The 144,179-nt window shown below is 41.9% G+C and overlaps 2 protein-coding genes and 2 pseudogenes across 7 annotated transcripts; 3 read left to right on the plus strand and 1 right to left on the minus strand.

Annotated features, from left to right (window-relative positions):
- The first annotated feature begins 6,622 nt into the window (after positions 1-6,622).
- LOC140627688 (dnaJ homolog subfamily A member 1 pseudogene) lies at positions 6,623-8,005 on the plus strand (annotated as a pseudogene).
- Positions 8,006-23,291: 15,286 nt separating this feature from the next.
- On the plus strand, positions 23,292-32,491 carry ASB12 (ankyrin repeat and SOCS box containing 12). Of its 4 annotated transcripts, none has more exons than XM_072816881.1 (3): positions 23,292-23,498; positions 28,354-29,203; positions 30,075-32,491. In XM_072816881.1, the coding sequence occupies exons 2-3, from the start codon at positions 28,378-28,380 to the stop codon at positions 30,185-30,187; spliced, it is 939 nt and encodes a 312-aa protein (XP_072672982.1). In that variant the 5' UTR covers positions 23,292-23,498; positions 28,354-28,377; the 3' UTR covers positions 30,188-32,491. The 4 variants fall into 4 exon arrangements, with proteins under 4 accessions (XP_072672982.1, XP_072672983.1, XP_072672981.1 ...); XM_072816882.1 differs by lacking the exon at positions 30,075-32,491 and adding an exon at positions 29,640-29,968 and having other exon boundaries at positions 23,324-23,498; XM_072816880.1 differs by lacking the exon at positions 23,292-23,498 and adding an exon at positions 27,176-27,319.
- Positions 32,492-43,506: 11,015 nt separating this feature from the next.
- Positions 43,507-112,738, plus strand: AMER1 (APC membrane recruitment protein 1). 3 transcript variants are annotated; one of them, XR_012026475.1, is made up of 4 exons: positions 43,527-43,719; positions 97,367-98,482; positions 105,600-105,687; positions 111,237-112,738. XR_012026475.1 is itself a non-coding variant. In XM_072816883.1 (2 exons), the coding sequence occupies exon 2, from the start codon at positions 55,098-55,100 to the stop codon at positions 58,488-58,490; it is 3,393 nt and encodes a 1,130-aa protein (XP_072672984.1). In that variant the 5' UTR covers positions 43,507-43,719; positions 54,999-55,097; the 3' UTR covers positions 58,491-63,246. The 3 variants fall into 3 exon arrangements, 1 of the variants encoding a protein (XP_072672984.1); XR_012026474.1 differs by having other exon boundaries at positions 111,242-112,738; XM_072816883.1 differs by lacking the exons at positions 97,367-98,482; positions 105,600-105,687; positions 111,237-112,738 and adding an exon at positions 54,999-63,246 and having other exon boundaries at positions 43,507-43,719.
- Positions 106,935-110,703, minus strand: LOC140628502 (TFIIA-alpha and beta-like factor; annotated as a pseudogene).
- Positions 112,739-144,179: the final 31,441 nt, after the last annotated feature.

The following is a 144,179-nucleotide window of genomic DNA, read 5'->3' on the forward strand; positions in this document are numbered from 1 at the left end:
AGTTGGAACAAATCATCTTAAGATTTGTGTGGCATCAGAAAAGGCCCTGAATAGCCAGGGGAATTTTAAAAAAGAAATCCATAGCTGCGGTCATCACAATGCCAGGTTTCAGATTGTACTACAAAGCTGTTGTCATTAAGGCAGAGTGGTACTGGCACAAAAACAGACACAAAGATCAATGGAACAGAATAGAGAATCCAGAAGTGGACCCTCAACTTTAAGGTCAGCTAATATTCAAGAAAGCAGGAAGACTATCCACTAGAAAAAAGACAGTCTTTTTTCAATAAATGTTTCCAGGAATATTGGACATACACATGCAGAAGAATGAAAGTAGACCATTCTCTTACAACATATACAAAGATAAACTCAAAATGGATGAAAGATCTAAATGTGAGACAAGATTTCCATCAAAATCCTAGAGAACACAGGCAACATCCTTTTTGAACTTGGCCACAGCAACTTCTTGCAAGATACATCCATGAAGGCAAGAGAAACAAAAGCAAAAATGAATGATTGGCACTTCATCAAGATAAAAAGCCTCTGCAGAGCAAAAGAAACAGTTAACAAAACTAAAAGACAACGTACAGAATGGGAGAAGATATTTGTAAATTACCTGTCACATAAGGGGCTAGTATCCAAGATCTATAAAGAACTTATTAAACTCCACAGCAAAGAAACAAACAATCCAATCATGAAATGGGCAAAAGACATGAACAGAAATTTCACAGTGGAAGACATAGACTAGGCCAACAAGCACATGTGAAAATGCTCCACATCACTGGCCATCAGGGAAATACAAATCAAAACCACAATGAGATACCTCCTCACACCAGTGAGAATGGGGAAAATTAACAAGGCAGGAAACCACAAATGTTGGAGAGCATGTGGAGGAAGGGGTACCGTCTTGCACTGTTGGTGGGAATGTGAACTGGTGTAGCCACTCTGGAATACTGTGTGGAGGTTCCTCAAAGAGTTAAAAATTCATCTGCCCTAGGATCCAACAATGGCACTGCTGCAGATTTACTCCAACTATACAGATGCAGTGAAATGCTGGAACATAGCATATGTTATGCTATGTTCATAGCAGCAATGATGTTCATAGCAGCAATGTCCACAATAGCCAAACTATGGACGGAGCCTCGGTGTCTATCGAAAGATGAATGGACAAAGAACATGTTGCATATATACAATGGAATATTATTCAGCCATTATGAATGATAAATACCCACTATTTGCTTGGACGTGGATGGACCTGAAGGGTATTATCCTGAGTGATATAAGTCAATCGGAGAAGGACAAACATTATATGGTCTCATTCACTTGGGGAATATAAATATTAATGAAATGGAATAAAAGTAAAGGAGAGAAAATGAGTGAAAATATCAGTGAGGGTGACAAAACATGAGAGACACCTAACTCTGGAAAATGAACAAGGGTTGGTGGAAGCGGAGGTAGGTGGGGGTTTGGGGTGACTGGGTGATGGGGACCTAGGGGGTAACTTGGCATGATGAGCCCTGGGTGTTATGATATATGGTGGCAAATTGAACTCCAATCAAAAAAATTCTAAGATTTGTATGGAACCAGAAAAGACCCTGAATAGCCAGAGGAATGTTGAAAAAGAAAACCAAAGCTGGTTGTATCACAATGCCTAAATTTAAGCTGTATTACAAAGTTGTCATCATCAAGACAGTATGGTACTGGCACAAAGCAGACACACAGTTCAGTGGAACAAAATAGATAATGCAGAAATTGACTGTCAACTCTATGGTCAACCAACTTTTACAAAGCAGGCAAGAATTTCCACTGGAAAAAAAGACACTGTCTTCAATACCTGGTGTTGGGAAAATTGGACATCCACATGCAGATGAATGAAACCAGACCATTCTCTTACACCATACACAAAGATAAACTCAAAATGGATGAAAGATTTGAGTGTGAGACAAGATTCCATCAAAATCCTAGAGAAGAACACAGGGAACTCCCTTTTTGAACTTGACCACAGCAACTTCTTGCAAGATACATCCATAAAGGTAAGGGAAACAAAAGCAAAAATGAATTATTGGGACTTCATCAAGATAAAAAGTTACTGCACAGCAAAAGAAGCAGTCAACAACATTAACAGACAACCTACAGAGTGGGAGAAGATATTTTCAAATGACATATCAGATACAGGGCTAGTATCCAAGAGCTACAAAGAACTTATCAAACTCAACATGCAAGAAACAAACAATCCAGTCATTAAATAGACAGAAGACATGAACAGATATTTCTCCAAAGACGACCTACACATACCCAGCAAGCACATGAAAAAAATGCCTCACATCACTTGCGATCAGGGAAATACACATCAAAATCACAATGAGGTACCACTTTACACCTGTGAAAATGGCTAAAAATAACAAGACAAGAAAGAGCAAATTTTGGCAAGGATGTGGAGAAAGAGGTATTTTCTTGCAGTTTTGTTGGGAATGCAAGCTGGTGCAGCCACCCTTGAAAAAAATGTGGACGTTCCTCAAGAAGTTAAAAATAGTGCTGCTCTATGACCTAGCAATTGCACTACTGGGTATTTGCCCCAAAGATACAGATGTAGTGAAACAATGGGACACCTGCATGCCAATATTCATAGCGGCAAAATCATAGCCAAACTGTGAAAGGAGCCACAATGTCCTTTGTCAGATGAATGGATAAAAAAGATGTGAGATAGATAGATAGATAGATAGATAGATAGATAGATAGATAGATGTGAATTTGTATATACACACAATAGTATATAGATAGTATATAGTATAGTATATAGATAATAGTAATAGTAATAGTATATAGATAATTTGTATACATATGCATATACATATATATAAATATATAAATACACAATGGAATATTACCCAGCCATTAGAAATGACGGATACCCACCATTTGCTTTGACAGGGATTAAACTGGAGGGTATTATGCTGAGTGAAGTAAGTCAATTGGAGAAGGACAATCATCATATGGTTTCACTTGTATGGGGAATATAAAAAATAGTGAAAGGGATTAAAGGGGAAAGGAGAGAAAATGAATGGGAAAAATCAGAGAGGGTGACAAAACATGAGAGACTCCTAACTCTGGGAAATGAACAAGGGGTAGTGGAAGGGGAGGTGGGTGAGGGGATTTGGTGACAGGGTGACGGCAGTGGTGAGGGCACTTGATGAGATGAGCACTGGGTGTTATACTATATGTTGGCAAATCGAACTCCAATAAAAAAGTACAAAAAATAATAAATAAAAAAAATGTAAAAAAAATAAAATTCAACAATAAGAAAACAAATCAATTTTAAATTATAGGCCAAAGGTCATAACAGACACCTCCCTGAAGAATGTACACAGATATCAACTAAGCATATGAAAAGTCTCTCCAAATCATATGCCATCAATGAGAGAGAGAGAGAGAGAGAGAGAAATACACACCTATTAGAATGGCCAAAAATTTTTAAAAATATTTTATTTATTTATTCATGAGTGACAGAGAGAGAGAGAGAGAGAGAGAGAGGCAGAGACACAGGAAGAGGGAGAAGCAGGCTCCATGCAGGGAGCCCTGACATGGCACTCAATCCCAGGTCTCCAGGATCAGGTCCTGGGCTGAAGGCAGTGTAAACCGCTGAGCCACCCGGGCTGCCCAAATGGCCAAAATTTTTAATACCGACACCAAATCCTGAGGATATGGAACAAAAGAAGTTCTCATTCATTGCTGGTGTGAACACAATATTGTACAACCACTTTGGAAAACAGTTTGGCATTTTATTACAATACTAAATCATGCATTCCAACAATCATACTTCTTGGGACCCACTCAGAGTAGTTTGCAAATTATATACACACAAAACCTGCATGATGCAGATGTTTATAGCAGCCTTACTCATAATTGCCCAAACTTAGAAGCAACAAAGATGTCCTTCAGTAGGCGAAATTATAAATAAGCCTTTGTATATCTGAACAATGAAATATGCTTAAGCATTGAAAAAAATGAGATATCAAGACATGAAAATACACGGAAAAAACTTAAATGCACATTATTCAGTGAAAAGATAATCTAAGAAAGCTACAAAGCCACATACTGCATAATTCCGATTATGCATGATTCTAGAAAAGGCAAAACCATGGTGACAGTATTTGTACTGTCAGTGGTCACTGCTTGATTGGGCTTGAGGTGGTGAGAGAATGAACAGGTAAAGCCCAGAGGATTTTTGATGCAGAGAAAATACACTGCATACTATAATGATGGATTCATATCATTATACATTTGTCCAAACCCATAGAATGTACAACACTGAGAGTGAGCCCTAATGAAAAGTAGGGACTTAGGTTGATTACTGTGTGTCAATTTAGGTTTAGTAATTATTATAAATGTCCCACTCCTGGGGAATATTGATAATGTGGGAAGCTAGTCATGTGCTGGAACAGCAAGTATATGAGAAATCCATGTTCCTTCCTCTCACTTTTCCTGTAAACCTAAACTTCTCCTAAAAAAACAAAAAAAATAATTATTAAAATGCTGCATTCTATGTTACATATATTTTTACTATAATAAAATAATTACAAAAGGGAATGCCTTGAACAACCTTGCACTTATAAATACAATTAAGAAGAAACTGACCAATTCTTCAAAAACAAACTACTAGCACTTTATTTTTCTAAAAGATTTTATTTATTTATTCATGAGAGACACGGAGAAAGACAGAGAGAGGTAGAGACACAGGCAGAGGGAGAAGCAGGCTCCATGCAGTGAGCCCGATGCAGGACTCATCTGGGACTCAATCCCGGGTCTCCAGGATCAAGACCCAGGCCGAAGGCTGTGCTAAACCGCTGAGCCACCCAGGCTACCCCTACTAACACTTTAATAGAGATGAAATACATATGAGTAGTTCTACATCCATTAAAGAAATGCTCTTCATTATGTAAAAGCTTCCAAAAGGGAAATATTCAGGCCCAAATGTCTTTACTGGAGAATTCTACCAAACATTAAATAATTAACACCAATCTTATGAATTTATACAATCTCATCCAGAATTAGAACAGGGGAGAATATTTCCCAACTCATTTTATGAGGCCAATATTACCCTGGTACCAAAATCAAATTTAGAAGAAAAAAAAAATCTAAAAACCAGTATTTCTCATCAACCTATATGCAAAATTCCTCACAAAACATATTAGCAAACCTAATCCAACAATGCATAAAAAGAATTATATACCATTACCAAGTCAATCTTATTCCAAGGATGAAAGGCTCGTTCAACATTTGAAAGTCAATGAACATAAACCACTATATGAACAGGTTAAAGAAGAAAAATCATATGATCACATCAATTAATGTGGAAAAAGGATTGAAAAAAAATCCAACATCCATTCCTGATAATAAACTCTCAAAAAAAAAATAAAAAATAAACTCTCAGCAAAGTATGAATAGAAGGGAACTTCATGAATCCAGACAAAGGGCATATATGAAAAACTTAAAGGTAACATCATTGTTAACTATATGGTGAAAAATTAAATGCTTTCACCCAGGACTCAGAAAAGACACATCCACTCTCACCACTCTTATTTAACATAGTTCTGGGAGTTCTAGCCACTGCAGCAAGTTAAGGAAGGAAAATAAAACATACGGATTGGAAAGGAAGAAATATAGCTGTCCCAATTTGCAGATGACATGATTGACTATTTAGAAAATTCCCAAGGAATTTACAAAAAATAAAAACAGTCCTGGAACTAGTGAGTTCAACACTGTGGCAGGATATGAGATCAACATGCAAGAAACAATCACATTGTACGTAGTAACAATGAACACATGGAAACCAAAATCAAAACCTGATAACTTTTACAATTGCTCTGAAGAAATTGAAATACTCGGTACACACTTAAAATATGTACATGATCTATATGCTGAAAACTACAAAATGCCAAGAAAAGAAATTAAGAGAACTTAAATAAATGTAAAAACACACTATGTGAATGGATTAGAAGACAATACAGTAAGGCAGTCAATTCTCCTCAAATTGATATATAGATTTAACACAGTTCCTACCAAAACTTCAGCAAAGGTTTTTTTTTTTTAATAGACATAGACAAGTTTATTCTAAAATGTATATTAAAAGGTACAGGCCCTAGCATAGCTGAAACCATCTTGCCATGGAAAAGTAAAATGGGAGTAATCACCCTTCCCAATAATAAAGCCTACAATATAACTACTGTGATCAAGACCTGTACAGAAATGTCCATAGAAGCTTTATTCTTAATAGTCAAATACTAGATACAACCTAAATGTCCTTCACAGAGTCTGTGGTTAAACAAACATGCATACTACATAATCATACTCAGTAACAAATACAAACTTGATACATGCAGCAACTTCGATGAATCTCAAGGGCATGCTAGATGAAAAACAGTGAGTTCCAAAGTGTATGGTTTCATTTATATAAGTTTGAACGACAAAGTTATAGAAATGGAGAACAGCAGATCAGAGGGTGCCAGGGGTTAGGGACCAACGTGGTTAGAGTGGGAAGGAAGTTCATATGGCTATAAAAAGGCAACATGAGGGAACTTTCCAGAATGCTCGGTGAGACGCGGAGGAGTGGCAGCTGCCCGAGCTGCGCTCAGCAACGTGCTCCTTCCCGCTTCGTCACACCAGCCTCGGCCTTCTCACCAGCTATAGAAAATGGTGAAAGAAACCACTTACTATGATGTTTTGGGGGTCAAACCCAATGCCACCCAGGAGGAATGGAAAAAGACTTACAGGAAACTGGCCTTGAAGTACCACCCTGATAAGAATCCAAATGAAGGAGAGAAGTTTAAACAAATTTCTCAAGCTTATGAAGTACTCTCTAATGCAAAGAAAAGGAAATTATATGACGAAGGAGGAGAACAGGCAATTAAAGAAGGTGGAGCTGGTGGTGGTTTTGGCTCCCTCATGGACATCCTTGATATGTTTTTTGGAGGAGGAGGCAGGATGCAGAGAAAACGGAGAGGTAAAAATGTTGTACATCAGCTCTCAGTAACCTTAGAAGATTTATGTAATGGTGCAACAAGAAAACTATCTCTGCAAAAGAATGTGATTTGCGATAAATGTGAAGGCCGAGGTAGTAAGAAAGGAGCAGTCAAATGTTGTTCCAATTGCAGAGGTACTGGAATGCATCAGATAGGACCTGGAATGGTTCAGCAAATTCAGTCTGTGTGCATGGAGTGCCAGGGCCATGGGGAACAGATCAGTCCTAAAGATAGATGTAAAAACTGCAATGGAAGGAAGATAGTTTGAGAGAAGAAGATTCTAGAAGTGCATATTGACAAAGGCATGAAAGATGTCCAGAAGATAACATTCCATGGTGAGGGAGACCAAGAACCAGGACTGGAACCAGGAGATATTATCATTGTTTTAGATCAGAAGGACCATGCTGTTTTTACTCGACGAGAAGATCTTTTCATGTGTATGGATATACAGCTGGTTGAAGCCCTGTGTAGCTTTCAAAAGCAAATATCTACTCTTGACAACCCAATCATCGTCATCACCTTTCATCCAGGTCATATTGTCAGGCATGGGGATATCAAGCAAGGGTGCTAAACGAAGGCATGCCAATTTGTCATAGACCATATGAGAAGGGTCGCCTAATCATCGAATTTAAGGTAAACTTCCCTGAGAATGGCTTTCTCTCTCCTGATAAACTTTCTTTGCTAGAAAAACTCCTACATGAGAGGAAGGAAGTAGAAGAAACTGATGAAATGGACCAGGTAGAACTGGTGGACTTTGATCCCAATCAGAAAAGACAGTGCCATTACAATGGGGAAGCATATGAGGATGATGAACATCATCCTAGGGATGGTGTTCAGTGTCAGACCTCTTAATGGGGCCAGTGAATAACACTGCTGCTGGCATTTTATATGCAGTAGTGAATGAATGAAGGACTATAATCGTAGCTCACTACTTGCTATTGTTTTTGTTTTAATATTCAACTATAGTAGTGTTTTAAAAGTTAAATGAAGAATAAGCTCAAATATAAGAGCTCAAAATAGGCAACATGAAAAAAATAGGCAACATAAGTTATCCTTAGTGTGACAGAACTATTCTGTATATTATCTGTGGTTGTATACACAAGAATTGACATATGTGATAAAATTGTATAACAGTAAATATACACATATACACAAATGACTACAAGTCTGAATAACACTGTATCAATGTCAATATCCTACTTGTGATATTGTACTATATAGTCTTCACAGAAACAGTAAAGTGTACAGGAGATCTTTGTATAATTTTTACAACTGCATATGAATGTACAATTATTTCAATAAAATTACTACCACAAAAAATTCTACTAATATTTTTCCCTTTTTCATCTTTAGCATCATAATAGCTTATTTACTGGCTGCTAATAATGTTTGGACAAGGCCTCAGATAATGAATAGCTATGGGCCACTGGTTCAAACTAAGCTGAAGTAGATATGATTTTTTTAAATAATAAATTTATTTTTTATTGGTGTTCAATTTGCCAACATACAGAATAACACCCAGTGCTCATCCCGTCAAGTGTCCCCCTCAGTGCCCGTCACCCATTCACCCCCACCCCCTGCCCTCCTCCCCTTCCACCACCCCTAGTTCGTTTTTTGATGCTTCTGATCTTCAGAGATGTTGATCACACTGGGATACTATTACACTTTCCTAAGAAGTCATCTGACATCCTGTGAATTCCTTGGTACTGTCAATGTGTAATCAGGCTGCATGACCACTTCATAAGTGTGGTATACAAGGCTAAGGAAGGGACTGGGTAAATACCAGCTTGAAAGAAATAATTGGAAGAGTTGGACTATTTTCCCTGAGATAAGGAGACATAAAGGATAGGACCCCTGAGTTCAGATCCCTAAAGGAATTTTTGGGGGCAAAAGAAGTAGCCATGTTCTCTGAGGTTCTAAGTGTGAGCAAACATAGGATCAGCAGTAAACTTCAGGGGTGCTTTATAGGTGCAGATATAGGTTTAGCAGAAAGAAAGACTAGCTGAGCTGCCCAGTAATATTTACTGCTTTTACATGTGGAGAGTGCCCTATTTTTGGAAGGATTTAAGCAGAAGTAATTGAACATCTTTCAGAAATGAGGAAATTTCTTTTCAATGTACAAATTCTAACACCAAAGTAATCATGTGAAGCTAGGTTGCTAGTGCTTTATCTCAATACATCTCTGATTCCTTCATTGACTTGCTGTTTTTTTCCTAATTGAAACCCTCTCTTCCTTGGTGATTGATTGGAAGAGAAATAGAAGTACTCTGATGTCTTGGGATCAGTATTCTATGTAGACTAGAATATCTTTACAGAAAAGTTCAAGCTACTATTGTTTGTGGGAGCATGTAGGGACACAGAACCCCTCATTAACTTCCTGAACTAATTTGAGAGACTGATGTGGATGCAGGATAACCATGGCCAGCTTTTAGTTCTGGCATTTCTGCATTATATGAAATATAGTTGTTTCCATATCTGATTTTCCTAATAAATTGTGAGCTCCTTCAGGGACACCATGTCTGTCTTTTCTGTGTGTTCTTTCTTCATCTAGAACCTTACACATAGTGGCTACTTGATAGTTCCTCCATAAAGAGTTTCTTAGACATGATCAGATTGTTTGTGGTATAGTGTGTATACCAAATACTAGGCTGGCATTTTTTTCACAGAGGGAAGAGGGAGCTGGCTCCCAGATTTTTTTTTTTTTGCACAACACCTAAAACAAATACTGTGACAATTTCTAAAAGTATCTTCCACGACTTCCTTCATTTAAAGACAGCCAGGGAGATAAAATGATATTCTTAAGAACTGAGCTTTTGGGGCAGCCCGAGTGGCTCAGTGGTTTAGTGATGCCTTTGGTCCAGGGCATGATACTGAAGACCCAGGATCAAGTCCCACGACGGGCTCCCTGCATGGAGCCTGCTTCTCCCTCTGCCTGTGTCTCTGCCTCTCTCTCTCTCTGTTTCTCATGAGTAAATAAATAAAAATCTTAAAAAAAGAACTGAGCTTTATTTTAATAAATTAATTTTTTATTGGTGTTCAATTTACCAACATACAGAATAACACCCAGTGCTCATCCCGTCAAGTGTCCCCCTCAGTGCCTGTCATGCACTCAACACCCCCCCCCCCGCCCTCCTCCCCTTCCACCACCCCTAGTTCATTTCCCAGAGTTAGGAGTCTTTATGTTCTGTCTCCCTTTCTGATATTTCCCACACATTTCTTCTCCCTTCCCTTCTATTCCCTTTCACTATTATTTATGTTCCCCAAATGAATGAGAACATATAATGTTTGTCCTTCTCCGATTGACTTACTTCACTCAGCATAATACCCTCCAGTTCCATCCACGTTGAAGCAAATGGTGGGTATTTGTCGTTTCTAATGGCTGAGTAATATTCCATTGTGTACATAAACCACATCTTATTTATCCATTCATCTTTCGATGGACACCGAGGCTCCTTCCACAGTGTGGCTATTGTGGACATTGCTGCTAGAAACATCGGGGTGCAGGTGTCCGGGCGTTTCATTGCATCTGAATCTCTGGAGTAAATCCCCAACAGTGCAATTGCTGGGTCGTAGGGCAGGTCCATTTTTAACTCTTTGAGGAACCTCCACACAGTTTTCCAGAGTGGCTGCACCAGTTCACATTCCCACCAACAGTGTAAGAGGGTTCCCTTTTCTCCGCATCCTCTCCAACATTTGTTGTTTCCTGCCTTCTTAATTTCTCCCATTCTCACTGGGGTGAGGTGATATCTCATTGTGGTTTTGATTTGTATTTCCCTGATGGCAAGTGATGTGGAGCATTTTCTCATGTGCATGTTGGCCATGTCTATGTCTTCCTCTGTGAGATTTCTCTTCATGTCTTTTGCCCATTTCATGATTGGATTGTTTGTTTCTTTGGTGTTGAGTTTAAGAAGTTCTTTATAGATCTCGGAAACTAGCCCTTTATCTGATACGTCATTTGCAAATATCTTCTCCCATTCTGTAGGTTGTCTTTTAGTTTTGTTGACTGTATCCTTTGCTGTGCAAAAGCTTCTTATCTTGATGAAGTCCCAATAGTTCATTTCTGCTTTTGTTTCTTTTGCCTTCGTGGATGTATCTAGCAAGAAGTTACTGTGGCCAAGTTCAAAAAGGGTGTTGCGTGTGTTCTCCTCTAGGATTTTGATGGACTCTTGTCTCACATTTAGATCTTTCATCCATTTTGAGTTTATCTTTGTGTATGGTGAAAGAGAGTGGTCTAGTTTCATTCTTCTGCATGTGGAGATGTCCAATTTTCCCAGCACCATTTATTAAAGAGACTGTCTTTCTTCCAATGGATAGTCTTTCCTCCTTTATCGAATATTAGTTGACCATAAAGTTCAGGGTCCACTTCTGGGTTCTCTATTCTGTTCCATTGATCTATGTGTCTCTTTTTGTGCCAGTACCACACTGTCTTGATGACCACAGCTTTGTAGTACAACCTGAAATCTGGCATTGTGATGCCCCCAGCTATGGTTTTCTTTTTTAAAATTCCCCTGGCTATTCGGGATCTTTTCTGATTCCACACAAATCTTAAAATAATTTGTTCTAACTCTCTGAAGAAAGTCCATGGTATTTTGATAGGGATTGCATTAAACGTGTAAATTGACCTGGGTAACATTGACATTTTCAAAATATTAATTCTGCCAATCCATGAGAATGGAATATTTTTCCATCTCTTTGTGTCTTCCTCAATTTCTTTCAGAAGTGTTCTATAGTTTTTAGGGTATAGATCCTTTACCTCATTGGTTAGGTTTATTCCGAGGTATCTTATGCTTTTGGGTGCAATTGTAAATGGGATTGACTCCTTAATTTCTCTTTCTTCAGTCTCATTGTTAGTGTATAGAACTGACACTGACTTCTGGGCATTGATTTTGTATCCTGCCACGCTACCAAATTGCTGTATGAGTTCTAGCAATCTTGGGGTGGAGGCTTTTGGGTTTTCTATGTAGAGTATCATGTCATTGGCGAAGAGGGAGAGTTTGACTTCTTCTTTGCCAATTTGAATGCCTTTAATGTCTTTTTGTTGTCTGATTACTGAGGCTAGGACTTCCAGGACTATGTTGAATAGCAGTGGTGAGAGTGGACATCCCTGTCTTGTTCCTGATTTTAGGGGAAAGGCTCCCAGTGCTTCCCCATTGAGAATGATATTTGCTGTGGGCTTTTCGTAGAAGGCTTTTAAGATGTCGAGGAAGTTCCCTCTATCCCTACACTCTGAAGAGTTTTGATCAGGAATGGATGCTGTCTTTTGTCAAATGCTTTCTCTGCATCTAATGAGAGGATCATATGGTTCTTGGTTTTTCTCTTGCTGATATGATGAATCACATTGATTGTTTTATGAGTGTTGAACCAGCCTTGTGTCCCGGGGATAAATCCTACTTGGTCATGGTGAATAATTTTCTTAATGTGCTGTTGGATCCTATTGGCTAGTATCTTGTTGAGAATTTTTGCATCCATGTTCATCAGGGATATTGGTCTGTAATTCTCCTTTTTGGTGGGGTCTTTGTCTGGTTTTGGAACTAACTTGATGCTGGCCTCATAGAACGAATTTGGAAGTACTCTACCTCTTTCTATCTTTCCAAAGAGCTTTAGTAGAATAGGTATGATTTCTTGTTTAAACGTTTGGTAGAATTCCCCTGGGAAGCCATCTGGCCCTGGACTCTTGTGTCTTGGGAGGTTTTTGATGACTGCTTCAATTTCCTCCCTGGTTATTGGCCTGTTCAGGTTTTCTATTTCTTCCTGTTCCAGTGTTGGTAGTTTGTGGCTTTCCAGGAATGCGTCCATTTCTTCTAGATTGCCTAATTTATTGGCGTATAGCTGTTCATAATATGTTTTTAAAATCGTTTGTATTTCCTTGGTGTTGGTAGTGATCTCTCCTTTCTCATTCATGATTTTATTCATTTGAGTCTTCTCTCTCTTCTTTTTAATAATTGTGGCTAATGGTTTATCTATCTTATTAATTCTTTCAAAAAACCAACTCCTGGTTCTGTTGATCTGTTCCACAGTTCTTCTGGTCTCGATTTCATTAAGTTCTGCTCAAATTTTAATTAACTCTCTTCTTCTGCTGGGCGTAGGGTCCATCTGCTGTTTTTTCTCTAGCTCCTTTAGGTGTAAGGTTAGCTTTTGTATTTGAGTTCTTTCCAGTTTTTGAATGGATGCTTGTATTGCGATGTATTTCCCCCTCAGGACTGCTTTTGCCGCATCCCAAAGATTTTGAACGGTTGTATCTTCATTCTCATTAGTTTCCATGAACATTTTTAATTCTTCCTTAATTTCCTGGTTGACCGGGGGGGAGGAGCAAGATGGCGGAAGAGTAGGGTCCCCAAATCACCTGTCTCCACCAAACTACCTAGAAAACCTTCAAATTATCCTGAAAATCTATGAATTCGGCCTGAGATTTAAAGAGAGACCAGCTGGAATGCTACAGTGAGAAGAGTTCGCGCATCTATCAAGGTAGGAAGACGGGGAAAAAGAAATAAAGGAACAAAGGCCTCCAAGGGGGAGGGGCCCCGCGAGGAGCCGGGCTGAGGCCGGGGCGAGTGTCCCCAGGACAGGAGAGCCCCGTCCCGGAGGAGCAGGAGCTGCACCGACCTTCCCGGGCGGAAAGGGGCTCGCGGGGAGCTGGAGCAGGACCCAGGAGGGAGGGGATGCCCTCGGGCTCCCGGGGACAGTAACAGCAACTGCGCACCCAGGAGAGTGCGCCGAGCTCCCTAAGGGCTGCAGCGCGCATGGCGGGACCCGGCGGGACCCGGAGCAGCTGAAGGGGCTCGGGCGGCGGCTCCGCGGAGGGGGCTGCGCGGCCCCGGGAGCAGCTCGGAGGGGCTCGGGCAGAGGAAGAGGCTCCGTGCGGAGGGGGCTGCGCGGTTCCAGGAGCAGCTCGGAGGGACTTGGGCGGCGGCTCCGCGGAGGGGGCTGCGCGGCCCGGGAGCGCGAATCCAACAGCGCAGGCCCCGGAGCACAGGGCGCCGGGACACAGCCCAGGATCCCGCCTCCCCCGGGACAGGCAGAGGCCGGGAGGGCCCAGGACAGCAAGGACGCTCCTGCCCCAGCTGAGCAGATCAGCGGCCCCGCCCCGGAGCCTCCAGGCCCTGCAGACGGAGTTCCTGCCGGAGCTGAATCCAGGTTTCCAGAGCTGCCCCGCCACTGGGGCTGTTCCTCCTGCGGCCTCACGGGGTAAACAACCCCCACTGAGCCCTGCACCAGGCAGGGGCACAGCAGCTCCCCCAACTGCTAACACCTGAAAATCAGCACAACAGGCCCCTCCCCCAGAACACCAGGTAGACGGACAACTTCCAGGAGAAGCCAAGGGTCTTAAAGTACACAGAATCAGAAGATACTCCCCGGTGGTTCTTTTTTTTGTTTGTTTTTGTTTTTGTTTTTGTTTTTGTTTTGTTTTGCTTTTTGATTTGTTTCCTTCCCCCACCCCCTTTTTTTCTCCTTTCTTTTTCTTTCTCTTTTTCTTCTTTTTTTTTTCCTTTTCTTCCCTTTTTTTTCTCTTTCTCTTTTCTTTCCTTCTTTCTCTCCTCTCTTTTTCTCTTTTTCCCAATACAACTTGCTTTTGGCCACTCTGCACTGAGCAAAATGACTAGAAGGAAAACCTCACCTCAAAAGAAAGAATCAGAAACAGTCCTCTCTCCCACAGAGTTACAAAATCTGGATTACAATTCAATGTCAGAAAGCCAATTCAGAAACACTATTATACAGCTACTGGTGGCTCTAGAAAAAAGTATAAAGGACTCAAGAGACTTCATGACTGCAGAATTTAGAGCTAATCAGGCAGAAATTAAAAATCAATTGAATGAGATGCAATCCAAACTAGAAGTCCTAACGACGAGGGTTAACGAGGTGGAAGAACGAGTGAGTGACCTAGAAGACAAGTTGATAGCAAAGAGGGAAACTGAGGAAAAAAGAGACAAACAATTAAAAGACCATGAAGATAGATTAAGGGAAATAAACGACAGCCTGAGGAAGAAAAACCTACGTTTAATTGGGGTTCCCGAGGGCACCGAAAAGGACAGAGGATCAGAAAGTGTACTTGAACAAATCATAGCTGAAAACTTTCCTAATCTGGGAAGGGAAACAGGCATTCAGATCCAGGAAATAGAGAGATCCCCCCCTAAAATCAATAAAAACCGTTCAACACCTCGACATTTAATTGTGAAGCTTGCAAATTCCAAAGATAAGGAGAAGATCCTTAAAGCAGCAAGAGACAAGAAATCCCTGACTTTTATGGGGAGGAGTATTAGGGTAACAGCAGACCTCTCCACAGAGACCTGGCAGGCCAGAAAGGGCTGGCAGGATATATTCAGGGTCCTAAATGAGAAGAACATGCAACCAAGAATACTTTATCCAGCAAGGCTCTCATTCAAAATGGAAGGAGAGATAAAGAGCTTCCAAGACAGGCAGCAACTAAAAGAATATGTGACCTCCAAACCAGCTCTGCAAGAAATTTTAAGGGGGCCTCTTAAAATTCCCCTTTAAGAAGAAGTTCAGTGGAACAGTCCACAAAAACAAAGACTGAATAGATATCATGATGACACTAAACTCCTATCTCTCAATAGTAACTCTGAATGTGAACGGGCTTAATGACCCCATCAAAAGGCGCAGGGTTTCAGACTGGATAAAAAAGCAGGACCCATCTATTTGCTGTCTACAAGAGACTCATTTTAGACAGAAGGACACCTACAGCCTGAAAATAAAAGGTTGGAGAACCATTTACCATTCGAATGGTCCTCAAAAGAAAGCAGGGGTAGCCATCCTTATATCAGATAAACTAAAATTTACCCCAAAGACTGTAGTGAGAGATGAAGAGGGACACTATATCATACTTAAAGGATCTATTCAACAAGAGGACTTAACAATCCTCAATATATATGCTCCGAATGTGGGAGCTGCCAAATATATAAATCAATTATTAACCAAAGTGAAGAAATACTTAGATAATAATACACTTATACTTGGTGACTTCAATCTAGCTCTTTCTATACTCGATAGGTCTTCTAAGCAAAACATCTCCAAAGAAACGAGAGCTTTAAATGATACACTGGACCAGATGGATTTCACAGATATCTACAGAACTTTACATCCAAACTCAACTGAATACACATTCTTCTCAAGCGCACATGGAACTTTCTCCAGAATAGACCACATATTGGGTCACAAATCGGGTCTGAACCGATACCAAAAGATTCGGATTGTCCCCTGCATATTCTCAGACCATAATGCCTTGAAATTAGAACTAAATCACAACAAGAAGTTTGGAAGGACCTCAAACACATGGAGGTTAAGGACCATCCTGCTAAAAGATAAAAGGGTCAACCAGGAAATTAAGGAAGAATTAAAAAGATTCATGGAAACTAATGAGAATGAAGATACAACCGTTCAAAATCTTTGGGATGCAGCAAAAGCAGTCCTAAGGGGGAAATACATCGCAATACAAGCATCCATTCAAAAACTGGAAAGAACTCAAATACAAAAGCTAACCTTACACATAAAGGAGCTAGAGAAAAAACAGCAAATAGATCCTACACCCAAGAGAAGAAGGGAGTTAATAAAGATTCGAGCAGAACTCAACGAAATCGAGACCAGAAGAACTGTGGAACAGATCAACAGAACCAGGAGTTGGTTCTTTGAAAGAATTAATAAGATAGATCAACCATTAGCCAGCCTTATTAAAAAGAAGAGAGAGAAGACTCAAATTAATAAAATCATGAATGAGAAAGGAGAGATCACTACCAACACCAAGGAAATACAAACGATTTTAAAAACATATTATGAACAGCTATACGCCAATAAATTAGGCAATCTAGAAGAAATGGACGCATTCCTGGAAAGCCACAAACTACCAAAACTGGAACAGGAAGAAATAGAAAACCTGAACAGGCCAATAACCAGGGAGGAAATTGAAGCAGTCATCAAAAACCTCCCAAGACACAAGAGTCCAGGGCCAGATGGCTTCCCAGGAGAATTTTATCAAACGTTTAAAGAAGAAATCATACCTATTCTCCTAAAGCTGTTTGGAAAGATAGAAAGAGATGGAGTACTTCCAAATTCGTTCTATGAAGCCAGCATCACCTTAATTCCAAAGCCAGACAAAGACCCCGCCAAAAAGGAGAATTACAGACCAATATCCCTGATGAACATGGATGCAAAAATTCTCAACAAGATACTGGCCAATAGGATCCAACAGTACATTAAGAAAATTATTCACCATGACCAAGTAGGATTTATCCCTGGGACACAAGGCTGGTTCAACACCCGTAAAACAATCAATGTGATTCATCATATCAACAAGAGAAAAACCAAGAACCATATGATCCTCTCATTGGATGCAGAGAAAGCATTTGACAAAATACAGCATCCATTCCTGATCAAAACTCTTCAGAGTGTAGGGATAGAGGGAACATTCCTCGACATCTTAAAAGCCATCTATGAAAAGCCCACAGCAAATATCATTCTCAATGGGGAAGCACTGGGAGCCTTTCCCCTAAGATCAGGAACAAGACAGGGATGTCCACTCTCACCACTGCTATTCAACATAGTACTGGAAGTCCTAGCCTCAGCAATCAGACAACAAAAAGACATTAAAGGCATTCAAATTGGCAAAGAAGAAGTCAAACTCTCCCTCTTCGCCGATGACATGATACTCTACATAGAAAACCCAAAAGTCTCCACCCCAAGATTGCTAGAACTCATACAGCAATTCGGTAGCGTGGCAGGATACAAAATCAATGCCCAGAAGTCAGTGGCATTTCTATACACAAACAATGAGACTGAAGAAAGAGAAATTAAGGAGTCAATCCCATTTACAATTGCACCCAAAAGCATAAGATACCTAGGAATAAACCTCACCAAAGATGTAAAGGATCTATACCCTCAAAACTATAGAACACTTCTGAAAGAAATGAGGAAGACACAAAGAGATGGAAAAATATTCCATGCTCATGGATTGGCAGAATTAATATTGTGAAAATGTCAATGTTACCCAGGGCAATATACACGTTTAATGCAATCCCTATCAAAATACCATGGACTTTCTTCAGAGAGTTAGAACAAATTATTTTAAGATTTGTGTGGAATCAGAAAAGACCCCGAATAGCCAGGGGAATTTTAAAAAAGAAAACCATATCTGGGGGCATCACAATGCCAGATTTCAGGTTGTACTACAAAGCTGTGGTCATCAAGACAGTGTGGTACTGGCACAAAAACAGACACATAGATCAGTGGAACAGAATAGAGAATCCAGAAGTGGACCCTGAACTTTATGGGCAACTAATATTCGATAAAGGAGGAAAGACTATCCATTGGAAGAAAGACAGTCTCTTCAATAAATGGTGCTGGGAAAATTGGACATCCACATGCAGAAGAATGAAACTAGACCACTCTCTTTCACCATACACAAAGATAAACTCAAAATGGATGAAAGATCTAAATGTGAGACAAGATTCCATCAAAATCCTAGAGAAGAACACAGGCAACACCCTTTTTGAACTCGGCCATAGTAACTTCTTGCAAGATACATCCACGAAGGCAAAAGAAACAAAAGCAAAAATGAACTATTGGGACTTCATCAAGATAAGAAGCTTTTGCACAGCAAAGGATGCAGTCAACAAAACTCAAAGACAACCTACACAATGGGAGAAGATATTTGCAAATGACATATCAGATAAAGGGCTAGTTTCCAAGATCTATAAAGAACTTATTAAACTCAACACCAAAGAAACAAACAATCCAATCATGAAATGGGCAAAAGACATGAAGAGAAATCTCACAGAGGAAGACATAGACATGGCCAACATGCATATGAGAAAATGCTCTGCATCACTTGCCATCAGGGAAATACAAATCAAAACTACAATGAGATACCACCTCACACCAGTGAGAATGGGGAAAATTAACAAGGCAGGAAACAACAAATGTTGGAGAGGATGCGGAGAAAAGGGAACCCTCTTACACTGTTGGTGGGAATGTGAACTGGTGCAGCCACTCTGGAAAACTGTGTGGAGGTTCCTCAAACAGTTAAAAATATACCTGCCCTACGACCCAGCAATTGCACTGTGGGGGATTTACCCCAAAGATACAAATGCAATGAAACGCCGGGACACCTGCACCCCGATGTTTCTAGCAGCAATGGCCACAATAGCCAAACTGTGGAAGGAGCCTCGGTGTCCAACGAAAGATGAATGGATAAAGAAGATGTGGTTTATGTATACAATGGAATATTACTCAGCTATTAGAAATGACAAATACCCACCATTTGCTTCAACGTGGATGGAACTGGAGGGTATTATGCTGAGTGAAGTAAGTCAGTCGGAGAAGGACAAACATTATATGTTCTCATTCATTTGGGGAATATAAATAATAGTGAAAGGGAAAATAAGGGAAGGGAGAAGAAATGTGTGGGAAATATCAGAAAGGGAGACAGAACGTAAAGACTGCTAACTCTGGGAAACGAACTAGGGGTGGTAGAAGGGGAGGAGGGCGGGGGGTGGGAGTGAATGGGTGACGGGCACTGGGTGTTATTCTGTATGTTAGTAAATTGAACACCAATAAAAAAAAAATAAATAAATAAATAAAAATTAAAAAAAAAAATTTCCTGGTTGACCCTTTCATCTTTTAGCAGAATTGTCCTTAACCTCCACATTTTTGAGGTCCTTCCAAACTTCTTGTTGTGATTTACTTCTAATTTCAAGGCATTATGGTCTGAGAATATGCAGGGGACGATCCCAATCTTTTGGTATTGGTTCAGACCCAATTTGTGACCCAATATGTGGTCTATTCTGGAGAAAGTTCCATGTGCACTTGAGAAGAATGTGTATTCAGTTGAGTTTGGATGTAAAGTTCTGTAGATATCTGTGAAATCCATCTGGTCCAGTTTATCATTTAAAGCTCTCGTTTCTTTGGAGATGTTGTGCTTAGAATACCTATCGAGGGTAGGAAGAACTAGATTGAAGTCACCAAGTATAAGTGTATTATTATCTAAGTATTTCTTCACTTTGATTATTAATTAGTTTAAATATTTGGCAGCTCCCACATTCGGGACATATATATTGAGGATTGTTAAGTCCTCTTGTTGGATAGATCCTTTAAGTATGAGATAGTGTCCCTCTTCATCTCTCACTACAGACTTCGGGGTAAATTTTAGTTTATCTGATATAAGGATGGCTACCCCTGCTTTCTTTTTAGGACCATTTGAATGGTAAATGGTTCTCCAACCTTTTATTTTCAGGTTGTAGGTGTCCTTCTGTCTAAAATGAGTCTCTTGGGACCCCTGGGTGGCGCAGCGGTTTAGCACCTGCCTTTGGCCCAGGGCACAATCCTGGAGACCTGGGATCGAATCCCATGTCAGGCTCCCGGTGCATGGAGCCTGCTTCTCCCTCTGCCTGTGTCTCTGCCTCTCTCTGTGTGTGTGTGACTCTCATAAATAAAAAAAATAAAAATAAAATGAGTCTCTTGTAGACCGCAAATAGATGGGTCCTGCTTTTTTATCCAGTCTGAAACCCTGCGCCTTTTGATGGGGTCATTAAGCCCATTCAGGTTCAGAGTTACTGTTGAAAGATATGAGTTTAGTGTCATCATGATATCTATTCAGTCCTTGTTTATGTGGATTGTTCCACTTAACTTCTTCTTAAAGGGGAATTTTAAGAGTCCCCCTTAAAACTTCTTGCAGAGCTGGTTTGGAGGTCACATATTCTTTCAGTTCCTGCCTGTCTTGCGTCTGCCTGTCTGTCTGTCTGTCGCCGAAACACAATGTGTCAGCTCCTGCCTGTCTTGGAACCTCTTTATCTCTCCTTCCATTTTGAATGAGAGCCTTGCTCGATAACGTATTCTTTGTTGCATGTTCTTCTCATTTAGGACCCTGAATATATCCTGCCAGCCCTTTCTGGCCTGCCAGGTCTCTGTGGAGAGGTATGCTGATACCCTAATATTCCTCCCTATAAAAGTCAGGGATTTCTTGTCTCTTGCTGCTTTAAGGATCTTCTCTTTATCTTTGGAATTTGCAAGCTTCACTATTAAATGTTGGGATCTCTCTATTTCCTGGATCTGAATGCCGGTTTCCCTTACCAGATTAGGAAAGTGTTCAGCTAGGATTTGTTCAAATACATATTCTGGCCCTCTGTCCCTTTCGGCGCCCTCGGGAACCCCAATTAAACGTAGGTTTTTCTTCCTCAGGCTGTCGTTTATTTCCCTTAATGTGTCTTCATGACCTTTTAATTGTTTGTCTCTTTTTCCCTCAGTTTCACTCTTTGCCATCACCTTGTGTTCTATGTCACTCACTCGTTCTTCCACCTCGTTAACCCTCGTCGTTAGGACTTCTAGTTTGGATTGCATCTCATTCAATTGATTTTTAATTTCTGCCTGATTGGATCTAAAGTCTGCAGTCATGAAGTCTCTCGAGTCCTTTATGCTTTTTTCTAGAGCCACCAGTAGCTGTATAATAGTGCTTCTGAATTGGCTTTCTGACATTGAATTGTAATCCAGATTTTGTAACTCTGTGGGAGAGAGGACTGTTTCTGATTCTTTCTTTTGAGGTAGGTTTTCCTTCTAGTCATTTTTCTCAGTGCAGAGTGTCCAAAAACAAGTTGTATTGGGAAAAGGAGAAAAAGAGAGAGAGAGAAGGAAAGAAAAGAGAAAAAGAAAAAAGACAAAAGGAAGAAAAAAAAAGAGAAGAAAAAGAGAAAGAAAAAGAAAGAAAGATGAAAAAAAAAGGTTGGGGGAATCAATCAGAAATCAAAAAGAAAAAAAACACACGGGGGAGTATCTTCTTCTAAGTCCCTTGACTTCCCCTGGAACTTGTCCATCTAGCTTGTCTTCTGGGGGAGGGGCCTGTTGTGCTGATTTTCAGGTGTTAGCACTTGGGGGAGCTGCTCTGCCCCCTGCCTGGTGCAGGGCTCAGTGGGGGTTGTTTACCCCGTGAGGCCCCAGGAGGAACAACCCCGGTGGCTGCTGCAGCTGTGGAAACCTGGATTCAGCTCCCGCAGTAACTCCAGAGCTCTCTGTATGCAGGGCCTGGAGGCTCCGGGGTGGGGCCGCTGATCTGCTCAGCTTGGGGCAGGAGCGTCCTTCCTGTCCTGGGCCCTCCTGGCCTCTGCCTATTCCGGGGGGAGACTGGATCTTGGGCTGTCCTGGCACCCTGTGCTCCCGGTCTGAGCTGTTGGATTTGTGCTCCCAGTCGCGCAGCCGCCTCTCCACAGAGCCTCTGCCGGAGTCCCTCTGAGCTGCTCCCGGTCGGAGCACTCTCCTGGGCGCGCAGGTGTCTGTTAGTGTCCCAGGGAGCCTGAGGGCATCCCCGCCCTCCTGGGGACCTGCTCTAACTCCCTGCAGGCGCCTTTCCGCCCAGGAAGATTGGTGCAGCTCCTGCTTCTCCGGGACGGGACTCTCCTGTCCTGGGGACACTCGCCCTGGCCTTAGCCTGGCTCCTCGCGGGGCCCCTCCCCCTTGGAGGCCTTTGTTCCTTTATTTCTTTTTCCCCGTCTTCCTACCTTGATAGAAGCACGAACTCTTCTCACTGTAGCGTTTCAGCTGCTCTCTCTTTAAATCTCAGGCCAAATTTTAGATTTTCAGGATGATTTGAAGGTTATCTAGGTAATTTGGTGGGGACAGGTGATTTGGGACCCTACTCTTCTGCCATCTTGCCCCTCCTCCCCCAAGAACTGAGCTTTTGAGAAAGTTTCTAGCACTGGACATATTTGGCTTGATGTCTTAGGTATGAGAAGAGTAGCGTGGTTGTGGGCATTTTCTTTCAGCAGAGCTGAGGTTACTGGGTTGGCGAGGCCTTTATAAATGAGCAGGGCCTTCTCAAACCTTCTTTAAAAACTTAAATTTTACTGATACATGTTCCAGTATGGGAGTCTTTGCTTCCCATTGTCCTCCTCACTCTTGGGAGTGGGGGCAGGGTGAGATAAGGAGAGAACAATGTGTTGCTGGACCTTCAAGAATGTAAAAAGGAAATTCAGAAAGGCTAAGTAGGTTAGGGATGGAAAGAAAAGTCTGTGGCTCAGAGGGAGATGCAGTAGAGGAGGCTGGGCCTTCTCAGGCCCCTTGGTGGATAGGTGGGAACATCCACAGTGCAGAAGTCTGGCTGTGTTGCCTGTTTCAATGGTGGGGAGGAGTAAGCAGGGACACACTAGAAGCCTGAGCCCTGGCCTCACCAAGCACCTGTCAGTCTGTCAGTCAGAACTTCCAGGACTTCTCTGCAAATGCCCTCCCTTTTGCTGGGATCGCTCCCAGAAAGGCACTAGTAAGATAAGACGGCCCTTGGAAGGGGAGTAGAGGGTAACCTAAAATTAGCCTCTAGATCTGACACCTAGCCTTTAGGCAGTGTTGTTAACAGTGGAAGTCAAGGACCTGCCTGCTTAGGCCCCAGGGCAAATAGGAATTCCCTATGGAGGGACCACCAGGGCCCAGTGCTTCACAGAGAGGCAGCAGACGACAGTGACACCAGGCAGCCTGGTCTCAGGTGGAATCCCAGTGAGTATCTGGAGCCTAGAACCTAATGATGCTGCCGGGGAGGAATGAACCCTTAGGGTTGCAGGCCCATGGACCTGTAACTACCACCCTTAATAGGTGTTTCCCACTGGATCTGGTTTCTGGGGGGTGCATGGAAGACTGGTAGAGAAATCTGCCCATAGAGGGAAGGAAGGTTATGATGATGGCTTCCTGCTATGTCTGTCCCAAGAAGATGTGTGTGCCTTGGCTCTGGGGCCCAAATGGACCTACTTCTAGAGGGAAATTGTGGTTATACAATACAGGGATGGCAAAGATTTGTCTTTGTGTCCCTGTGTTTTATTTGTCTGTGTTGTGGGGTGCATCTGGTTGGATTCAAGGGCAGAAGGGCAGAGCTCCTCGGGTTGTAGGAAGGAAGCTAAAGCTTGAAAATAATCTACTAATACTTAGAGGACTGTTCTAGGGCCCACTGAAACTAGCCACTTCTCTGTAGTTCTTAACTTATATTCACAGACCCACAAGAGGGTCTTAGAATTCAAAGGGTCCAAAAACATGGATGAAGCAAACAATTACCCTTTTTTACCTCTAATATCTAACTGAAATTTACCATTTCCTTTCAAGGACGAATGCAGACAGCAAATGGCAGTAGTATTACCAGTTCCTATAACTTGGTCACCAGAAGGAGTCAGGCATTTCATATCATATTACACTTGTGAAAGAGATCTGGAAATGTCATTTATGCTTATCATCACTTAGAAATTATTAATAGATCTTGGTATTTATATGTTAATAAAGAACATTTATTACTATATCATGTGGTTTAAAAATAGCTATATTTCAATATAACTGGTTTCCTTTAATCTTATGTATTTTATGTATTAAAAATTATTCTAAGAGGGGATAAGAGACTTAACCAGATTTCCATAGAGGTCAATGTCACAAAAAAAAGATTTAAAACCCCTGTTCTTTGGGGATCAGGAAGGGGATCCTTGCATAGAATGGCCACATAATAATTCTTAGCTTAATAAACCACAGAAAGGTGAAGTTAGACAATAGACTAATTAGATTTTCTTATCCTATCTAAAAAGGCAGAGTTCACTCAAGTGCCCAAGCCAGCTGAGGTCCATGACTTGATTTTCCTATGGAGGCCCATTAGATGGTCTCTGCTGGGGGCTCCTGGTATGACCTTGGTGAGAGCTTCATTTCCTTCCATACTCCCTCCTCTCTTCATCTTCCTGAAACCAACCTCCCCTTCCCCCATGAAATAGTAAGGGAATCCCTATTGGCTATCAGAAAAAATGATCTGTGAAGAAACTTTCCATGAATAAAGTCCCTGGAATTCAGCATGATCCTCAAAACTGAGGACTCTGGGAGCTGCAATGTGATTCTACTTAAGACAAGGGAAAGGGGCATATGTTTGTTTTTCAAGTTGCAATAGAAAGAATAAGATGGAGAATAGGGAAACATGGGTCTATCTCTGCTATTACCTTGATGTAAGGCAGCTGGCAAATCCCTTCCCTCTCAGACTTCAGTTTTCTTCATCCACAAAATGGGCATGATATTACCTGTCCCACTATGTGAAATAGCTTTGAAAAGCATGAGATTATAAACGTGTTCTGGGTTCTTGCTAATGAGACAATTGACAATAACATTCATGTGGCCTTAGGAAAAAGTCCATGTTCTTGTCTGACTTGGGTTTTCTATCTCTAAATTAGGGGAATTAAATGATTTATTTGGTGCATTACAGCTCTGAAATTATAGGACTTTAAGTAAAGGAGCCATAGTAGAAATTAGAGACCTAGGTAATAATAATCACTTGATACTACAATTGCTGAGTTACTACACCTGACTAATACATTCATGTGTTATTCTAAACACTTAACTCAATTATTAATTTAAGTATTAACTCATTTAATCTTAACAAATAACTCTCTGAGACAGGTACTATTATCATCCTCTCTTTATGGATGAAGAAATAAGCACAGAGAGATTAAGTAATCTGCTTTAAGTCACACAGCTACTAAGTAGTAGCTGGAGCTGGGATTGAACCAGAATTCCAGACCATGTCTTACCACTACTTTATATGGCTTCTCATTCTGCAGTGGATGTAAAACAAACCCATATAAAGAAGTTACAATACAATGTCATGACTGCTATAGTTATATGAGAGTATACGTTGGAGGAAATAACCCAATAGAAGGAACTGCATGTGTCAGAAAGAAGCATGATATATATGGAGAGCCTTCATTTATTTTCCCTTATTGCTGGGTCTTGGGGTATAAGCAGAGAAGTAGCAGGAAGTGAGCCTGGAGATGTTGGCCAAGATTTGCTCATAAAGGAAGGATCTGTGAGCCAGGCTAAAGTATCTGGGCTATACTATGAAAGAAAGGGGAGCCATTAAGGGCTTTAAAACAGGGGATTGGCACAGGCCAGATTTGTATTTTTAAGTGATTGCTTTAGCTATAATGTGGAGAAAATATTGAGAAGGGAAAACAGGAGACTACTATAACAGTTGACACAAAAAATGATAAGGGCTTAGGTAAAGCACTGGCAGTGGGGATAAGTCTGAATGGGGTGGGCTATAGAGGACTCTAGGAAGTAAAATCCACAGGACTTGATGAGGAATTAGATGAAAGCAAGGCAAAAAGATAAGAGGACTGAGATGAGTCTTGGGTTTCAGATTTGGTTGACCAGGTGGATAGTGAGAAACAGATATGGATCAAGTTTGGTGATGGTGGTGATGGTAGTGGTGGTGTGATACTGCTTACTTTGAAGTACCTGAAAAAACTCAGTGAATATATACTTTTTGCTGAAAAGAGAGCTGAGGGGCTTGGAGTGATAAACTTGAAATCATTGGAATTAATATAAAAGCTGCCCCTTTGGGACTGGAAAGAAGAGGATCAAGGAGAGAACAAAGGGGAGCATAACTATTTCAAGATAGAAGGTAGGAGAGAAAAATCAGGAGAATGTGCTGGTCAGGAAGCTAAGTGAGGGGTGTGTAGGAGAAAGTGATCAGTGGGGACAGATGTACCAGAAAGGTCACAGAAGGAAAGATCTGAGAAGCAGCCAGAAGATTTAACTACAAGGATGATTTTTAAAGAGCTATCTTAGTATGTGATTGAGGAAGGATGGAGCCAGTCTGCAAAGGTGAAGAAATGAATGGGAGATAGGGAAGTAGATAGTAGACAACTTTTTGGATATGCTTGGTGAAAAAGAGAAAGAGAAAGAGAAAAGGTAGCTAGAGTGAGGCAAGGATCATAGAAGTGTTTTGTTTCCTAAGGTGGTTGAGGGGAAGGAGCCTTTGAGGAGGTTGAAGGGGTAGAGAGAGAAAACTCACCTTTAAAGTCCTAATGTATGGGTAGCTCTTTTCTTCTGAACAGCCCCATGAGGCAGGGACTATCATTTCTGTCTTTTAAGATGAAGAAACTGAGTCCCAAAGAAGGGAAAAGATTTGCCCAAGTCTTCTCAGCTAGGAGTGCTGAATTGCAAACTTAGGTCTATCTGATATCTAAAACTCTCTACTTACTATTGCATACCACAAATGAATAAATAATAAGACCATACATGGAATTGATGCTAGTGGGTGAGGAGGAGCCTAATGTTGAGGGAGACCCCACCCACCCACCTCACAATTTTTTTCTATGAGGTATGTATCTGAGGTCCCAGGCTAACAAAGAGAGGTGGAGGTAGACAGTGAATAAAAGGAGATGTGTGTCCCTGAGACCATGGCTGCAGGGTATGGGAGAGTAGGGAGACTTGAATTCTGAAAAACCTACCAGCTTACCCTGATGACATTACAAACTGAGGTGGGTAACTTTGGCTTTGGAGCACTAGGAACAGGACAGGTAAGGTCAAGGGGTTAAGTCAGTTATTGGGCCATGGGTAATTTTGTAAGGCTTGGGGATAATGGTGAGAGAAGAGTTGAAGGTTGGGGCAAGGCTCTAAGCTGGTTGGGGAAGAGATGGGTAAAAATTTTGGGTAAATTTTGACCCAAGGGGATGGGAAATCCACGGGTTGCAAGTGGTGCTAGAAATCAAAGGGACTTCTGTATTTAAGTGGTCCTGGAGGATAAACCAGTTGTCCACCAAATAGGAGGACTTGCCCTGGAAATAACTATTTCCTGCCATCTCTTTGATTTCATTTTACTTGAAATGTTCTTTTTAATGTCACCTCTTTATTTAATCAGTAAATGTCATTCAACAGCCATTTCCTATGTAGCTCTTGTTCAGCATGGGGCCTGAGTCTGAGGGGAGGTCACACATAAAGGACTGTGAGGAGGTTGAACTCCACCTAAAAGGCTGACAGATGGAATTGAGGGCCTACCTCATGAGACTAATGTTAGAATTCTCAGGGATGACAACTTAACACCACAAAACAGTATTCTGCTGGCCTAGCAACTGCCAAACTGGAGCCATCTCACTAGTCCACACATTCTGAACTAAGGAAGATGCCTCTACCAAATCTCCAGTCATGATGTAGGTCCTACTGGGAGTGGAGGAATACAAGATGGATACAGGGTTCCTTATCCTGGAGTATATACAATGAAGCACAGATAAGTGCCAATGTAGTGTGAAAGTTCATAGCTAAAGTTTAGTTGTGATCCTTTGAAATCCCTGAGCAAGAGGAGGAGATTAGGGAATGCTTCCCAGAAGTAAGAGTTTGCAGGTCAAGCAGAGCAGCAGATACAAAGGCACCAAGCTGTGAAATGGCCTGATCTGTTTTGGAAGCCATCTCTGAGCCATAAAATAAGATGGAGTAAGAATGAGAAGAAGGAGGTCCATGAGTGAATCATCTGATGGTGAAGGGTGAGGGGCAAGGGCTGGCATGCAGGCTTTTTGATGTGGGCCCTCAGTCTCCCTCCAATATTTGTCACCTACAGACCTGGCATATCCTCCTGCTCATAATGAGAATAGTTCTGCTCCAATCAATCAAGATGAACCTCATGGACATCACCAAGATTTTCTCCCTCCTGCAGCCCGACAAGGAGGAGGAGGACACCGACATGGTGGAGAAGCAGGCTCTCAATCAAGCAGTGTATGACAATGACTCCCATACCTTGGACCAGCTTTTGTGCCAGGAGCGTTACAAACGTTTTATCAACAGTAGAAGTGGCTGGGGTGTTCCTGGGACACCTTTGCGCTTGGCTGCTTCTTATGGTCACCTCAGCTGTTTGCAGGTCCTCCTGGCACATGGTGCTGATGTTGACAGCTTGGATGTCAAGGCACAGACACCACTTTTTACTGCTGTCAGTCATGGTCATCTGGACTGTGTGCGTGTGCTTTTGGAAGCTGGTGCCTGTCCTGGTGGTAGCATCTACAACAACTGTTCTCCTGTGCTCACAGCTGCCCGTGATGGCGCTGCTGCCATCCTTCAGGAACTCCTGGGCCATGGTGCAGAAGCCAATATCAAAGCTAAACTGCCAGTCTGGGCATCAAACATAGCTTCATGTTCTGGCCCCCTCTATTTGGCAGCAGTCTATGGGCACCTTGACTGTTTCCGCCTGCTTTTGCTCCATGGTGCAGATCCCAACTACAACTGTACTGACCAGCGCCTACTGGCTCGTGTCCCACGGCCCCGCACCCTTCTCGAAATCTGCCTCCACCATAATTGTGAACCAGAGTACATCCAGCTGTTAATTGATTTTGGTGCTAACATCTACCTTCCATCTCTCTCCCTGGATCCGAACTTGCAAGATGATAAAAGCACTGCATTGCTGCTACAGGCTCGAGGTGAGTACCAAGCAGTTCAGCTCTATGGAATCTCTTGCTTAGAGGTTCAAAGGCCACAAGTCACCCCACAAGTGAATTTTTCTAGGATAGGATGAGTTGGAGAAAATACCATCTTCCTCCCTCTCCTGGGACTCCAGTGGAGAAGAAGTTACAGATACCTTATTAGGGAAAGGATCAATAAGATAAAGTGGGGGATAGCAACAGCAGAATTTCTGTTTCTGGCCCTGCCAATAACTGTCTTTGTGGCCTTGAGCATGCCCCATATAGGCCTCAGTGTGTTCTTATTGGCACAATGCATTGGGGACAGAGTGTGGGGAATTTCTCAGAATAGGGAAAGCAATTTAAGGCTCCAGGATCCAGGTCACGGTGAATGCAGCCTTGGGTGTGAGAATTACACCAAGAATTGCTTCTTATGACCTGTTTCTCCTTGCTGTAGCCACTCCACGGTCACTACTATCACAGGCCCGTTTAGTAATCCGCAGAGCCCTGCGCCAGGCCAGCCAACCACAAGCCATCGACCAGTTGGATATTGCCCCTGTGTTGATTAGCTACCTCAAACATCAACTGTAATCTTGCAGCCTTACCAGAAATCCACAACACCTACAAAAACCACCCAGGGATCCAGGTAGCTGGAGGGTGCTATAGCTCCACCCACTCACCTGAAGCTGCTCTCCTGTATTATCCTCCACAAGATCCTCATCAAAATAAATCCTGGTGGCTGTTCTCCTGTATTATCCTCCACAATAAAATCCTCATCGAAATAAATCCTGGAGGCTCTTATGACTGCTATGTGTGTAGAGAAAGGGGGTTCATTGGGGGAAGGGGTCTGGTTGGCCAAGGGGAAGGATGGTAATTATCTGTCATTTGACAGGCATAGGAGTCCTGGCAACTGAAAAAGAAGAAAAAATAACCCAATGCCTTACACCTCCTTCAAGATTCTCAAGAAACTTTAGAGCTGTGTTGTCCTTAGAAGCAAGGTCCTGAAGAATTCAAGTGGATAGAAAAGTAGCATCTGCTTGCTCAGCCTTGTACCTCCATTCACTTTTCTGGCTGCTACAAGGCATTCTTTCTGGGGCTTTCATCCAACCTCATGTTCTTTTGAGCCAAGTAACTAAGGATCTTCCCATTCATTCACCTTGAATCATGGACCACATTTCTACTAGTCTAGTTTATAGTCAAAATCTAAGTGGGAAAACAAACTACCAAATATTTATAGTAGAGAATTTAATGCAGATAAGAAATACATTACATAGAGGATAGGTTGAGAACCCAAGCAGGACAGGAAGGTAGCCCAGATATTAGTAGGAGGATGTCAACACCACCCTTACTCTTAAGGGGTGAGGGAGGAGGTATGTTCAGAGTTCAGGGACAGTGGTCACCTGATGGAAAGTGGAATCATAGGCTTGTCCACAGGTACTAGAACCATAAAAAAAGACACTATTCAAACCAGAAGAAAGGAAGAAATACCCTCTCCTTTTCCTCATTGTTGCCCTTCAGATTGCCTCCAATGTCAATTTCATTGGAGGAAACCAGAAGTGAACTAATATGAGAGCCTGGGAAACACAGCCTACAGGAGTCAGCCCCATTGCTACATAGGGCAGAGCAGGGGATGGTAAAAAACGGAGAAGCAGTGGGGAAAAGTGGTATGATCTGAGCCAGGAGATGGGATCACACAGTAGAACTGGAAGTTATTGACATTGAGAGCCACAGAAGAGACACTGAAGAGACACCACCAGAGGGACAAAAGACAGAGGCTGAATACCATGGTTTCTCCATTTTTTCTAATCTCTTACTAGTGCCTTGTTGAACCCAGCCAGATAATTGCTGAGGGAAACTAGGAAATGCATCCTACAGTGGTCAGTCCCCCCATGATGTAGAGAAGAATAGGAGAAGGAGGTAAACATGCCCTGGACCAGTGCAGTTAACCATCCAAATTCAGATCTAGGCATCTACAGTACCTTCTTGTATTTCTCCTGCACAACTGTGGGTGGGGATGTGGGCAAACACTAAAAGAGACACAAGATGAAAGAGTGGAAGAAAGTTCCCAGATAATCTTTGATGTTTAGAGCTCTTCTTGGGAGTTGCCTTGACAGTCCCTCTACAACACGATCTCCTATTATGAGGAAAGGGAAGCAGGGAATAAGGTCTTGAGATGACTTGCCTCTCCCCTTCTTACCTCCCCCCACTCTCCCTAGCTCCTAGAGCCTGAGAGACTTTAGGAAGGAAAATTTTTTAAAATTGGACATCTATCTCCATAGTCCTACCCCACTCAGCTTCTAGATGTTCATTCTCATTTTGGAAAGTAATGCAACTGTTAATCTCCAAGGAGCAACAGAACCAAAGGACTCAGCTGTAAGCACAGACAGAGCTTCAGGGAAGTCAGCCCTAGCCCTCTTCTACATTTCTTTCAATCTGGGGTCCTGAGGAATGAGTATTCCAGGACCCCATGCTTGGCTCTTTCCCCCAACCCCTTAGGGCCCTTGAGGATGAGGATTCAACTTCAGCAGCTCCATCTGCTATAGGCTCCTAGGAAAGTACACCTTTCAAATGGGGCCTGGCCAGGTTGGCCTTTCCTGTGGCATCTGGGACACAGATTCTCTGGCTGACTCATGAAAACATGTAGACACTCTGGGCATTTCAAAAGGAATTGCATTTGAGAAGAATGTAAGAGCATACCAAATTCTAGTCAGAAAACAAGGGCTAGAACTCAAATGAACAGACTGAGAACCTGACAAAGTCAAGTTCCCATATTGTTCCAGCTCTCCAGACTACCCCTAGCTGTTATTTTTCCAGTTGCCTGTGTTTCTGGTGAGCAGAGACAACTTCAAGACCTGGTGCCTTAGTTTCTTCCCCTTCCCTCCCCAGGCCTGACCATTCCCATTTGGACAAAAGGCCAAGGATTGGAATGGGTAATCTTAAATTCTGATGATGAATCTTCTGAGGCAACTTTAACTAGAAGGCATGAGGAGGAGGAGGCAGAGGAGGAAGAGGAGGAGGAGGCAGAGATGATGTGTCTGTTCCTGGAGTGAAACTTTACCCTTGGCCTTTAGTTTCTTGTTGGTATTGGCCCCAGGTGATAACCCCGTCTCCCCAGCACCACCACACTCACATTTTCCCTTACTACAACTACCAGTTTCCAGGAAGCCATGTATTAACCCTTTCAGGTGAGCTAGGCCACTTCTTTCCCCTCCTCTCCCTCTCTCCCTTTCCCTCCTTCCCTCCCTCTTTCCTTCTTTTCCTCTCTTCCTTCCTGGCATTGCCATAAACCTGGGCTTGTTCAGTTCTGCATTTGGTACTGATAAGTTTGTGTTCTCTCCTGCAACGTGAAAATTCTTTTGCTTTACTCAGAAAGGTGGACCTCAAAGACTAGACCCAAAGTGCAAAATGGCCCACTGGACTTCAGACACCAGAAAGATCCCTGTCAGTTGCTAACTTGCAGGAAAGTCTGATGGAAGAGGTTGTACTTGGTCTTGACCTTGGTGGAAAGAGTTTTAATCAGTAGAGAGGAAAAAAGGTACGAGTGGAGGGAACCCTATGGGTAAAGACACAGAAGTAGGAAAAAGCAGGCCAGTTTGGGTAACCAGTTTAGTTTGGTTTGAATTCAATGTATTTGAAAAAGAGCTGGGCTGGGGACTAGACTGGAGAGGGCCCTGAATACTCAGCTGTTTTGGACTTAAAGATTTCAATTCTTAGAATGGGGTATGCACAGTCATAAGAATGGCTTGTTGAATGTATGGAGAACATGTTCCCTGATTTCCAAGGGAAAATCTGGTATCATGTTTTTAAATTGAGATATAATTGGCACATAACATTTTATTAGTTTCATATCTACAACATTGCTTCAATATTTATTTATCATATGAAATGATCACCACATGGGATGCCTGGGTGGCTCAGCGGTTGAGCGTCTGTCTTTGGCACAGGGCATGATCCCAGGGTTTGGGATTGGGTCCCACATCCGGCACCCTGTGAGAAGCCCACTTCTCGTTCTGCCTATGTCTCTGCCTCTCTCTCTCTCTCATGGAATAAATAAAATCTTAAAAAAGATTCAAAATATTAAAAAAATGAAATGATCACCACAATGTCTAGTTAACATCCATAGCCATACATAGTCACAAAATCTTTTCTTGTGATGAGAACTTCTAAGATCTACTCTTAGCAACTTGTAAATATGCAATACAGTGTTATTAACTATAGTTACCATGCTGTACATTATATCCCCCATGAATTATTTACATTACAACTGGAAGTTTGTACCTATTAATCACTTTACCCATTTCAACTAACCCCCACGTCCCACTTTTGGTAACCACAATCTTTCCTCTGTACTTATAATCTCATTTTTAAATATTTAGATTCTCTATATAAAGGAGATCATATGGTATTTGTATATATATCACATTTACTTCATCTATTCATCCATCAGTGGATACTTAGGTTGCTTCCATGTCTTGACTATTGTAAATAATGCTGCAGTGAACATGGGAGTGTATATATCTTTTCAAGTTTGTGTTGTCTTTTCCTTTGGATACTCAGAATTGCAATTTCTGGATCATATGTAGTTTTATTTTTAATTTTTTGAGGAAACTCCATACTATTTTTCATAGTGGCCAAAGCAATTTATATTCCTACCAACAGTGAACAAGGATTTCCTATTCCATACATATTTACCAACACTTGTTATTTCTTGCCTTTTTGATAGTAGCCATTCTAATCAGATGTGAGGTGATATCTCATTTTGGTTTTGATTTTCATTTCCCTGATGATTAGTAATGTTCAGCACCTTTTCATGTACCTGTTGGCCATCTGTATTTTTTTTCTCTGAACCTTAGTTTTATCTTTATTTATTTATTTTTGTATATTTTTATTGGGGTTTGATTTGCCAACATATAGTATAACACCCAGTGGTCATCCCATCAAGTGCCCTCCTCAGTACCCGTCACCCAGTCACCTCATTTCCCCGCCCAACTCCCCTTCCACTACCCCCTGTTCGTTTCCCAGAGTTTGGAGTCTCTCATGCTTTGTCACTCTCTCATATTTCCCACTCATTTTCTCTCCTTTCCCCTATAATCCCTTTCACTATTTTTCATAGTACCCATATGAGTGAAATCATATAATGAATGTATGTTTTTTTGAAAAAAAAAAGTCTATTCAGATCCTTTGCCTGTTTTTCTAATGATTGATTTTGTATTTTTTGCTATTGAGTTGTATGAATTCCTTATATATTTTGGATATTAACCCTTTATCAGTTATATGACTTACAAATATTTACTCTCAGTCAGTAGGTTGACTTTTCATTTTGTTGATGACTTCCTTTGCTTTGTAGGAGCTTTTTGGTTTGATTTAGTCCCACTTATTTATTTTTGTTTTTGTTGACTTTGCTTTTGGTGTGAAATCCAGAAGAGTCATTGCCAAGACTTCTGTCAAGGAACTTACTGCTCATATTTTATCTTAGGATTTTTACAGTTTTAGGTCTTACATTCAAGTCTTTAATCCATATTACATTAATTTTTGTGTATAGTGTAAGATAGTGGTCTATATCAGTCTTTTGTATGTGGCTGTCCAGTTTTCCCAACATCATCTATTAAAAAAATTTTCCTTTCCCCATTGTATAACTTTTGCCATAAATTAATTGACCATATATTCCTGGTTTTATTCTGGCAGCATTAATTTAACTATCCTCTTGCAAGTATAGAGCGTTTGGTTGCTTACAAATTATTTGTGCACTCATCACTTCATTTACTTCTAGAATAGTTTCTGAGCTACCTAGGGAAATCCTGCTCTTCCACAGTCAAGCAATCTGCTTGACCAAGATGCAAGATGAATGACCATCTGCTTCATCCTGGCACCATCTAAGTTCTGTCTATCTATAGTCACAGAAGGCATTCGCTTCCAGACAGTATTTAATAGCTCCTACTTTGCCAATTTCCTCCTAGCACGACAGCCTCCTCCCAATAGGAAAGCAGAGGCTGGGCTGATGGCAGAGTCTCATCCAGTGGTCAGTTCACCTGTAGTTCTTTTACCCCCTTGATTCTCACACCATCATATAATCTCCATTTTAACCCTACTTCCTTGGCCTCACTTGGAAATACAGATCCTTCTTTCCAACCAGAACCACCTGCTTTTCCAAAAGTGACCTTGCTGACCCCACAGACTCTCCCATTCTTTCACTCAATGAAGATTTGTTGAGACCTAATATGTGCCAGGCTCTGAGTTTCAGGTACTATATGATTTCTTACTTTCTGTCCATTTGCTCCTCTCCCCTGCCTTCATGTCCTTCCCTATCCATCTTTGTTTCTGTGTTCATTCAATCCATTCAATCACTTCAATCTCTTACCCAGTACCAAACTGACTTTTTTTTTTTTTGCCAGGTATGTGCTCGACTGTATTCACTCAGAGACACGTGGCAGCTTACATTGGACAAAATGAGTAATAAAAATTAGCTTTACATACGGAAAAACCAGGGCCCTGTAATCCCATGCTACCCTAACACTGGGACCAGGATGGCCATCACAATCTGGGAAGGACCAGAACTGGGGCCTGGGATATAGGCACACACACACCTCGACCTACCCCCTTCATGCACACGTTCAATCTCTCTCTCTCACACACACACACATACCACAGGCACACACAGGGAGGGATGGATTATTGCTGGGCACATGTGTCTATTGTTAAGAGGGGAGTCTGGAATGTTTGAGAGTTGGCCAGGGACAACCTCCTCCCCCCTTCCCATGGCCCTGGCCGGGGCGTTTCTATAAGAGGTGTCTTTAGGACAGGGCCCAGCACGTGGGACAAGGCGCCCTGGGAGCTGCAAGGCAGAGGCAGACCCATCTGGGGCAGCCTGGGCAGTGGGCTGATGGGTCCCACGGCCAGCCTAGTCTCTGGTCACACTTTGGCACAGGCCTAGGGGATACAGAGGCCCCAGATCCAGCTTTGACAAGTGCTGAGAAGGGACAACATTGGACCCCAGACATGGTGGCCTGAGCCTGGGGCAGCAGAGGCAGGCAGGAGTCTCACTCGGAGGTCGGCGGTGGCGAGCACAGTGCTGGGGGCTCAAGGGCCTTGGCCTGTACACGCTGGGCCCATCCTATCCTAAGCCTGGGCTGATGAACACCATAGAAGAAATCAAAGTAAGTAATCATCATAGAAATCTAAAGAATTGATATACATTGAACACTTACTATGTGCCAAGCAATGTGCTCAGTAATTGCTAAGCATGGATTAACTCATTTAGTTCAATGACCTTATTTTACTCATGTCTACTTTATAGATGAAGAAACAGGCATAGTAAAGTAACCTGCTCAAGGTCACACAGACAGGAAACGGGATCTCATGAAACTGAGTGAGATCATGGTATATTCCTGGATGACAGGCCTTTAGCAACTTGCGCATTCTCTGCTGTAACTATTTCAAATATTGTCCAATATTAACAACTCCCTTGAACCTACTATTTTTCCTCTCACTTTGAGGACTTTATCTCCCACTTCCCAGATTACCTAGAGGTCATTAGGCATGACATCTTCAACTTGTCATTACAACAGACTCTACTGCATCTATCCATCATTCCCTTTCATCTTGGTCCCTCCTCCCCATCAAGGCCAACTCATCTCTAGGGGCTTTGGATCCCATCCTCCACCTCTATTCAGGGCCTCCCACCCATCAATAATCCTGCCTCCTGTATCTTCAACTTGATTGGTTTCCCCCTAATCATATAAGCAAACTTACATCCTTCCACCTTATAAAAACAAATCTGAGCTCCAGTTCCCTCTTTAGCCACCATCTCAATAGATGTCATACTTCTGGAACAAGAAGGTCTCCCTTTCCTTGCAGACCATTCTCTTGACACTCCACTGTAGTCTGGTATACACCCTTACCCTTGCTCCACAGTGGCCTTGCCCATATTACCAGTGACTTCCCAGGTAAACATACAATGTTATCTTTTCTACCTTTATCTTGCTGGACTTCTATGTAGCATGTGACACATACATCTTAGTAATATGATTTTCCATAAAATTCTCATGTCTTCCTTGGTTTCTGAGAGACTCAGTTCTCCTGGCTCCTGGTTCACCTTGTCAATTCTCCCCTCTGAGGGCTTTGTGGGCTCCTATTCCTTACTCCTCTCTCTCTTACACCTTTCATCTAAGGTGCCATCACCAAGTCTGGACAGTTCTATCTTCCAAATACATCCAAACTTTAACCACTTCTCAACATTTTGCTATCTCCACCCTGGTCTGAGCCACCAATATCTCTCACCTACATCACTAGGAGCTTCCTTCTACACCTCACTGCTTCCTCCCTTGTTGTTAGAGATCCCTGGATGTTTCACTAAAACCATGCCACTCCTCAGCTTAAAAACCTACACAGTCTAAAGTCTTTTAAATGACTCATAAACCCATAACCATCTATTTCCCATGCCCCTTTCAGACCCCCTCTCCTACCACTTTTCATCTACCCTTACTCTGCTCTAGCTGCACTGGTTGCTTTGTTCCTCTAACATTACAGTATATTCCCACCTCAGGGTCTTTTTAGTTCCTTTTGCCTGGAATGCTTTTTCTCTAGATATTCTCATAGTTTGCTCCCTCAATTTCTTCAGATCTTTGCTTGAATATCACCTTTTTGGTAAGGCCTATCTCAACAGCCCTTTTTAAAATAGCATCCTCCCACCAATATTCCCTGTACTCCTTTTCTCCACATTCATTGCTATCTGATATACTACATATTTTACTTACACATTTTGTTCATTGTCAGCCTTCATGGAGATTTCATTATCATGATGGGAAACAGACAATTAACAATTGATAATAAATTTCATTCCTTTTATTCTTTTTTAAAGTTAATTTTGTATTAAAGTATAATTAGCATACCATGTTATATTAGTTTCAAGTGTTCAATATAATTATTCAACAATTTTATGTATTACTCAATGCTCATCATGATAAGGTACTCTTAAAACATGGATGGACCTACAGAGTATTATGCTAAGTAAAACAAGTCAGACAAAGATGAATACCGTATGATTTCGCTTATATGTAAAATTAAAAAAAAGCAAAATAAATGAATAAAAACAAAACAGACTCTTAAATTTATAGAAAAACTGGTGCGGGGGTTAGGGGATGGGTGAAATAGCGAAGGAGATTAAGAGATACAAACTTCCAGTTATAAAATAAGTCATGGGGATGATTTACAGCATAAGGAATATATTCAATAATATTGCAATAACTTTGTATGGTGACAGGTGGTAACTAGATTCATTGTGATCATTTTGTAATGTATATAAATGTCAATTACTGGGGCGCCTGGGTGTCTCAGAGGTTGAGAGTCTGCCTTTGACACAGGGCGTGATCCCTGAGTCCCGGGACTGAGTCCCACATCGGGCTTCCTGCATGGAGCCTGCTTCTCCCTCTGCCTCTCTCTCTCTCTCTCTCCCTCTCTGTCTCTCATGAATAAATAAAATCTTTAAAAAATATTTTACATTAGAAAATGTCAATTACTATGTTGTGCGCCTAAAACTAATATAATATTGTATGTCAATTATATTTCAATTAGAAAAAAAATGAATTTTTTATTAATAAATTCCCTGCTTCAGAGCTTAGCCCTTTTTCCTACTGGGAAAAAATTAAAACTGACAAAAATAAATAACAATAAAAACTAGTATGCCAGGAGGTGGTATAAGCTCTGAGTAAGAAAAAAAAAAAAGCCCAATTAAGGGATTGGAGAGTGAAGGGGGTAAAAATGGGGATTGTTATTTTATATGTTAAGTGTCCAGGAAAGGTCTCACTAATAAGATGTCATTTGAGCTGACATCTGAAGGAAATGAGACACAAACCATGTCAGTATTCAGAGGACAAACACTGTAGGCAGAAGGAACACCAAGTACAAAGCCCTGGAGGTAGGATTTCAGACAGGTCAAACTTAGAATGTTCTAAACAGAATCATTACACTTTCTACTTATTTCACTTAGCATACTATGCTTTAGTTCTATCCACTTTGTTGCATTTTTCTTAATCCTGTTCCTAATATTTCTCAGTTCAGTGGATGGCAACACCATCCAGTGTCTTGCCTAAGTCAGAAACAACAGGGCTTTGGTCTGATATCATGTGCCTCTTCCACTATATTGGCTGTGCTAAGGCCAGGATCTGTATCTAGTTTACCATTATCCAAACACAGAGCCTGACACAGTGGTGCTTAGAAAGTGGCAACACCACTCTGGTGGATACTGGCAACTAAGCTTAATATTAGACCTGAAGATGCCTCACTTTGCTGTGTTCAACAAACATAGGGTGAGCATTAAGCTTGTGCTAAACTCTCTGTTGGGTGTTAAGGATACAAAGATGATCAAAGAGATCCTCTAAGAAATTTGGTCTGACTCTGTACAATCAAAAGTTGTGTATAAGAAATCATAGACTCAAAAAAAATCATAGACTCATGTGTGTTCATATCAAAAAGTGGCTTCAAAGTCATAAGTTCTATAACTCTGAAGATGTGTACATTGGATTAGGAGACCAACAATAATAATAACAGTAGCAGTGGCTAGCATTTATTGAGGGCTTTGGATGTATCAGGCTCTGTGCTAAATACTTATATGAAATACTTAATTTTTACCTCAGCTCTGTGATATGGGTACTATTATTCCTATTTTGCAGAAGAGAAAACTGAGACTCAGAAAGGTGGAATAACTTGTCTAGATCACATCACCCCTAAGTGATGGGGCCAGCATCCCAGCTCAGGCAGGCTGGTAGCAAAGTCACTACACTTGCTTCCCTGAGAAAGATAAACTTAGCTTAGCTGAGCCTCAGTCTTTTAGCCAGTCACGGTCTCATACACTGGCTCCAGACCTACCTTTTTTAGCCCCAATTTTCAGTTCTTTCTCTCCCCCTATACCAATATGCACCATCCCCAGGTGTCCAGAGTCCTAGCTCTTGCCCAGCCTACTACATCCTCTAATATTGATGGGTTTTGGATTGGGCAGGAATCTTTTCCCTAATTTCATGACTTGACAAAATCATCAAGGTCATCCCTTCAGGGGAACATTTATCTGATGCCCCTCTCCACCCTTGGGGATAGGACGCTCTTCATCTACAATGCTCCAGATCACCTTTGCCAGACTAGCATTCAGCTCCTCTCAGAACTCCATCCACAGAGTGCCCATTCTCCCAGAATGTTACCACTGTACCCCCCTCTTCCCAATGCTTATCACCAGGCCTGGCATAGAGGAGGTACCTATGAAACATTTAGTAAGGAAAGAAAGAAGCACTGTATTCATGTGGACCAGTCTGTCTACCAGAGTTTATTATGAAATTGCCTCCACACAGCCTGCTCATCTGTTCTTATAAGCTTTTCACTGCAGCTTCTGTTGTGCCCAAGATTGTGAATCCGAGAAACCACCAAGGAGCCGACACCGATGCAAGCGCACGAGGGTTTATTAGCAAGCTCAAGCTTGGGTCCAAGTATACCCGACACAGGGGAGCAGGGACTTGGACCCCGAAGTGGGTTACAGCTGGGTTTTTTATAGGCTGGTCTAGGGGATTTTCAGAAGGGGTGGAGGAATTTCTCAAGTTCTGTTTACATTCTGATATGGGGCTTTCAAGGGCATTGAGCTCTGTTATCATTCTAATATGGGAATTTCTACCACAGGCGTGGGCTCTGTTGTCTTTCTGATATGGGATTCTCTGCCCAGGGCAATTCTGAGCTCTGTTGTCTTTCTGATATGGGATTCCCTGCCAAGGACATTGAGGACATTCTGCAGTCCCCCCCCCCCCCCCCCCCCCCCGTAAAGTTCAGCTCTTATTCACAGGGGCCTAAGATGGCTGTACTTGTGCTAATGCTAAACTTTAGGTGGGATGGCCTTAATTTTTCTCGGCCTCCACACTACATTACACCAAGCAGCAGAGGTATTATCCCCATTTTGTAGGTGAAGAAACTTAAAGTATTCTTGCTCTCCCATGACCAGCCCCTATAGTGATCAAACAAGCTGATCATGTGTCAGTCAGCATGTGGAAGTGGGGCCTGGAGGACTCCCTCTTTGAGAAGGCATTTTGAGTTACAAGTTTATGCCAATACTTGGTCGTTCCATACAATGTCTCTGGTGAGGAGTGAATCATACAAGTCAAGAGCTGTGCCACCTCATCACCACCCTCTCCTCCTTAATGTACACATATACAATATCATCCTGAGACTTAGAAATATCAAGACCAAGAAGAAGGGCACACAGCTGGGAGACCAATTTAGCATGTCAAAGACTACTTTTGTTTTTCTAAAACCCTTTATCTTTTGGACCCAGTCCAACTTTCAAGGCTAACTGGTATGGCAGAATGTTTGGTAGCTGGGAAGAGGACATGGAAGACTACCTCCTGTAACAGGAGTAGCACAGCAGTACCTCCTTACCTCACAATTATTTCAAGCCCATCACTGGACTGTTTGCACAATTACTATCTCCCTATTCCCATAGCTGAGACTGCCCTGTCCCTGTTTTGCCCTTGGCTCAAGATTTGGAAACTGTCTTCCTCAAATTGTAATATTTGGCCTACTTCAGAAAATCAAGGTTTTGGGTGAAACATGAACAAATGGCAGGCAACTAGAGGCACAAGGGAGTTGCAGAAGACTATGGAGGAGGTGCTGAAAAAAAGACATCTCCAATTCAGATCCAACAAATGAGAATCAGGACTTTACAAAGCACAGCTCCAGGGAAATATTATAGTTCAGCCACCCATATGGGAAAACTAAGGCTAGGGAGGAGAAAGTACCCACCCAACAAAGTTACAGGGGCCTGTAAGTTATAGTAGGTGGCTCCCTACTCCCTGCCATTTATCCAGACTCAGGACCAAATTAGGAGGTCTGATGTTCAAGTTACTGATTTTTGTTGGAGATGTATAGAATGTCATGGAAGTTGGAAGAGATCAAGGAACTCGGTCAATCTTATACCTTGCTTGTGGAGATGAGGTGATAAACTGTCCCAGAGAGGAAAATGGACTGGCCAACGTGATACAGCAAATCTGAGGTAGAGCTGGAGCCAGATCCCAGCCCTAACAGCCATGGAAGTTCCTGTATTCCACACATGCAGAGGCAACAGTCCTCCTCTTTCCACTCTAGCAGTTAGATCTTTTCAAGGCATACAGGACCCTCTAGAGTAGCAGAGAACACTCCTGCTGCAATGCAAAAATAGTAGGCATTGTTCTCTAATCCCTTCTCTCTCTCCAACTTTAATCCCCTCACCCTTTTCAGATATTCAGAGTTTTAGGGTAGGGCTTTCTGGATATTCTTGAGCTAGTGGTAGAACTGGATTCCTTATTGCCTCATCTCACTAGTCCTTGGCAGCCCCCTACTGCCCTCAGGCTGGTTAAGACCCAAGCTCAGGCTGGCCACCTGCCACATCCCAAACACAGAAGCCAGCTGGGCTGGTACAGGCTTCCTCACTCCACCCTCAGCCTTGACCTCCAATCTGGGCCCACACAAGATTTTTCCCTCAATTTGTAGACTTTTCAGGGACAGGGAAATGTACAAAGCCTGGCTTACCATGAAAAGGTTGAGGACCCCTCTAGAGTCCTTGGAGATCCCCTCTTGTTGCATGAAAGATGGGAAATTTGGGTGAGGGTCAAACTACAGGAACAGGTCTCTCCAGAGAAAACTGAAAGCAGTGTAGGACAGGAGCCTGGGGTTCTGAATCCCAAATCTGCCCCGTCGCTGGCAGGCTAGGTGATCTCAGAAAAGTGCCTTCCCTTTTCTGAGCAACAGCAGGCCCTTAGGTGCAAACTGACCTCGATGGGCTCTTGGTGTGCCTGAGAAGCCAAAGAAGCTGGGGCATGGACGCTACAATTAGATTTCCTGGCAGGTGAGTCCCCCCTCTGAGTGGCCTGAGGGCGGGTGCCACCTAAGGTTGGGCCTGGTGAGGTGTCAAGGGTCTTCGCAGTCCCCCAGGTTCTCCAGCTTCTCCGCCCGGCCTCTCCTTCTAGAAGAATAAACTGCCGGGTGGCGGTCAGGTCGCCTCAGAACGATTGCACAGAGTCCACGGAAATGGGAGCTTAATGCAAAACCGAAACCGAACTCCAGGGTTCCAGCGAGCCCCATCTGGGCGGGACCGGCACAGCGAGCTCGCTGGGTAGCCAAGCCCAGACCCGCCAAGTGTGGGGGCGGGAATAGGGAGTCCCAGCAAGGGGTTCTTCACCCTCTCCGCCTTCTGCCCACACCACGCCCGTGCTTATTTGCATTTAAAGGAAAAGGCACCAAGGAAAACAGTGGGCGGGTCAGGACACGCCTTCCTACAGTGGCGATTGGGCCACACGTCTGCCAATCAGGGCGCGGACGCCCCACCCTGTGTCTGTGGAGTCGTTGGGGAGGGGGTATGGGGGAGCTCCCCCAAGCCTGGGGAAGGGGAGCCAGTGCAGGAGGTGACTGGAACCGCGGTGGCGGCGGCGGGAGCAGCAGTGGCGGTGATCTCAGCCACAGCAGCCTAGGCTCCAGCCTGGGCCAGTGCGGCGCAGCAGACAATAACCGGGCTGGAAACCAGACTCGGCCGGGTAAGCGTTGCGCGCAGCCGGGAGCCTCCGCCTGCCAGCAGTCCGGTGCAGTCCCGCGTGCTCCGCTCTGGCACCCTGAAGAGCGGCTCCAAGAGCTGGGCCAGTGGGCGTTCGGGCCGCTCTCCGTTCTCCCGGGGAACCAGCTTTGAGGACTGGCTGGTGAGGGGAAAAGCAAAGTCCTCTGGGAGCGGGCGACCGCGGCTAGAGAGGGCGTAGAGGGCGGGTAGGCTAGCAGGCTAGCCTGGGCCATTCCTCCAGGCTCTCGGGGCAGGCGGGGATGGGGCCCACACGTGCTACCGCAGGGGCCCAGGGGGGGGAGCCGCCAGCCAGCACCCCCAGCGGTGCATTTGTAGGCCGGGAGCTCCGGAGCTCCGCAGCTTTGTTGTAGCACATTAGCTGCAACAGCTGTGTTACGTGGGTATTGCTCACCCCAGAGGCCCAGCTGCCGCCCCTTCTCCCCTGCACATCCCCTGCCTGCTTCTCCACTCTGTGGGATGGAGCCAGCGCGCTGGCCTGGGCCCAATGGATACTAGCTTTGGCGTGGATTGGGCTATCCACACTGTCGGCCTTCTCTCCCAGAAAGCTCAGTTGGGCCTGTGGGCTGTCCACTTAGGAACCTCGGCCTTGTGGGCCCCAACCAGCCTCACCCCCTGCTCCTGGGCCTCCAGGCACATCTTGCGCCCGCCCCCGCGGAAAGGCAGACTGGCAACGGAGTTCTTGCTGGACCTTAGGCTGGGGCTGCAGCTCAAGCTAGTCCTTGGGTTAGATCTGCAAGGCCGCTTTGTCCCCTCTCAACCCGCCTCTTCTCCCCTTGGAGAACACAGGCCGCTTTTTTCTCTTCTGCCCCTCATTTAAAAATAGTGATAAGCATCGTGTTGGTGGGGGGATTTCTGTGCCAGAGGCCGAAGGAGCAATTATTGTAGTAGAGAACACACTGTTTGTGTCTGTGTGAGAGAGGTAGAGAGACAGCCAAACCCTCCAACTTCGCAGTTACTTAAAATACCCAGCCTGCTGAGCTGCTGTCATTGTCTACCGCTGACACCTCTGACACAGGTGACCACCTGACTGCAGGACTTTGCCTAGGCTCCCTGGCAAAGACAGGCTGTGGCCTCCATGTGATCCACAGTCCAGGTGCCCAGGTAGCAGCTGAACTAGCCCCACAGAGCTGGCCTCGGTTTGGTCAGGCTCATCTTGTCATGGCCCACATGGTCAAGGGGAGTCTCCTCCTGCACACAAACATTTACCTCTGTCACTCTGCTGGCCTGCTGCACAGGCATGGATATGGGCTAGGTGGAGGGTACTGTGCTATTAGACTCCCTGCCCCACCTGAGGGCATTTTAGCAGAGCCCTCTCCCGGCCATTACAGCTTCTCACATTCATCCTCATCCACCTCTCAGTCACTGTCCCATGGTTTTCTTCTGGCAATACACTCTAGGCCTTCCCAAGAACAGGAGAGACAAAGTGACCAAGCGGCTGGCAGGCTCTTGGACCTTTAACCAGTCTCTGAGGTGGCGAACCCTGTGGGCTGCAAAAACTGGGTATTTGAGAGGAGTAAATCCCTCACCTGGGGGAAGGCTAGCTGGGGACCTTTGTGACCCAGCCAGGACTGCAGATAATGCACAATAGTCACTTCTTGCCACTTTGACCAGACACTAACAGAAACCAACCCTCTGCAGCTAGGGCTGCAACTCAGGGCTAGACCTGCTTTTCTGCCCTGCCTCAAACCAACAGCCACCTATTTCTTCCATATATAACTCCCCTCCTTACACCCAAACCACTGCCCAAATGCTTTTCCCTCTCAGGCCTTAGCTCTGGGCCCAACTTCTCCTGCGTATCTTTTCCGCCTGTCTCTTGCAACCCGTAATGACCTCTTCTTTCTCAGAACTCCTCCAGGCTTGCCTGCATCCTTTGGCCACTTAGGAGCCTAAATTATAATAGGAGACAAACTATAATTAGGTCTCCCTGCCTCTACTTTGTCTTCATGATATCATGGATCATTTACCCACAGAAGGGTAAATGAAACCTTGAACTCAGCCACAACCCCCTCAAAGCCTAGCAATGCATAACAATTCATGAATGCTCCAGAAGGACTTGCTGTCCTTGTGGATATTTCAAGAAGATCTTCTCCAAGTTACACTTGTCCTGATCCATATGAAAGTGATTAGAGAAATGATACTCAAGGCTCAGATATTTATTGAGTATACCTAATGAGAATGGAGAAGGGTGATGGGTTGCAACTATAAGAACAAAATAAATCATGTCTCCCTTCAACAGCAAGCTCAAGATCTATACTGCCTAGACCCCAGACTACACATATCTTTGGTTGCTGATTCATGAGCCTAGAGGCAAACTACTGTGGAGAGAGAGAAGAAATCTGTATATGCAGAGAGATCACCCTGGAAGCTTCCAGAAATTAGAGGGATTTGGCTAGGTATAGGGTAGTAGTATAAGCAAAATTAGGAATGTGAGGGTGTGGCTGGTAACCAAGCTGAAAGATGTGACTTCAGGTTGAGATTGTTGCATTTAAGGTAGAGAGGAGATTGGTGCCCAGTGATGGGTATTCCCAAATGTCAGGCTGTGGAATGGGCATCTTGATCTTGGGAGAATGGAAGAAAGGGCCATTGAAGAATGGAAAATTGGGAGGTTTTGATACTTCTATGTGTATATACAAATATGCCATAATACGGGATTTTAGAAAGAGGTCTTAGAGATTGAAAGCATGCTGTAAGTCGGAACTGTAAGAGGTCATCTTTGAATCTGGACATAGAACCAAAGGGCAGCTTTCTCTGGAGGAACTTGTGCCATGTTGGCTTCCCTTAAGCTTTGCAGGGGATGAAGTTGAAGGAGGGTGCCTAGAGCCTGCATACCAATATGGTGGAGGCTAAATATCTCGCAGGCCTCTGATGATCTCCATCCTTCCAAATGGACAGACCTTCAGGGAGTACCAGTTTGGACTCCTGTGCTTATGAGATGGAAATTCTGATCCTGGAAAGCAACAGGGACTTCCTTAAGGCCACACAGCATTTAGGGATAGGCTGCCACGGCAGAGGGGCTTCCAGCTCCCTCACAGATAGGCTACTCTAGGCTAGAAGAAGGCATGTCCTGTGTTATTCCATCAGTTCCCCTGCCTTGAATCAGTCCAGGCAAATAAACTAAGTGATAAATGTAAAGGCTCCAGAGGAGGCATTTCCTCCTTGTGTCACTCATTCCTCAGCCACACATCTCACACTGCCAGGAACTTCTTAGGGCTAATCTGAGCCTTTCATGCCATACATAAACTGTGTGTGCATGCTTGCGTGCATGTGAGCGTGTGTGTGTGTGTGTGTGTGTGTGTGTGTGTGTGAGAGAGAGAGAGAGAGAGAGAGAGAGTTGGGGGATGAAGTTGGGGGCAGCTGGCCATCATTGCTCCTGCTTAACAAACCATTGGAGATTTCATGGGCATTAAACTGTCTTTCCTACTCCCAACTTCTGTTCTCTGAATTAGATAGTCAGAGCTTTTCACCTCCTCTCCTTGGTCTTATTGTTCAAACCTGTGCATGTGTAAGTCTATCTCTAGGAATAAAGTTAGGGAAACCAGAGCCACTGAGGAGGTGTAGGTGCCGTCTGAGTGAGGGTGCATTGCTTCCCCACACCTCCCCTTTTGGGATTAGGGGATAATATAGACAATGAAGAAAATAATATGAGGAGTCTTGGTGGCAGCACAGGTAGAGATATACTGGTGTTACAGGGGCATTTGGGACTTTTTGATCTGCAGTTCTCGTTGCAGAACCTTCAGTGCTTTCATCTCCTACAGGATTTTTTCCCTGCTAGGCTTCCAAGCAGATACTAACTCAACTTCTCCATCCAGCACTCGTCAGTCCTCCCTGCTTGGGGGTACTCAGTGGAGAGAGGCTGGGCTGGCCCAGTTATGATACCCTTCCCCTCTGGACATATGGGGAATATTTGCAGGCCAGGCCTAGTGCTTTTTGAAAAAGTAAAATGTTTGGTGGGGTTCAGTGGAGGGAGGCATGAGAAGTGAGGCTGGGCTGTAGTACAGTGGTGGACTGAGCCCTATTGGCTAGGCATGTAGGCCTTCCACTGAAGCCTAGGACCCCCAAAATCACATGCCCCAACCATGGCTCCTCTTTCTGCAGCCACTGGAAAACTGGGCACAGGACTATCCTTCTCCTGGCTTCGCACACAATCTGGGGCAAGCAGACTCCTAGCTCAATCTCCCATTTCTAGATATGGAAACTGAGGCCATGAATAGGGAAGGGATTTGCTCAAGTTTACAAAGGAGCACAAAGATCCTGGCCCTCAATTCAAGATTTCTTCCTCTGAGTACACTGATTCTGATCCCCTCCCAAGCCTCAATTTCCTTACCTGGTCTCTCATATAGAGTATATTACATACAGGGCAGTGGATACATGGGTAAGTTCAGGGTCTCCATTGTTCATTTGGCCCAGCTGTTCCTCTTCAGGCTTTAATTGGCTACCTTGTCACATCTGTTTCCTTGGAGTTAGCTCCTCTTATTCTTCATCTCAACTTGGTGGGGGGAGGTGGTACCTGTCTTTGATGCCACTCTTGCTGGGTTAGTGCTGACATAGAAGCCTTACTATGCAGGCAAGGCACCCACCTCAGATATATTCCTCTCTAGGAAGTTTGGGACCCTGAGAAGGGAGTAGCAAATAGATGGCTTGGCTCCTAGAGCCCCCATCATTCCAGGCAAGCTGGGCAGGGAATCTCAACAGCCTGAGGAGAAGGTGGAGCATCAAGAAGGCTTACCAGGAAAGCCAATTTCTAGGAAGAAATGATGTCCTGGTGACCATACCTTCCAGACTATAGAAGTCCCTATGTGTTGAGGGCTAAAGAGTAGAGAAGTGTGGCTAGGAAAACAGCAGGAGGCATGCAATGTGAGTGAGTCCTGAAGGTCAGGAAAAGGGGTTTGACTCTGATCCTATAGGCAGTGTGGAATAATTTGGTAAGTAGAGGAGTGCTGCATTGAAATCAGGGTTGTAAAAATGAATCTGGCAAGAGTGTGAAGAAGATGAATATGGGGAGGGAAAGGTGGGATTTTAGAGTTGTGGCAGGGAAGAAGCAGAGGGAACTCAGCTAAGAGACTTGTGTCAACCTCAGAGGACATGGGCTGGCAGCTGAGGAGCTAGAGTGGAGAAGGCGGCTGCAAGAGGCCCTAGCACAAGGGTCTTTTATTGAATATCTGCTTAAGTAACTACCCTATTGATTTATAATCTCTGATTCTTACAGCAATCCTGCACGATAGGTAGCATTTTCTTCATTTTCTAGATAAGGTGTTTAAGTCTCAGAGAGGTTAGGCCAATTTCTCAAACCCTACCACTTGTAAGGGGTGAAGTTAGCATTTTAGTTCTGGACTGACAAACTCTAGCTGAATTAGATTTCAATTGAACCAACGTTATTTGAAATCCTGCTCTGTATTAGGTATAGTGACTATAAGATTAAGAAGGATCCCTTTGAGAGAGATGAACAGACAGTCTGAGGCCTGCCAGAATGAATTGCCCTTGGCTATGTATGCTAACTTATTTGAGGGGCTGGTGGTGGGCAAATGGGAGCCAAGGCAAGAGGGCTCATTTTGGGGGTCTGTGCTACATCTAGAGGTTATGGGATACTCCCTTGAGAGGATGTGCTCCTTAATGGTAAGGCTGCAAGTTAGGGGAGAGGTGGTTGCAGAGGTTGCTTGTGTTACCCCTGCCTGCAGTCTCTACACGAAAGTGTGTGAAGACAGGTAGCCTTTCCTTCAGGCCCTGAACAAATGGTTTTGAGAGTGTACCTTGGCTGTGGGCTTCAGAAATGGGTGGTTCAAGGTCCAGATCATCTCATAAGTTATTTCCTTTAAGCAGTAGCTCAAATTCTCATCTTTGTCCCCAGTGGCAGGTTTCTCTTTGACCCTTTTTTTGGCCCCTCAAACTTATCTCCCAAGGAAAAGGAGAATAAAGGCATATGTGCCACAGTTTGAGAGTGGTTGTGGTGGAGTTGCTGATGAGGAGAGCAGCCACAGTTTTGGGTTGGCAGCCCTTGGATTCTGAAGTCAGCAGGCATTCTGGAATGTACTAGGTGGGGCCAAAACAGTGGTAGCCAAGCAAGGACTGGAAATGATTCAGAGAAAGCTCAGCTGAGCTGGGACACGGGTGTAAGGAGAAGGGGAGATGATGGCTTTCAGGTGTGAGGAAAACCTGTTCAGTCCTTGCTCTCAGTCTTTCTTCTTGGATTTGGATTGGGATTAGCCCTGTGCAGCAAAATGGCATTGCAATGGAAACTCCAGAAGCCTGAGGGCTGGTGTGGCTCTGTCACCATCCCACTGGATGAACTTAGTTAAGTCTTTTCCCAAGCCTAGAAAGTTTCCTTTTCTGTGACAAGGAGTTACCATATCACACCAGGACTGTTTAATGGATTGTTGGGAAGGGCAAATGGGGGTGGTGGTGAGGGAGTGGGGGAGTTCTTTGTAAACTGGTTATGTGTCCCATTGGGTGAAGGCTGCCTGTTGATTTGCATTTCTTTCCATGTTGATACCTTTAGCAGTAGCTGACTGGAGGCTGACTGGAGGCAACTGGAGGCAAGTGCTCAACTGGAGGTCCCTGAATATCAAAACAAAGGTTGGCTAAAAGAACATCTAAAGCCTCCTGTGAGATAACTACATAGTCACCTTCATTTACCATTTGGGGCAACTGAGGCCCAAGGAGTTTTGGTGACTTACAAAAACCAAGCAGTTATGCTGCTGGAAAATTGGCCAACTATAATTGGAAGAAAATGTTTTAAAAATTAGTTGCTATGCTTTTGAGCCTCTACTATATAATGAATTTTATTTGGTATACAGATATACATTGGTTTTGTTCCTTACAGTAGTTTAAGAGGTAGACACTCTTAAAATAGCCTCATTTTCCAGTTGAGGAAACTGAAAGAACTTGCTAGATTCCCCCCAGGTAGGCAGAGCCTATTCTAGTGCAGAAATGGCTGACTCTTGTGTGTATTGGGGGGGAGGTGTCCCTATCCTCACCACTGCTTCCTTAGTTACCACCTCCCCACCCCCACCATACACAAGGACAAGATGGGTCCAGAGTAGGCTTGCCCCCAGGAAAATTACTTGGTAGAGGTCTAGGGAACTATGACTGGTTGAGGTCATGCCTCTGGAGCTACTGCATGAATCCACACACTTCTTCCCTGAACTCTAAGTTGCCTGAGCTAGCCCCAGGAAATTGAGCTGGGAGCAAAATATGTAAGGCTCAGGCTGCAGCTGTTTCCTACTCACTAAGAAGGGTACCTGGGGCAAGTTTGTGGCTATTCTTCTGCTTCTGTTTTGAGAAGAAGGGAGGAGAAACAAGCTCTGCCCTAGTAGTCAGCCTTCTACTGGTCCCAGCATGGCCTGAGGCTGGTCCTTGGAGCAGAGATGGCCATATCCCACTCCCTGCCATGATAGCAGCAGCTGTAATAAACAGCCCCTGCAGGGACCACAGAGTAGCCCTTAGTCATATAGGTTGAGAAACCTAAGGGTTGAGGGGCTCTGCATTTGGCAGTACCACTTTCTTGGCAGGAACCATGAGGGAAGTGAGCTACAACCTGGAAGGGTTGCAGAGTCTGTCCCTTGCTGGCCCCTTTGCCTTCTGCCCCACCTCACTCCCCTGGCCAGTCAATTCTGTGGCTCCAAATAAAGGCACATAGCCCATTGGGGAAGGACAGCACTGGGACTAGGTAGGGTAGCAAGGAGTATGGAGAAGGGATCTGGGCCAGAGGTAACTAGGTAGGGCTGGGCTAGGGGGATGCCAGCTATGGGTGATTCCTGCCACCTCCTATTCTATCTTTGGGTGGGGGGCATAGGCATAGACATTATGGGTGGCTGTGGGGAGGTACATGGCCCTGGGAAGGACAAGTTAGGGAAATGGGAGACAGCATAGTTTCAAAGCTGGTCCTTGCCAGCAGAGATGACCCTGGTCCTACTTAGGAGGGGGCCCTGAAGTTGTGGAGACAGAATCCCAGTCTCAGAGATACCGCTGCCTAGTTCACCCACTCCCACCACACACATGTAGAAGGCTTTTAAAATTGCCCTTATCAAAAGACTTTGTATAAATGCACACTCCTGTTTTTAAAATCCCCTCACATTTGGCTCCTCCTCAGCATGGCCAAGGCAGCTGGTCCCCTGGGCTCCTCACAGTGAATGCCTTTCCCAAATAAATGGCCTTTTACACATGGTCTACTACTTCATAAGAAACTGAGATCTGACTTGGAATGTGGTAATAATAATAGCAATATCAATCTTTCTCATTTACACTGCACTTTACAGTTTATAAAGTATGTTTGGTATCCATTATCCCATCTAAGTCTCATACCACCACTCTAGTGATCTCCATTTCATAAGTGCTCAAGCCTAAGAAGGGTGTCTTGGCCTATTCAAGGTCCCCTGGCATAGCCTGGAACCCAGCTCTGCAGCTCATGGTTCCTTCCACACACACTGCAGATTCCTGTGGCAGGGAAGGGGACAATGTAGGAAGTAGTAGGCTGGCTTTTTACCCCAATGGCGCACAGGAGCAAGGGTAAGAGAAGGCCAATAGGAACTGCCCTCCAGCCAGGGCATCAAGGTTCTGAAAAGCAACCCTCTTTAAGATTCAATTTGCCAGGGATACCTGGGTGGCTCAGTGGTTAAGTGTCTGCCTTTGGCTCAGGTCATGATCTCGGGGTCTTGGGATCCAGTGCTGCATCAGACTTCCTGCAGGGAGCCTGCTTCTCTCTCTGACTCTCTCTATGTGTCTCTCATGAATAAATAAGTAAAATATTTTTAAATTCAATTTGCATAATCCCTCCCTTCATAACTCCATCCCCAAACCTAGCAGGGAAATTCAGCTTTCTATCCACAAGGATGTTTAGGCCCATGAGGTTTTCCACTTGGCCATTGGTCTTTCTTGATGCCCAGCCATATTTACTAGTCTCACTCATCCCCTCCCATAAATCATTGCCATTTCTACTAACTCCTGTCTGACAAGGTTCAGAGTGAATGCCTTCTCAAAGTAGCTTTTCTGAACCCAGGGGTTATCTTTGCTTTTCAAATTTATCCTGGGATATGATAACAAGGTATGAAGTATAATACTCTACCATGCATCTTAAGCAATGTATTAAGGCTTGTGTTATGTTGTGTATCCTATATTTAGGACCCTGTCCCTATTAGCCTAGGCACTCCCACAAAAGCATTAGTTAGGGGTTTCCCCTTCTTGGTCTACTTTGTAGAACTGAGCTCAATGTCTATCACTTACCAAATATTCAGGAGATGTTTATTTCACAAATTCCACAGAGAGGAATACAATTTCATAATTCCACTACTGCTGTCCCATCTCTCCCATGTCTAGCACCATAAATGACAACACTGTCAAAATTTTCAGAGCTGAAGTAAAAACATCTGTGCTTTGTAAAGTGGGGAATTCAGATAGATGATAGGGCCCCTGCTCTCATCTCATCCATGAGGAGAGAACTCTAAATGGTTGTGTATATGATTGTCTATTTTGGGAGGGGGCAGGGGGGCACTTCTATAGGGCTAACTCTTGGTAGGGGAGAGGGAGCTGAGCTAGAACAATATCATGTAAAAATAAGTCATCCAGAAAAAATAAAAACCTAACCTGAGCAAATGACATTGCAGATCTCTGCAGAGAAAGGATCAGATGATATTTTTTCTCTTTTATTTTCTGGATAACCAGCCATTACCTTGCTCCAAGTTTAATATTCAGTTATGCAGAATGGTCCTGATGGAAGCCTGGTCACACTGATGATTCAAGTGTCAAGCCAAGGCACAAGACACAAAATTAATGTTTGCAGGACAGGATCAGAGCCTCCAATGAGGTCAGGGGTAGGTAGCTGCTGGTCTCTCTCCATCCCCAGTGCTGGTCCGTAATCTTCCACTGCAGGTGAATATGTGAGTCTTAATACTCTTGCAACCAATTATAGGGTTGATGAGCTGGCAAACTACTCCAGGGACACCAACAGGGCTTGCCTGTCTCTTTCTGGGTCCCAGCAGTTGTTTTGCCTCCCTTCTTTACCCTAGCTGCCTGTCTGCTGGTGGCTACCCTACAGAGAGGGGACACAGTGATGAGGAACTTTCCAGGAATAGGTCGTAGGGTTTTAGCAGACTGGTCACTGATCCATCTGTCAACCAGCTATAGTCACTAGAATGAAAACATAAGACTTAGGATGAAGGACATGAGTTGAGGTGGATGGTGGATAGTCATTTTTATTACATCTCTGTGGCATTTGGATGTTTGGAGGATTGGGAGCCTAGACCAGAAGGGTGTGCCTTATACCAGGCTTATTTATGAGTAGCACTGAGATCCTAACTTATAGGCCAGGAATATGAATCACGAGGAGTTTTGCCTTCAAGGAGTTCCCTTTCTAGATAGGGAGCTATATGGGGGCCAAAATAATGAGAGGAGTGGAGAAGAAATAGTTGGCCTCATGATTCTAAAGTGGAACATGAGGGCTCCAGTTGCCAAGAGCCACATTAAAATTTTTTTCCTAGCAGGACAGTCAATAGAGAATCTGACCTAGACCTACCCTTCACATAACCACTATGCGGGGGAAGTATTGCCAGGCCTCTTAGGCCAAGGATATTGAAGTTTGGAGAGTGCCTTGCCCCAAGGCCACAATGTGCTTTTAGCAGATCCTGGATTGTAGCTCTGGAATGTGGATTTATGAGGCTCCTATTCTGGGCTTCTGAAGGTCTGAGCATGGGCATATAGGCAATCTAGGGATCCTGTGGGAAAGAGGTGAAACTTCAGGTCTACATTTCTATATAGCCCCAGGAAAAATGTCAGTGAGAAACCAGACTAATGGCCTGGGTCTTGCAGAGCCCAGTGAGGACTCAATGGGCCATTTTGCCAGGTTTTCAAAAATTCTGTCATTGGAGCTGACCTCCCTGCTACTTTTCTTGCCTCCCCCTACTCTACCCCCTTTGATAATTCCTCTTGTGGTCAGCACAACTGGGCATTTCCCACATCTACAGTTCCCTGCCCAGTGTTCTCCTGAGCCTAGGGTGGCCTGAAGGGAGTGAACCCCATGAGCGGCTGGGTGATGGCTGCCTATTGTTCAATGTAGGACTTTGTTGCCATGGGTCCCAGAGGAGGCTGGCCCAGCAAGCCAATCATATGGAATGCATTAAGGTTTTCCCTTCATTTATTTTCTTTCTGGTTCCACTCAAGCCTGAAATAACAGACATCTGTGAAAACAAACCCAGCCTAGATGCTTGCTTACCAGTATACTCTTTCTATCTTTGTTTCTCTCATCTTCTCTAGACCCAACTGGGATGCTTCCTGACTGATGATGTTATAACAGTGCTTGGAAGCCAGAAGGCTGCTTTTTCAGCTGAACATACCTGAGTTGTCTCCATCACCATGGAGACTGGAAAGGATGAAGCTTCTCAGGCCAAAGGAGCATCAGCCTCTATGGACACTCAGGACCAAGGGGCAGAGAAAGGAGCTAAGAACAAGGCAGCTGAGATAACAGAAGGGCCAGTGTCAGAACCACCCTCATCTGGCCCAGGTAGGCTAAGGAAAACTGCCATGAAACTTTTTGGTGGCAAGAAGGGCATCTGTACCCTGCCTAGTTTCTTTGGAGGGGGGCGAAGCAAAGGTTCTGGGAAAAGCATCTCCAGGAAGGGTCTTAGCAAGAGCAAGACTCATGATGGCCTGACTGAAGCAGCCCATGGCCCTAAAGACATTTTTAGTGAAGGAACCAGCTTTGCCTTACCTTTGCCTGAATCATCCTGCCAACTTCCCAGTTCCCAGAGTGCCCATGGGGTTTTGGAGACAGACTCCAGATGCAAGACATCTGTGGCTGGAGCCACAGAGAAAGCTGAGGCTGAGAAGGCTCTTTCTCTGTCCAAGCCAAAGAAAGGCCTGAAAGGTTTTTTTAGCAGTATCCGCCGTCACCGGAAAAGCAAGGTCTCTGGGGCTGAAAAAAGTGAGTTAAGGGCCAAGGGGCCTGAAGGGGCTAGAGCTAGGCCTCATGAATATGTGAGCTCAGTCATTCTGCACCATACTGAGGATATCCTCCAAGCCCCCAGAAAGGAAAATGCCAAACCTCAAGATGCTCCTGGGTCAAAACTTTCTTTAGTACCAGAGCCTTTTCCAGCTGTCATTGAGAAGACAGCCTGTAAAGATCCAGAAAAATCTGTGGAGGCCTGTGCTTCAGCACTTATGCAACCCAAGCCTACCTTAGAAGCTAGCGGCCCAGAAGAGCCCCATAGTCCAGAAACAGGGGAGAAAGTGGTGTCAGAAGAGGTAAATCCACCAAATGGCCCTGTTGGGGACCAGCTGAGCCTCTTGTTTGGGGATGTCACATCCCTGAAAAGTTTTGACTCACTGACAGGTTGTGGTGATATCATAGCAGAGCAAGACATGGACAGTATGACAGACAGCATGGCTTCTGGAGGCCAGAGGGCCAATCGAGATGGGACCAAGCGAAGTTCCTGCCTGGTGACCTACCAAGGAGGTGGAGAGGAGATGGCCTTGCCAGATGATGAGGAGGAGGAAGAGGAGGAAGATGAGGTGGAATTAGAGGAGGAAGAAGAGGATGTCAAGGAGGAAGAAGATTATGACTTAGAATATCTCTGGGCAAGTGCCCAGATGTATCCGAAGTCTAATCTGAATTTGAGCTACCATCCCATCACATCCCCAGGCCACCATGGCTACATGCTCCTTGACTCAGTTCGATCTTATCCTGGCTTAGCTCCTGGGGAACTTTTGACTCCTCAGAGTGACCAGCAAGAGTCTGCCCCCAATAGTGATGAGGGTTATTATGACTCCACAACACCTGGATTTGAGGATGATTCAGGTGAGGCCTTGGGGCTTATCCGCAGGGATTGCCTTCCCCGAGACAGTTACAGTGGAGATGCCCTGTATGAGTTCTATGAGCCAGATGATAGTCTTGAGACCTCCCCACCTGTGGATGACTGTCTTTATGACCTCCATGGTCACAGCTCTGAGATATTTGACCCCTTCTTGAACTTTGAGCTCTTTTCTTCCTCTAGGCCACCTGGGGCAATGGAGACAGAGGAAGAACGGCTAGTGACTATCCAGAAACAGTTGTTGTGTTGGGAGCTTCGGCGAGAGCAGCTTGAGGCCCGAGAGGCCCAGGAGGCATGTGCCCAAGAGATTCACACCAGGGAGGCCTATACCCAAGAAACTCATGCCAGAGAGACCCATGTCCGAGAAGCTCATGTCAGAGAGGCCCAAGCCCGAGAGGCCTATGCCAGGGAAGCCCAGGTCCGGGAGGCCCATGCTCAAGAGGCTCAAGTCCGAGAGGTTCAGGCCTGGCAGGAGAAGCCCATCATAGAATATCATATGAGGCCCTTAGGCCCATCATCAGTGATGGGCCTGGTAGCAGGGGCATCAGGGGCCTCTCAGACATCTCATCGGGCAACCACCTCAGCTTTCCCTGCCACTGCAAGCAGTGAGCCAGACTGGAGGGACTTCCGTCCTCTGGAGAAGCGTTTTGAGGGAATCTGCTCCAAGAAAGATCAAAGTACCTGTCTGATGCAGCTCTTCCAAAGTGATGCTATGTTTGAGCCAGACATGCAAGAAGCAAACTTTGGAGGATCTCCCAGGAGGGCCTACCCTACTTATTCACCCTCTGAGGAGCCAGAGGAAGAGGAGGCTGAAAAGGAAGGGAATGCCACAGTGAGCTTCTCACAGGCCCTTGTGGAGTTTACCAGCAGCGGGAACCTCTTCTCCAGCATGTCCTGCAGCTCTGATTCTGACTCATCCTTCGCTCAAAACCTTCCTGAACTGCCCCCTATGGTGACTTTTGACATCGCTGATGTGGAACGGGAGGGGGAAGGCAAGTGTGAAGAGCATCCTGAGTTCCACAATGAAGACCTTGCAGCCTCCTTGGAAGCTTTTGAGTTGGGCTACTACCAGAAACATACATTCAACAACTACCACAGCCGATTCTACCAAGGTCTTCCCTGGGGTGTGAGCAGTCTCCCTCGCTATTTGGGACTGCCTGGCATGCACCCTCGACCTCCACCTGCTGCTATGGCCCTCAACAGGAGGAGTCGCTCCCTGGACACTGCAGAGACCTTGGAGCTGGAGCTTTCCAATTCCCGCCCTGCCCAGGGATACATAGTGTCTGATGAGCTTCAGGCTCAGCAGGAAGATTCAAATGAAGAAGAAGAAGAGGAAGAATGGGGTCGAGACAGTCCTTTGTCCCTTTATACTGAACCACCAGGGGCCTACGACTGGTCTGCCTGGGCTCCCTGTCCTCTCCCAGTGGGGCCAGGTCCTGCCTGGATAAGTCCCAGCCAGTTGGATGGGTCTTCTAGCCAGTCTCCATATGAGCAGACAGCCTGTTGCATACCTCCTGTGGCCATGTCAATGTTGTTGTCAGTACCAGGGCCAGAGCCAAGGGTACCTGGGATATCCAGGCCTCAGCTATCTCGGCCTTCGTACCTACCCCTGCCTATGGTCTCTTGTTATAACCTGCAGCCACAGGCCTTTCAGAGTGTGAGGGCCAGGCCTCAAGATATGCTGCTGCCTATTGATGAGCCCAATTGCTTTTCCAGTTCTGGAGGCTTCAGCTCCAGTCCTCTGTCCCAGGCCAAGCCTGTGGGCATCACTCATGGCATCCCTCAGCTGCCCAGGGTCCAGCCTGAGCCCCAACAACCTCAACCCATTCACTGTAAGGTTTCCAGCCTTGACCTATCAAAGGAGATGGCTGAGCAAGGTGCCTCTCTCCCCCTTCCCACCAGCTACTCCACTGCTGTGAATGGAAAGCTAGCTGAGTAGTCATTATCTATTCTGGAGTGGGGGCATGGGGCCTGAGCATGTGAATGGGGAACAGGGGTTGGGCAGAGGGGTGGGTGGTGGGGGTTGCTATTTAACTTGAAAATCCTTTTGGCCAAGGAAAGCTCCAATGAGTTTTTGCCTTTGTTTTCCCACTTCCCTCTTCTGCCAATCTGTGGTCACATTCAGCTTGAGTACATCTGCCCTAGGAGGCTGCTCTTGCTCTGTGCTCCAGCTTTTCCTTTTGGGGTTTCTTGTTACCCACGTAGGGTTTTTTGGGATGCTATACTTTTGTGCCTATTCCAGTTGCCCAGTTAGTGATTATATATATAGCATGCATCCTTGACACAGGCTTAGTACCCCTGCCACCCCCCCCCACACACACACACACAGTGAATGATGAACCACTGATGAGCAGCCAGGTCTGCACTGCTTTCTACTTGAGGACAGGGGGCTTGTTTGCTGTTAACAATGTGAAATAATGGTACAGATCCTCCCCACCCCCACTTCCTTCAGTCTTGGCATAGCTTTCACCATTACATCAGATGATTATAATCTATTCACCCCAGCTAGCTGCCCTTAGAGAGGATCAAGTAGCATGTGTTTCACTGCCTATTGCTGTGGACTTTGTCATTGTAACCAGATGGGGGCCTTTTAATCTGGTCTGCCATAGCTTAGGTTAAAGACAAAAATGCTATCCACTTAATGGAATAATCAAATTCATTCAGTTACAAACATAAGACAAATTAGGGCTCTATTGTAGATACTACCATAAGTCTTGAGTTGTGGAGTGATGGGATTTTTTTTCCTTCTTTTCTTGGCTTGTGATGCCTGAGTTGCAGTCACTTGAATTTTTTTTTACTCCAAAGGAAATTTTAATAATTTCTTCACAAGGAAAATATTGTTTTAACTGAGATACAGGAAGAGAAGTGGCCTAAATTAGGCTTGGCTATAGGGTGTCAGGGTTCTTGCAGCTTGCAAGGGAAGGATAGGAAAAGGAGATCCATTTGTCCCTGCTGGCAGGAGAGAATTTTCAACATTGCAGAGCTCAAGGTAACCCAGCTTCTTAGAAGAGAAAAAGTTCCTCAACCTTTGCCCACCCCTTCATTTGGATGCTGTAAAGAGGCTCCAGAGACACCAGGCTAGCACTCTCAAGAAACAGGATACCAAAAGCATCTAGGCTGCTATTCTGGTCTCTCTAAAGAGCTTTCATTTCTAATTAGCCAAGTCCTTAGCATCCTCAAAGGACTGGCCTTCTTAAGAGGAAAGACTATGACCTGCCCTCACTCTACCAAGCTACAGGATTCTGATTTGCATTCACTCCATGCCCTTTATGGAGTGAATGGTGCACTCTTCTGCATCCACAGTTTTCATGTTAAACTAGCTGGGAAATACTGGTGAGGAAGAGTTGCTGTCAGGAAGACATTGCAACAGTTTAATCTAACCAGACTCAACCTCTCATTAATCAAGAAGAGAAAAATTATTTTTAATTTCTTTTTTGGAAATAGAATATGAGACATTTTTTGCCTGGATGTGTTGACCTAAATTATAATGCTTGCCTCCCTACCCCTGTCCCTTACCCCACTTATCTCTATGCCTGTTAAGAGAGGAGGGCAACTGGGCTCTTGTGAACAGAATGTTGGCCTCTGAGTCAAGGGAGCAAAATTTATGGCAAACTTCCCCTTGGCCAGGAAATGTATTTGTGCTGGTTTTTATCACCATTTCTCAGATTAGGGTTGGTAGTGCTTCTTCCCACAAAAAGCAAACCTCTGATAAAAGCTTTACCCACTGGAAGTACCAAATGAGTTTATACTTAACACCACTGCTCAAGGGGCCTAGTCCAACTCTCCAGGCTGTTTGCATTGTGAAGAAATACATAAATCATGGATTTGGAGAAAGAGCACAAGGAAGGCCCTCACCCCAAGCACAGCATTAGGAGAGAAGTGCCCAAATTCCAACTGTCTGGCCTCTTATCAAAGCTGCCCTGGGAGGGTGGGGCTGAAATAGGCCTGGCTGTTTGGCAGGAAGTAAACACCAAATGCCTTTACAACAGGGGAAATCCCACTACTTGCCTCCTTTCTCTCTGCTTGGCCTTCAGGGCAGTTCAACTCCTATCTGTATGTGGACTGTGCCAGCCACAGCAGGTAGTAGAGCCATCACCAGCCTCCAGAGCCTGCTGGGCCTCCAGCCTATCTAAGAAGAGAAAAAGTAGGTGGTCAGCCTTTGGCCAAGGGCAGAGGGCTTCTCTCATTGAAAAGAGAGAAATAAGAGAGGTGCTGCCCCTGAGGGGAACAGCCATTGTACTGATACACTCTGTTGGGCTTCCGAAGGAGTAGGGCCTAGAACTGAGCAACATGTCATGGTTTGTACATTGCTGCCTGCAAGCCATTTCAATGTCCTTGCCAGCCCAGGGACAGGATTCTCACCACCAGAAGTGGTATAATCAGGGTACATGGCTGCAGAAGCAGGCTCCTTTGAGTCTTACTCTATATCCAAATAGTTCACGTTCAAATCCCAGCTGCAGCCTAGAAGAGGAAGGAAGATCTAGCTGGGAACGTGTGATGGCAGCACAGATTGACAATGGGAGAACCAACCAGGCCTCTCCCCAAAGATAGCCAGTGCTTGCTTGGCTGACACCAGGTATGCCCTGGACTACTAAAGGTATTGATGTCAAGCCCACATATCTTAGGCTGTGTCCAGATGAACAACATGTCTGCATTGTAAAGTCCTGGGATCATGCTTGTGGTTGTGATTTAAGGAAAGATGACTTGAGAGGAGGTGTTTGCCATCATCTTGCTACCCATCAGGCTAATCTAGTGTCAGACAGCTCTGACCTGAGAATTCTCAGATGAGGCCAATCCTTGGGGAACCAGTGACTGGATAGAGAAGTCCAAATAGCAGGCTTCTTTCAGGGCTACCAGTTTCTTAGTGTTTTAACACCTTCAAGAAAGCCCTGCCATGGGGCACCCATCTTGAGCACCTGTCCATGAGCCTCCTGGGCCAAAAGCTTTGGTCAACACTAGTCTCTCTCCTTCCTTAGTGCTGTATCAAGCAGGGAAGTAGCTTCCTACACCCAGAGTGTGTTCCTCTCATCCTGTTGTCAGCAACTTTCCCACCCTTGTCAGTACTACCACCCCACTCACACTTAGCTCCTGGGCCCAATTGCTAGAGGGAGGCATGGGGGATTTAGCAGGGAGACTTCAAGTTTACCCATGTGTATGTTGCATATAAGTTGTTTTATATATATATATATATACATATATATATATATACACACACATACATATATATATATATATCTCAAAAGTCAATTATCTATTTTTGTATTGTTTGCATTTTATATTCATGGAAAACAATGTATCAATTGTTCTTTTCTGATATATTTTATTTTTAAGTGGTGCTGTTTACAGTTTTAAACAAAACAAAGATGACACAGAAATTGCTGCTGCTTGTGCAGAGGGCTGGTATCTCAACTGCCTAGGGCCCTCTTTCCCGTCTCCTCACCTCAATGTGTCCATCCCCTCCCTCCATGATAGGGATAACAAAAGATTCCCAGGTACTATGACAAATGCCAGGTGACTCAGGCATGGAGAACCTGGTAGATAGATGTTGTTTTATGGCTTTATTTTTTCTATCGAGCCCTACGCCTTCCCTACATGTAGACTTTCTGGAAGAACCCATCTCTCTGTCTCTGTCTCTCTCTCTGTCTCTCTTTCTGTTATTTTTATGTTTTATGCTTTCATTTTGAAATAAGTCCCTATGTTGTGCTGTCATACTGAATTTCTCCAAAGGAGCATTTTGGGGACATTCTCCACCCAGTGGGGAGTACATGGAGTTTCTATCATGCCCTTTCTCCCTAAGAAGCCGAGGAGACCGATGGCGGTGATGCTTCAACCACCTCATTGGGGAAACCCTTGTGTGAAGCTTTCCAAATAGCTCAGTTGATTGTGACATTTGCCCAGAAGAGATGTTGGAGAACTCCTTGACCCCTCTTGCTGCTTTGGGGGTATCTATCTCCCTACCACCATTCCTCCTCCCCTGTCCTGCTCCAGTTCACTGGGGGAACAGTGATTATGAGGGTAATGGATTGCTGGTCTGATTCCCACTTTTCTATCCTACAGTCACTCCAAAGAAGAAAATCCACATGGCATGTGTATGTGTGAGGGTTGGCCTACTGAGGGAGGGAGTTTTAAAAATATTTTATTTATTCATGAAAGATACACAGAGAGGCAGAGACACAGGCAGAGAGAGGAGAAGCAGGCTCCATGCGGGAAGCCCAATGTGGGACTCGAACCCGGGACCCTGGGGTCCCGGGATCATTCCCTGAGCCGCTCAACCACTGAACTACCCAGGCATCCCAAGAGGCAGGGATTTACTATTCCTGTTACTATTGGTGCTTATTTTCCCTGCTGTAGATGGGAGCGGAGTGGAGAAGAAACCAGGAATGTATATTTAAGTCACATTAAATAAAATGGCTGGAGGACAGAGGGAAGAAATTGGTAACTGCAGTACATACCCACCCCAAGTGTAAGAGTTTTTCTCTCCCAGTGTAAAATGGGGAGCATGATCCCTGGATGTGCCCTAGTTTCCCTTTCCTTATCCCTGAGATATCACGTAATTGTCTGGATTGTGACTTCTCCAATCCTAGCTCTCATTGACACCTGGATATCTTGATGCACTGCCTATTTGTAACAACATATATTTCTTTTGCTGAATGCTAATAAACTGGGTTCAAGAAGGACCCTTCCCCATCACAAAAGTGCATTTTTGTGGTTTGTTCCACAGCAGCATACCTGTGACCCATGGTTGTTGAGTTTGCCCTTGAAGGGAGATGGAAAAAGCAAAAAGGCTGTGAGGGGGTGGGGTCATCCATTGGGGAAACAGAAGCCAGACCTGAAACTAAAAGTATGGGAAACCAGTTTTTTATCCAAGTCATGCCCTCCATATGTCTGATGATGTGTTGGTAATCTCTCCATCACACTTTTCACATTTTGAGAACTGCCAGAGGCTGGTTAGCACTTCTAAAATTAGCCTCAGTTAATGCAAGTGTGCTGGCATCTCCACCAGCCAGGAGGCAGAGGTGTCAACTTCCTACTGATGACTCCATGAAAAGGATAAGACCAATGGTGGGACTCCCCAGCCAAGCTTCAGAAATGGCATTCCTCACCTAGGTTTATGGGCAAAGATGCTGCCTGGGCAGCTGCCTGCTCTACTGATTCAACTATGGGGTTGAGTGGGAAAAATGTGTTTTACCCTTGGCTCCTGATAAGCAAGGGATTCTGACACCTGCTAGTGGGCTCCTTTGAGTTAATCCCAATTGCCATGCCCAAGCCAGAAGACCTAAAATAGTCTCTGCTTGAAACTGCTATAGACTGTAGTCTGTCGCCACAGACACATAGGAAAGCTCCCTGGGGTCCCTTCCCAGACTAGAAAAGAAGTTTGTGGCCCCCAGTACCTCATGAATCAAGCAAACCCAAAATAAAAGCAATTTAATGAGAGAGAAAAGAGAGAAGCTCCTGGGAGGGGAGTTAATAATCCATAGATGTTGAATTGCCTGCCATGGAAGGAATGGGGTCATGGTTGCTCAGAGAGCTTTTGTAGCAAGACCTTTTAGGAAGGTCTTATTACATCCATTGGAAATTCAAGTAGTTTTGTAGTATGGGAAGCCTAAATTTCTGCCTTAATCTTCATCCCTCATTAATCAGTTGGGTTTGGGAAAATCCCTTCTGAGTTTTAGTTTCCCCATCAATAATATGTGGGTGGCATGGGCATAGATTTTACTAGGCTAGTTTCCATATGCCAGTCAGAGGACTGGGCTACCACTGAATAACCTATAGAACTTTCTCAACTGCCTAAATCCAGCACTCCTCACCCCTTTCTGACTCAGTTGGCCTGGGATGGAGTTATTTTCTGTGGTGTGGATCCCACATAACAGGTGCATTGGACCTGCTGGACAAGATGAGTGGTAAGAGCTTTTTGTGTTCTGCTGTGACTGATGGCTGTGACCCTCTGGGGAGCCCTTTGCAATACTGGAAGGGGATGTCAGTGGAGAGATGTTGGTGGAGGGTTCTTTGGATCACCAAGAAACCAAACCCACCTTGGTCAGCTCCAGTGTTGTTCTCTAGTCTGCTTAAGGACTGGGGTTGTGCCTGGTGAACAGGCCTTTGTTCCTAGTATCTGTTTAGAACAGATATAAATCCGACAGAAAAAATATCTTAGTACAAGCCTTTGGATGACACTGTGGGTAAGCTACTAGCTCCCCACTGCCCCCACCCCCAGTGGGTTCTAGGCCGTACTGACCATGTTCTTTCTCTGGATAATTCCTACACTTTAGCTGGGATGCTTAGCTTCTGGGATCCAGACCTGGCCAATAAAAGCAAGGGACCAGAGGGTAGCACTTTCTAATCTGCAACCTCCTTTCATCTCCATTATCTTTTAAAAGGTCCCTGATGCATGTGGGTAGGCAGAAGATCTCATCCCCACTTTATAGAGGTGGGAAAGGAGCCATGGGAAAGTGAAATGATTTGCTCATGGTAATAGAGTACATCGACTGTAAGTCAAGATGAGAAACAGAATGGGCAGGTAGGGGTGGAAGATATGATGGAAAAGATCACTGCTAATAATTCATCCATCACCAAATGAATTATATCATTGATATGTGCAGGCACTAGACACTTTAATCATGTCATCTTGTGCAATCTTTAACTCTATGAGGTTAATGTTGTTATGTACATTTTAGGATGTCTCATTTTAAGAAGAGAAAACTGAGCCTCAGAAAGGTTAAGACTCTTACCAAAGTTCACACAGACAGATAAGTGGACTCCAAATCTCCATTTTTCTATCATACTTGTAGTGAAGCTTCAGGTTAGTTGCACATTAGGGATGTTAAGGATGAATAAATCCCAGAAATGACTTCAGCAGCAAGCCCGAAGTAATAGCATCCTAAAACTAAAGAGGACCTCTGGCTGCTTCCTTATTCCACTGAGCCCAGAACAGTCTCCCAGCTCCAAGCCTAGATCAGAGGCCCTTGTAAGCCCAAGAAAGGACTCCCTTCCCCCTACTCCCACCCCTAGCCTTGGATCTCTGGGAATTGTTCCCAGCCAGGTAGACCCCCTTAAACCTGTTAATAAGTGGTCTGGGAAACATGATGACAATTGGAGCACCACCTTATGAAGAGGTACTTAATTATAAATCACTTAATAGGCACAATGGGAAACAGTCTCTTTCTCTGGGAGAATAGCTGCTATCTGGTGGGCTCTTGAAGGCTGCTCTCCTCCTCTCCTTCAGTTTCTTTCCTGCTTTTCCACTTTCTCTCTTTGGATGCCTGAGCACATTTTCCATGTTGTTCTCTCAGTACATGGAGCATCTGATGAGGTTTCTCAAAGGCTCCTGTGCAGCACCCATTGCTAACAGGAAGTGGATGATCTGCCTGGCCAGAAATCCCAAGATTAAAAGTACTGTTATGTTCTCCAAGGAAACAAAAATGGAATAAGCATCTATCTGTCCACAAACTAAGATGTGGGTAGGTAATAAATAGTACTTTGTTTTGTTTTGTAACTAAATTCTGACTTCAAACTCCCTATCCTAACAGAGAAGCAGAAAATTCTGTCAGTCATGACTGAGGACTCCTTCAAGGGTAAAACTGGAATTCAGGGTACATTTGTGGTACCCATTAATTAGGGTGAGGGCAACTAATCTTTAACCTATTCCAATCACTACTGACACCCTCATTTTCCATGCCAGCAGTAGGAGAAGGAAAGCTGAGAGCCTTAGGAATATAAACTCTGCTTCCCTCCTTAGAGCCATCCCCTCCCCATCCTTGAGGAATTGCACTCAATCAGTGTTTGAGTTCCTGCTGCCTCAGACATACTCTTCCATTCTCGGTAGGGCTGGGAGGGGTAGGGATCTCTCCTATTTTTTTCCCTTTGGGCTTTACAATGCCTCTTCCTTTTCCTTTATGATAGTATATAATCAATGAGATTTTCAGGCTTTTATAAAAGAATATTTGGTCACCTAAGCTTGCTTCTGCTTTCTACACTGTGAAATCCCTGTTGCAAGAGGTCTGTTAGGGGATTCCAAAGAGCAGGAAGATAGGAAGTGAGGACATAGAGGGACAACACACACACACACACACACACACACACACACACAAAAATGTGAATATTTCTGGAAATCACCCTGCCACAAAAATACTGCTTTATTGAAAAAAAATTCACTGTCCTAGAATTGAGGACACCATGATATTAGTCCCTGCTCTGTCTGCAACTGATGGAAATTTGGGTGATTTCTCAGAACCTCAGTTTATTCATCTGTAAATGAGAGGGCTGGAGAACATAGAATCTCAAGCTTCAGTCCTTTTTTTACCCTTCCCCTTTTGATGCTTAAATTCTTCCTATGCCATCTGTCCTTTTCCTGCTCGCCTCCGCTGGCATAGATTCCTGGGGCAGTTTTAATGCCCAGGATGTGCCTTCTTTCTTTAACTAATTTTTCCTTATTTGAGTATAGTTGACACACAATGTTATATTCATTTCAGTGTACAAATAGCAATTCAAAATCTTTATATGTTATACTATGTTCACTACAAGTGTAACTACCATTTGTTGCCATACAACACTATCACAATTTCATTGACTATATTCGTTATGCTGTAACTTTTATTCCTGTCTCATTTATTCCATAACTGGAAGCTTTATCTCCAATTCATCTTCACCCATTTTGCCCATTCTCCTATGTCTATTCTCCTACTCCCTTACCCTCTTGCAACCATCAGTTTGTTCTGTATATCTAGAAGTATGACTCTGTTTTTTAGCTAATTTGTTTTGTTTTGATTCCACATATAAGTAAAATCATATGGTACTTGTCTTACTCAGTCTGATTTATTTTACTTACCCTCTAGGTCCATCCACATTGTCACAAATGGTGTGAACTTATCCCTTTTATGGCTATATAATATTCATACACACACACACACACACACACACACACACACACACACACACACTACATCTTTATCCATCAGTGAACACATAAGTTGTTTCCTTATCTTGGCTATTGTAAATAATACTGCAATAAACATGGAAGTACAGATAACTTTTCAAATTACTGTTTTCATTCTCTCTCAGTAAATATCTAATAGTGCAATTACTGGATCATACGATATTTCTATTTTTAATTTGTTGAGGAAACTCCATACTGTTTCCACAGTGGCTATACCAATTTATATTCCCACCAACAGTGCACAACAGTTCCCTATGCTCCATATCCTTGCCAACACTTGTTATTTTTTGTGTCATTAATTTTTAGCCATTCTGACAGGTATGAGATGATATCTCATTGTGGTTTTGATTTGCATTTCCCTGATGATGAGTGGTGTTGAGCATCTTTTCATGTGTCTGTTAGCTATATGTATATCTTCTTTGGATAAATGTCTATTAATGTCCTAAGCCCATTTTTTAATTGAATTGTTTTTTTTGTGTTGAGTTGTGAAAATTCTTTATATTTGGGGGGTATTAACACATTATTTCATATATCATTTGTAAATATCCTTTTCCATTCAGTAAATTTACTTTTGCTTTGTTGATGGTTTCCTTCTCTGTGCAAAAGTTATTTTTTTCTTTTTTTGACAAAGTCCCAATACTTCAGTTTTGCTTTTGTTTCCTTTGCCTAAAGAGATATATCTAGAAAAAGATTGCTATGGCCAAGTTAGAGAAATTACTGCCTATGTTCTCTTCTAGGATTTTTGTGGTTTCAGGTCTCACAATTAGGTCTTTAATCCATTTTGAGTTTGTTTTTGTCTACAGTATTAGAAAGTGTTCCAGTTTCATTCTTATGTAAAGAACCACTAAGATGTTATATTTTTATTTATTTTTTAAATGTTTTTATTGGAGTACAATTTGCCAACATATGGCATAACACCCAGTGCTCATCCCACCAAGTGCCCCCCCTCATTGCCCATCGCCCAGTCACCCAAACCCCCTGCCCACCTCTGCTTCCACCACCGCCTGTTCATTTCCCAGAGTTAGGTGTCTCTCATGTTTTGTCACCCTCGCTGATATTTTCACTCATCCTCTCTTCTTTCCCTTTATTCCTTTTCACTATTTTTTATATTCCCCAAATGAATGAGACCATATAATGTTTGTCCGTCTCAGATTGACTTATTTCACTCAGCATCATACGCTCCAGTTCCATCCACATAGAAGCAAATGGTGGGTATTTGTCGTTTCTAATGGCTGAGTAATATTCCATTGTATACATAAACCACATCTTCTATATCCATTCATCTTTTGATGGACACCGAGGCTCCTTCCACAGTTTGGCTATTGTGGACATGGCTGCTAGAAACATCGGGGTGCAGGTGTCCCAGCATTTCATTGCATCTGTATCTTTGGGGTAAATCCCCAGCATGCAATTGCTGGGTCATAGGGCAGATCAATTTTTAACTCCTTGAGGAACCCCCACAAGGAAAATGGGAGAATTTTCCCCATTCTCACTGGTGTGAGGTGGTATCTCATTGTGGTTTTGTTTTTAATAATACATTTATTTTTTTATTGGTGTTCAATTTGCCAACATATGGAATAACACCCAGGAAACCAAAAATGTTAGAGAGGATGCGGAGAAAAGGGAACGATGGAATATTACTCAGCCATTAGAAATGACGAATACCCACTATTTACTTCGACGTGGAGGGACCTGGAGGGTATTATGCTGAGTGAAATAAATCAGTCTGAAAAGGACAAACATTATATGGTCTCATTTTCTTGGGGAATATAAAAATTTGTGAAAAGGAATAAAGGGAAAGGAGAGAAAATGAGTGAAAATATCAGTGAGGCAGAGAAAGACATAGACACGGCCAACAAGCACATGAGAAAATGCTCTGCATCACTTGCCATCAGGGAAATACAAATCAAAACCACAATGAGATATCACCTCACACCAGTGAGAATGGGGAAAATTAACAAGGCAGGAAACCACAAATGTTGGAGAGGATGTGGAGAAAGGGGAACCCTATAAAAATACCATGGACTTTCTTCAGAGAGTTGGAACAAATCATCGTAAGAGTTGTGTGGAATCAGAAAAGACCCTGAATAGCCAGGGGCATATTAAAAAAGAAAACCATAGCTGGGAGCATCACAATGCCAGATTTCAGGTTGTACTACAAAGCTGTGGTCATCAAGACAGTGTGGTACTGGCACAAAAAACAGACACATAGATCAGTGGAACAGAATAGAGAACCCAGAAGTGGACCCTGAACTTTATGGCCAACTAATATTCGATAAAGGAGGAAAGACTATCCATTGGAAGAAAGACAGTCTCTTCAATAAATGGTGCTGGGAAAATTGGACATCCACATGCAGAAGAATGAAACTAGACCACTCTCTTTCACCATACACAAAGATAAATTCAAAATGGATGAAAGATCTAAATGTGAGACAAGATTCCATCAAAATCCTAGAGGAGAACACAAGCAACACCCTTTTTGAACTTGGCCACAGTAACTTCTTGCAAGATACATCCACGAAGGCAAAAGAAAAAAAAGCAAGAATGAACTATTGGGACTTCATCAAGATAAGAAGCTTTTGCACAGCAAAGGATACAGTCAACAAAACTAAAAGACAACCTATACAATGGGAGAAGATATTTGCAAATGATGTATCAGATAAAGGGCTAGTTTCCAAGATCTATAAAGAACTTCTTTTTTTTTAATTTATTTATGATAGTCTCACAGAGAGAGAGAGAGGCAGAGACACAGGCAGAGGGAGAAGCAGGCTCCATGCACCGGGAGCCCGACGTGGGATTCGATCCAGGGTGTCCAGGACCGCGCCCTGGGCCAAAGGCAGGCGCTAAACCACTGCGCCACCCAGGGATCCCTTATTTTATTTAAAAAAAAAAAAAAAAAAGAAATGACAAATACCCGCCATTTGCTTTGACGGGATGGAACTGGAGGGTATGATGCTGAGTGAAATAAGTCAATCGGAGAAGGACAAACATTATATGGTCTCATTCATTTGGGGAATATAAATAATAGTGAAAGGGAATAGAGGGGAAGGGAGAAGAAATGGGTGGGAAATATCAGAAAGGGAGGCAGAACATTAGAGACTCCTAACTCTTGGAAACGATGTAGGGGTGGTTGGAAGGGGAGGAGGGCGGGGGTTGGGGGTGACTGGGTGGCGGGCACTGAGGGGAGCGCTTGACGGGATGAGCACTGGGTGTTATTCTGTATGTTGGCAAACTGAACACCAATAAAAACTAATTTATTATTATTAAAAAAAAGAAAATATCAGTGAGGGTGACAAAAGATAAGAGACACCCAACTCTGGGAAATGAACAAGGGGTAGGGGAAGGGGAGGTAAGCGGGGGGGTGGGGGGGTTTGAGGTGACTGCGATGGGAAATGAGAGGGGCACTTGGTGGGATGAGCACTGGGTGTTATGCTATTTTTGCAATTGAACTCCAATAAAAAAAAATTAAAAAGGCGTTTGCTGGTTTTTATTTGATTAATGAAGACTGTGTTTGTCTTTTTAAAAACTTTTCAAACTTTCCACAGATTATAACTTGTGTGTGATAACTGAATTTTTTTTCCACTAATGTGTTGACAGAAGTTTTATTGAATCTCAGGAGCTCAAACAAAGAAAAAATGAGAAGCATGAAAAAACACAAACCTCTCAGACAGAGTCTTTGTAGATTCTCCCTGTGCTGTGTCACTCCTATAACTGAGTTAGGTTTGCTCTGAACCTAAGGATCAGCCTGCTTAATGTCTCATCTCGTGTTTTTTGAGTCTGCATCTTTCCAAGACACGTACATAGCTTCTAAATTTCCCCACATATATGACTGCTTTTGGATGTCATAATTTCCCAAAAAGTCTCCCCTCAAGATCTCTGTGCCTTATATAGTCTTTTGTATGTTCCCAGCCATCATATCTTGCTCCATGTCTGAAGTCTATAATCTGCTTTGCAGCTCTTATGTGCAAAGTCTGATGCTTTGTCTGAATTATGTAAAATCAAGATAAGCATCTTGCATTGATCCTTTGGGTTTCCCCCAGGTATGTCAGAATAAACGTATGCAATAGTTTGCAAATAGTCTTCTCTGCTCCCCCTGATTTGTGAACAGGAACTAGGAACCAGACTTCCACTCCTTTAATACCAAAACCACTGCTACATTGGAGAGGGAATAGGAGTGAGTAAAAAGGCCATAAAACTTTCATGCCATTTTGAAGGTATTTGTTTTTTGATTCAGAATTCACTTGTTTGCTAATCCCTTGATTATTTTCCTAAACTCTGAAAAAGTTTATTCAGACAATTTCTGGTGAATTTTTCAATGTTTCTATGAAGAAAAAAAGAGTTTGGAATCATTTTGCTAATGTGCAGGATTTTTCATAAAGTTGCCCTACCTGTAAAACTTCTTATCCTGGTTAATGATAACACTATCCAATCACCCATGACAGAAATCTTGACGTATACCTAAGACTCCTTTCATTTTCCCTCATATTCTACATGTAATTCATCACCAAAGTCTAGATAGTTTACCTGTTAAATATCTGTGAAATTCTGGTTCTGGTTAAGATGGTTTAAATATATTCCACCCTGTCTTTTCCACCAATTTTTGTCTTTTCCACTGAAAACCCTATAGAGACTGAGTGAAGCAGCTATCTGAGGATAATAAGTAAATGGCAGTAGGCATCTTGGGAAAGGAGACCAGAAGACTGATCCAGCAATGATTCCTCTGTTGTTGTTTTTCTAAAACACAGGCTTCTTTCTAGGCAACCAGGAAGCAGAGCTCTTAGGATCTAGAATGTATTGTAGAAATCACAGAAAAGTGGGTGCTTAAGAAATTTATCCCATAAATTATATGGGCTTACCCAAGAGCTATATTTGTATAGATCTGATCCTAAATGGTAAACACAATAAAGACTTTGAGAACTGAACTACAAGTTTGATGTCCACCTAAATCCCAAACTGGCCACTGGGTGGCACAGACATGGGACAGATCTGAATAATATTGCAAACACTTAAAACTACATTGACATTAGAATCACAGCCCACAATGGCAGGTCAGAATTTTTGGCCTAACTTAATCAGGTGGATTAAAGTTAAAAGCAATGGCCAACAGACACATGAAAAGGTGCTGAACATTGAATAAAGTCCATTCACTTTTCAATGAATGTGAAAAGGCCTTTTCATAAGAAAGGCCTCTTCAGTTCTGCCTTTTTGACCTTATTTTTTACCATTCCCTTTCCATAGACACTTTCCCAGTGAAAGCAACCTTTTTGCGATGTCCCTAGAAATACAATGTTCTTTTGAACTATCACCCATTGTTTTCTCTTCCTTGAAACTCTTTAGATTCTCCAACTACATAGCTCTTTCTTAATTGTTAAAGCCTAGCTCATATGCCACATATGTGAAGTGTTCCTTGAGGTCCATAGCAGCTAGCTCCTTTTCTTCTGCACTGCATTTCAGGTGTTTCATTAATTACCCTGCATTACAATAACCAGTTTAGATTTCTTTTTCTCTTATTAGATTGACAGCTCTTAGAAGAATCCTCTTTAGCCCAATGCTCAAAGAAGTATTTTATTGACTGAATCTCCATAAAGGATATCTGTTATCTTGAAATCATAAGGGGGGTGGTGAAATTGGGAGGACCTCTACTAGCCTTGGATACATCCCTTTATTTCTTTGAAGGCCTGGCATATGGAACATTTCCAGAGACCATAACTAGGGCAAATCATAGAAAGAAATATTTCAACCCCATATAATGAGGACTTGTTTACTGAGGCAAGCTAATAAAAAACCAGCAGTCAGGTTGGTGTAAATATAACCCTGTAAGTATCCACTAGAGGCTGAATGATCACTTGTCAGAGATACTGTTGAGGGAACTGTGGACCTTTCATTGTAGAATGAGAGATTTTGTCCTCAGCTTTCAGGATTTGCCAATAGTTGTGGGGTGATATAGAGGAAGGGCATTTTGGGGTAGTGTTAGCAGTTGCATAAGATAATCTCTGAAATCCCTTCTGACTCTAAATGTCTCTAGGTCCCAATCTCTTTACCTGTGTCCTGGAGAGAAAAATTCCCATCTCCTCCTAATTCATGAGTGTTATGAGAACAAAAAATATGGGTATAAAAGTGCTTAGAATTAATTGAATATATTTGTCTACTAGTTTGTCATTAATTTGGTGATTATTTGTCAATTAATCACCTTTAATAAATATTAAATCTTTTTTGCATGTGGTACTTGACCAGTTATACTGTAAGTTTTTTTATAGGCAGAAACAGCAATTTTGAAAATTTTGTTTGAATCTTGCTTTTGCTCATTAATTCAAAATATTTGTTGGGCACCCACCATATTATAGGTATTGCTTATACAGAAGTCTTTGCGATCCTGGAGTTTTCAAATTATGCCTATATCAGGACCCATGGTGCTTATAATGGTGTGTGGACACACTATGAACTCCTGGAGTTAGGGTTATTGCATTGATATCTGGCTGCAGCACCACATGCATTGCCTAGAACATGGTGCATGTTTATTAAACTAAACCTTTTGAGTAATGGGATCTTCAAAAGCCAAGATATGTCATACTGTACAAATTAAAGCTAATTTGGAATGAAGCTAATCTGCATTGTGGAATTTGGGAGAACTAAATGCTATTTGATGTTTCTACATGTGACAGCATAAATTATCTACTAGCATAGTGTAGGCCTGCCTTAATGAATAAGGACTCTATAGCACATTAAATATATACAAATGGGTGTAGATCTGGTGGATACGAAAATTCAGGGCTACTATAGGGTTTCCTTTTAAGTGAAATATCAGTTTCCTTGTACTGAGAGCCTTGAGAGCTCATCTAGTCAACAAAACTTTGGTCAATGCATTCTGTGAGTCTATTTATGTTGGCACTTATTTAATGAGGCTTCTCTGGAAATGTGAGGCCAGAATTGAGATAAAGATCTTCCTGAGCAGGGCAGTCCTGGTGGCCCAGCGGTTTAGCGCCACCTTCAGCCCAGGGTGTGATCCTGGAGACCCCGGATTGAGTCCCAAGTCAGGCTCCTGGCATGGAGCCTGCTTCTCCCTCTGCCTGTGTCTCTGCCTCTATCTCTCTCTGTGTGTCTCTCATGAATAAATAAATAAATAGATAAATAAATAAATAAATAAATAAATAAATAAAATCTTAAAAAAAGATCTTCCTGATCAAACAATGCTGCTTGATTTTGAGTCCCAGCTCTACAAATTGCTAGATATGTGACCTTCACGAAGTAACTTAACCTCTCTGTATCTCAGTTTGCTCCACTGTACAAGGTAGATAATAATGATGATACTAGCACTACCTCCTGATGTAGGAGAAACGTCAGGGTTTGAAGCCAACAGCTAAGAAAGAATTATTGAGGCATCTTTTATGCAAAAAAGGTGGTTTTATTGAAGCACAGGGACAGGATACATGGGCAAAAAGAGCTGTGCTGGAGTCATGAGGCGTGGCGCATTATATACCTTCAAATTGGGAGATGGTTAGGGATAGCATTAAGTTTCTAAGGAAAATTGGAAGCAAGGTTTCCAGGACCTTGAGGGAGCTAGTTATTCTAGGGAAAATGTCATTTATTACTGTCAAATAAAACCTGAGTCATGACACCCTTCAAATGAATATTGGTGGGTCATATTTTTGGGGGATGATTTCCAACATATATCTTGGGGGAGTAGAGATAAAAGAAGTTTTCAAAAGAACTTTTATATGTTAAAGTAGACTTACAAGGTCCTGGGGGTTGAGCTAAGATTTCTTTTTGCCCTTGGCAAAGTATCAACATCGAGGCAGTTGAGTCCCTAAAGAAATGTCTCCCTGCCTATTTCAAGGACCTGTCAATGGGCTGTTGGCAGTAAGGAAATTTATTAATTTTTCCTCTACCTTTGTTTCCTACACCTAGGATGATTGTGAGGATTAAATGATTAATTAAAGGTCACTTTCAATTAGCTCTTATGTTCAAGCTTAGGGATTTTTAACTCTTTAGGTTTCGTGAAGCCTACTAGGAGGTATCGTAGATTTTTTTTTTAATACTAAGTGCAGTTTTAAAGAAGTAAGCTTGAGGCTCTTTCTACATGCTTCTACAAAATTGTTTACATACATGTTTATATTAATGCAAGTGTTATCTGCTTTACATTTTTTTTTACTTTAAATTCAATTTGCCAACATATACTATAACACCCAGTACTCATCCCATCAAGTACTTTCCTCAGGGCCCATCACCCAGTTACCCCATGGCCCGCCCATCTTCCCTTCCCCAACCCTTTCTTTCCCAGAGTTAGAAGTCTCTCATGGTTTGTCATCTCTAATTTTTCCCACTCAGTTCCCCTCCTTTCCCTTATAATCCCTTTAACTGTTTCCTATATTCCATGTATGAGTGAAACCATAAGGGATTGTCCTCTGATTGACTTATTTCACTCAGCATAATACCCTCCAGTTCCATCCGCGTTGAAGCAAATGGTGAATATTCATCTCTTATGATGGATGAGTAATATTCCATTGTATATATAGACCACAACGTCTTTATCCATTCATTCGTTGAAGGACATCATAGCTCCTTCCACAGTTTGGCTATTGTGGACATTCCTGCTATGAACATTGGGGTGCAGGTGTCCCAGCGTTTCACTACATCAGTATATTTGGGGTAAACACCCAGTAGTGCAACTGGTGGGTCATAAGGTAGCTCTATTTTTAATTTCTTGACAAATCTCCACACTAATTTCCAAAGTGGCTGTAACAGTTTGCATTCCCACCAACAGTGCAAGAGGGTTCCCCTTAATCCACATCCTCTCCAAAATTTCTCATTTTCGGTGTCGTTAATTTTCGCCATTATGTGGAGCATTTTTTCATGTGCTTGTTGGCCATGTGTAGGACTTCTTTGGAGAAATTTCTGTTCATATCCTCTGCCCATTTCATGACTGGATTTTTGGTTTCCTGGGTGTTGAGTTTTATAAGTTCTTTATAGATCTTGGATACTAGCCAACATATCAGATAAAGATCTGATATGTCATTTTCAAATATCTTCTCCCATTCTGTACTTGTCTTTTAGTTTTGTAGACTGTTTCCTATGCTGAGCAGAAGTTTTTATCCTGATTAAGTACCGAGAGTTCATTTTTGCTTTTGTTTCCCTTGCCTTCATAGATGTGTCTTGCAAGAAATTGCTCTGACCAACTTGAGAAAGGCTGCTGCCTGTGTTCCTCTGATGGATTATTGTCTCACATTTAGATCTTTCAACCATTTTGAGTTTATCTTTGTGTATGGTGTAAGAGAGTAGCCCAGTTTTATTCTTCTGCATGTAGCTGTCCAATTTTCCCAACATCATTTATTGAAGAGACTGTCCATTTTCCAAGGTATATTCTTTCCTGCTATGTTGAATATTAATTGAACATAGAATAGAGTGCCCACTTCTGGTATCTCTATTCTGTTCCATTGATCTATGTGTCTGTTTTTGTGCCAGTACCATACTTTCTTGATGATCACAGCTTTGTAATACAGCTTGAAATCCGGCATTGTGATGCCCCTGGCATTGGTTTTCTTTTTCAATAGTGTCCTGGCTATCCGGGGTCTTTTCTGATTCCACACAAATCTTAAGATTAGTTGTTCCAACTCTCCGAAGAAAGTCCATGGTATTTTAATAGAAATTGCATTGAATGTGTAAATTACCCTGGGTAGCATAGATATTTTACAATATTTATAATTCCAATCTATGAGCATGGAAAGTTTTTCTGTCTCTTTACATCTTCGTCAATTTCTTTCAGAAGTGTTCTGTAGTTTTTAGGGTATAGATCCTTTACTTCTTTGGATAGGTTTATTCCTAGGTATCTTATGCTTTTGGGTGCAATTGTAAATGGTATTGACTACTTAATTTCTCTTTCTTCAGTCTCAATGTTAGTGTATAGAAATGTCACTGGGAATCCCTGGGTGGCGCAGCGGTTTAGCGCCTGCCTTTGGCCCAGGGCGCTATCCTGGAGACCCGGGATCTAATCCCACGTCAGGCTCCAGGTGCATGGAGCCTGCTTCTCCCTCTGCCTATGTCCCTGCCTCTCTCTCTCTCTCTCTCTCTCTCTGTGACTATCATAAATAAATAAAAATTTAAAAAAAAAGAAAGAAATGCCACTGATTTCTGGGCATTGATTTTTGTATCCTGCTACATTGATGAGTTGCTGTATGTGTTTTAGCAAACTTAGGGGTGGAGTCTTTTGAGTTTTCCATATACAGTATCATGTCATCTGCGAGGAAGGAGAGTTTGACTTCTTATTTGCCAATATGAATGCTTTTTATTTCTTTTTGTTGTCTGATGGCTGAGGCTAGGACTTTGAGTATTATTTTGAATAACAGTAGTAAGAGTGGACATCCCTGTCATGTACCTGATCTTATGGGAAAGGCGCTCAGTATTTCCCCATTCACAATGATATTTCTTTTGGGCTATTTTCAATAAATGGCTTTTAACTTGTTGAGGAACGTTCCCTCTATCCGTACACTCTGAAGAGTTTTGATCAGGAATGGCTGCTGTATTTTTTCAAATGCTTTCTCTACATCTATTGAGAGGATCATATGGTTCTTGCTTTTTCTCTAATTGATGGGATCTATCACGTTGATTGTTTTACGAATGTTGAACCACCCATTTTTCCCGGGATAAATTCCACTGGACCATGGTGAATAATCTTCTTAATGTACTATTGGATCCTATTGGCTAATATCATGGAAAGAATATTTACATCCATGTTCATCAGGGATATTGGTCTAAACTTCTTTTTAGAGGGGTCCTTGTCTGGTTTTCGAATCAAGGTGATGCTAGCCTCATAAAATGAGTTTGGAAGTATTCCTTCCCTTTCTATCCTTCAAAACAGCTTCAGTAGAATAGATACTATTTGCTCTTTAAAGGTCAGATAGAATTCCTATAGGAAGCTATCTGGCCCTGCCCTTTTGTGTTATATATATATAAATTTATTTTTTACAAATTTATTTTTTATTGGTGTTCAATTTGCCAGCATATAGAATAACATCAAGTGCTCATCCCATCAAGTGCCCCCCTCAGTGCCCATCACCCATTCACCCCCACCCCCCACCCTCCTCCTTTTCCACCACCCCTAGTTCGTTTCCCAGAGTTAGGAGTCTTTATGTTCTGTCTCCCTTTCTGATATTTCCCACACAATTCTTCTCCCTCCCCTTTTATTCCCTTTCACTATTATTTATATTCCCCAAATGAAAGAGAACATATAATGTTTGTCCTTCTCCGATTGACTTACCTCACTCAGCATAATACCCTCCAGTTCCATCCACGTTGAAGCAAATGGTGAGTATTTTTCATTTCTAATGGCTGAGTAATATTCCATTGTATACATAAACCACATCTTCTTTATCCATTCACCTTTTGATGGACACTGAGGCTCCTTCCACAGTTTGGCTATTGTGGCCATTGCTGCTAGAAACATCGGGGTGCAGGTGTCCCAGTGTTTTGCTCCATCTGTATCTTTGGGGTAAATCTCCAACAGTGCAATTGCTGGGTCGTAGGGCAGGTCTATTTTTAACTGTTTGAGGTACCTTCCACACAGTTTTCCAGAGTGGCTGCACCAGTTCACATTCCCAACAACAGTGTAAGAGGGTTCCCCTTTCTCCACATCCTCTCCAAAATTTTGGTTTCCTGCCTTGTTAATTTTCCCCATTCTCACTGGGGTGAGGTGGTATCTCATTGTGGTTTTGATTTGTATTTCCTGGATGGCAAGTGATGCAGAGCATTTTCTCATGTGCTTGTTGGCCATGTCTATGTCTTCCTCTGCGAGATTTCTCTTTATGTCATTTGCCCATTTCATGATTGGATTGTTTGTTTCTTTAGTGTTGAGTTTAATAAGTTCTTTTTTTTTAATAAGTTCTTTATAGATCTTGGATACTAGCCCTTTATCTGATAAGTCATTTGCAAATATCTTCTCCCATTGTGTAGGTTGTCTTTTAGTTTTGTTGACTGTATCCTTTGAGGTGCAAAAGCTTCTTATCTTGATGAAGTCCCAATAGTTCATTCTTGCTTTTTTTTCTTTTGCCTTCGCGGATGTATCTTGCAAAAGTTACAGTGGATGAGTTCAAAAAGGGTGTTGCCTGTGTTCTCCTCTAGGATTTTGATGGAATCTTGTCTCACATTTAGATCTTTCATCTATTTTGAGATTATCTTTGTGTATGGTGCAAGAGAGTGGTGTAGTTTCATTCTTCTGCATGTGGATGTCCAATTTTCCCAGCGCCATTTATTGAAGAGACTGCCTTTCTTCAGTGGATAGTCTTTCCTCCTTTATCGAATATTAGTTGACCATAAAGTTCAGGGTCCACTTCTGGGTTCTCTATTCTGTTCCATTGATCTATGCGTCTCTTTTTGTGCCAGTACCACAGTACAGTGTCTTGATGACCACAGCTTTGTAGTACAACCTGAAATCTGGATTTGTGATGCCCCCAGATATGGTTTTCTTTTTTAAATTTCCCCTGGCTATTCGGGGTCTTTTCTGATTCCACACAAATCTTAAAATAACTTGTTCCAAATCTCTGAAGAATGTCCATGGTATTTTGATAAGGATTGCATTAAACGTGTAAATTGCCCTGGGTAACATTGACATTTTAACAATATTAATTCTGTCAATCCATGAGCATGGAATATTTTTCCATCTCTTTGTGTCTTCCTCAGTTTCTTTCAGAAGTGTTCTATAGTTTTTAGGGTATATACCCTTTACCTCTTTGGTTAGGTTTATTCCTAGGTATCTTATGCTTTTGGGTGCAATTGTAAATGAGATTGACTCCTTAATTTCTGTTTCTTCAGTCTCATTGTTAGTGTATAGAAATGTCACTGACTTCTGGGCATTGATTTTGTATCCTGCCACACTGCCAAATTGCTGTATGAGTTCTAGCAATCCTGGGGTGGAGGCTTTTAGGTTTTCTAAGTAGAGTATCATGTCAGCAGCGAAGACGGAGAGTTTGACTTCTTCTTTGCCAATTTGAATGCCTTTAATATTTTTTTGTTGTCTGATGGCTGAGGTTAGGACTTCCAGTACTATGTTGACTAGCAGTGGTGAGAGTGGACATCCCTGTCTTGTTCCTGATTTTAGGGGAAAGGCTCCCAGTGCTTCCCCATTGGGAATGATGTTTTCTGTGGGCTTTTTGTAGATGGCTTTTAAGATGTTGAGGAATGTTCCCTCTATCCCTACACTCTGAAGAGTTTTGATCAGGAATGGATGCTGTCTTTTGTCAAATGCTTTCTCTGCATCTAATGAAAGGATCATATGGTTCTTGGGTTTTCTCTTGCTGATATGATGAATCACATTGATTGTTTTACGAGTGTTGAACCAGCCTTGTGTCCCGGGGATAAATCCTATTTGGTCATGGTGAATAATTTTCTTAATGTACTGTTGGATCCTATTGGCTAGTATCTTGTTGAGAATTTTTGCATCTGTGTTCATCAAGGTCTATAATTCTCCTTTTTGGTGGGGTCTTTGTCTGGTTTTGGAATTAAGGTGATGCTGGCCTCATAGAACGAATTTGGAAGTACTCCATCTCTTTCTATCTTTCCAAACAGCTTTAGTAGAATAGGTATGGTTTCTTCTTTAAACGTTTGATAGAATTCCTCTGGGAAGCCATCTGGCCCTGGACTTTTGTGTCTTGGGAGGTTTTTGATGACTGCTTGAATTTCCTCCATGGTTATTGGCCTGTTCAGGTTTTCTATTTCTTCCAGTTCCAGTTTTTGTAGTTTGTGGCTTTCCAGAAATGCGTCCATTTCTTCTAGATTGCCTAATTTATTGGTGTATAGCTGTTCATAATATGTTTTTAAAATCGTTTGTATTTCCTTGGTGTTGGTAGTGATCTCTCCTTTTTCATTCATGATTTTATTAATTTGAGTCTTTTCTCTATTCTTTTTAATAAGGTTGGCTAATGGTTTATCTACCTTATTAATTCTTTCAAAGAACCAACTCCTGGTTCTGTTGATCTGTTCCACAGTTCTTCTGGTCATTGAGTTCTGCTCGAATCTTTATTAAGTCTCTTCTTCTGCTGGGTGTAGGATCTATTTGCTGTTTTTTCTCTAGCTCCTTTAGGTGTAAGGTTAGCTTTTGTATTTGAGTTCTTTCCAGTTTTCAACTGGATGCTTGTATTGCGATGTATTTCCCCCTCAGGACTGCTTTTGCTGTATCCCAAAGATTTTGAACGGTTGTATCTTCATTCTTATTAGTTTCCATGAATATTTTTAATTCTTCCTTAATTTCTTGATTGACCCTTTCATCTTTTAGCAAGATGGTCCTTAACCTCCACGTGTTTGAGGTCCTTCCAAACTTCTTTTTGTGATTTAGTTCTAATTTCAAGGCATTATGGTCTGAGAATATGCAGGGGACGATCCCAATATTTTGGTTTTGGTTCAGACCCGATTTGTGACCCAGTATGTGGTCTATTCTGGAGAAAGTTCCATGTGCACTTGAGAAGAATGTGTATTCAGTTGAGTTTGGATGTAAAGTTCTGTAAATATCTGTGAAATCCATCTGGTCCAGTGTATCATTTAAAGCTCTTGTTTCGGGATCCCTGGGTGGTGCTGCGGTTTGGCACCGGCCTTTGGCCCAGGGCGCAATCCTGGAGACCCAGGATCAAATCCAACATCGGGCTCCTGGTGCATGGAGCCTGCTTCTCCCTCTGCCTATGTCTCTGCCTCTCTCTCTCTGTCTCTCTCTCTCTCTCTGTGACTATCATAAATAAATAAAAATTAAAAATAAATAAAGCTCTCGTTTCTTTGGAGATGTTGTGTTTAGAAGATCTATTGAGTATAGAAAGCGCTAGATTGAAGTCACCAAGTATAAGTGTATTATTATCTAAGTATGCCTTAACTTTGGTTATTAATTGATTGATATATTTGGTAGCTCCCACATTCGGGGCCTACATTTTGAGGATTGTTAAGTCCTCTTGTTGGATAGATCCTTTAAGTATGATATAGTGTCCCTCTTCATCTCTCACTACAGTCTTCGTGGTAAATTTTAGTTTATCTGATATAAGGATGGCTACCCCTGCTTTCTTTTTAGGACCATTTGAATGGTAAATGGTTCTCCAACCTTTTATTTTCAGGCTGTAGGTGTCCTTCTGTCTAAAATGAGTCTCTTGTAGACAGCAAATAGATGGGTCCTGCTTTTTTATCCCGTCTGAAACCCTGCGCCTTTTGATGGGGTCATTAAGCCCATTCACGTTCAGAGTTACTGTTGAAAGATATGAGTTTAGTGTCATCATGATATCTATTCAGTCCTTGTTTTTGTGGATTGTTCCACTGGACTTCTTCTTAACGGGGAATTTTAAGAGTCCCCCTTAAAATTTCTTCCAGAGCTGGTTTGGAGGTCACATATTCTTTCAGTTCCTGCCTGTCTTGGAAGCTCTTTATCTCTTCTTCCATTTTGATTGAGAGCCTTGCTGGATAAAGTATTCTTGGTTGCATTTTTTTCTCATTTAGGACCGTGAAGATATCCTGCCAGCCCTTTCTGGCCTGCCAGGTCTCTGTCGAGAGGTCTGATGTTAATCTGATATTTCTCCCCATATAAGTTAGGGATCTCTTGTCTCTTGCTGCTTTAAGGATCTTCTCTTTATCTTTGGAATTTGCAAGCTTCACTATTAAATGTCGAGGTGTTGAATCGTTTTTATTGATTTTAGGGGGATATCTCTTTATTTCCTGCATCTGAATGCCTGTTTCCCTTCCCAGATTAGGAAAGTTTTCAGGTATGATTTGTTCAAATACATATTCTGGCCCTCTGGCCCTTTCGGCCCCCTCGGTAACCCCAATTAAACGTAGGTTTTTCTTCCTCATGCTGTCACTTATTTCCCTTAATCTATCTCATGACCTTTTAATTGTTTGTCTCTTTTTTCCTCAGTTTCCCTCTTTGCCATCAACTTGTCCTCTATGTCACTCACTCGTTCTTCTACCTCGTTAACCCTTGTCATTAGGACCTCCTGTTTGGATTGCATCTCATTTAACTGATTTTTAATTTCTGCCTTATTAGATCTAAATTCTGCAGTCATGAAGTCTCTTGAGTCCTTTGTGCTTGTTTCTAGAGCCACTAATAGCTTTATAATTGTGCTTCTGAATTGGCTTTCTGACATTGAATTGTAATCCAAATTTTGTAACTCTGTGGGCCATAGGACTGTTTCCTTCTTTTGAGGTGAGTTTTTTCTTCTAGTCATTTTGCTCAGTGCAGAGTGACCAAAAACAGGTTGTACTGGGTAATGGAGAAAAAGAGAGAAGAGAAATAAGAAAAATAAAAGAAAAAAAAGAAGGAAAAAATAAGAGAAGAAGATAAAAAAAGAAAAAAGGGGGGGGGGAAGCAGACAGAAATCAGAAAACAAAAAACAAGGTGGAGTATACTCTGATTCTGTATACTGTAAATTTCTCGAGTTCCCCTGCAACTTTCCAGTGGTGCTTGGTCAATAATTTGTTTTTCCCCTGTCCGTCTAGCTGGTCTTCTGGGGGAGGGGCATGCCGTGGTGACTTTCCAGTGTTGGCACTTGAGGGAGCTGCTCAGCCCCCAGTCTGGTGCAGGGCTTGGTGAAGGTTGTTTAGGCCACTGTGAACCTCAGTGGGGGTTGTTTATCCTGTGAGGACCCAGGAGGAATAACCACAGTGGCAGCGGCCAGCTCTCCCACCTTGGATTCAGCTCCTGCAGCAACTGTGCAGCTCTCAGTCTGTTGGGGCCTGGATGATCTGGGGGCGGGGCCACTGATCTGTTCACCTCCGGTCTGCCCAGAGGCTGGAGCGTCCTTGCTGTCCTGTGCCCTCCCAGCGTCTGCTTGTCCAGGGGGGAGCGCCAGATCTTGAGCTGTGTCCCCAGCGCCCTGTGCTCCTCGGCCTGTGCTGTTGGAATCGTGCTCCCGGCAGTGCAGCTCCCTCTGTGCAGAGCCTCTGCCTGAGCCGCCTCCACGCTGCTCCCAGGGCCGTCTGGCTCGCTCCAGCCCTTTCGGGAGCTTGGCCGCGGGGTGTGGCGCACTCTCCCTGGGGCGCAGGTGCTTTGTTAGTGTACCAGGGAGCCTGAGGTCATCGCCGCCCCTCCTGGGGTCCTGCTCTAACTCCCTGCGAGCGCCTTTCCATCTGGGAAGGTTGGTGAAGCTCCTGCTTCTCCAGGACCGGGCTTTCCTGTCCTGGGGACACTCGCCCCGGCCTTAGCCCGGTCCTCACGGGGGCCCTCTCCCTTGGATGCCTTTTGTTTCTTTATTTCTTTTTTCCCCCCGCTTCTTCCTACCTTGATAGAAGCGTGAATTCTTCTCACTGTAGCATTCTAGCTGTTCTCTCTTTAAATCTCAAGCCAAATTCGTAGGTTTTCAGGATGATTTGAAGGTTATCTTGGTAATTTGGTGGGGACAGGTGACTTAGGGACCCTACTCTTCCGCCATCTTGCCCTGCCTCTGGCCTTTTGTGTCTTCTTCTTCTTTTTTTTTTTTTTTTTGAGAAGAGTTCACGCTTCTATCAAGGTAGGCCTTTTGTGTCTTGACAGGTGTTTGATGACTGCTTCAATTTCCTCACTGGCTATTGGCCTGTTCAAGTTTTCTATTTCTTCCTATTACAGTTATGGTAATTTGTGGTTTTCCAGAAATGCATCCATTTCTTCTAGATTGCCTAATTTGTTGGCATATAGCTGCGCATAATACTTTTTAAAAATCATTTGTATTTCCTTGGTATTGGTTGCGATCTCTCCTTTCATTCCTGATTTTATTAGGGTCTTTTTTCATTTTAATAAAGTTGGCTTGTGGTTTATCTATCTTATTAATTCTTTCAGAGAACCAACTTCTGGTTTTGTTTATCTGTTTCATAGTTCTTTTGGTCTCTGTTTCATTGAGTTCTGCTCAATTATCATTATCTCTCTTCTTCTTGATATAGGCTTTATTTGCTGTTCTCTTTCCAATTCCTTTAAGGTGCAATGTTAGCTTGTGTTATTGTTTTTTGCAATTCTGTGAGGGATGCTTGTATTGTGAAGTATTTCCCTCTTCGGACGTTTTTTGCTGTGTCCCAAAGATTTTGAATGGTTGTATTTTCATTTTCATTAATATTCATGAATCTTTTTAATTCGTCTCTAATTTTCTGGTTGACCCATTCATCTTTTAGTAGGATGCTTTTTAACCTCTAAGTGTTTGAGTTTCTTCCAAATTTATTCTTGTGATTGAGTTCTATTTTCAAAGCATTGTGTGGCCTGAATGTATGCAGGGCACAATCCCAATCTTTTGGTATCAGTTGAGCCCTGATTTGTGACCCAGTTTATGGTCTATTCTGGAGAAATTTCCATGTGCACTTGAGAAGAATGTATACTCAGTTGCGTTTGGATGCAATGTTCTGTATATATTTATATGTGAAATCTATTTTGTCCAATGTATCACCCTTGTTTCTTTGGTGATATCCTGCTCAGAAGATATGTCATTTGCTGAGTGCCATGTTGAAGTTTCCTACTATGAGTGTATTATTATCTAAGTATCTTTTTGCTTTGGTTATTATTTGATTTATATACTTGGCAGCTTCAACATTAGGGGCATAAATATTCATGATTGTTAGGTCTTGTTGGAAAGACGTTTTAAGTATGACATAGTGTCCCTCTTCATCTCTTACTACAGGCTTTGGGATAAACTCTAATCTATCTGATATGAGGATTGCTACCCCAACTTTCTCCTGAGGACCATTGGAACAGTAAATGGTTCTCCCCCACTTCATTTTCATCCTGGTAGTGTCCTTACATTTAAAATGTGTCTCTTGTAGACAGCATATAGATGAGTTTTGCTTTTTAATTTTTTGGATCCCTTGCCACTGTTGTGGGATCATTTAGCCCATTCACATTTGAAATTGAAAGATATGAATTTAGTGTCATCATATTACCTATTCAGTCCCTGTTTTTATGGATTATTTCCTTGGGCTTCTTTCTTTTAAAGAGTCACCCTCAATATTTCTTGCAGAGCTGGTTTTGGGGTCACATATTCTTTCAGTTTCTGCCTATTCTGGAAGCTCTTTATCTCTCCTTTTAATCTGAATGACAGCCTTGCTGGATAAAGTATTCTTGGCTGCAAATTTTTCCCATTTAGTACTCTGAATATATCATGCCAGTCCTTTATGGCCTGCCAGGTCTCTGTGGCAAGGTCTGCTGTTATTCTGATATTTCTCCCCATATAAATTAAGAATCTCTTGTCTCGAGGTGCTTTAAGAATTTTCTCTTTATCTTTGAAATTTGCAAGAGTCACTATTTACCGTTGAGGTTTTGGACAGTTTTTATTGATTTTTTGAGGTAGTCCTCTGTATCTCTTGGATCTTAATGCCTGTTCCCTTTCCCAGATTAGGAAAGTTCTCAACTATCATTTGTTTAAGTATACTTTGTGGTCCTCTCTCTTTCTCTCAGCCTCTTCTGGAATCTCAATTATATGTAAATTCTTCCTTCTCAAGGTATTATTTATTTCCCTAAGCCTTTCATCATGGTCTCTTAATTGTTTTTCTCTTTCTATTAAGATTCCTTGGTTTCCATCAACTTGTCTTCTATGTCACTCTCTCTTCCCCTTCATTAACCCTAGCAGTTAGAACATCCAATTTGGATTGCATCTCAGTTAAAGTATTTTTAATTTCGCCCTGATTAGATATTAATTCTGCAGTAACAAAGTCTCCAGAGTCCTTTACATTTTTTCCCAAGCCACCAGTAGCTTTATAATTGTACTGAATTGAATTCCTGACATCATATCGACATCATATTGAAATCCACATTCTGTAACTCTGTTTCAGAGAGTATTGCTTCTGGTTCTTTCTTTTGTGGTGAATTATTCCTTCTAGTCATTTTACCAGTATAGAGTTTCTGTATAAATAAACTGAGTCAAAATATCAACCATGGCCTATGAAAAATACACCCTTGCTAGAAGCAAAACTTCTCTCTCTGTAGCATTCTAGCTGTTCTCTCGTCACACCTCAGGTCGAATTAATAGATGTTCAGGTATTTTGAAAGTTATTGTGTATGTTTCTGGGACCAGATGAATTGAGGACGCCTTCTCTTCGGCCATCTTGCCAGTCTCTTCTCCGGTACCTTAGGATCTTGATGCCTGCTTCATCCAGAGCAAGTCTGCTTGGAATTCCTTTATGTCTTTATGTTCTGGTGCAGTGTGTTATTTGAAGATAGTGGGGTTTTTTAAGTTTCTTTTTTTTGTAGTTTCAAGTTATTAGTTAAATTTCAGTTAGCTAGGGGAGGAGTTAAGATGGCGGATGAGTGGGGGAACCCTAAGCTTGCCTTATCTCTCAAACACAGCTAGATAAATGTAAAATAATTCTTAACACCCAAGAGATCAGTCTAAGGACTGAGAGAAAAAAACTGCACGTCTACAGGTAGAAAAATGGCCACATCACAGAAGGTAGGAGCTGTGGAGAATTGATGCAGGGAAGAAAAGAATTTTGAGTGCTGCATAAGAGGGAGCCCTGATTACACGGAGAGGGGGGAGAGAGAGGGAGAGAGACAGAGAGAGCACTCAACAGTGAGAGCCATGCACAGGGGATTGCACAAGAAAGCCTCTTCCCCAAACCATTGGCTGTGAAAAAGAGGGGGGCTGAGTACTGTAAGTTTTTAAATGTGGTCGAGCTCAAAGTCTGAAGATTTAGAAGTCCACAACATCACTTGTGTGATACCTGGTAAGCTTAGTAGTGCTCCAATGGGGAAGTAGAGTGGAGGCTGGGGAGGGGGCAGTGCCGTCTGAGGATCCCCTGGGTCGCATGGAGAGAAACAGTTCCCCCTGTGAAGTGCATTGAGGAGTGGCAGCACAAAAAATCCAAGGGGAAAAAAGAGCTGATGAGTGCCAATGTGCTGCCCTGTTCTTTAGCATAGAAACAGATATCACTGCCAAGGGCAGCAAACCGTGGTGCTGGCATTGTGCTGCACTTTACCATAAACTATGAACCAACCAGGAGTTTTTAAGATGGCAGAGGAGTAGGAACCCGTAAGTTTGTCTCCTATGAATATGGCTAGATAGTTATCAAATCATTCTGAACACCAGAGCAATCTTAGATCTGAGAAAAGAAATGCTACAAGTCTACAAGTAGAAAAGTGACCATCTTTTAGAAGGTAGGCGGTTGCAGAAGTTTGCACCCAGGGTGAGATAGCTGAGGATATGCTAGAGGGGAGGGAGACTGCCTAAGGAAGGTACTGAAAAGTATTATAAACAAAGGAATGAAAAATCAGAATTTTAGAAGTCTGCTATAGTGGGGGACATCCATAGCTTAAAGGTGCCCAGGTAGTGAAGTGGGGCAGAATCCCAGGTGAGACAGTGTGGTCTCAGAATTCCAAGGGTCACAAAATGAATGTGGATGTGTGACTGTGTGGGGACAGAGTTCCTAGGAATAGGGGATCCCTGGGTGGTACAGCGGTTTGGCGCCTGCCTTTGGCCCAGGGTGCGATCCTGGAGACCCGGGATTGAATCCCACGTCGGGCTCCCAGTGCATGGAGCCTGCTTCTCCCTCTGCCTCTCTCTCTCTCTCTCTCTCTCTCTCTCTCTCTGTGACTATCATAAATAAATAAATAAATAAAAATAAAAAAAAGAGTTCCTAGGAATAGGAGTGAGTAAGCCAGCTTAAAACAGTGAGTCTAGGTGCTGGTTTTCTGATTTATGTTACCAAAAAATGAAAACTGCTGCATGGTCATGCAACTGCTTTCTTAGGAGGGGCCCAGTAAAAGGCAGAAGGATGGCAAGACCCACCCCTCCATCCATGAAAGGAACAGTGTGGGTCCATGCTGTAGGAGTCCATAAAGTTTGGAGTATTGGAACTCAGTCGTGTGCCTGAGATAAAAACACTCAGCCACACCCTGGGTGAAAACAGAGTTTAGAAAGAAACCAGAGAGACAAAAGTGATTGATTGCTTTTGTTAAGGATCACTGAAGAGTGGGGGATGCAAATTCAGCTTGGGTGCTAGAGAGTGGGGAGCAGCCATATACATCCCAGTCATTGGTACTGAAAGGCTTCAGGGAGGAAAACTGGACCACATAGTCGAATCCAGACCTGCTTACACTGAACCCACCTCTGTGCAAGGGAGGCACATTTGCAATAGGGCAAATCCATCTAGAATTGGCAAAACAGACTACTCTCCCAGAAGAACAGCACAAACTACTGGCTTGCAACAACTTTATTGATCATAGAGGGATGAAAAACTTCAACTTTTGAGGCAAACAGTATACAGCATCTTTGTGTTTTTATTCTTTAGTCTTTAAGTATTATTTCTTCAGTCATTTTATTTTCATTGTTAATTCTTTTAAATTCTTATTTATGTATATTATGTTATTTATTTCCTTTCATTTTATTATAATTTACTTTATTTTATTATTGTATATAGGAGTTCTTCTTTCTCTTATTTTGAGACCTAGTTTCATTTTATAAGTAGATGAAAAACACCTAAGATCTAAATTTCTGTTGTACTTTTTTTATTTAACTTAAATTTAAAAAAAAATCTTATTTAAATTCAATTTGCCAACATATAGTATAACACCCAGTGCTCATCTCCTTAATGCCCGTCACCCAGTTACCGTATCCCCCCACCCACCTTCCCTTCTGCAAAACTTTTTTGTTGTTGTTTTAATGTCTTCATTGTTGCTAGTATTGGTTTTTTCTCTTTATTTCTTCTTTTCTTTTCGGAAAAAATGACTAGATGGAGAAATTCACCTGAAAAGAGAGAAAAGGGGATAGTGCTCAGTGTCAGGGATTTAATCATTATGTATGTAAGTAAGATTTTTGGACTATAATTTAAAACAATGATTATAAAGATACTAGCTGGCCTTGAAAAAACATAGATGACACTAGAGAATCCCTTACTGTAAAATAAATGAAATTAAATCTAGTCAGTTTAAAATTTTTTTATAAACTTATTTTTTTAAAAACTGGATTGTCTCTTTATTAAATTGTAGAAGTACTTTATATATCAAAGCTACAAGTCTCTTAACAGACTTATAGTTTACAAATATTTTCTCCCATTCTATGAGTATTTTCTTTTTATTCTTTTTATTTATTTTTTAATAATAAATTTACTTTTTATTGGTGTTCAATTTGCCAACATACAGAATAACACCCAGTGCTCATCCTGTCAAGTGTCCCCCTCAGTGCCCGTCACCCATTCACCCCCACCCCCACCCTCCTCCTCTTCCACCACCCCTAGTTCGTTTTCCAGATTTAGGAGTCTTTATGTTCTGTCTCCCTTTCTGATATTTCCCACACATTTCTTCTCCCTTCCCTTATATTCCCTTTCACTATTATTTATATTCCCCAAATGAATGAGAACATATAATGTTTATTTTTTATTGGTGATCAATTTGCCAACATATAGAATAACACCCAGTGCTCATCCCGTCAAGTGCCCACCTCAGTGCCTGTCACCCAGTCACCCCCACCCCCCCACCCATCTCCCCTTCCACCACCCCTAGTTCGTTTCCCAGAGTTAGGAGTCTTTCATGTTCTGTCTCCCTTTCTGATATTTCCCACTCATTTTTCTCCTTTTCCTTTTATTCCCTTTCACTATTTTTTAAATTCCTCAAATGAATGAGACCATATAATGTTTGTCCTTCTCTGATTTAGTCAGTTTAAAATTAAAAATGTTATTCTGGATATGCAGTCCCCTGTGGAGGCCATAAAAATGAGGATGAACAAAGCAGAAAGGAGAATCAGTGATATAGAAGATAAAATGATGGGAAATAAGGAAGTTGAAAAGAAGAGAAAAAGAAACTACTAGCTCACTGAGGGAGACCTACAGAACTCAATTATTTAATAAAGCAAAATAATATCCATATAATAGGAGTCTCAGCAAATGAAGAGTGGGAGAGAATGAAAGAAGGTTTATATGAATAAAATACAGCTGAAAACTTCCCTAATCTGAGGAAGGAAACAGGTTTTCCAGTCCAGGAAGAAGAGAGAAACTCCTTCAAAATCAATAAAAATAGGACAACATGACAACACATAATAGTGAAGCTTGCAAATTTCAGAGATAAAGCGAAAATTCTGAAAGCATAAGGCCCTCAGGACAAGAGGTTCTTAACCTACAAGGGTAGCCACATAAGGCTAGAAGCAGCCCTGTCCATAGAGACCTGCCAGCCCAAAGAACAGGCTCATGCCATGTTATTCAACATGGTAAATAGGGGAAATATGCAGCTAAGAATATTTTATCCAGCAAGGCTGTTATTCAAAATAGGAGAGATAAAATGTTTCCAGAACAAACAAAAACTAAAGGAAATGGTAAACTGTGAACATGAATAAAACTGTGATAAATACATGTGTACAGGGCAGCCCGGGTGGCTCAGCAGTTTAGCGCTGCCTTCTGCCCAGGGTGTGATCCTGAGGACCCCAGATCGAGTCCCACATTGGGCTCCGTGTGTGGAGCCTTTTTCTCCCTCTGCCTGTGTCTCTGCCTCTCTCTGTGTGTGTGTGTGTGTGTCCCTCATGAATGAATAAATAAAATATTTTTTAAAAAGACATGTGTACAAATTTTTGTGTGGGTATAACTTTACAGTTAAATGTAGGAAATACCATAGAACATGATTGCTGAATTATATATGAGTATGTTTAGTTTTGCAATAAATTGCCAAATTGTCCTGTATCATTTTTTGCAACATCATTTTGTATTTCCATCAGCAATGGATAAGACTTCCTATTCTTCCATATCCTTACTAGAATTTGGTGTTGCATTTGGGATTTTAACCATTCTAAAAGGTGTATAGTGGTATCTCATTGTTGTAATTTGTAATTCCCTAATAATATATAATGTTAAGCATTTCTTCATATGCTTATCTGCCACTTGTATGTCTTCTTTGGAGAGGTGTCTGTTCAGAACTTGTCCTCATTTTTAAAAAAAATGTGTTGTTTCTTTTCTTGTTGCTGAGTTTTAAGAGTTCTTTATATATTTTGGAAACCAGGACTTTATCAGATATATGTTTTACAGATACTGTCTTCCAGTTGCAGCTTCACTGTTTATTCTCTTAACAGTTATTTCACTGAGCAGATGTTTTCATTGTAATAAAATCTAACTTTTTTCTTTCATGGACCATGATTTTACTGTTGGATCTAAAATGTCACTGCCTATCAAAATACCACAGACTTTCTTCAGAGTGTTGGAACAAACTGTTTTAAGATTTGTGTGGAATCAGAAAAGACCCCAAATAGCCAGGGGAATATTAAAAAATAAAACCAGAGCTGGGGGCATCACAATGCCAGATTTCAGGTTGTACTACAAAGCTGTGGTCATCAAGACAGTGTGGTCCTGGCACAAAAACAGACACATAGATCAATGGAACAGAATAGAGAATCCAGAAGTGGACCCTCAACTTTATGGTCAATGAATATTCGACAAAGGAGGAAAGACTACCCACTGGAAAAAAGACAGTCTCTTCAATAAATGGTGCTGGGAAAATTGGACACCCACATGCAGAAGAATGAAACTAGACCACTCTCTTGCACCATACACAAAGATAAACTCAAAATGGATGAAAGATCTTTTTTTTAATTTTTATTTATTTATGATAGTCACACACAAAGAGAGAGAGAGAGAGGCAGAGACATAGGCAGAGGGAGAAGCAGGCTCCATGCACTGGGAGCCCGACGTGGGATTCAATCCCGGGTCTCCAGGATCACGCCCTGGGCCAAAGGCAGGCGCCAAACCGCTACGCCACCCAGGGATCCCGGATGAAAGGTCTTAATATGAGACAAGATTCCATCAAAATCGTAGAGGAGAACACAGGCAACACCCTTTTTGAACTCAGCGACAGTAACTTCTTGCAAGATACATCCATGAAGGCAAGAGAAACAAAAGCAAAAATGAACTATTGGGACTTCATCAAGATAAGAAGCTTCTGCACAGTAAAAGAAATAGTCAACAAAAGTAAAAGACAACCTACAGAATGGGAGAAGATATTTGCAAATGACGTATCAGATAAAGGGCTAGTATGCAAGATCTATAAAGAACTTATTAAACTCAACAGCAAAGAAACAAACAATCCAATCATGAAATGGGTAAAAGACATGAACAGAAATCTCACAGAGGGAGACATAGACATGGCCAACAAGCACATGAGAAAATGCTCCACATCACTTGCCATCAGGGAAATACAAATCAAAACCACAATGAGATACCACCTCACCCCAGTGAGAATGGGGAAAATTAACAAGGCAGGAAACCACAAATGTTGGAGAGGATGTGGAGAAAGGGGAACCCTCTTGCACTGTTGGTGGGAATGTGAACTGGTGCAGCCACTCTGGAAAACTGTGTTAAGGTTCCTCAAAGAGTTAAAAATAGATCTGTCCTACGACATAGCAATTGCACTGCTGGGGATTTACCCCAAAGATACAGATGCAGTGAAACACCAGGACACCTACACCCCAATGTTTATAGAAGCGATATTCACAATAGCCAAACTGTGGAAGGAGTCTCGGTGTCCATCGAAAGATGAATGGATAAAGTAGATGTGGTCTTTGTATACAATGGAATATTATTCAGCCATTAGAAATGACAAATACCCACCATTTGCTTCGACATGGATGGAATTGGAGGGTATTATGCTGAGTGAAATAAGTCAATCGGAGAAGCACAAACATTATATGGTCTCATTCATTTGAGGACTCTAAAACATAGTGAAAGGGAATAAAGGGGAAAGGAGAAGAAATGGGTGGGAAATATCAGAAAGGGAGACAGAACATGAGAGACTCCTAACTCTGGGAAACGAACTAGGGGTGGTATAAAGGGCGGTGGGTGGGGGAGTGGGGGTGACTGGGTGATGGGCACTGAGGGGGTACTTGATGGGATGAGAACTGGGTATTATTATTCTGTATGTTGGCAAATTGAACACCAATAAAAAATAAATTAAAAAATAAATAAAATGTCACTGCCAAGAAGACATGAACAGACATTACTCCAAAGAAGACATACAAATGGCCAACAGACTCGAAAAGATCCTCAACATCACTCGATATTAGGGAAATACAAATCAAAACTACAATGAGATACCACCTCACACTGGTCAGAATGGCTAAAATGAACAACTTATGAAACAGATGTTGTCAAGGATGCAGAGAAAAGAGAACCTTCTTACAATGTTGCTGAGAATGCATACTGGTGCAGCCACTTTGGAAAACAGTATATTACTCAGCATCAAAAGGAATGAAATCTTGCCAATTGCAATGATGTGGATGGAACTAGAGGATATTACGCTAATCGAAATAAGTTAATTAGGGAAAGACAAATACTCATATGTGCAATTTAAGAAACAAAAAAGATGAAATAGGGGAAAGGAAGGAAAAGTAAAATAAGATAAAAACAGGGAGACAAACTGTAAGAGACACTTAACCAGGAAACAAACTGAGGGTTGCTGGAGAGAATGTGGATAAGGAGATGGGATAACTGGGTTATGGGCTTTAAGGATGGAAATTGATGTAATGAGCACTGTGTGTTATGTGCAACTGATAATGAATCACAAAAGTCTATCCCTGAAACTAATAATAAACTGTATGTTACCTAAATTGAATTTAAATTTTAAAAAGTTTAAAAAATAAAATGTCACTGACAAACTCAAGATCATGTTAATATTTCTGATATCTTCTGGGACTTTTATACTTTTGAAATTTTATATTATACCTATAATATATTTTGAGCTAACTTTTGTGAAAGTCATAAGTTCTATGTCTAGGTTGTTTCAGTTTCCTTATTTGCATGCAGATATTCATTTATTCCTACACCATTTTTTTGTGTTTGTAGTTTCTTTTTTTTAACTTTTTAAAATTTAAATTCAATTTGCCAACATATAGTATAACACCCAGTGCTCATGCCATCAAGTGCCTTCCTCAGTGCCCGTCACCCCATCCTGCTACCCACCTTTCCTTCTATAACTCTTTGTTTTTTCCCAGAGTTAGGAGTCTGCCATGGTTTTGTCTCCCTCTCTAATTTTTCCCACTCAGTTCCCCTCCTTTCCTTTAAAATCCCCTTCACTATTTCTTATATCCCACGTGTGAGTGAAACCATAGGATAATGTCCTTCTCCGATTGACTTATTTCACTCAGCATAATTCCCTCCAGTTCCATCCACGTTGAAACAAATGATGGGTATTCACCTCTTCTGATGTCTGAGTAATATTCCATTGTATATGTATACCACATCTCCTGTATACATTCATCTGTAGAAGGATATCATGGCTCCTTCCACAGTTTGGCTATTGTGGACATAGCTGCTATGAATATTGGGTTACGGTGATATATTCTTTCTAGGTTTTGGATACCAGCCCTCTATCTAATAAGTCATTTGCAAATATCTTCTCCCATTCCATAGATTACCTTTTTGCTTTGTTGACTGTTTCCTTTGCTGTGCAAAAGCTTTTTATCCTGATGAAGTCTTAATAGTTCATTTTTGTTTTTGTTTCCCTTGCCTCTGGAGATGTGTGTAGTAAGAAGTTGCTGTGGCTAATGTCATAGAGATTGTTGTGTGTGTTTTCCTGTAGGATTTTGATGGATTCCTGGCTCCATACTTATAGGATTCCATACTGTCATATTTAGATATTTCATCCATTTTGAATTTATATTTGCAGGTTTTTTTAGATTTTTAATATTTTATTTATTTATTTATGAGAGACACAGAGAGAGAGAGGCAGAGACACAGGCAGAGGGAGAAGCAGGCTCCATGCAGGGAGCCAGATGCAGGACTCGATCCCAGGTCTCCAGGATCAGGCCCTGGGCCAAAGGCAGACGCTAAATTGCTGAGCCACCCAGGGATCCCGACGTCATGATATTTTTTAAATGGCTTTTCGCTGTGTCTTGGAGGTGATTCTGCATGTGGACAACATTGTCAAAGCAGCACCAAGGAAACGTGTCCCTGATCACCAACCCCTGTTAAACATTCCCACGTGCTGTTGAGCTCTGGACCAGTTAGTTCATAGCAAAGTTGTGTTTGAAAGACTTTGACCTCTCAAAGAAGACTGTGGAATCGAAGTTTATCTGTGGCTCTTATATCCTTAAGTTTGGACATATAACTGACTTTCTATTTTAACATGGGTCTAATTTATTAATCTAGCTCTCCATATATCTCCAGCCCACACTTCCTTTCAGTCTACTGTTTCCTCCCTCCTTTCCTCTAAGCTTCCACTACCCTTATGCATACATCTATTAGAGCACTTATCAGGCTGTATGGCAATTGTTTATGCCCACCAGTGTCTCCCAGTAGCCTGTGAGCTTGGGTAACTAGCTGTGTGTGTCTGTTTCATATTAGTGATGTCCAGGATCTAGCTGAATTGTTAGTGCTAAGCAGATGATCTGGCAGGAAAACTCACTACTTGCTGCCTTCCTGAGTGAATGTAGGAGCAAATTAGAGATGGATCTCTATCTTCTGCTCTCTTGGCTTCGTGGCTTAGGCAAGAGCAGTGTCTTTGGTGGATCTCCAGTGCCTTTCTGTAAAATGAGGGGATCAAAGTAATGTGCTTCTGAGTTACCTTTCAGTTTCTTTTCTTTATTTTTCTTGGCTTTAAATATATATATATATATATAATATTTATATATATTTAAAATAATTATATTTATATAAATATATACATATATTAATATTTTAAATATATATTTAATATATATTTTAAATATTTATATATATATTTGCTCAGTTGTGAAGATCTGATAATAATAGCTTTAAGTTATTTTCCCTCTCAAGTACATTTGCATTTAAGTAGGAATCAAAGCTTTTCTGGGTACAAAGGATAAGCTGTGATCTCCTTCAATCCTAAACTAGTGGGGTCCAAATTAAGTTTTGCTTTGTAAAGGTCCTAAATATTTGATGGCACAGTGGTTACAATGTATATTCTGTGCATTTGATCATGACAAATCTATATAGAACCTTGTTTATGGCTTTGTCTAATCTATCTTTCCTCTCTTTCTCCCTTTCAGCTGGAAATAACTGGCCAGACCTCTCTTTGTGCCTTGGCACCGCCATCCCCTGCTCTGATCATGGAGACTCTCAGAAGCTGCCAGACTGCCTCTCTTTCTAAGCTGATGCCCAATGGTTACTTGGTTCAGGTCTTTTTAGGTCACTCTGATACAGAAGGCCTGGCTGGGGAGGAAGAGTTGGAGGAATCTGAATAGTGTGACCAGGGTGACTTGAGTCTCAGGGAAGAGAGTGGTCAGAATAATAAGAAAACCAAAGCCAGCAAGATCTGGAATTTTGTGAGTCGCAGAAAAGGGCCCTCCAATCAGGGGAAGTGACCCCAGTCTATGATCTTACTAAGAAACACCTCCAGGCCATCAGAATTGAAAACCAAAATCACATTACTAGATGAACTGAAGTCATTGAAAAGGCTGAAGCCTTCAACTGTAGCCTCTAAGAATACTCCCCTAGGAATAGCAAGGCCCAGGAACCCCAAAAAGCCTCAGGTACCTACTGGATGAGGAAGGCAGAGGAGTTCATGAAGCCCTTCTGCCATTCTTATGTAGGCCACATTGAGGACTTGGAGCCCTTCCTTGCAGGTATGAAGAGGCTGGTGCACACCCCCCAAGAAGGTAAATCAAAAAGTGCTAGCCTTTGATGACTTTGGCATCCAAGGGGAAGAAGACTTTTGGGAGGAAGAGGATCCTGAACAGTACAATGGCAGCAGGCAAGCCAGGAGCTACATGAAAAGCATGTTCCCTGGGGACCAGGAGGCCTCCCATATATATATGGAGACCCCAGAATTCAGGAATTCAAGTCTCCCATCAAGGGCCCCACCTTGGAAGGGCATGTAGAAGTGTGCAATGAGGAGAAGACAAGGCCATGCCCTTTGGTGGTGTTATCAAGTTCTTCAGCACTGTGGCTGAGGTGGCCCACAAGTGGAGGACATTTTCCCAGAAAGAGCCACAGATGGGAGAGGCGGGGCAAGATGGCTGAAGAGTAGGGTCCCCAAGTCACTTGTCCCCACCAAATTACCTAGATAACCTTCAAATAATCCTGAAAATCTACGAATTCGGCCTGAGATTTAAAGAGAGAACAGCTGGAATACTACAGTGAGAAGAGTTCATGCTTCTATCAAGGTAGGAAGACGGGGGGGGGGGGGGGGGGTGGAATAAAGAAACAAAAAGCATCCAACGGGGAGGGGCCCTGCGAGGAGCCGGGCTAAGGCCAGGGCGAGTGCCCCCAGGACAGGGAAGTCCCGCCTGGAGAAGCAGGAGTTTCACCAATCTTCCCAGACGGAAGGGCACTCGGAGGGAGTTAGAGCAGGACCCCAGGAGGGGCGGGGATGCCCTCAGGTTCCCAGGGGCATTAACAGAGCACCTGCGCCCCGGGGAGAGCACGCAACACCCCGCGGCCGAGCTCCCTAAAGGGCTACAGCGTGCCTGGCTGGACCCGGGAGCAGCTTGGGGTGGCTCCGCGGAGGGGGCTGCGCGGCCCCCGGAGCAGCTCGGAGGCAGCTACGGCAGAGGCTCTGCAAGGAAGGGGCTGCTTGGCCGGGAGCGCGAATGCAACAGCACAGGCCCAGGAGCACAGGGTGCCGGGGACACAGGCCAGGATCCGGTGCTCCCCCCGGGACAGGCAGAAGCCAGGAGAGCACAGGACAGCAAGGACACTCCTGCCCCAAGCTCAGCAGATCAGCGGCTGTGCCCCCAGAGCATCCAGGCCCCTGCAGACTGAGAGCTCTGTAGTTACTGCAGGAGCTGAATCCAGGGCTCGAGAGCTGGCCACCACCACTGTTATCGTTTCTCTGGGGCCTCACAGGGTAAACAACCCCCACAGAGGCTCACAGTGGCCTCACCCTATAAACAGCTTAAACATCTTTCACTGAGCCCTGCATCAGGCAGGGGTTGAGCAGCTCCCCCAAGTGCTAACACCTGAAAATCAGCACAGCAGGCCCCTCCCCCAGAATACAAACTAGAACAACAGGGGAAAAACAAAATATTGACCAAGCAGCACTGGAAAGTTCCAGGGGAAGTCGAGGGATTTACAGTATACAGAATCAGAGGATACTCCCCCTTATTTTTTGTTTTCTGATTTCTGTTTGATTGCCTCCTGCTGTTTTTCCTTTTTCCTTTCTTCTTTCTTTCTTTTTTTCTTTTTATTTCCTTCTTTCTCTTCTCTCTTTTTCTCCTTTTCCCAATACAACTTGTTTTTGGCCACTCTGCACAGAGCAAAATGACTAGAAGTAAAACCTCACCTCAAAAGAAAGAATCAGAAATAGTCCTCTCTCCCACAGAGTTACAAAATCTGGATTACGATTCAATGTCAGAAAGCCAATTCAGAAGCACTATTATAAAGCTACTGGTGGCTCTCGAAAAAACATAAAGGACTCAAAAGACTTCATGACTGCAGAATTTAGATCTAATCAGGCAGAAATTAAAAATCAATTAAATGAGATGCAATCCAAACTAGAGGTCATAACGACAAGGGTTAACGAGGTAGAACGAGTGAGTGACATAGAAGACAAGTTCATGGCAAAGAGTGAAACTGAGGAAAAAAGAGACAAAAAATTAAAAGACCATTAGGATAGATTAAGGGAAATAAGTGACAGCCTGAGGAAGAAAAATCTACGTTTAATTGGGGTTCCCGAGGGCACCAAAAGGGACAGAGGTCCAGAATATATATTTGAACAAATCATAGCTGAAAACTTTCCCCAACTGGGAAGGGAAACAGGCATTCAGATCCAGGAAATAGAGAGATCCCCCCCTAAAATCAATAAAAACCATTCAACACTTTGACATTTAATAGTGAAACTTGCAAATTCCAAAAATAAAGAGAAGATCCTTAAAGCAGCAAGAGACAAGCGATCCCTAACTTATATGGGGAGGAATATAAGATTAACAGCAGACCTCTCCACAGAGACCTGGCAGGCCAGAAAGGGCTGGCAGGATATATTCAGGGTCCTAAATGAAAAGAACAAGCAGCTAAGAATACTTTATCCAGCAAGGCTCTCATTCAGAATAGAAGGAGAGATAAAGAGCTTCCAAGACAGACAGGAACTGAAAGATTATGTGACCTCCAAACCAGCACTGGAAGAAATTTTAAGGGGGACTCTTAAAATTCCCCTTTAAGAAGAAGTTCAGTGGAACAATCCACAAAAACAAGGACTGAAAAGATATCATGATGAAACTAAACTCATATCTGTCAATAGTAACTCTGAACGTGAACGGGCTTAATGACCCCATCAAAAGGCACAGGGCTTCAGACTGGATAAAAAAGCAGGACCCATCTATTTGCTGTCTACGAGAGACTCATTTTAGACAGAAGGACACCTACAGCCTGAAAATAAAAGGTTGGAGAACCATTTACCATTCAAATGGTCCTCAAAAGAAAGCAGGGGTAGCCATCCTTATATCAGATAAACTAAAATTTACCCCGAAGACTGTAGTGAGAGATGAAGAGGGACACTATCTCATACTTAAAGGATCTATCCAACAAGAGGACTTAACAATCTTCAATATATATGCCCCAAATGTGGGAGCTGCCAAATATTTAAACCAATTAATAACCAAAGTTAAGACATACTTAGATAATAATACACTTATACTTGTTAACTTCAATCTAGCTCTCTCTACCCTCGATAGGTCTTCTAAGCACAACATCTCCAAAGAAACAAGAGCTTTAAATGATACACTGCACCAGATGGATTTCACAGATATCTACAGAACTTTACATCCAAACTCAACTGAATACACATTCTTCTCAAGTGCACATGGAACTTTCTCCAGAATAGACCACATACTGGGTCACAAATCGGGTCTGAACCGATACCAAAAGATTGGGATCGTCCCCTGCATATTCTCAGACCATAATGCCTTGAAATTAGAACTAAATCACAACAAGAAGTTTGGAAGGACCTCAAACACGTGGAGGTTAAGGACCATCCTGCTAAAAGATATTAGGATATTAAGGAAGAATTAAAAAGATTCATGGAAACTAATGAGAATGAAGATACAACCGATCAAAATCTTTGGATGCAGTAAAAGCAGTCCTGAGGGGGAAATACATCGCAATACAAGCATCCATTCAAAAACTGGAAAGAACTCAAATACAAAAGCTAACCTTACACCTAAAGGAGCTAGAGAAAAAACAGCAGATGGACCGTACACCCAGCAGAAGAAGGCAGTTAATAAAGATTCGAGCAGAACTCAACGAAATCGAGACCAGAAGAACTGTGGAACAGATCAACAGAACCAGGAGTTGGTTCTTTGAAAGAATTAATAACATAGATAAACCATTAGCCAACCTAATTAAAAAGAATAGAGAGAAGACTCAAATTAATAAAATCATGAATGAGAAAGGAGAGATCACTACCAACACCAAGGAAATACAAACGATTTTAAAAACATATTATGAACAGCTATACGCCAATAAATTAGGCAATCTAGAAGAAATGGACACATTCCTGGAAAGCCACAAACTACCAAAACTGGAACTGGAAGAAATAGAAAACCTGAACAGGCCAATAACCAGGGAGGAAATTGAAGCAGTCCTGAAAAACCTCCCAAGACACAAGAGTCCAGGGCCAGATGGCTTCCCAGGGGAATTCTATCAAACGTTTAAAGAAGAAATCATACCTATTCTACTAAAGCTGTTTGGAAAGATAGAAAGAGATGGAGTACTTCCAAATTTGTTCTATGAGGCCAGCATCACCTTAATTCCAAAACCAGACAAAGACCCCACCAAAAAGGAGAATTACAGACCAATATCCCTGATGAACATGGATGCAAAAATTCTCAACAAGATACTAGCCAATAGGATCCAACAGTACATTAAGAAAATTATTCACCAAGACCAAATAGGATTTATCCCCGGGACACAAGGCTGGTTCAACACTCGTAAAACAATCAATGTGATTCATCATATCAGCAAGAGAAAACCCAAGAACCATATGATCCTCTCATTAGATGCAGAGAAAGCATTTGACAAAATACAGCATCCATTCCTGATCAAAACTCTTCAGAGTGTAGGGATAGAGGGAACTTTCCTCGACATCTTAAAAGCCATCTACGAAAAGCCCACAGCAAATATCATTCTCAATGGGGAAACACTGGGAGCCTTTCCCCTAAGATCAGGAACAAGACAGGGATGTCCACTCTCACCACTGCTATTCATCATAGTATTGGAAGTCCTAGCCTCAGCAATCAGACAACAAAAAGACATAAAAGGCATTCAAATTGGCAAAGAAGAAGTCAAACTCTCTCTCTTCGCGGATGACATGATACTCTACATAGAAAACCCAAAGACTACACCCCAAGATTGCTAGAACTCATACAGCAATTTGGCAGTGTGGCAAGATACAAAATCAATGCCCAGAAGTCAGTTACATTTCTATACACTAACAATGAGACTGAGGAAACGGAAATTAAGGAGTCAATCCCATTTACAATTGCACCCAAAAGCATAAGATACCTAGGAATAAACCTAACCAAAGAGTAAAGGATCTATACCCTAAAAACTATAGAACACTTTTGAAAGAAATTGAGGAAGACACAAAGAGATGGAAAAATATTCCATGCTCATGGATTGGAAGAATCAACATTCTGAAAATGTCAATGTTACCCAGGGCAATTTACACGTTTAATGCAATCCCTATCAAAATACCATGAATTTGGGATCCCTGGGTGGCGCAGCGGTTTGGCGCCTGCCTTTGGCCCAGGGCGCGATCCTGGGGACCTGGGATAGAATCCCACGTTGGGCTCCAGGTGCATGGGGCCTGCTTCTCCCTCTGCCTGTGTCTCTGCCTCTCTCTCTCTCTCTCTGTGACTATCATAAATAAATAAAAATTTATAAAAAAATACCATGAATTTTCTGCAGAGAGTTGGAACAAATTATTTTAAGATTTGTGTGGAATCAGAAAAGACCCTGAATAGCCAGGGGCATATTAAAGAAGAAAACCGTAGCTGGGGGCATCACAATGGCAGATTTCAGGTTGTACTACAAAGCTGTGGTCATCAAGACAGTGTGGTATTGGCACAAAAAGAGACACATAGATCAATGGAACAGAATAGAGAACCCAGAAGTAGACCCTGATCTTTATGGTCAACTAATATTCGATAAAGGAGGAAAGACTATCCACTGGAAGAAAGACAGTCTCTTCAATAAATGGTGCTGGGAAAATTGGACATGCAGAAGAATGAAACTAGACCACTCTCTTTCACCATACACAAAGATAATCTCAAAATGGATGAAAGCTCTAAATGTGCGACAAGATTCCATCAAAATCCTAGAGGAGAACACAGGCAACACCCTTTTTGAACTCAGCCACAATAACTTCTTGCAAGTTACATGCACGAAGGCAAAAGAAACAAAAGCAAAAATGAACTATTGGGACTTCATCAAGATAAGAAGCTGTTGCACAGCAAAGGATACAGTCAACAAAACTAAAAGACAACCTACAGAATGGGAGAAGATATTTGCAAATGACATGTCAGATAAAGGGCTAGTATCCAAGATCTATAAAGAACTTTTTAAACTCAACACCAAAGAAACAAACAATCCAATCATGAAATGGGCAAAATACACGAACAGAAATCTCACAGAGGAAGACATAGACATGGCCACTAGCACATGAGAAAATGCTCTGCATCACTTGCCATCAAGGAAATACAAATCAAAACTACAATGAGATACCACCTCACTCCAGTGAGAATGGGAAAAATTAACAAGCAGGAAACCACAAATGTTAGTGAGGATGTGGAGACAAGGGAACCCTCTTACACTGTTGGTGGGAATGTGAACTGGTGCAGCCACTCTGGAAAACTGTGTGGAGGTTCCTCAAAGAGACCTGCCCTACGACCCAGCAATTGCACTGTTGGGGATTTACCCCAAAGATTCAGATGCAATGAAATGCCGGGACACCTGTACCCCGATGTTTCTAGCAGCAATGTCCACAATAGCCAAACTGTGGAAGGAGCCTCGGTGTCCATCGAAAGATGAATCGATAAAGAAGATGTGGTCTACGTATACAATGGAATATTACTCAGCCATTAGAAATGACAAATACCCACCATTTGCTTCAACGTGGATGGAACTGGAGGGTATTTTGCTGTGTGAAGTAAGTCAATCGGAGAAGGAGAAACAGTTATGTTCTCATTCATTTGGGGAATATAAATAATAGTGAAAGGGAATATAAGGGAAGGGAGAAGAAATGTGTGGGAAATATCAGAAAGGGAGACAGAACATAAAGACTCCTAACTCTGGGAAACAAACTAGGGGTGGTTGGAAGGGGATGAGGGCGGGGGTTGGGGATTAATGGGTGACGGGCACTGAAGGGGGCACTTGATGGGATGAGCACTGGGTGTTATTCTGTATGTTGGTAAATTGAACACCAATAAAAAATTAATTTAATAAAAAAAAGAGCCACAGATGGGCCATCACCATCAGGCTTACTTTGTCAGTGGCAGTGAAGGCTTCATTCTGAAAGGTGCCACCTCTCAGGCCTCCTATCCACTTGACCCTCCCTGCCAGGCCCCTGAGGCTGTACCGTGGAACAGTGCCATTGGGAGGTACCTGCATTGCCAACGCAAGGCCTTGCGGGCCTCAGGCACTTTCAAAATTAGCATTGTGGGTAAGGAGATGCCAAGCTAGGCCCTTACCACTTCTGCCTTGGCCTCAGCCTTAGCTTTGACTATCTTTGATTTCCAGGATGCCACAGAATGGCTGCAGCAGCCACTACTGTTGTGCTTTCACCAGGGAACACTCTTCCTCCAAAGAGCTCAACAAAGACACTGAGACTGTGTTCAGCTTCCTCAAGAAGGTGACAGTCCTGGACAATCCCTTGAGATGAGCACCTGTGTCAGGAGGGTCACCACTGATGCTATCATGGAGAAGCTAGAGGAAAAGCCTAGTGAGACAGAGGAGCAGGAGGCCTGCAAGGGGCCTAAGGGATACAGCCAGGCAGGGCAGCCCAAGGAGTCCAACTTGGATACAGGTGCAGTGAAGGCTGAGAGTGAAGCCAGCAGGGCTTACACTGGAGTTCCCAGTACTCAGGTGAGGTGTAAGCTGGCTCTTCCAAATCACCATTTGAAACATTCAGAAACCCCAAAGCCAGCTAAACTCCATGCACAATCTAAACTCCTCCCCACAACCCCACCTTTTACCAGGAATATAGCAGAAAGAATACTCCTACCAGACAGATGCCTGAGACTTGACTAATCCTAAAACCCTGGGCAATTTTTGTCTTTTCTTGGACAGATTCCTGCAGTCACACCTCAATTCAACCTAGAACCAAAACTGAAGTTCTGGAAATGGAAGCCAAGTGATATGGATCATTTAATGATGCGTAAGACAACTATTTTCCTTAGTTTGGGGGACATTTTTATTGGCTTTGCAACCTTCCCCTCCTCCACCAGGAGGAGATGAATCTAGAGACTGGTAAAAAGAAAAGTCTCTGGGGAGAGTGTCAGGAGACCTGGATTTATGTCCCAGCTCTGTGCCCTGTTGTCCGTATAACTTTGAGACAAGTCTTTTCATCTTGCTGGACCTCAATTTCCTTATGGAGGGAAAGGTGTTGTCTTGGTGTTTCAGAGATCCCTAGACACTTTCTGGTAACAACACTGTGTTATTCGACCTGAAGAATGTAGGCAGTGGGCAGCCCATTAACATTCCTCTTACAACATTCATTGAGTGGTAGCTTTATGTCTAGTATTTTGCAGGGTGCTATCATGTACACTGTTTATGTTTAACTCTTAAAATAACCTTGTGAAGTGGCAGTGATTACCCTCATTTTTACCAGTGAGGAAACAAGCTCCGAGATGTTGGGTGACTTGTCCAAAGTCATTCACATTGTGAGAAAATTTGGATTCAGATCTCGCTTTTGACTCCAGCTCTAGTGCTTTTATCTAGCTCACTATAGTTTTCAGAGGGTTCATTTAGAGAGGTGACAAGCAGGTGCTAGAATTATAGTAGGAGGAATGTTGCATAAACAATATGAGGAAATTTCCGGCTTTGAAACTTAAGAATGTTTTCATAAGGGGGGGTATGCTATAGTTTCTACAGATAATTTTACAATAAAGTATTTTTAGGAGAAGTTAATTACAATTCTTATCTGCGGTGGTAGGGGGTCTAGCTTGATAGTTCTCAATCAACCTCTTGTTTTGTGATCTTTCCTATCCCACTTTCAGAAAATTGGGCCCCATCAGGATAGAAGCAATAAGACTGCTTTTTTGGAGAAGGATATTAATATGTTTACAAGCATTCTCTTTTTTAAAGACTTTATTGTTTATTGGGAGAGAGAGAGAGAGAGAGAGATCACAAGCAAGGGGAAGGGCAGATGGAGAAATAGACTCTCCACTGAGCAGGGACTCCGATGAGGGACTCAATCCCAGGACCCTGGGATCATAACCTGAACCAGAGGCAGACACTTAACTGGCTGAGCAGCCCAGGCACCCAAGCATTCTCTTTCTATATTTATAGTTTTTGGTAAGGTTTAAGGACACAAAAATTGGAATAATATTATTGGAAGATAATTTAATTTCAGTGGTGTTAAAGACCAATCAAGCAGTAAACAAGCAAACATACCTAATGACTCTAGTAGCTAATAGTTGCAATTTGGTACTGCATGTCAAGGTTCTCATCTACATCTCTTGTTCTTCCTATTTCATCATTGGAAAATGTATCACCGGTTCCATCTATTTGAATTATTTCATTAATATCATCAATTACCTGAATGCTTAAATCCATCTGAGAATTAGAATCCTTCTCTGAGACAGGTAGGCTGCTGGGCTCCTCTGTATTTCTTTGTTGCTTTATAGAATCACATCCAAACATCCTATTTTTAAGAACATGAAGCTGAGTATCAGACATGTGCCGGTGCTGGGCCCCCTGTTGGCTGGTGGAGAAGGGCCTACCATTCAGATTTTGAGTCATGCTGCCTGAAACACTGAGCACAGGCTCCACTTGGGAATCTGTCTGAGAGACCTGTGGAGGAAACACAACACCTGGAAGACTGATGTACTGCGAACTTTCCGGCTGACTCTACAAGGCTTCAGACATGATTTCACGCTCATTTGCAGGAGGTGCAAATATATCACTCGTGGCATTTTCTAAATGTTTCCTATCCACTGTCCCAGAATGAAGAATTGTGGGTTGCTGGAGCACAGTTTCTATTCTCTGTGATTTTTCAGTAGTGGCGTGGAGAGAACATGGGTTCAATTGTGGAACACTGGTCTGGATTATTGGAGGCTGCCCCAGCTGCTGAAATACTTGCTGAATTGGATGTAGAATACTTGCTCTTCCAGAAGTCTGTGTCACCATAATTGGTACATTGGCTTTATAAACGTGACCAGATGCAGTCTGCAGTGTCACACCTGCTGGCACATGAATAGGATATCCAGAAAAAGTGAAGCTTGCACTAGAGCTTGAGGTCACTAGGAACCATGTCACAGATGGTCACACCTTACTAAGGCGCTGTGTGGACAACGTGCAGAGATACCAAGTTGGTTCTTTAAAGGCACAGGCTTTGGAGTCACAAAGCCTTGAGTGTGACTTACCGTCTAGTCAGTGAAATGGAACAAAGTACTCCACACCTAAGAGGGCTGTTGTGGAGATTCAAACAAGCCAGAAAATGTAAGTTTCCAAGTCTAACACCATTTGTGAGATGTTATAGGCGTCCACAGAGTGGTAGCGGTTGTCATTATTGAGATTTGGCAAATTATTAGGTGAATAATTTCCAGCCAGAGAAATAATTCAAGACAGTGAAGTAGCAGCAGTTGATTAATGCAGTTGAAGGAGCAGAGTCTAAGTTCAGGAAACTAGCATCTAGTCTTAATTCTCCCCCTGACTTGATTTGTGACCTTGAGACAGATCCTTCCCCTCACTGGGCCTCAGTTTCTCCATCTGAACCAGAGGATTTACACCAGATAATTCCTGAGGATCTTTCCTGCCTATCTCTAATTATTTCCTCCCAGCTAAGCCATTAATTGTTTCTCTGGGTGCAACAGCAGATTCTTTGCTGCCCAGTGGCTTGTTTCAGAATAACTTTCCTTGGCAGGTTCCCTGTGCCCTCTGCTGGTTGCTGAGAGATGCTGGCTATCTTTCCTCTGAGTGTTATAAACACCTGTGCAGACAGGGACTGGGGTCCAGGGAAAAAGCAAAATGGAGTGGAAAAGCTGAATATTAGGGGTCATTGATGTAGGTTAAGGGTACCATTGATCTTTGGTTCAATCACTTCATTTTATACTGGGACATTTTACAGTCCCAAAGAAGGGAAAAAATTTCCCAACACAGAGACAACTGGAAGTAAAGAGGACCTGAGAGTTCTAGTGTTGGCTCTGCCACAAATTCTACTGACAAACCCCCTTCTCCCTCTGGGTTTTAACATTCTTCTCTGCTAACTGGAAATCCTCATCCTACTCTCAGGCACTTTTCAGGTCTACTATGAAGCTAAGTTGAGATAATGGATATAAAAACAATGCATTGCTAACTAGAAAATGGTACCTGATTGCAATGGGTCATTATAAGAAAATGGACTAGCAGAATGGCTCAGATCCTTTTGTATTTCTCAGGGAAACTGGGCTTTGACTGACTTCATCCAGGGTGTTTTATCTTTAAGGCCTATTTATCCAACTCTCCAGAGCTAAGTGGCTCTTGAAACTATAGCTGCTTTGGCCCAGATTTGGCTTTGGTCACACCTAGGCCTGCACTTGTAGCCCAGGAAGTGGTGAAGCTTCAAGAGGATGAGGTCAGAAGGTAGGGTGGGGTTTCTTCAGAGCTCTTCATTTGGGAAGTTTATCAAGTGTCAGTGGGACTGTAAATTCTCTGTGCTTTGCTCATTGAATTAGGATAATGGGGAGAGTAATACTAATAATTGTAATACTTAACATTTACACAGTGCTCAGTCACTCTTCTCAGCCATTTACGTGTATGAGTTCATTTCACCACATAACTACCCTATACATTGGAGACTATCTTTAAGATTCAGGTGATAATAATGCCTACCTTATAGGATTGTTCACATAAGTACTTGTAACAGTGTGTGGCCAAGAATCATTGTGCAATACCTGTTAATTATTTGCATTGGTTATTAAAAGCAAATGTCACATACAGGGATTGTACCTCAAGTCTGTTATTAGCTAACACCTTAGTAAGAATTAGTAGAATGAAAGTTAAGGGAGTAAGATGAGGAATAAGCATTCTTTAGATTTGTACAGGACTTTATACTTTGCAGATTGCTATATATATATATATATATATATATATATATATATATATATATAGAGAGAGAGAGAGAGAGAGAGAGAAATACTTACAAAACTATTTTAATTATAATTGCCATTATTATTATCATCATTGTTTCCATATGATATGAGGAATTTGGGTCATGCTATATGAGGAACAATACATTGACGTCAAAATGCCTAGTTTCAAAGTCCTGGCTCTATTACTTAATTGAGTATGTGACTTTTGATAAGTCATTTAACCACTTTGATTCTTGGTTTCCTTCATTTGTCAACTGGAAATAAGAAGTCTCCCCTGTTTTCTTCCTAGGAAAGAAAGAAAACATAGACATGTTGAATACCTATGTGTTTTTACTTCTATTATCTTATTTGATCTCCCCAGTGTCCCTGCTCTATTGATCTCATCACCACTCTATTTTACTATGCTTCTGCCTAGAAATGGTACTCATTACCATACTCAGAAGCAGTTAGGACAGTGGCTATTGTCCCTGTCTCACAGCTGAAGAGACTGATACTTATCTAAGGATGCAAAGTGGTAGACATAGGGATCCTAGACTTTATGTCAATGCTGGATCTATACTGCTTCTCACTCCATTCTTGGGTCTCTTGAGAATTACTGAGTCTAATTTCTCCATTCTCTTAGCTACTGTACCTTTCAAAGCTGGTACCTTTCAAAACTATGGACTGTGAAGGAAACTACAGTCAGGCTTTTCTGACCAATTTGCCAACTATTCTGGCCTCTCTCATCTCCTCCCCCACCCCAACTATTGACTTGGGTACTCACTATGTGTTCAGCTTCTCTTTCCTGGTGGGAAGGCTGGGTAGGGCACTTTCTGAGTAAGCAAGGCTGCCTCCCTGCTGTAGGTTCTGCTATCCAGACCATCGGGGATATTTGACAAAAAAGAGGAAAGTCCAAAATGGGTATCAAGATATTTCTGAACACACAAAATTATGAAATTGATGTGATAGGAGCTTCAGTTGGAGCAGGCAGGTAGTAAATATCCTTTAAAGACATTAAGAGCCATAGAGATTTTAACCTTAATTCAGGAGGAGCTTTAGCAAAAGTATTAATGGTTGCCTTCCACCCTTCTTTTCTTACCCATTTCCAGCTGTGGGGGCATTGCCCCTGTCCTCTAAGCTTCAAGCTGCTTAGTTCTGGTCCCTCCCCAAGGTGCAATTTCGAAAAGACTTTGTCCTTCTGTATTGGGTATAAATGTGTACCTCCAGATATATCTTCAAGTCCTAATCCTCAGGACCTGTAAATGTGACATTATTTGGAAATAGGGTCTTTGCAGATATAATCAAGTTAAGATGAGATCATACTGAACTTGAAGATTGTGGGTCTCCAGGAATTGCTTTAATCTTGTCTAGAAAGTCAGAGTAGCATGTCTGTGGGCAGACAGACCCACCATTTACTAGTTATGTGATCCTTGGATAACACACTTATCCTTTTTTAACCTTGGTTTCCTGACTATAAAATGTGCCACTATCTCTTATGAAATAGCTATGAAAACTGAATGAGATAGCATGCATGAATATACTCAGCAAGGTATCTGATACAGGTGTATCTGTATACAGATACAAGGTATCTGAAACTAGGTGTTTCATAGATATTTCATAGGTGTTAATTTCTTTACTCTTTTTCCATTTGGAGGTAAGTATTTTGGGAAAGAAAGAAAAACTTGGGATGAAAGCAGCTATCACCTTAATTCCAAAACCAGACAAAGACCCCACCAAAAAGGAGAATTATAGACCAATATCCCTGATGTGAACATGGATGCAAAAATTCTCAACAAGATACTATCCAATAGGATACAATAATACATTGAGAAGATTATTCACCATGACCAAGTGGGATTTATCCCCGGGATGCAAGGCTGGTTCAACACTCGTAAAGCAATCAATGTGATTGATTATATCAGCAAGAGTAAAAACAAGAACCATAGGATCCTCTCAATAGATGCAGAGAAAGCATTTGACAAAATACAGCATCCATTACTGATCAAAACTCTTGAGAGTGTAGCGATAGAGGGAACATTCCTCAGCATCCTAAAAGCCATCTACGAAAAGCCCACAGCAAATATCATTCTCATGGGGAAACACTGGGAGCATTTCCCCTAAGATCAGGAATAAGACAGGGATGTCCATTCTCACCACTGCTATTCAACATAGTATTAGAAGTCCTAGCCTCAGCAATCAGGCAACAAAAAGAAATAAAAGGCATTCAAATTGGCAAAGAAGAAATCAAACTCTCCCTCTTTTGCACAGCAAAAGAAACAGTCAACAAAACTAAAAGACAACCTACAGAATGGGAAAAGACATTTGCAAATGACCCATCAGATAAAGGGCTAGTATCCAAGATCTATAAAGAACTTTTTTAAAAAAAGAACTTATTAAACTCCACAGCAAAGAAACAAACAATCCAATCATGAAATGGGCAAAAGACATGAACAGAAATCTCACAGAGGAAGACATAGACATGGCCAACAAGCACATGGGAAAATGCTCCACATCACTGGCCATCAGGGAACTACAAATCAAAACCACCATGAGATACCACCTCACATCAGTGAGAATGGGGAAAATTAACAAGGCAGGAAACAACAAATGTTGGAGAGGATGTGGAGAAAGGGGAACCCTCTTGCACTGTTGGTGGGAATGTGAACTGGTGCAGCCACTCTGGAAAACTGTGTGGAGGTTCCTCAAAGAGTTAAAAATAAATCTGCCCTACGACCCAGCAATTGCACTGTTGGGGATTTACCCCAAAGATACAGATGCAGTGAAACGCCGGGACACCTGTACCCCGATGTTTATAGCAGCAATGTCCACAATAGCCAAACTGTGGAAGGTGCCTCGGTGTCCATTGAAAGATGAATGGATAAAGAAGATGTGGTCTTTGTATACAATGGAATATTAATCAGCCATTAGAAATGACAAATACCCACCATTTGCTTCGACATGGATGGAACTGGAGGGTATGATGCTGAGTGAAGTAAGTCAATCGGAAAAGGACAAACATTATATGGTCTCATTCATTTGGGTAATATATAAAAAATAATGAAAGGGAATAAAGGGGAAAGGAGAAAAATAAGTGGGAAATATCAGAGAGGGAGACAGAACATGAGAGACTCCTAACTCTGGGAAACGAGCAAGGGGTGGTAGAAAGGGAGGTGGATGGGGGGGTGGGGGTGACTGGGTGACAGGCACTGAGGGGGGCAGTTGATGGGATGAGCACTGGGTGTTATTCTATATGTTGGCAAATTGAACACCAATAAAAAATAAATTTAAAGAAAAGCAGCTGACTATATTGCTGTCCAAGGACAAGAATTGAACTTAGCCAAGATGTGCTTCTGGCAAGTTGTTGTTTGTTTTTTTCCATCTCTGTCCCCGCACACACACACACACTTTTTCAAGTGCTTTATTATTTACTTTAATATATGTGCATTCTCATTTTCTCATCCTAGCAACTCTGCAAGGTAGGTCTTATTACTATTCCTTTTAGGCAGTTGAGGGAACTGAGACTCAAAGAGATGAAATCATTTGCCTCAGTTCTCACGTTGAATAAAGGTTAAAATTTATAACAAATGAAGAATATTTATTCCCATTATCAAAGTACAAACCAAACACACATACAATGCCCAAGAAAGGAGAAACATAGAAATTATTTTCTTTAATTTTTAAATTAATTTTATTTTTATTGAGATATGATTGACATGACATTATATTAGTTTCAGAATACGATGTCATAGTTTGATATTTGTGTATATTACAAAATGATACCAGTTAACAGCCCAGTTGACTTCTATCATCATACATAGTTACAAACTTTTATTTTTTTTCTGATGAGAATTTTCAAGTTCCACTCTCCTAGCCACTTTTTCTCTACAGCTTCTTAAATAGAGTAAGAGTAGTGTTTTATTGTCCTGGAGACTGAAGATTCCATAGAAACATCTGTAATGATGCCTAATGTGAATTTCAAATAATACTTTAAACATGAGCATTTATTTTCAAAACACTCCTTAAATACATAAAAAAAGAAGAATACATAAAAAAGGTTTTCTTTTGCATGAAACTAAGTATCACTGCATTTAGAGTGCTATTATGTTAAGTTTTTAAAATATTATTTCCAGTAGAGTCAACATAAAATGTTATATTTGTTTCAGGTCACAATATAGTGATTCAACAATTCTGTACATCATTACTCAGTACTTATCATGATAAGTGTACTCTTAATCCCCTTCACCTATTTCACCCATTCCCCCTTTTCCCCTCTGATATGCTTTATTTTAAATGAGTACCTTCAGGTTTTCTTTTTTTTCAATAAGAACATTTTTTTACTTGAGGCATATTTTAGAATACATGGTTCTAAAAGATTATATATATATATAAAACATTTCATCCAATTAAAATAGAACATACATTTTCCTCAAGTACACACAGAAGAATCCCCTGGTTAAATCACATAAAATGAGACATAAATATTACAAATTTAAGAAGACTGAAATCATACCAAGTATATTTTCCAACCACAAGTGTAAAATCTAAAGACCAACATTAAAACAAAGCTGGAAAGTCTGCAATGTAAATATTAAATATTTAATATGTAAATATTAACACACTATTGCATAAACAATTGGCCACATGACAAATCAAATGTCAAATCAAAATATGTCTCAAAACAAAAGAAAAAGAAAGCACAATGTCCCAAAACCTATGGGATGCAGTAAAAGCATATGTCAGAGTGAAATTTATGCTATAAATGCTTGTATTAAGAAAAAAGTTCAAATAAATGGTATTATACCACAGGGAACTAGAAAAAGGAACTTATCTGGAATGTAGTAGAGGAAGGAAATAAAGAAAAGTCAGTAATAAATAGACACCAAAATAAACAATAGCATAACATTTAAAATAATGACCAGTTTTCCAAAAGAAGATAAATAAAATTGGCAATGATTTAATTACATTACACAAAAAAGAGAAGACTCAAAATGAAAATGAAAAATGGAAAAGAAAACAGATAACCACAGAAACACATAGTGTGATAAGATTACTATATACTAACAAATCAGATAACTTAGGAAAAAAAAAAACAGATAATTCCTAAAAACACAAGTTACCAAGATTGAATCATGAATCTTGAATCCAAGAAGTAGAAAATCTTCTTACACCAGAAACAAGAATGAAAGTTAAATTAGGAATCAAAACACTCTTATCACAGAAAAGACCAAGACCACATGTTTTCCTTGGTGAATTCTAACAAACATTTAAAAAAATAATTAATGACAATCTTTATCAAAAGCTTACCAATAATGGAATAGAGAGAAAACATTAAAAATCATTCCATTAGCCAGTACTACCCTGATTCCAAAGCAGGATAAAAACAATACAAGGACAAAAAAGTCTAGTTTGTCCCATATAAGTATTGCTATCCTTTCTTTAAATCGGTTGCCTGATTTTCACTTTCTCTACTGTGTGATGTCTTTTAAACTTTTGGTAATTGGTTCTTTGCTTGCATTTATTGATAATAAACAGTAACCCTGCCTAGATTTGGGAACTGGACCAGATGATATTTCAAATTCAGAAGCTCTTCTATTTAAGCCAAGTTGGCCCACTTCCCACCTCCATTAACTAAACCTAATTGGTTTTTAAAAAAAATTTTTTTATGATAGTCACACACAGAGAGAGAGAGGCAGAGACACAGGCAGAGGGAGAAGCAGGCTCCATGCATCAGGAGCCCGATGTGGGACTCGATCCCTGGTCTCCAGGATCCCGTCCTGGGCCAAAGGCGGGTGCCAAATCGCTGCGCCACCCAGGGATCCCCCTAATTGGTTTTTGTGCAGGCTTTCCTTTCCCCAGCTGAACCATCACCAAGGACTCCACAACTCAGAATGCTCCTGGAGAAATGCCACTTTCTACAAATCTCACAGAGCATCCCCATGGAGCTGGATCAAGTGAGGTGAAGGAGACCCACAAAGCTTTGCACAGGTGTGCCTTTTATGTCCTGGTTTCTGTGGCAGGAAAGGAAAAGCAGTCCTTATGCATAGACAAGCTGTATTGACATTTATCCTCCTCCTTCCTCACTGACACCCCCCCCCAACACCCAGAGCTCTTCCTTTGGTATCTGAAAATCCACTGTTAACAATGCCTTGGTATAGATTTTCCTCTCTCCATGCTCTTCTGTTAAAATGCAAATTTCCTCATTTGGGGGGCCCTTCAGCTCAAAATACTCAAATATTACACCTTCCTAAAGCCTCAGGACTTTTCCCCCAATCCCTCTGTACCTAATACTTTCCAGGTCTCATAAGCTCCAGTTACTCCCTCCACCATTTTCTCACTGCTCTTATATACATCCTGCTGACCTCAAAGGGACCAGCCCTGTGGTCCCCATCCTCCGTGGGGTCATCCTAAGCCTGACTCTCCTGCAACTTGCCTAGACTTACTCGCTGTGGATCCCAGGTCTTTCCTCTCCTTCACTGACTACTGACCACAGAAAGCCCCTCAAGGTTCAAGGCAGCTTCATTTAACCCAGTGAAAGCCTAGAGGTTTCCCCAGTCTTAAATGTCAGAATGACAAGCCTTGGTTACATTTAAGCTCACCTGTACTGGAATTGCCAACCACCTCCTTCCCCAGAGGAGACTAGGCAATGGGCACAAAACAATTCATCAAAATAGTAGCAGATGGTTGCCATATTTTGTAAATCCTCTGCCTTGGGAATAAGACACTTTCTCACAATCCCCTGGGAGGTCAGGCCAGGGAGTCTAATGCAGATTATCTGGTCATAGCTATTACTCTCCTCCCAAATTAGGAAGTGATCCCAACTCCTGGAAATTCAGACGCCTTTTAAAGAAGCTGTTACTACTTCACTGCCCGTATATAAAATGCACCCTGACACACACTAGCCTCCTGATTGTCAGGAACAGATGAAAGCCCCTCCGGGAAAGGCCTGGCAAAGCTAGGGTTAATACTTATTTTGTGAAATGCTCTGGGGTTATTTATAAATAACCTCATGGCTGGGAAAATGTATCCCTGAGATTGGCACAGGTCCTGCCATCACCTCAGCAGCTGCTCTCACCTCTGGGATATAAGTGGCTTCCACATTGTGGCTCTGCTTCTCAAGGTCCCCAATAGACACTTGTGCTAAAGATATCACTAAGAAGAAGAATGACATCAGGATCCCACTTCAGAAGCCAGTTGTCATTTATCTCCTCTTATATCCCCAACCCTGGAGGCAATGGGATCCAAAGATCTCATTCCCATTATGTTTAGTATTTTTTATACCTCTATCTTCCTCAGTCTAAAGGATTCAGTGTATTTTCTAGTGCTCAATCTCTGTCCTTCCATCTTGCTCCACATATATTTCTACTGGCCTCTGCCTCGCAGCTTCTAATCTGAAGTTTCCCAGGATAAAGCAATATAGTGGAAGCAGGATCTACTTTGGAGTTGGATAGACCCACGTTCACATTCCTATTCTGCCACCTTGAGCAAGTTGCATAACCCTTCTGAGCCTATTTGCCCAACTGAAGAAGAGATGCTGGATAACATTTGACTCCTGGGATCATTGTGAGTATTGAATGAAATAGAGTCTAAATGAATTTTCCTGCCATAGTTCCTGGCATACAGACGTGCTGTCATGGGATATTCTTCTTACCACTGTCCTTTACCAGCTCCATTTGCCCAAGAACTTACCGAAACATGCATATATACATTAACATGGGATTCAACCTGAATATGCTCTAGTACTACTTCCTCTCATTATTCACTCACTCGCTCACTCAACAAATAGTTATTGAGTAAAATCAGAAAGGCAATGGAGATTGCCTTCTATTAGCCTGGTGTGCTGAAAAGGACAAAAGTTTTGAAGTCAGAGGGTGGGGCAAGATGGCAGAGGAGTAGGGGTCCTCAACTCACCTGGTCCCACCAACTGACTTAGATAACTTTCAAATCATCCTGAACACCTATGAATTCGACCTGAGATTTAAAGAGAGAACAGCAAGAATGCTACAGAGAGAAGGGTTTTCGCTTCTAGCAAGGTAGGAAGGCAGAAAAAAATAAAAAAAAAAAGAATCAAATGGGGGAAGGGCATCGCAAGATGCCCAGCTGAGGCTGGGGAAGCAAAAGCCTCTGGGACAGGAAAGCCCAGCCCCAGAGAAGTGGGAACTTTAAAAATCCACACCAGTTTCTTCCGGACAGAAAAGCACTTAGCAGGGAAATTGGGCAGAATCGCAGGAGGGGCAGGGAAGCCTCCAGTTTCCAGGAGACACTAATAGAGGAAGTGTGCCTGGGGAAACTGCACCAAAAACTGCACACCAATCTTGGTAAGGGGCTAGAGCACAGCCAGCAGGGCTGTTAGGCGGTCCGTACAGAGTTGTCTGTGACCTGCTGCCTTCGGGAGCCACCCCACCTGGGGGCATGATTCCAGCAGCACAGTACCCTGAATCCCAGGGCACCAAGAAGATGAATCCCACAATGTTGCACTCTTCCTGGGACAGGCGGAAGTGGGGAGGGCACAGGATAGCAAGGACTCTCCTGCCTGTGGGCACCCTGCAAGCTGTGCAGATAAGTGGTCTCATTCATTTGGGGAATATAAAAAATAGTGAAAGGGAATAAAGGGGAAAGGAGAGAAAATAAGTGGGAAATATCAGAGAGGGAGACAGAACATGAGAGACTCCTAACTCTGGGAAATGAACAAGGGGTGGTGGAAAGGGAGGTGGGTGGGGGGTGGGGGTGACTGGGTGATGGGGCACTGAGCGGGGCACTTGATGGGATGAACACTGTGTGTTATGCTATATGTTGACAAATTGAACTACAATAAAAAAAAGATAAGTGCACCCGTGCCTGTGCCTGGAGCATCTAGGCCAGTGAGGACTGCATTAGTTACTAGTGGGGAGCTGACTCCAGAGCTGCAATTCTAGCTGCCACCACTGTTGTTTTAACTCCTTGTTTCATCTTGTGCCTGGGAGAGGCAGGCCACCAGGGAAAAAAGGCCTCACTGGGTAAACAGCTCCCACTGAGCCTAACACCCAGCAGGGGGGTGGGGCATTTCAATTCAGGCACACACACCTGAGAATCAGCACAGCAGACCCTTCCCCCAGAGGACCAGCTGGAAGAACAGAGGAAGAGCAACTTCTTGACCAAGCAGCACTGGAAAGCTCCAGGGGAAGTTGGAGGGATTTATAATATATAGAACTAGAGGCCCCTCTTTTTAAATTTTTTTCCCTTTTTCCATTACATCTTGTTTTTATATCAGACTAAATATTTCCAATATTTTTCTCTTTTCCCACCTTAACTACAATATTTTACCACATACTCATTTTTAAGTTTCTTCATTTTTGACTTTCATATTTCTACAACTACATGTTGGATATATATTTTCCAATTTAGATTCCATTCGACATACTCAATTTAATTCTGGGAGATATACGAGATATGAATTTTGTTTTGTATTTTTTGTTTTCTCGGCCTCATTTTGTTCTACAATGGCAGGAGTTAATACCTTCTAAAACATGTTGAGCATGTACCCAGAACCAAGTAGAATACTGTGCTGGCTCATTCTCTGAGATTATATTCTCTCTTCATTCCATTCTGCCCCCCTCTTTCATCTCGTTTATGTTTTAGTGGTCAATGTTGGGGATTTCTACAAGTATTGCTGGTTTATATAAATTTGGGAATAAGCATCTTCTAACATACAGAACTTAATACTCTCAGAACCAAGAGGACACCCTCTAGGACCCCTCAAGTAGACTACATTCTCCCTCCACTACAACTACTTCACCACCATCTCCCAGTCCCCCCTTTTTCTTTTATTTTTTTCCTTTTTTCCTCTTTCCTTTTTTTTTCTCTTCTTTCTCTCTTTATCTTTTTTTCTTCTCCTTTGGTATTTTTGCCCTATTATTTTTAAATACTTTGTTTTAAAATATGATTTTCAATTTACTAGTCCTTTTATTTTATTTCGTTCTGATCTTTGTTTCCAATTTCTGGTCTCTGCTCTCGTCAGAATCATCTAGGGTGAAATTTACTTCAGTTGTGGTTAATGCTCTTAAATCAGCCACACATACACCCACTCTGCACTGAGTGAAATGACTCGAAGGAAGGATCCACCACAAAAGAAAGAAACAGAAACAGTACTCTCTGCCAAAGAGTAACAGAATATGAATTATAATTTGATGTTAGAAAGCCAATTCAGAAGCACAATTATAAAGCTACTGGTGGCACTGGAAGAAAGCATAAAGGAATCAAGGGATGTCATTACTGCAGAATTTAGATCTAATCAGGCAAAAATTAAGAATCAATAAAATGAGATGCAATCCAAAATGGATATCTTAACTAGGGTTACTTGGTGGAAAAAAAGAGTGATTGACATAAAACACAAGTTGATGGCAAGGAAGGAGGATGAGGAAAAAAGAGAAAAACAATTAAAAGAGCATGAGGAAAGGTTAAAGGAAAGAGATAGCCTCAGAAGGAAAAAATATACATATAATTAGTGATGTAGAAAGTGCTCAGAGGGACAGAGGGCCAGAAGGCATATTTGAACAAATCATAGCTGAGAACATCCCTAATTTGGGGAGGAAAATGGGCATTCAGATCCAGGAGATAGAGGTCCCCCCCAAAATCAATAAAAAGCGTTCAACACCAGGACATTTAATAGTGAAACTTGCAAATTCCAAAGATAAGGAGAAAATACTTAAAGCAGAGAGACAAGAGTTTCTTAAAATATGCACAGAGAAATATCAGATTAACAGGACTCTCACCAGAGACCAGGCAGGCCAGAAAGGTCTGGCAAAATATATTCAGGATCCTAAGTGAGAAGAACATGCAACCAAGAATACTATATCCAGCAAGGCTGCCATTCAGAATAGAAGAAATAAAGAGCTTCCAAGAGAGGCAGAAACTGAAAAAAATGTGACCACCAAATCAGCTCTGCAAGAAATACTAAGGCGGATACTGTAAAACAAAGAGGAAACCCAAAGAAATAATCCACAAAACACAAAATCCATTTAGGTATTAAAATGACACTAAATTCATCTTTCAGTAGTAACTCTGAACATGAATGGGCTAAATGATCCCATCAAAGGATGCAGGGTTTCAGACTGGATAAAAAAGCAAGATCCATCTATTTGCTGTGTACAAGAGACTCATTTTGAACATAAGGACACCTCCAGCCTGGAAACGAAAGGTTGGAGAACCATTTACCAAATGGTCCTCAAAAGAAAGCAGGGGTAGCAATCCTCATATCAGATAAATTAAAGTTTATCCCAAAGACTGTAGTAAGAGAGGAAGCGGGACACTATATCATACTTAGAGGGTCTAACCAACAAGAAGACCTAACGATCATGAATATTTATGCCCCTAATGTGGGAGCTGCCGAGGATATCAATCAATTAATAACCAAAGTAAAGACATACTTAGATTTTAATACACGAATAGTAGGAGAGTTCAACACAGCACTTTCTGCAAATGACAGATATTCTAGGCACAACATCACCAAAGAAACAAGGACCTTAAATAATACACTGGACCAGATGGATTTCACAGATACATACAGAACTTCACATATGAATGCAACTGAATGCATATTCTTCTCAAAGTCACATGGAACATTCTCCAAAATAGAACACTACTGGGTCACAAATAAGTCTCAACTGATACCAAAAGATTGGGATTGTCCCCTATACATTTTCAAACTACAGTGCTTTGAAACTAGAACTTAATCATAAGAAGAAATGGGGAAGAAACACAAACATGTGGAGATTAAAGAGCATCCTGTTAAAAGATGAATAGGTCAACAAGGAAATTAGAGAATTAAAGAGATTCATGGAAGCTAGTGAAAATGAAGATATAACCATCAAAACCTTTAGGATACATTAAAAGGAGTTCTAAGAGGGAAATACATCCCAATAGAAGTATTCCTCAAGAAATTGGAAAACTCAAATACACAAGCTAACCTCACACTAAAAGGAACTGGAGAAAGAACAACAAATAAAACCTACACCAAGGAGATGAAGAGAGAATATCAAGATTTGAGCAGAACTCAATGAAATAAAGACCAGAAGAACTGTAGAACAGATCAATAAAACCAGGAGTTGGTTCTTTGAAAGAATTAATAAGTTAAAAAAAAGTTAGATAACCATTAGCCAGCCTTATTAAAAGTAAAGAGAAAATATTCAAATTAATAAAATCATGAATGAAAGAGGAGACATCAAAACCAATACAAATAAAATACAAACAATTTTAAAAACATATTATGAGTAGTTATGTGCCATTATATTAGACAATCTAGAAGAAATGGATGCATTTCTGGAGAACCACAAATTACCAAAACTGGAACAGGAAGAAATAGAAAACCGGAACAGGCTGATAACCTGGGGGGGAAATTGAAGCAGTCATCAAAACACTCCCAAGGCACAAAAGTCCAGGGCAAGATGGCTTCCCAGGGGGAATTCTACCAAACGTTTAAAGAAGAAACCATACCTATTCTACTAGAGCTGTTTGGAAAGATAGAAAGAGATGGAGTACTTCCAAATTCATTCTAGGAGGCCAGCATCACCTGAATTCCAAAACCAGACAAAGACCCCACCGAAAAGGAGAATTATAGACCAATATCCCTGATGAACATGGATGCAAAAATTCTCAAAAAGATACTAGCCAATAGGATCCAACAGTACATTAAGAAAATTATTCACCATGACCAAGTAGGATTAATTCCCGGGACACAAGGCTGGTTCAACACTCATAAAACAATCAACGTGAAGGATCGCATGAACAAGAGAAAAAACAAGAATCATAAGACCCTAACAATAAATGTAGAGAAAGCATTTGACAAAATACAGCATCCATTCCTGATCAAAACTCTTCAGAGTGTAGGGATAGGGGGAACATTCCTCAGCATCTTAAAAGCCATCTACCAAAAGCCCACAGCAAATATAATTCTCAATGGGGAAACGCTGGGAGCCTTTCCCCTAAGATCAGGAACAAGACAGGGATGTCCACTCTCACCACTGCTATTCAACATTGTACTAGAAGTCCTCGCCTCAGCAATCAGGCAACAAAAAGAAATAAAAGGCATTCAAATTGGCAAAGAAGTCAACCTCTCCCTCTTCACAGATGACTTGAGACTGTCCATAGAAAACTCAAAAGGCTGCACCCCAAGATTGCAAGAACTCATACAGCAATTTGGCAGTGTGGTAGGATACAAAATGAATGTCCAGAAATGGTGGCATTTCTATACAATAACAAGGAGACTGAAGAAAGAGAAATGAAAGTCAATCCCTTTTACAATTGCACCAAAAGTGTAAGATACCTAGGAATAAACCTAACCAAAGAAGTAAAGGATCTATACCCTAAAAACTACAGAACACTTCTGAAAGAAATTGAGGAAGACACAAAGAGATGGAAAAATATTCCATGTTTATGGATTGGAAGAATAAATATTGTGAAAATGTCAAAGTCACCCAGGCAATTTACACATTTAATGCAATCCTTATCAAAATACCGTGGACTTTCTTTTTCTTTTTTTTTCTTTTTAGGAAATTTTTTAAATAATAAATTTATTTTTTATTGGTGTTCAATTTGCCAACATACAGAGTAACACCCAGTGCTCATCCTGTCAAGTGCCCCCCTCAGTGCCCGTCACCCATTCACCCCCTCCCCCGCCCTCTTCCCCTTCCACCACCCCTAGTTCATTTCCCAGAGTTAGGAGTCTTTATGTTCTGTCTCCCTTTCTGATATTTCCTACCCATTTCTTCTCCTTTCCCTTCTATTCCCTTTCACTATTATTTATATTCCCCAAATGAATGAGACCATATAATGTTTATCCTTCTCCAATTGACTTATTTCACTCACCATAATACCCTGCAGTTCCATCCAAGTTGAAGCAAATGGTGGGTATTTGTCATTTCTAATGGCTGAGTAATATTCCATTGCATACATAAACCACATCTTCTTTATCCATTCATCTTTCGATGGACACCGAGGCTCCTTCCACAGTTTGGCTATTGTGGACATGGCTGCTATAAATATCGGGGTGCAGGTGTCCCGGCGTTTCACTGCATCTGTATCTTTGGGGTAAATCCCCAACAGTGCAATTCACCCCCACCCCCCGCCCTCCTCCCCTTCCACCACCCCTAGTTCGTTTCCCAGAGTTAGAAGTCTTTTAATTGTTTCTCTCTTTTTTCCTCAGTTTCCCTCTTTGCCATCAACTTGTCTTCTATGTCACTCACCCATTCTTCCACCTCGTTAACCCTCATCGTTAGGACTTCTAGTTTGGATTGTATCTCATTCAACTGATTTTTAATTTCTGCCTGATCAGATCTAAATTCTGCAGTCATGAAGTCTCTTGAGTCCTTTATGCTTTTTTCTAGAGCCACCAGTCGCTTTATCATAGTGCTTCTGAATTGGCTTTCTGACATTGAATTGTAATCCAGATTTTGTAACTCTGTGGGAGAGAGGACTGTTTCTGATTCTTTCTTTTGAGGTGAGGTTTTCCTTCTAGTCATTTTGCTCAGTGCAGAGTGGCCAAAAGCAAGTTGTATTGGGAAAAGGAGAAAAAGAGAGGAGAGAAAGAAGGAAAGAAAAGAGAAAAAGAAAAAAGAAAAAAGGAAGAAAAAAGGAAAAAAGAGAAAAAAGAGAAAGAAAAAGAAAGAAAGGGAAAAATAGGGTGGGGAAGCAATCAGAAATCAAAAAGAAAAAAAAAAACAAAAAAACCCACAAAAAACAAAAAACAAAAAACACGGGGGAGTATCTTCTGATTCTGTATACTTTAAGTCCCTTGACTTCCCCTGGAACTTGTCTGTCTAGCTGGTCTTCTGGGGGAGGGGCCTGTTGTGCTGATTTTCAGGTGTTAGCACTTGGGGGAGCTGCTCTGCCCCCTGCCTGGTGCAGGGCTCAGTTGGGGTTGTTTACCCCGTGAGGCCCCAGGAGGAACAACCACAGTGGCTGCAGCCAGCTCTAGAGCCCTGGATTCAGCTCCCGCAGTAACTAAAGAGCTCTCAGTCTACAAGGCCTGGATGCTCCGGGGGGCGGGGCCGCTGATCTGCTCAGCTCGGGACAGGAGCCCCCTTGCTCTGCCTGTCCCAGGGGGAGGTTGGATTCTGGGCTGTGTCCCTGGCGCCTTGTGCTCCGGTGCCTGTACTTTTGGATTCCCGCTCCCAGCCCTGCAGCCGCCTCTCCGCGGAGCCTCCGCCCGAGCCCCTCCAAACTGCTCCCAGGCCTGCGCAGCCCCCTCCGCAGGGAGTCTCTTCCTCTGCCGGAGCCGCCTCCGAGCTGCTCCCGGCCATGCAGCCGCCTCTCTGCAGAGCCGACGCCCGAGCCCCTCCGAGCTGCTCCCTCCGAGCTGCTCCGGTGTCCAGCCGTGGGTGCGCTGTAGCCCTTTAGGGAGCTCGGCACACTCTTCCTGGTGCATAGTTGCTCTGTTAGTGTCCCAGGGAGCCTGAGGGCTTCCCCACCTTTCCGGGGTCCTGCTCTAACTCCCTGGGAGCGCCTTTCCGCCCAGGAAGATTGCTGAAGCTCCTGCTTCTCTGGGAGGGAGCTTTCCTGTCCTGGATGCACTCGCCCCAGCCTTAGCCCGGCTCCTAGCGGGGCCCCTCTCCCTTGGATGCCTTTTGTTTCTCTATTTCTTTTTTCCCCGTCTTCTTACCTTGATAGAAGCGTGAACTCTTCTCACTGTAGCATTCCAGGTGTTCTCTCTTTAAATCTCAGGCTGAATTCATAGATTTTCAGGATGATTTGAAGGTTATCTAGGTAATTTGGTGGGGACAGGTGATTTGGGGACCCTACTCTTCCGCCATCTTGCCCCTCCTCTCTGCTTTATTCATTAAAAGAAAATGAACAGCACTATGCAGTCTCTTTGGGGAAAAAATTTAAAAAAAATAAAATAAATTCAAGTTACTTAACATATAGCGTAGTATTGGTCTCAGGAGTAGGATTTAGTGATTCATCACTTGCATGTAACATCCAGTGGTCATCCCAACAAGTACTCACCTTAATGTCCATCACCTGTTTAGCCTATCCCTTCCCGCATCTCTCTTTCAGCAACCCTCACTTTGTTCTCTATAGTTAAGAGTCTGTTATGGTTTGCCCCCTCTCTGTTTTTATCTTATTTTATTTTTCATTTTATTCTCCAATGTTCATCTGTCATATTTCATAAATCCCACCATATGAATGAGATATATTTGCCTTTCTCTGACTGACTTATTTCACTTAATACACTCTAGTTCCATTCACATTATTGCAAATGGCAAGATTTCATTATTTTTGATGGCTGAGTGATATCCATGTATATATCAAATAATATTCCATATGTGTATGGAATATATATGATTGACCTCTTTTTTATCTATTCATCCACCAATGGACATATGGACATTTGGGTTCTTTCCATAATTTGGCTATCATTGATAGTGCTGCTATAAACATTAGGGTGCATGTGCTCCTTTCAATCAGTATGTTTGTATCCTTTGGTAAAATAACTAGTAGTACAGTTGCTGGGTCATACAGTAGTTCTATTTTTAACTTTTTGAGGAGCCTCTATAATGTTTGGCTGCACCAGTTTGCATTCCTACCAACCATGCATCAGGGTTCCCCTTTCTCCACATCCTCGCCAACATCTGTTGTTTCCTCAGTTGTTCATTTTAGCTACTTAGACAAGAGTAAGGTGGTATCTCATTGTGGTTTTGATTTGTATTTCCCTGAAAATGAGTAATGTTGAACATTTCTTCATGTGTCTGTTGGCCATTTGTATGTCCTCTTTGGAGAAATGTCTGCTCATCTTTTCTGCCTATTACTTCACTGTTTTTTTTTTAAATTTTTGAGGTGTTAAATTCTTTATAGATTTTGGATAATAGCCCTTTAACTAATATATAATTTGCAAATATATTCTCCTATTACGTTAGCTGACTTTTAGCTTTGCTTTTGTTTGTTTGTTTGTTTTTGTTTGTTTTTTGCTGTGCAGAAGCTTTCTATTTTGAGCAAGTGCCAAGAGTTCATTTTTGCTTTGGTTTCCCTACCCTCTGCAGACATATCTAGTAAGAGGTTGCTATGGCCAAGGTCCAAGAGCTTGCTGCCAGTGTTCTCCTCTAGGATTTTGATGGATTCCTATTTCACATTTAGGACATTCATCCATTAGGAGTTTATTTTTGTGTATGGTTTAAGAAAGTCGTCCAGTTTCATTCTTTTGCATATGGCTGTCCAGTTTTCTCAATACCATTTATTGAAGATTTTTTTTCCATTGGGTAATCTCTCCTGCTTTGTCATATCACTTGACCATAGAGTTGCAGGACTATTTCTGGGTTTTCTATTCTGTTCCATTAATATATGTGTCAGTTTTTGTGCCTGTACCATACTGTCCTGATGAATAAAGCTTTGTAATATAGATTGAAGTTCAGAACTGTGATGCCTCCAGCTTCAGTTATTTTTCAACATAACTTTGGTTATCTGGGGACTTTACTACTAACATTTACACATTTTAGAATTATTTGTTCTACTTCTCTGAAAAATGCTGGTTTTGTTTTGATAAGGATTTCATTGAATATGTAGATTGATTTGGGTAGTATAGACATTGAACAATATTTGTGCTTCCAATCCATAAGTATGGCATGTATTCCCTTTTCATTGCATCTTCTTCAATGTCCTTCACAAATGTCCTATAGTTTCCAGAGTACAGATAATTTAACTTTTTGGTTATGTTTATTCCTATGTATCTTATGATTTTTGGTGCAATTGTAAATGGGGTCAATTCCTTGATTTCTCTTCTGTTTCATTATTAGTGTATAGAAATGCAAAAGTTTTCTATGCATTGATTTTATATCCTGCAACATTCCTGAATTCATCTATCAATTCCAGCAATTTTTAGTGGAATCTTTTGTTTTTTCTATATAGACTATCATGTAATCTGCAAATAGTGAAAGTTTGAATTATTCGTTTCTGATTTAGATGCCTTTTATTTCTCTTTGCTGTCTTATTGCTGAGGCTAGGTCTTCCAGTACTATGTTAAATGGTAATGCTCAGAGTGGATATTCCTGTCATTTTTCTGACCTTAAGGGAAAAGTTCTCAGTTTTTCCCCATTGAGGATGATATTTACTGTGGGACTTTAATGAGGTTGAACTATGTTTCCTTTATCACGAATATTTTTGAGGGTCTTTATCAAGAAAGAATGCTGAATCTTGACAAATGCTTTTTCTCCATTGAATGAAAGGATCATATGGCTTTTACCCTTTTTTAATCATTGTGGTGTCTCATGTTGAATTATTTGTGAATATTGAACAAGCCCTGCAGCCCAGGAAAAATTCTTACTGGAATGCAATGCTTATTTTAATGTACTGTTGGATTCTATTTGCTAGTATCTTGTTGAGAAATTTGCATCTGTATTCATCAGGGATATTGGACTGTAATTCTTTTTAGTGGGATCTTTGGTTTTGGAATCAAGGTAATGCTGGCTTCATAAAAAAGTATTCCTTTCACTTATAATTTTTGGAACAGATTCAGAGAAAAAGGTGTTAACTCTTCAATAAATGTTTGGTAGAATTCCTCTGGAAAGCCATCTGGCTCTGGGATCTTGTTTGTTGGGAGATTTAGATTACTGATAAAATATTTTTGCTGACTATGGGTCTGTTCAAATTTCTTATTTCTTCCTGTTTTATATTTGGTAATTTATATGTTTGTAGCAATATACCCATTTCTTCGATTGCCCAATTTGTTGGCATATAATTGCTCATAGTATTCTCTTATAATTGTACTTCTGCAATGTTGGTTGTCATCTATCCTTTTTCATTCATAATTTTATTGATTTGGGTCCTTTCTCTTACCCTTTTGATAAGTCTGAGTAGGGACTTATCGATCTTATTAATTCTTTCAGAGAACCATCTCCTAGTTTTGTTGATGTGTTCAACTGATTTTTTAATTTCTATATAATTCATTTCTACCCTGATTTTTATTTTTCTTTTTTGCTGTTTTAGGCTTTACTTACTTTTTTTTCCAGCTCCTTAAGGTGTAAGGTTAGGTTATGTATTTTTGACTTCTCTTGTTTCTTGAGTAAGGCCTGTATTGCTATATACTTCCCTCCTCAGGCTGTCTTTACTGAATCCCAAAGGTTATGAGCTGTAGTTATTTTATTTTCATTTGTTTCCATGCATTTTTTATTCTCCTTTAATTTCCTGGTTGACCCATTCATTCTTTAGTAGGATGCTCTTTAACTTCTATACATTTGTGTTCCTTCCAAATTTTCTTTTGTGATTGAATTCAAATTTCAAAGCATTGTAGTCTTCAAAATATGCACCGAATGATCTCAATCTTTTTATACTTGTTGAGACCTGATTTGTGACCCAATATAATCTATTCTGGAGAATGTTCCATATACACTCAAAATGAATATATATTATGCTGCTTTAGGATGATATTCTCTGAATATATCTATGAAGTCCATCTAATCCAGTGTATCATTCAGAGTCCATTTCCTTGTTGATCTTCTGCTTAGATGACTTGTTCATTGTATTTACTATCATTATCAGTGTGTTTCTTTAATTTTGTTATTAATTGGTATATTTAACTGCCTGCTCCCAATTTAGGGGAATAAATATTTACAATTGTTACATATTCTTGCTGGATAGTCCTTTTTATTATGATATAGTGTACTTCTTCATCTCTTATTACAGTATTTGGTTTAAAATGTAGTTGATCTGCTATTGAGATGGCTACTCCACCTTTAATTGATGTCCATTAGCATGATAAATTGTTCTTTACTCCCCATTTTCAATCTGGAGGTGTCTTTGGGTCTACAATTAGTCTCTTGTAAGCAGCACATTGATGGGTCATGTTTTTTATTCCAATCTGTTAAGCCTCCAATCAAAGATTGGAGCATTGAGTCCATTCACATTCAGGATAATTATTGAAAGGTATGAATTTAGTGCCATTGTATTACCTGTAAAGTAACTGTTTCCATAGATTGTCTCTGTTCCTTTCTGGTCTTTGTTACTTTTGGGCTGTCTCCTTGCTCAAGGGATCCTTTAGTATTTCTGGTATGATTGGATTAGTGCGCACAAATTTCTTTAGTTTGTTTGTCCTGGAAACTATTTCTCCTTCTATTCTGAATGACAGCCTTGCTGGATAAAGTATTCTTGACTCCATATTTTCCCCATTTAGCACATTGAATATATTATGTCAGTCCTTTCCAGCCTACAAGATCTCTGTGGAGAACTCTGCTGCCAACCTATTATTTCTACCCTTGTAGGTTAAAGACATCCTGTCCTAAGCTGCTCGTAGGATTTACTCTTTATCCTTGAAGATTGCAAGCATCACTATTATATGACATGGTTTTTTTCCCATTTTTATTTATTTTGAGGTAAATGTTCTGAGCCTCCAGGACTTGAATGCCTGCCTCCTTCCCCAAAGTAGGGAATTTCTGAGTTATACTTTATTCAAATATCTCTCTCTCTCTCTCATCTTCTGGGAATCCTATTATTTAAATATTATTTCACTTTGCTATATTGCTGATTACTTGGTCTCAGGTTGTGATCCAGTAGCTGTCTTTCACTCTTTTTTCACCTTCTTTATTCTCCATCATTTTTTTTTATTCTCCATCATTTTGTCTTCTGGATCACTGCATCTCTCTTCTGACCCATATGTCCTCCATGTTATAGCCTCTATTTTTTACAGCATATCGGTCATAGCAATTTTAATTTTGGCATCATTAGACATTACTTCTTTTATTTCTATAGTAAGGGATTCTTGAGTGCCTTCTCTGCTTTGTTTCAAGCATAGCTAGTAGCTTTATAACAATTGTTTCAAATTCTAATTCAAAAAAAAAAAAACAAAAACAAATTCTAATTCAGACATTTTCTTATCTCCATAATATATAAAAAGCTGGCAGTGACTACTACCTCCTGTTCTGTCTTTTCTGGTAAATTTAAAGGTCTCATTGTGTTTTTTTTCATATATATAAAAATATATACATATATTTATATTGAAGTTCAATTTGCCAACATATAGTATAACACTTATTGCTTATCCCATCAAGACCCTCCTTAGTGCCCATCAGCCAGTCACGCTAACCCCCACCCAACTCCCCTTCCACATCCCCTTGTCCATTTCCCAGAGTTAGAAGTCTCTCATGTTTTCTCACCCTCTCTAATTTTTCCCGCTCATTTCCCCTCCTTTCCCCTATCATCCATTTCACTATTTCTTATATTCTGCATATGAGTGAAACCATATAATGATTGTCCTTCTCTGATTGACTTACTTCACTCAGCAAAATACACTCCACTTCCATACATGTGGAGGCAAAAGGTGAGTATTCGTCCTTTCTATCGGTTGAGAAATATTGTTATATATATATATAAAACAATATTTATATGTTATATATATATACACAATATTTATATGTATATATACAATATTTATATATAGCAATATATATATAAATATATATAAAGAAGATATGGTGTGTAAATATATATATATATTTACACACCATATCTTCTTTATCCATTCATCTTTCGATGGACCCTGAGGCTCCTTCCACAGTTTGGCTATTATGTACATTGCTGCTATAAACATTGGGGTGCAGGTGTCTCGGCCTTTCACTGCATCTGTATTTTGGGGGTAAATCCCCAGTACCGCAATTACTGGGTAGTAGGGTAGCTCTATTTTTAATTCTTTGAGGAATCTCCACATAGATTTCCAGAGGGGCTGTACCAGTTCACATTCCCACCAACAGTGGAAGAGTTTTCCCTTTCTCCACAACTTCTCCAACATTTTTTTTCCTGTCTTGTTAATTTTCACCATTATCAATGGTGTGAGGTGATATCTCACTGTGGTTTTTATTTGTATTTCCCTGATGGCCAGTGATGCGGAGCATTTTCTCATGTGCTTGTTGGCCATGTCTATGTTTTCCTCTGTGAAATTTCTGTTCATGTCTTTTGCCCATTTCATGATTGGATTGTTTGTTTCTTTGCTGTTGAGTTTAATAAGTTCTTTATAGATCTTGGATATGAGCCCTTTATCTGATATGTCATTCGCAAACATCTTCTCCCATGCTGTAGGTTGTCTTTTAGTTTTGTTGACTGTTTCTTTTGCTGTGCAGAAGCTTTTTATCTTGATGAAGTCCCAATAATTCATTTTTGCTTTTGTTGCCCTTGCCTTCATAGATGTATCTTGCAAGAAGTTGCTGTGGCCAAGTTCAAAAAGAGTTTGCCTATGTTCTCCTCTAGGATTTTGGTGAATTCTTGTCTCACATTTAGATCTTTCATCCATTTTGAGTTTCTCTTTGTGTTTGGTATAAGAAAATGGTCTAGTTTCATTCTTCTGCAAGTGGATGGCCAATTTTCCCAGCACCATTATTGAAGAGACTTTTTTCCAGTGGATAGTCTTTCCTGGTTTGCCAAATATTAGTTGGCCATAGAATTGAGGGCACATTTCTGGGTTCTCTATTCTGTTCCATTGATCGATGTGTCTGTTTTTGTGCCAGTACCACACTGTGTTGATGATCACAGCTTTGTAGTACAACTTGAATTCTGGCATTGTGATGCCTAGGGCTTTGGTTTTCTTTTTCAATATTCCTCTGGCTATCCAGCATCTTTTCTGATTAACACAAATCTTAAGATGATTTTCTCCAACTCTGTGAAGAAATCCCATGGTATTTTGATAGGGAATGCACTGAAAGTGTACATTGCCCTGGGTAGCATAAACATTTTCACAATATTAATTCTTCCAATCCATGAGCATGGAATATTTTTTCATCTCTTTGTGTCTTCCTCAATTTCTTTCAGAAGTGTTCTGTAGTTTTCAGGGTATAAATCCTTTACCTCTTTGGTTAGGTTTATTCCTACGTATCTTATGTTTTTGGGTGCAATTGTCAATGGGATTGACTCCATAATTTCTCTTTCTTCAGTCTCATTGTTAGTGTATAGAAATGCCACTGATTGAGTTCTGGACATTGATTTTGTATCCTGCCACACTGCTGAATTGCTCTATGAGTTCTAACAATTGTGGGGTGGAGTCTTTCGGGTTTTCTATGTACAGTATCATGTCATCTGCAAAGACGAAGAGTTTGATTTCTTCTTTGCCAATTTGAATGCCTTTTATTTTTTTGTTGCCTGATTGCTGAGGCTAGGACTTCTAATACTATGTTAAAGAGCAGTGGTGAGGGTGAACATACTTGTCATGTTCCTGATCTTAGGGGAAAGGCTCCCAGTGTTTCCCCATTGAGAATGATATTTGCTGTGGGTCTTTCGTAGATGGCTTTTAAGATGCTGAGGAATGTTCCCTCTATCCCTACACTCTGAAGAGTTTTGATCCGGAATGGATGCTGTATTTTGTCAAAGGCTTTCTCTGCATCTATTGAGAGGATCATATGGTTCCTGTTTTTTCTCTTGTTGATATGACCTATCACATTGATTGCTTTACGATTGATGAAACAGCCTTGCATCACGGGGATAAATCCCACGTGGCCATGGTGAATAATGTTCATAATGTACTGTTGGATCCTATTGGCTAGTATTTTGTTGAGAATTTTTGCATCCATGTTTATCAGGGATATTGGTCTATAATTCTCCTTTTTGGTGGGGTCTTTGTCTGGTTTTGGAAATAATGTGAAGCTGGCCTCATAAAACAAGGTTGAAGTATTCCGTCTCAATCTTTCAGAACAGCTTTAGTTGAATAGGTATGGTTTCTTCTATAAACGTTTGTTAGAATTCCCCTGGGAAGCCATCTGGCCCTGGACTTTTGTATCTTGGGAGGTTTTTGATGACTGCTTCAATTTTCTTCCTGGTTATCAGTCTGTTCAGGTTTTCTATTTCTTCCAGTTCCAGTTTTGGTAGTTGGTGGTTTTCCAGAAATGAGTCCATTTCTTCTAGATTGCCTAATTTATTGGTGCATAGCTGCTCATAATAAGTTTTTAAAATCGTTTGTATTTCCTTGGTATTGGTGGTTATCTCTCCTTTCTCAGTCATGATTTTATTAATTTGAGTCTTTTCTATCTTCTTTTTAATAAGGCTGGCTAATTGTTTATCTATCTAATTAATTCTTTCAAAGAAGCAACTCCTGGTTTTGTTGACCTGTTCTACAGTTCTTCTGGTCTCTATTTCATTGAGTTTTGCTTGAATCTTTATTGACTCTCTTCTTCTGCTGGGCATAGGATCTATTTGCTGTTCCCTCTAAGCTCCCTTAGGTGCAAGGTTAGCTTTTGTATTTGAATTCTTTCCAGTTTTTGGATGGATGCTAGTAGTGCAATGCATTTCCCCCTCATGACTGCTTTTGTTGATTCCCAAAGTTTTTGAATGGTTGTATCTTCATTCTTATTAGTTTCCATGAATCTTTTTAATTCTTCTCTAATTTCTTGGTTGATCCTGTCATCTTTAAGCAGGATGGTCTTTAATCTCCACATGTTTGAAATCCTTCCACACTTCTTCTTGTGGTTTAGTTCTAGTTTCAAAGCATTATGGTCTGAAAATATGCCGGGGAGGATCCCAATATTTTGGTATCAGTTAAGACCTGATTTGTGATCCAGTATGTGGTCTATTCTGGAGAAAGTTCCATGTGCACCTGAGAAGAATGTGTATTCAGTTGCGTTTGCACAAAAAGTTCTGTAAATATCTGTGAAATCCATCTGGTCCAGTGTATCATTTAAAGCTCTTGTTTCTTTGGAGATGTTGTGCTTAGAAGATCTATCACTTGTAGAAAGCACCGTGTTCAAGTCCACGTATAAGTCTATTATTATCTAAGTATGTCTTAACTTTGGTTATTAATTGATTGATATACTTGGCAGTTTCCACATTTGGGACATAAATATTCATGATTTTTAGGTCCTTTGTTGGATAGATCCTTTAAGTAAGATATAGTGTCCCTCTTCATCTCTTACTATAGTCTTTGGGATAAACTTTAATGTATCTGATATGAGGATGGCTACCTCTGCTTTCTTTTGAGGACCATTTGAATGGTAAATGGTTCTCCAACGTTTCGTTTTCAGGCTGTAGGTGTCCTTAGGTCTAAAATGGGTCTCTTGTAGACAGAAAATAGATGGGTCTTGCTTTTTTATCCAGTCTGAAACCCTGTGCCTTTTGATGGGATCATTAAGCCCATTCACGTTCAGAGTTACTATTGAAAGATATAAATTTAGTGTCATTATAATAACTATTCAGTCCCTGTTTTTGTGGATTGTTTCCTTAGACTTCCTGCTTCTTTTACAAAGTCCCCTTTAATATTTCTTGCAGAGCTGGTTTGGTGGTCACAGATTCTTTCAGTTTCTGCCTATCTTGGAAGCTCTTTATCTCTCCTTCTATTTTGAATGAGAGCCTTGCTGGATAAAGTATTCTCGGCTGTAGGTTCTTCTCATTTAGGACCCTGAATATATCCTGCCAGTCCTTTCTGGCCTGCCAGGTGTCTGTAGAAAGGTCTTCTGTTAATCTAATACTTCACCCCATAAAGATTAGGGATCTCTTGTTTCTTGCTGCTTTAAGGATCTTCTCCTTATCTTTGGAATTTGCAAGTTTCACTATTAAATATTGGGGTGTTGAACAGTTTTTATTGATTTTAGGGGGGATCTCTCTATCTCCTGGATATGAATGCCTGTTTCCCTTCCCAAGTTAGGGAAATTCTCATCTATAATTTGTTCAAATACACTTTCTGGTCCTCTGTCCCTTTCAGAGCCCTCTGGAACTCCTAAACATAGGTTTTTCCTTTTGAGGCTGTCATTTATTTCCCTTAACCTATCCTCATGATCTTTTCATTGTTTTTCTCTTTTTTCCTCAGATTCCTTCCTTGCCATCAACTTGTCTTCTATGTCACTCACTTCTATGTCACTTCTTCTACCTCGTTAACCCTCATCATTAGGACCTCCAGTTTGGATTGCATCTCATTTAATTGATTTTTAATTTCAGCCTGATTGGATCTAAATTCTGCAGTCATGAAGTCTCTTGAATCCTTTATGCTCTTTTCTAGAGCCACCTGTAGCTTTATAATTGTGTTTCTGAATTGGCTTTCTGACGTTGAATTGTAATCCAAATTCTGTAAGTCTGTGGGAGAGAGTACTGTTTCTGATTCTTTCTTTTGTGGTGAGTTCTTCTTTTTAGTCATTTTGCTCACTGCAGAGTGGCTAAAAACAAGTTGTACTGGAAAAAGGAGAAAAAGAGAAAAAAGGGGTGGGGAACAAACAAAAAACAAAAAACAAAAAATAAGGAGGGGTAGCCTCTGATTCTATATACTGTAAGTCCCTAGACTTCCCCTGGAACTTTCCAGCGCTGCTTGGTCAAGAACTTGCTCTTCTGTCCTTCCAGCTGGTTTTCTGTGGGAGGTTCCTTCTGTGCTGATTCTCAGGTGTGTGCACCTGGGGGAGCTGCCCGCCCCTCCCAGGTGCATGGCTCAGTGGGAGCTGTTTATCCTGTGAGGCCCCTGCTCCCTGGCGGCCCTGCTCAGTCACAGGTTCAAGGTAACACCAAGAGGAAAAACAACAGTTGCAGTGGCCAGCTCTCCAGCTCTGGAGTCAGCTCCAGCAGTAACTACCGCAGTCTCCCAGTCTGCAGGGGCCTTGATGCTCCAGGGGCGGGGGCGCTGATCTGCACAGCTCAGGGCCGCCCTGCGGCAGGAACTTCCTTGCTGCCCTGTGTCTTCGGGCCTCTGCCTGTCCTGCGGGGAGCGCTGGATCTTGCTGTGTCCCCTGGGGCCCTGTGCTCCAGGGCCTGCGCCACTGGAATTGCACTCCCAGATGCGCAGCCTCCTCTTGCGGAGCCGCCACTGCCCGAGCTGCTCCTGGGGCTGCACAGCCCCCTCCGTTCAGAGCCGCTGCCTGATCCCCTGCCTGAGCTTCTTCAGGGGCCTCACCGGGGGTGCACTCCAGCCCTTTAGGGTGCTATGCCCGCAGTGTGTGCTCCCCCAGGGCACACTTCCTCTGTTAGTGACTCTGGGAGCCTGAGAGCATCACTGCCCCTCCTGGGATCCTGCCTGAGCTCCCTGGAGTGCCTTTTCATCCGGGAAGATTCGTAAAGTTCCTTCTTCTCTGGGACTGGGCTTTCCTGCCCTGGAGGCTCTCCCCGCCCAGCCTTAGTCCGGCTCCTTGCGGGGACCCCTCCCCCTTGGATGCTTTTTTATTTGTTTATTTTTTCCCTCTTCCTACCTTGATAGAAGCTCGAACTCTTCTCACTGTAGCATTCCAGCTGTTCTCTCTTTAAATCTCAGGCAGAATTTGTAGGTTTTCAGGATGATTTGAAAGTTATCTACGTAACTTGGTGGGGACAGGTGACTTGGGGATCCTACTCTTCCACCATCTTGCCCTGCCTCCTCCTGTCCCTTGAAATTTTGAAGCCAGGCACAGCTTCTTCTCTCTAGCTATGAAAGTCTCAGATGGTATCTTCTTCCAATAAAAGGATACTTCATCTACACTGAAAATCTGTTGTTTATGTAACTGCCTGCATTAATTGTCTTAGCTAGATCATTGGATAATCTGAGAATGATATTCACTGTGGAGTTTTCATATATGGCTTTTATGATAATGAGGCATGCTCCCTGTATTCCTACATGGTGGAAAGTTTTTATCAAGAAAAAATGCTGTATTTTGTCAAATGTAAAATTGTCCTTTCATGTTAGTTCTAAATATGACACTATGAAAAAAAAAGAAGATGCTTGCCAGATTTTGCAGGGGGCTGGTGGCTGTATTCCAAAGGTTAGGGCTGAGAGCAGGGATGAGGGTCTTATATCTCACTTCTGTCCCTCAGAAGATTGGAGTGTAGCTCAGAGATAATGGATATTTGACAGGCCTTACCCAGCATCTTATCTCCCTCTGACTGCCTAATTCTCGGGAAGTGGAAAAGAATTTTCCTTTTAGGGTTCTGGGATTGCCTCTCAAAACTGTTTCCACTTCTGGTTTAGAACTGTCATAGGTTGGGAAAGAACTATGGAGCTGGAAAATAAGAGGGGCAGTCTAACAGGATCTCTGTCTCCAACTGAGGACCATTTTCTGACCCATCCAATCTCCTAGAGGGACACTTTTCTCCCAGGTTAGTATCCATAGCTGTACCATGTCACCCAACAGGCCCATATTTAACAATATCGCCTGATCATTGGTAGGGTTCATATCAGAGCACACTCCAAGTCTCCCTGTCCTTTATTTTCCAGTCAGATAAGGCCTCATATAGTGACCCCTGACCTTCCCCCAAGATCTTTCTAATTCTTCTATTCCTGGAAAACATGACTTAATTTTATTGTATATGAAAGGCATTTCTAACACCACTGTTATGAATGGGTCTGGAAAACTACTAGGGGTTGGGACAAAGGACAGATAGGGTATTCAGGAATGAGTCATTTGGGTTGGAGGTGTGGTATGCCTTATTTACTTGGGGAGAGAGGGAGTTCTGACAAGGAAGAAAGGTTCTCTAAGGCAAAGTATAAATGATATTTCTCACATTTGTAGCTTGCATCTAGATCCAGAGCAGAGTTCCTGGAGACCAATGATTCAAGAGACTTCAGGGTCCCCAAAGCCACAGAAAAATCTAGGAATGGGGGCTATAAAATCTGTTTATGTCATGTTAAATATTTACTGTGCCCAAATGTATTCAATTTAAATCATTATTCTGTAGAATAAATAAAACAGAGATGATTCTTATAATGATGTACCTTAGAATGTTTTTGTTGAATTATAAATCTTAGTGTAAATATCAACTCTAAAAGATATTTACAAACCCTTATTTTCTGATTATTATGTAAAATCAGAAATCCAAGAACCAGAAAGAACCCTGAAAATGAGGCATAGGCTCTGCCTTCCTTTAAGAAGAGTCCTCGACCCATTTGTAGATGAGGATCAAATGTAGAGAGGGCCAGATAACATACATAATTTTGAAAATCGAGAAGTCCCCAAAGAAGTTTTGTTTAAAGCAATCTAAATTTATGGTTTCTCCTTTACTTGAACTTTGTTCAGTTTGTTTTAGGAGATAATGATCATTTCAAGTGTAACAGGGTGTAGAAGGCAGCCTCCCAGATATTCGCTAATGATCCTTGATTCCTGGTGTTCATGCCCTTGTATAGTTCTCTTCCATGTTGAAACAGAGCTGGTAGGTATGGCTAATCAAGAATCAGAGGTGACAGTGTGTGACTTCTGAGGCTAGATCATAACAAGTGTTGTTGCATTCGTCTTGATTTCTTGAATTGCTCACTCTGTGGGACTCCAGACACTGTGTCATTAGAACACTTGAGCAGCCCTGTGGAGAATTCCATAAGGAGAGGAATTGAGGCCTTGCATGAACAACCAGCACCAATTTGCACACCATGGGAGTGAACCATGTTAGAAGTGATCCTCCAGCCTCAGTCAAGCTGATAACTGGAACCTCATGAGACCCTGAGCCAGAACTGTCTAGCTAAGCCACCCAAATTCCTGACCCAGAGAAGCTGTGAGCAATAATAAATGTTTATTGTTTATGCCACTAAAAATAAAAAAAATCTGTTTATGCCATTTTCTCTGCTTTTGTATGTATGTAAAGGTTCAAAAGTAGATCTCCTTCAATCTAAAGTGTAATTGGTTTGAAGTACCCTGAGTGGGTAGCAAAACTCAAGTAGGCCTGGGTTACCAAAGATAGGATATTAAAGCTATATAGAAACAAATCAAAATGGCATTGCTGGGATTGATGTATAAATGGACTTTAAATGCCCCCACCCTAATACATGAAATCTTTTCCCTTTAAGGTATGCATTCAGAACTGTGGAACACATAAAAATTACTGGACAAATCTACACAGCTTATTTTTAAACATTTTTTTGTTTATTATGGGAACTTTGAAACATACACAAAACAGAGAAAACAGTATAATGAACCCCTACATACCCATTATCCAGCTTCAAAAATCAGTAATTTGTCTATTTCTCCACCCACTCCCTCACCACACTTCTCTAGATTATTTTGAAGCAAATCCTTGACATCCTATCATTTTGTCCAAAAATAGTATGTATTTCTAAATAACAAGAATTCTAAATATTGTGACTACAATACCATTATCAAACTTAAAAATATACTAAGAATGATTCATTAATAATATTCAATAATCAGTATTCAGATTTCCTTGATTGCCTCATAAATGTTATTTTTAAATGGCTATATTCCCATACGTATCCTCATTAAGGTCCATATATTAAAATTGACTGACACATTTTTTAAGTCTCTGTTAAGTTCAAGCTGTACAATCTCCCCTCACCCCGATTCCTCTGTATTTATTGAAGAAACTGAACTGGTTGATTTGTCCTGTGGAGCTTCCCACAGTTTTACACACATCTCTGTGGTAGACTTTAATGTTCCCCTCTCTTCTATCTCTTATAAATTAGAGAAATCTAGAGGTTTTATCAGACAGAGATTCAATCGTCATCATCCAGTCTGTGGCCAGATTAATCTTCACAAGGCACAGCACTGCTCATATTAGAAAAGCTGTGGAATATTGTCATCAGAGTGTAGGCTCTGGAAGCCAGACTTCCTACTTGAGCAAATATCCTAGTTCAGCTACTTCTTAGCTAGGTGACTTTAACTTCCCTGGGCCTTAGTTTCCTCATTTGTAAAATGATATATTGTGAAGGTTAAATAAGTTGGTAGGTGTCAGACACTTAGAATAATATCTGGCACATACTTTTGGCTTTGGTTTATGACATTTCTTCTGCCAGAACTAGCCACTGCCTATTATCCTCCACTTCCGCTTTTTGAAATCCTACCATGCCTCTAGCCCAGCTTAAGTGCTGCTTCCTCCCTAAAGCCTATCCTGAGCTTTTGCAACCTCTTCCTCTGCTACATTCCCAGATAATTTGTGTGTCTGTACAGCTCTTATGACATTTCCACATATTGTCATATATCATCATTGTTTACATGTGACATCTTTTTTTTTTAAGTTTTTTTTTAATTGTTATTTATTTATGATAGTCACACACAGAGAGAGAGAGAGAGGCAGAGACACAGGCAGAGGGAGAAGCAGGCTCCATGCACCGGGAGCCTGACGTGGGATTCGATCCTGGGTCTCCAGGATCGCGCCCTGGGCCAAAGGCAGGCGCCAAACCGCTGCGCCACCCAGGGATCCCTACATGTGACATCTTAATGGTATTCCCTTAAGAAAAACTGCCTGACAAACACCTGCCACTTAGTCCAGTGCTCAATAAGTGGGGATGATATTATTCCTAGGTGCTTTTGCTGTTAAAGCCAGTGGTTCAGTCATAGCTGCAAACTGGAATGACCTAAAGATCTTTAAAAACTACAGATATGGGCAGCCCTGGTGGTGCAGCGGTTTAGCGCCGCCTGCAGCCCGGGGTGTGATCCTGGGGACCTGGGATCGAGTCCCATGTCGGGGCCTGCTTCTGTTTCTGCCTCTCTATGTCTCTATGAATAAATAAATAAAATATTTTTTAAAAATAAAAATAAAAACTACAGATATGTCACTGCTCTGGAGTGGGGCCTGAGGATTTGTATTTTTTAAAATCTTCCCAGGTGATTTTGATGTATAGCCTGGGCTGAGAATTCCTGTTTTAAAAGTGTTAGTAACAGGGCAGCCTGGGTGGCTCAGCGGTTTAGCACAGCCTTCGGCCCAGGGCATGATCCTGGAGATCTGGGATTGAATCCCATGTTGGGCTCCCTGCATGGAGCCTGCTTCTCCCTCTGCCTCTCTCTCTCTCTCTCTGTGTTTCTCATGAATAAATAAGTAAAATCTTAAAAAAAAAGTGTTAGTAACAATACTGTTCTTATATAAGCCTCAGAACAACACTGGCAAGTTATACTGTAGACTAATGTAAATCATATTTTATAAATGAATAAACTGAGGCTCAAAAAGGTTAAAATGACTAGTCCAAGGTCACACAGACCTCAAATAGCAGAATGGAGAAATACGGAAAGAATTTGTAACTCCAAGTTCAGTGCTCTGTCCAGAGCATAGATTTCTTAGCCTCTCCTACCATTTTGGTTACTCCTCAAAATCAAGAACTGTGTCTTAAAGGTTAGGGACTTTTTCAAGGAATAGAAACATATCCTCGGGATCCCTGGGTGGCGCAGCGGTTTGGCGCCTGCCTTTGGCCCAGGGCGCGATCCCGGAGACCCGGGATCGAATCCCACATCGGGCTCCCGGTGCATGGAGCCTGCTTCTCCCTCTGCCTGTGTCTCTGCCTCTCTCTCTCTCACTGTGTGCCTATCATAAATAAATTAAAAATAAAATAAAGATGTTATTCTATAAAAAAAAAAAAAAAAAAAAAAAAAAGAAACATATCCTCAAGGTTGGAGATTATGTTTTACTCTCCTAAGTGCTCTGAGCATGTGGTATTAAATGGTAAAAGGCAAAGAATGAAATGTATCAATCACTCATGAGACAAGAAAATAGAGAGGGGGTGTGGTAGGTTGGCATAGGTGAGGAATGCTGGGACAAACATTTTGAAGAAAGATATTGAGGCAAGGATTAGCACAGTATTCTCCTAATATAGTGCTCCTCCTAATATAGTATTCTTTCCATTACATTCCACAAAAGAAGGAAAGAAAGAAAGAAGTTAGTTAGTTAGTTAGAGGTAAATGCTTAAATGACAGCACCATAATAAATTGCTAAAGAAAACAAAGATGTGTCGCAATGTCTCTCACGTTGGAGATTGCTTTTAGCAGGTACACAGACCTTGCTTCTGAAGAGTCTTCACTGAAAGATATGTAGACTGGAGGTTCTGTGGGCCCACCTGGAGTATTTGGTATGGCCTGTAAGTCATTATAAATTAGTAACAATAACTTGCCTGTGTCCACACAAGACTGAAACTATAGGTGGAGAATGAAAAAGGGAAAGAGGAAAATGGTCAAGGGATGTTGGAACTGTGGAGAAAGTGGAAGCCATGGCAAAGGAGGAGGTATGCTCTTAGTGAACAGTAAAGAATATATTTAATACTATCCCAGGTTAGCAGGGCAAATGTATATGAGAGAGAGAGAGAGAGAGAGAGAATAAGAAAGAGAAAGAAGTGGAGAGAAGAGAAGAGGGAAGAGGAGAAGAAGGAACAGGAAATGGAGAAGAAGGAAGGGGAGTGGGGCAAAGGCAAAAGCAGCTCTGGAAGGGGGATGATACAGCAATTTTTAAATGCTTGATTCTCCTCACAGTGTGAATAAAAATTTGTCAACCCAGTAAAGCTTGATGAAGATAACAATTACCACCATCCAATGTCCTTTTTTTCAAGCTCACCAAGAAGCCTGTGAGATGAGGGAGTGAGAGTAGGGATTCTTGGCCAGATTACAGGCATTGCAAGTTAGGTGATCTCTCTAAAGTCACAAGGTAAGTTTATTGCTCAGTCAGGACTAGAACTTCCCTTTCCTGTTAGCTAGGCCTGTTCCTCTTTTTCTAGACTACTGAGCTCAACTCACAAATCCCCTGCATTTCACTTGGTCTTAGAACCAACCATTAGACCTTCTTTTGCGGATCCTTGAAGGAATTTTTTTAGATTGTTATAACCCTAAGAAAATGTAAATGTTCTTTCAGAGGGATCACTCCTTAAGTGTATCAGCAGAATGACAAGAATGCCAGAGACAAATATTCTTCACAATTTTTCTAAGGAGTTATATCCCAGACATCAGGCTTTTCAACATCCAGGCATATACTTTCATTCCCTGGGGTCATTGGCAGATAGTAACTGCCTTTTGGAAACAAATATCATCATTGGAATTTCAGCAACATAACAGACTGCTAGTGGTGGTGAGAGAGTAATATAAGGAAATTTGTTTCATATATCACCCCTTATAGGGAGCTACCTGCTCCAGCCCTGCATATGGTCATATAACTATGAAACCTCAGAGTCTCCTCTGACTCCCTCTTTCTTTACTTCCCCATATAAACATTTGCTAGGTGTTGCAGATTCTAGCTTTATTTATTTTTATTTTTATTTTTTTTAATTTATTTTTTATTGGTGTTCAATTTACTAACATACAGAATAACCCCCAGTGCCCATCACCCATTCACTCCCACCCCCTGCCCTCCTCTCCTTCTACCACCCCTAGTTCGTTTCCCAGAGTTAGCAGTCTTTACGTTCTGTCTCCCTTTCTGATATTTCCCACACATTTCTTCTCCCTTCCCTTATATTCCCTTTCACTATTATTTATATTCCCCAAATGAATGAGAACATATAATGTTTGTCCTTCTCCGACTGACTTACTTCACTTAGCATAATACCCTCCAGTTCCATCCACGTTGAAGCAAATGGTGGGTATTTGTCATTTCTAATAGCTGAGTAATATTCCATTGTATACATAAACCACATCTTCTTTATCCATTCATCTTTCGTTGGACACCGAGGCTCCTTCCACAGTTTGGCTATCGTGGCCATTGCTGCTATAAACATCGGGGTGCATGTATCCCGGCGTTTCATTGCATTTGTATCTTTGGGGTGAATCCCCAACAGTGCAATTGCTTTATATCTTAATTATGTGTTGTACTGTTTCTCCTTGGTCCTAATTGAAGGCCTTTATTGTTTTCTCACCTGGACTGGTGCAATAGCCTCCCAGCTACTCTTCCTACGTCCCATCTCACCTCACTCTGGTCCATCTTCCCTGACGTACAAAGGTTACTGTTTTCAAGCACAATTCTTCCAGTGGCTCCACTCCTCATAAGCAGCTGCTTTCCCATTTTTTCCTGAGGCAATCCTGTTCTC

Source organism: Canis lupus, chromosome X (assembly GCF_048164855.1).
Source record: "Canis lupus baileyi chromosome X, mCanLup2.hap1, whole genome shotgun sequence".
Taxonomy (NCBI): domain Eukaryota; kingdom Metazoa; phylum Chordata; class Mammalia; order Carnivora; family Canidae; genus Canis; species Canis lupus.

Bases quoted from the DNA above. Each gene is read 5' to 3' on its own strand.
- ASB12 (XM_072816879.1), top strand. From the start codon at position 27,263: ATGACATTACAAACTGAGGTGGGTAACTTTGGCTTTGGAGCACTAGGA. The intron at 27,320-28,353 runs GTAAGGTCAAGG...TGTCACCTACAG, and splicing joins GAGCACTAGGAACAGGACAG to ACCTGGCATATCCTCCTGCT. The intron at 29,204-29,639 runs GTGAGTACCAAG...TCCTTGCTGTAG, and splicing joins ATTGCTGCTACAGGCTCGAG to CCACTCCACGGTCACTACTA.
- AMER1 (XM_072816883.1), top strand. From the start codon at position 55,098: ATGGAGACTGGAAAGGATGAAGCTTCTCAGGCCAAAGGAGCATCAGCC.